General features: G+C 46.8%; 2 long non-coding RNA genes and 1 pseudogene across 4 annotated transcripts; 1 reads left to right on the top strand and 2 right to left on the bottom strand.

The window, feature by feature from the left end:
• Window positions 1-49,989: 49,989 nt before the first annotated feature.
• On the bottom strand, window positions 49,990-88,734 carry LOC144115738 (uncharacterized). Of its 3 annotated transcripts, none has more exons than XR_013311524.1 (6): window positions 88,631-88,734; window positions 84,653-84,714; window positions 82,142-82,279; window positions 62,648-65,887; window positions 60,462-60,538; window positions 49,990-53,990 (listed from the first exon to the last, which is right to left on the bottom strand). It is a non-coding gene; the product is annotated as an uncharacterized LOC144115738 (long non-coding RNA). The 3 variants fall into 3 exon arrangements; XR_013311523.1 differs by having other exon boundaries at window positions 82,163-82,279; XR_013311522.1 differs by lacking the exons at window positions 49,990-53,990; window positions 60,462-60,538 and adding an exon at window positions 76,387-79,874 and having other exon boundaries at window positions 65,641-65,887.
• Window positions 88,735-89,003: 269 nt separating this feature from the next.
• Window positions 89,004-109,387, top strand: LOC144115737 (uncharacterized). Its single transcript, XR_013311521.1, has 4 exons — window positions 89,004-89,190; window positions 89,325-89,505; window positions 103,450-103,715; window positions 106,501-109,387. It is a non-coding gene; the product is annotated as an uncharacterized LOC144115737 (long non-coding RNA).
• A 31,860-nt stretch (window positions 109,388-141,247) lies between these two features.
• Window positions 141,248-141,991, bottom strand: LOC144123592 (uncharacterized; annotated as a pseudogene).
• Window positions 141,992-144,179: the final 2,188 nt, after the last annotated feature.

The raw sequence follows: 144,179 nt of genomic DNA, 5'->3' as shown, positions 1-144,179 counted from the left end.
TTTGAACTTTTTCTGTCGATTGATGGCAGGACTTAAATACTACAAAATGTAGAGAATTTCTATTCCCCCTCCAGGTGTGTAAATTCTACAGCGACGCCTCCTTGACCGCGACACGAAAGTATTAGTTCTTCCGCGAACAAAAAGTAGGGTCGAGAACTTTCTGTGTATATCCTGCCAAAGCTGGGAGACAGATGCCCGAAAGAATTTTTCCAGTAACCCACCACTTACCTGCCCCAAGGAAGAGTACGTTTTCTGATTTGGGCCCCCTAAGCTGCCTCGAATTTTTTCTGCGAAAATTCATCTACAATGGTAGGGTGCGGTATACAGCCTGTATTTAGAAGCAGTGTTGGTTTAGCCTAGCCAAAACAAATAAGTGTGAGTCATCTTTTGACACACCTTGGGAACACCTCCCCTTCGGCACTTCGGCCGGCTATTCAGTATTCCGCGTATTCCTCCGTCGCCACACGCATTACAAGCCTGGTACCGTGTTCGAGTGTGGACGCCGATTCGACGACGCGGCCTCAGTGAAAAGCTTTTTGCGCTCTCATTGTCTGCGCTGCTAGTGTTTATTATGCATTTTTTTGCTGTTGATGACCTTAATTTTCGTTTAAGCATCCGGCCGATGCTTCTTTGAAAGAAGTTATGCCGCGAAACTGTTGCACTACTTGTTTGTTCGAGCTCGAAACCGTTGGCGCCCGGCAATATCACTTTGTTATAAGATATGCGATGAGCGTTATCTACTTGTTTGTTCGAGCTCAAAAGCGTTGGCGCTCTGGAATATCACTTTGTTATGCGATATGCGATCAGCGTTATCTGGATGGATTACAGCCAGGCGCAACTATTTCGACATTATTCTGGGTTGTTTTAGTTCTTTTTAGCGCCTCATCTTGATGGTTCCTCTTCGATGACCACCGAGCACGTTTGTTGTTATCGGAGTCGCCGATTTCTTGTTTATTTATAGGCGACAGCCACTTCAGTAACAAAATTACTCCTGAAATACCTCGGTTCATGTCTCCTTCACTGCTTATAATTTCACAACGGAACAAATCAAACTTGAGTAAAAGGCTGAGATGTGTGGTTTGCAAAGCACTGAGATCGTCCTGTTCTTATTCGTGGTGACTCTGCACGCAAATTTCGTCATTGCACAAGCGAGTCCAACTGTTTTGGACAGAGTTGCTATTAGTGCTTTATTTTAGAAAATAACAAAAATTGCTGTTTAATACAAGAAAAAATGGGCGCTGACTACGCCAACCGCGTGTGCTCTTTCTCTACATAAAAACGGCATCACACCTGAATTGTCATGACGTCACGGGTTTGAAAGCGAAAATTCCACACCTACAATGGTTTCCGGGAAAGTCTCATTATGCGCCCCGCTTTTCTGTTTTTATATAATATATACTTTTATATATTATATATTTTATATATGTATTTATATAGCGCCAATTCCGAGCGTTTTTCAGAGTGAAAAATGCGACTTGTATCCAGGTAAGTGGGCACAGTCATTCCTGCCCATGGTCTGATTATTTTGCCCAATTTTTTTGAGTGAGAGCCCAAATCCTGGAAATTAAAAATGGACGTCGACAAAAGGACCTTTTGGTATGCGTTCATTTTTGTGGTCGTAATTTCAAGTAATGGTGTAAAGATGCTGAGAATTATGTTATAAATTATCGACAAGAGTAAGTTATCAGTGAGTATAATACAAATTTGTGAACTAAAAGAGTGCAGGCATAATAAGATAGAACCACGCCGGTAGCTTAAGCCCCGCAGTAGCCGACGTACGGCTGCCCGCGGCAATGCATCGGCTACCCCATTTGGCCTTACAGCCTTTTTTAGCTCGCATTTGTATTGCACCCAACCAGAAGAACCCGACAAGGGACCAATGTGGGCAGCTTGTGGCCGCGCCCGCTTTCCAGCTCGGCATGGCCGATGTGAGATCTTAGCGGTTTGGTGTGTCCAGCCCCAATTAGGTTTAACGAGGTTTCTCCCGCACAGAGCCCACTTGTATGCTCCATCTGCCCTGAGTACCCTACAAGGGACCGAAGTGGGCAGCAGTCGGGGCCTCCCGTTTCCCAGCCCTGCCATTGCCTATTGGGCCCTATAGCAGTTTCTTGTGGGAAGCCGCATTTGGGATAGCAGAGGTTTTTCGGCAATAGAGCCCACACAATGATGTTAGATCTTCCCTCAAGTACCCGACAAGGAACCGATGTGGGCTAGATATAGGAATGCGGCATGAGGTAACCCTAGCAATCCGCACGTAGAATCAACAGGGGAAAGCCCAACTTGGGCTGGCACACTTAGTCCCCGCAGGGGGCCGACGTAGGCACTCTGATTGCCCAAGCCCCACTTGCCCTTGTGGGACCCGCGAGGGTCTCCTAGTGTGTGCTACATGGGCAGTTCTTATCTGGTAACATGGTGAGGACGGGATCGTACCGCCTGGGACACAATCGTTTAACAAACCAAACGAGGCGAATGAAAACGGCTCGAGTCCGGGGCGACCTAAAAAATTGTTTCTGTAGTCTTTTGAGTACTTTTTCAACATTTTACGTTGGTCACACACCCTTTCCCTAGAAAGCAATCAGCCTTCCCTGCTCCGTTACCGCCACCTAACTAAAGAGAAGTCCACCCCAGAGGCTAGCATCAGATCCGGCAAAAGATTTCCAGAGGAAAAAGGCGGTGAGCACCCGGAAGCCCAGGCAATTGAACCCAAACTTTCTGCATACGAGGCTGATCCGTTAACCACTAGGCCACCGCTGAGGTGAAAAAAAATTGTTCCCAACGCTATGCTATAAGCCCATTATTTTATGGACACGATTTGTTCACCAGCCTAAGAGAAAACTCCTGCAAGGAGACTGCATTTTGATCTCCAGGTAGCTGAAATTAGCTCGGTGGATGAGAGGTGACGCAGTGCGGCCAAAATTGAGTCGTGTATTTTGCGAGAGATTATCTGAAGCAAATTCTTCGTCATTATTGAATAGCTTGAGAAATAAAAGATTGATTGCCTTTTTATATGATGTCGGTTTTTTTCGTGCGCTCTGTCTATTCAATTGGTTGTATGTCTGGAAAGTAAATGCACGACTCTATATGTGCCCTGTATTGGCATTCTAAATAAATTGTGAACAGGAAGACTGGCAGCAGCGGCAGTCGCAATGCCAGTAGCGCCCTAGCATCTCCAGCCGCATGGAAAACTACACCGCGGCTTTCCTACTAAAAGCGGTTGAGTGCTTAAACATTGAATCAGACAAACGGTTCCGGCACGCCGGTTGAAAGCACCTTTCTAAAGCTCCGAAGGCACAGGGGACGTCCCCTGGCTTTTTTGAGAACGGGCGGCTCTTTCCGTTGCCTCCATCGTCTCCAGTGAGGACGTGGAGGCTGATACAGAGTGGTTTGGAGGGACTCGGTCCCTCAGAAGAACGCTTTGGGATCGAGAGGTTGGTGTATGTTCCCCTACATCGCTACTTGTATGAGGACTGGAGGCAGTCGTACAGTTAGTTCGACGCACTCTGTGGATAGTACTGTGTTTTATAACGCAAAAGCCATCATATAGCAGCCGCCCCATGCAGCAGCTCAGAGAGTATACATAGAGCCCATGAGACGGGTTTCCAACATCCTGGAATCAGGCATGGCTGCCGTAGTGAACACCAACACGGTGCGTGCGGGCCAGGCACAGCGACAGAACAAAAGTTGCACTATTGTCAATAAATGAAGCGACGTAAATTTCACCAGTAACGCAAGAAGGAGGCTGGAGCCTATAAAATAACTGCTAATCTGCTACCGACAGCGCAGATACTGCGCCTGGCAAGCTTGTCGCTCTGTGCACGCTTTGCCTCGTGTCCTCTAGTGTATGAGAAGAACGGAAGAACCTAAATATGTATTTTACACCAGAAGAGCAATGTAGAAGATACCAGAGGTTATGGACGGACTACCACACTGTGCTTGACACGATATTTCATATTAAACGACGAGAGCAATGTGGGATTTGAATCAACGAAAGGAAAAGGATGATTTTGACAAAGGGCACTCGACAATGGATCGCATTCCTAAAATGCGTACGGTTACTGGCAAATGTTTAACCTGTAGCAACATGCAGTCTTCCAAGCACTGTTCGTTGTTTGTGGCTCCTGTGCAGCGTGTACTGGGTGCGCATGTAGCGCCCTCCTTTGGCTGCAAAAAAAGCGCGGCTAAAGCACGGCCGAAGGTAGAAGACAGTGCCGGGCTGGAGCATGTGACACGACAGCACGGCATCTTGGTTCTGGTCTTGATGTTCTATTCCCTGTGCGCCCAAGACAAGTGACTCCTGCCCAACACTACCCGATTTCAGTCAGAATGTGCTTTAGACAAGAAGCATTCGAGTTCTTCGCGCAGAAAACTACCTTAAAAAACCGTTGAGGACTCACAACAAAGTACAGGAAGCTCGCCTCCAGACTACCCTGCTCACGCATCTCTTGATCACAATACGACATGCCTCCTAAGTGCAAGCTGATGATGGCGCTCGCTCCTCCTCGAGTAGATCTCTCGTGTCTCCGACCCGTTCGCCGAGCAGCAGAGCGGAGCGGATTCCGCCAGTGTGTTTAGCACCATAAGTTGCGAGGTGCACGTACAAATTCCTTGCACATTTTCTAGGAATTCATGTTTTGGATCCTTGTTTTTGCGTGTCAAGGGAGAAATCCTGTTCATCAGATTCTCAGGGAACGCTGTGGTGCTTTCGAAGGCTAATTGGCTTCTAAGTTGCCTTCATGTCGCCGAAAATAAAACATTACTTCAGTTGGAGTCATTATTGTTATTAAGTTGTGGCTTAAGTACAGTTCGTAACCCTTCTATCAACACCGGAAGGTCGTAATTGTGCATATCTTGGGATGTATGAAAGAGACAAGAACACCAATACTTTGCCTTTGGAATGAAATCCTGAACGGATTCACACTTGAGAACCTGTGCGGTACCGTATAAGATTTCATTTTCGTCCAAAGCCTTGAATGTGCATTTTCTAGAGCCTTGATAGATTTGCGTACACATACAGCTGAACGGTGCATCGAAATGAATATATGTAAGTCGGGTTTTTTAACGCATTTTCTTAGCCCTTCAGGGATGTGCACCGTTCATACATATTGAAAGCTAGCTGCAGGATCGAGCAGCGCCTTTCGAATTGTAGGAATTTCTTTTGTCATTTCCCACTGCTTTTATATTTCTGTTTAGGGTTCAGTGGCCTCCAAGCGGGGGGCACAATTCCCGGCTTTTAAGTGTTCCAACTAAACGTGGATGTCTTGTCGATGCTCCCCCACCACGGCGGAGCTTATGGGCACCCACTTGGGGCTCGACTTGTTCCTCTGCCTTGCTCCTCCGCCGCCTAGATGTGCTCTGCTATGCGGCTGCCGCGCTGCCCTCAGCCGCCTGCAAAGCCGAGGTCGCGGTACCCCTCTGCTGTGTGAAAAACGCGCGCGCCTAAAGTGCCTAGCGCAGCAGGGCTGCGCCATTCGCGCACAGTGGGTGCCCGGCCACTGCGAAATTGCGGGCAACGAGCAAGCCGACGAACTCGCGACCTCCGCACACCAGCTGGCTCCTAGCGGCCTCCCTCTCGCACTGGAGGACGTGCGAGAGGTCGACCGCCTCCGTCAGCAGCACCCCGACCCGCGCAACGCACGAGGGGAGCGTGTATCGACAGCATCAGTGGCCGCTCACTGACACGGCTGCGGCGCGCGATGATCATCCGTGCGCGTGTAGGATGTGTGCGGCCCGGTGTCGGACGGGTGCGCCACGGACTATAGCAACAAGCGACTTGTGTGGTGGGTGCAGTTGACACACTGGGGCACTTGCTCCTCCGCTGTACCGCGTTCGCACAACCGCGTCGCGACACGCTGGCGGCCTAAAGGGCGCAGGGGATCACCCCGGACAGTGTATCGGCGTTCCTGCGGCCGCAGGGCAGTGCTCGCACCTGTGAGCAAACTTTGGTGAGCCTCTGTGCATACTTCGAACAGACGGGCTTGACGTCCCGTCTGTTCCGCACCAGGTAGTTTACCCGCAGTGACAAAACGCTCCGCGCGTGTTACCTGCGGACGCGTTACAGCTGGAGGCCCCCACTCCAGCTTTTTGTACAGTGAGCCGCGAGCGTGTGTTTCTGCCATGTATATCTTCTCTCTAGTGGTAGGACAGTGCAAGAGCGCGGCATATAAATATTTACTCGCAGCGTCCGGCGCGCCAAGTGAGAGAGTGCGAACGTCGATGCTCCCCAGTGTTGGCGGTAACGCGTTACTTTTTCAGTAACTTAGTAACGTACTCGTTACCATTTCAGAACTCTAACGGGTAATGTACTTAAGTTAACATTTTTCAGTAACGTAAGGTGTCACGTTACCGAAAAAAAGCTGGTAATAAAAAATTTAAAAATAAAAAGAAAAATAAACCTGCTAATAAATAAAACAAAAAAGGGTCACAAATAGGCTTTCACCGCAGGAGGCGAATTTAGGGTTGCTTGACAGCGGAACTTCTCTCTGATCCGTCAAGGCAACGGTTTGGTCTAAGCATCTCGCCGTAGATGAGCCCAGCACCAGGCCAGGTGAAATCTAGTACCCATTAAAAAACCGTTGGGTACCCGGCGGCACTAGCGATCGAACCCAGCCCCTCCCGAATGCGAGGCGGATGCGCTACCACAAGGCCACGCTTCGGTTAAAAAATAGCCATGGCATCGCACAGCACACGGACGCCTTAAGCGTTTCGCCTCCATCGTAACGCAGCTTCGCTTGGTCGGTTTTTGGGGAAAGGAAATGGCGCAGTATCTGTCTCACATATCGGCGGACACCTGAACTGTGCCATAAGGGAAGGATAAAGGTGCCGTAGTGGAGGGCTCCGAAATAATTTCGACCCCTTGGGGATCTTGAACTTGCACTGACATCGAACAGCACACGGGCGCCTTAGCGTTTTGCCCCCATAAAAACGCAGTGGCCGCGGTCTGGTTCGGACCCGTGTACTCCGGATCAGTAGCCGAGCGCCCTAACCCCTGAGCCACCGGAAAGGTGCACCAACTGTCTCATTTCTCGGTGGACACATCTACCCCGCCGTGAGAGAAAGTAGGAAGGTGGGTGTGAAAGAAGAAAGAGAGAAAGAGGTGCCGTAGTGGAGTGTCAGGAATAGTTTCAACATCGAAGAGTACCCGGGTCCCCCGGTCTTCCAGGGTGCCGTTGCCAGTGTCACCTCCTACTGCTCCAGCGCCGCGTTGGGTGGCTTTGAGTGGTTAGGTTTAGCTGTGCACGTGCATCTGCATGTCCATTACATTTGCACACATTACATGGACACAGCACAGGTAAACCTAGCCACTCCCGAATCACGCCACTAACCACTCCCAAATCATAGGAATTTGGTCCCAGAAAGCTATAACTGGGCACAACGTTTCGGGGCCACTGCTTTTCAACAAGTAATAAGAACCGACTCTCTTTTCTCTCTCGCGTGCGCCGCAGGCTGTGGGGAGAGAAGGTTTTGCTCTTGCACTCGTCGTTATGAGAGATCAAACAGCAGTTTCGTTCGAACAGCGAAGGAAGTGGTTCACCTGCCTCTCTCGGCGCATGCATTTCTCGCGCGTGGGCCGTGGCTCCGTGCTCTACGCAAGCTACGGCGGGCTTCCTTTTCATCGCGCCGCTGGAAGCGGCGGTCACCAGCGTGCCCGTCTTGTAGCGGTTCCCCCGTTGATGCCTAATTTCAACATGGTGCGGTGGTTCATGCAGGCATCTCCGACTATCGGCAGTCCTCGCTGCTGCCGCTGCCTAGCAGATGTGCAGTAATGGCCTCCCGTCACTCGCCCGGCTTCCTTGCTGGACGGAAGCCATCTTACGAACCCTTATTCGCGCAGCCCCTAGCCGTTAGCACCTAGCCCTAGCCCCTAGCCCCACGCAGCCCCTGGAACGCGGCAGCTCTTATCATTGGGCTGTCGTGGACTTCATAGGGACTTCATGCATTCACGGCAACTTTCCCGCACACATCGGCGTGCCCACGCCATTCCTTTTGCAACTGATGGTGCGCGGCGTATCGCAAGCCCTGTGCGCATCTTCACGCCGCTACTGATGCCGCTGTTCGAGGCGGCGTTCGTGGCGACAGAATTCCTCCAATGGGTGACTCCTAGAATGCCCCCTGCATCCCTCAGCGCCTCCGGCGTCTGCAGCGTGCTGTTGGTGGCAGCGTGGCTGTCCACTGCAGTCGTAGGCGGGAGGGACCTTCGGAGACCCACCATCCTCATGCTGCGAGTGCCCATGGATTAGCCTGCTTTACCTACTTCGCCATCGCCCAGCCGTCCTGTCGCAGCGGTATAGTTTGTGTTGTGATCGCGTTGCTAGTGGCTCCCCCGGCCGCCGGATTATTTGTGCCTTGATCTCGCGTCCAACGTCAGACTGTGCCGCACGCGCGGTCTGCTGGTGTGCCGCGCCACGACTCCTACCTCAAGACGTCCACCCTTCCTGTCTGGCTCTAAGCAGTCTTATCCCGACACTTAGTCACAAGAAAATAAAACTCGCAAGATGGTTACGAAGGTGTAACGCGTATGTTTCAGCGTTCGCTGTGCTGTGAAAAGGCGCAGGACAGAAGGCTGCGTTGAATTCATGGTTGCACCTGTTGCAATCTTCTCATCCCTGGGTTTCTGTACGCAACGTCGTCAAGGTATGTTGGTTTAGACACATTTTTCTATTTCCGCCTAGTAAAAGTAAAATTATTTTTTCTTCTGTTTTGATAACTCGTTGCTGAAGCTTGCTCCGAGGCTCGTGCGAGTCTCTAAGCGAGAAAGGCGTTTAAACGTGTAGAAAATCAGTGACCTGAAACCGCGTATCTGCCGCGTACACCCACCTCGTCTTTTCTTTTAGCACCAAAGTTCCCTTTTACATGCGCTTGCTAATGCTTGTGCATATATGCCTTTGTAGCCCATTGAATGTTTGGTTAAGACGCATCAACCTTGAGCCTGTATTATGTTTTTCTTCAGTTTTCAGGTTTCTCAGAGCTAGGGAAAACAGTGGCCATCATTATATATGTTGATGCCGTAGTGCTGTGTACATGGTGTACTAAATGGTGCATACATACTCTGTGCTGCGTGTATGTGAACAGGTAAGTGCAAGACCGCCGAGCCAGCACGCGTTCACACGAGTGGACAGGTGTATTACCCCACCTGTAATGTATGTGCCTGAAATTTGGCACATATGTGCGCTTAGACGCCTGCACACTGCATGAAAAGGGACAAATAAACTTTTTGAATCAGAGCCGAGAAATCCAGCATTAACCTTTTGGGGCTTTCCCTAGGACGCAAAACTTTTTGGACGTTACTAAATGTGGGTACGTTTTTTTGGATGTGTTCGGGAGAAATAAGCACCTCATGGGGAGATTCCAGATGTCTCGATGGGTTATTTTTGGGAGATTTTAAGGAGGTTTTGTGCTTGTTGGGTACTGTGCCGCCCCCGTTCAGTATCGGAAGAGAGCGGGGGTACAAAATGTTATTCGCCGATCAGTCGTCGCACAATCGGGATGGCTGGACACAGGAGTAGATGGCGCTCCGTACGACCAACATGGGCCACATCGCCGGCCACGAAGCTCCTTGCTGACTCGCGACGTACATCTTTCTAGGTCATACAGGCCCTACGAAAACATCGTGACTTCGCCACATGTGTCACTTCAACTACAGTACAATGGTCCAGAGAGTACCGCAGTGTGGTCCCAAGAGTGGCGACCTCGACTGTTTTCCCGGCCACACGTGTGCGAGAGGCCCGAAAGTGCCCCATGGAGTTATCAGGAGCGGTAGCGTGGCATGCCGCACAAGGCTGGCCATGCAGAGAAGCCACTGTCATCGGAAATTGGAAGGAAAAGCGGCGAAAGCACACACAAGCGGACGCACAGCTCACCGCGATACTACCTTGATTATGATAAGACTTAATAGCAGGCGGCACAAGGCGCGCCGAGTAGAAGTCTAAACAGGACCACGGAGACGCAGCCAATCCAGGACGAAACGTCCTAGTAAATACAGGACCAGACGGCGCAGTGCATCCGGAGCCAGGCTGCGCACGGCCGAAGGCGTTGCAAAGCTTGCTGGAGGAGTCGTTAACCCATCACCTGTTTCCGGCGCCATCATGCATGACAACGTAGGTCGTACTGAGGCCCATGGAAAGTCTATAAGCGTTGCGCCTATGTGAGCAGGAAGGCGCACAGGCACTCGAAAGCTAAGAAATCGCATCCCCCTGCTCACCCAAAAACACGCAAGCATCGCCGCAGTAGGATTCAATTCATGGCAAGGCACAAAGAAAGAGCGCAGAAGAGGATTAAGTCAACCTCTAGCGCTACTTTAAAGCAAGTATCATCAACTCATTCTATCCAGAAGCAGCTAAGCGTACCGGTCGCTCAGAACGCCAGGCCCGTCTTGCTCAACCAGAGGTCTCATTCTTCCGACGAGCGGAAGATGTGAATTCCATGGTTCAGAAGTGGCTGAAAGGTTCATTTCCTGGCAGAAGCGATGCTAGTAGCATGCATGAACGAAACCGAGAACAAAACTTAGTGCTTGCTTTCAGCCCAATTCCAGGGACTAGTGGCGACGGCAGGTCGGCGGATGCTAGCCTACTGCAGAAGCATAGAAATCCTGGGAGAGACCGTATCCATGCCTTCGAGCTCGTCTGGAGATGAAGTGACAGTCGTGTCCGAGTTCTTCCCCGCTCGATTACTCTTCCCGGCAAAGTAGTGCCACATGTCTGTCTGGTTCGACAGAGCTGGTAGAGGTACAAACGGACTGTGCGGCGCAAAATATGCAGCCATCACCTGTTTCCGGCCCATCCGTATACCCGCCATGAACAATACAGTAGGCGGTACTCCCCTGGACAGCTCGATTTTGGCCATATACACAGTGCTGTACATAATTGGTTGTGGAGACCAAAACGCCAAGAAGCAGGCAGTGATTATTTAGGCTGGGAAGGCTAAAACATCCCCTTGTGTTGACATGTGGCATGGAGATTCAGAGAAGCTCGTGCCGCTGTTGGGCAAAACAACGCCGAGGTGAAGGGCTCAATCCGCTTGCTCCGAAAGTTAGCAAAGCTGTGCTGGGTGACACCAGAGGTGTCTGGTACTGATGTAGAGATAATAAACTACGAAAACTTGTAAACGACTGGCCTTTGTAGAGGAGGACGATGAGCATAACTCCTTCCATACATTTGCATCTCAAAAACCCCATCAACCCCACAATCCGTATTTTTCTTTTTTTCTCGTGTGCTTTTCTACTTCCGTCTCATAGTTTGCTTAGTTTTTTTTTTAATTTTTTCTCTGAAGACTTACTGGCTGATTTCTGTGAAATGTAACAAGATCTATTCCATGACATATTAAACATTGTACAGTGCAGTTATTTATATCCGGGGCTCATATTTGTCCAAGAGCATCCTTAGCTTTATCAAGCTAAGCTATAGCTATATAATTATATAGCTTAGCTTTAGCTATATCAAGAGGTAGTCCGCAGTGGCTGTGAAGCTTCCCAAGGCCACTGTTGTGGTCGTGTCATACTACGCAAGGCCGGCCGGTGGAGCTCCCTCCCGCATGAATCTGTGGTGGTTATTAACTCTACGACGTCCGATTTTTGTAGGTGGTGACTTTGAGACCCTCACCCGGATTGGGGGTACCGCACTTCAATCCCCCATGATAGGCGTACGTGTGCGGGACGCATTCGCGGATGCGCTGTTTGTTTTGCTCAACCATCCAGATTAAGCAACGCGAACTGTGCGCCATGCCCGCAGTCCAACATATGCTCCGGGACTTACGTGGTGGTCAGGACCCGGCACTCCCTCGTAGCACCCGGAGCCAGACTGCTGGGGTAGTGACCACCATCCTATCATCATCGGTCTGCATCCATCAAGGGCCCGCCGATTACGCCGTAGGTGCTCTGTGGTCAATTGGGACACATTTCGCACCACCGTCGAAGATCTCTCTCTGCAGTCATCTACACTACTTGTGGACTGCATACAAACTGCCCGTTAAAGAACCCCAGGCGGTCGAAATTTCCGGAGCCCTTCACTACGGCGTCTCTCATAGCCTGAGCCGCTTTGGGACGTTAAACCCCCATAAAAAAATAAAAAAACAAACTGCACTTAATAAGGCTACTGCTGTTACCTGCACTGACGTCAATCGCCCGGCGCAGGATGTGGGTCTGCTTAACCTGCGGGCTGCTCGCCGACAAGCGGAGATGGCAGCTTCCCGAGACCCCACTTCTGCGCAAGCACGGACAAGGCTGATTTACCTTACTGCCAAGGCTCGCAGATATGAGCACGATCTGTCGCGACGGCAGTGGCATGCGTGGTGTGAGCAGTTCTCGGCAAAGTCATCGAATGCTTTTCTCTGGAGAATGTTTCGTGCAATGGAACATGGTTCCCGTCGTCGTGACGCAGCGGCCACAGCATGCTTCGCAGCTAACTTAGCTCGGGATGACTTCGCCAGAGAGGCGGCGCGGAAGTTGTTCCCCAAGTATGATGTGTTGCCTCCAAGGGTCATAGGAGCCCCCTTGGCTGACATTTCAGCATATGTCGATAAGCTCCCATCTAAAGCCGATGCCGAGGAAATTGCAAGCCCATTTTCAATGCCCGAGTTGCTTGCAGCAATAGATGACGCCCGTCGGAAGACTGCGCCCGGTCAGGACTCCATTCCGTAGGAAGTTTGCATGAACTTGAGTTCCACAGTACTCCCTCAACTCCTCGCCATCATTAACAAGGTATGGATAGAAGGCGTCGTACCAGAAAACTGGAAATCGGCTATTGTGATCCCCATATCAAAGCCGGGGAACCCGCCGACAAACCTTGGAAATTTCCGGCCTATATCGCTTACGGCAACATTATGCAAGCTTACCGAAACAATGCTTGCCACATGACTGTCGTGGTGGCTTGAGCACCATGGTTTCTGCCACCCCGCCCAAATTGGCTTTCGTACATCCATGGGTACAGAAGATAGACTGGCTGTCTTGGCGTCAGCAGTTCTAGCCTCAACTCGCAGCCACAATGTACGTACTGTACTGGCCATGCACGCTGAAAAGGCGTACGATAATATCAGTCATGCTGCCATCCTAGAATCGCTTGACATGCTGAATTTCCCCATTAGATTGCGCAATTATTTTTTAAATCCTTCCTTGAAGGCTGACACTTTGCCATACGCCTCAGTGGAGAGGCCATCGGATCATTTCTGCCTCTTCGCGGCGTACCCCAGGGATCGGTATTATCGCCAACATTATTTAATATTACTTTATCCCCCTTGCTTGGCGCTTACATGATGTCCCTGAGATTAACTTTTTATTATACGCTGATAACATAACGGTGTGGAGCACTTACAACGACCTGATGACTCAAGCACCAGCCCGACAATCAGCCATGGATATTCAGTCGACGTATGCTTCTTCAATTGGTCTTCAGCTTTCAGTGAGCCAAACCACGTTCGTGTCAGTCGCCAACTGATGGGGGCGCCGTAAACTCGCTGCAACACCAGTTCGTCTCCATCTATACGGAACTCCAATCCAAGAAAGTTCGACCGTAAAAATCTTGGGCTTGAATGAATCAGTAAATCAGAATCCCGTAGGTCGCAACACTTCTAAAATCCCAAGCTTCACAGCACATGACTGCCAAGTACCATCAGCTTTCTATCTAAAGCATGACAGCTAAGTATTAGGTTTGCAGAAAAGTTGTTAATTACTGGCTAATTCCACTGCTCATTCACTGCCCCATTGCTCTCAGAGCCTCGTCATTTAAGATGTTATCCCTCACACAAGCTACTAATTGTGCCCATCAATTAACCTCCTATGCACAAAAATGATGACATACCAAAAATGAATTAGTCACTAGCTCCTGTCCCATATGTTTGTCATTATCCTTTCTTTTGTGCTTCCTAATAAGCTCAGTGGTTAGGGCGCTCGGCTAGTGATCCAGAGTTCCCGGGTTCGAACTCGACCGCGGGGGCTCCGTTTTTATCTAGGCAAAACGTTAAGGCGCCCGTGTACTGTGAAATGTCAGTGCACGTTAAAGATCCACAGGTGGTCGAAATTATTCCGATGCCCTCCACTGCGGCACCTCTTTCTTCCTTTCTTCTTTCACTCCCTCCTTTATTCCTTCCCTTACCGCGCGGTTCAGGTCTCTAACGATATATGAGACAGATACTGCGCCGTTTCCTTTTCTCAAAAATTATTATTATTATTATTATTATTATTATTATTATTATTATTATTATTATTATTATTATTATTATTATTATTATTATTATTATTATTATTATTATTATTATTCCTAATAAAATACTAACAAAACATTAGTTTCATTTCTCAAATACATTGAAGGAGCGAATATATTCTTCTGTGCTAAATCCAGCAAAAACGAGTAAAATATCCTGTGAGTGCATATATTTTCACTTGATTGCCTTCTACAGAGCCTACCCCTTGTCTTCCATTGTCACCCTCCTGAGCAGTTGCCAATGAAGCTGCGTTGTGCCACTGCTTCTCTTGACCAGACAGTTGTGGTTGGCCTTTTGAGTAATACTGCATCCTTTCGGATTCTGTTCAGGGTTCGTATATAGCCTTCTCCATTACGAAACAATAAATGAATGCACCTGCAGGAAAAAAACGCATGCATAAAACTTCGACGCTATATTAACAGCCAGTTTAATTTAATTGCATTTGTTGATTGCATAATAAGCCCTCTGTGAAACACTTATCTGTGGTGGGCCAAAAAGCTCAACTTGCTTGCAATAACGCATGTCAAGCAAGAAGGTCACTGTCTCAGTCACCAATCATGCCCAAATTGTAAAGAAACCAATATGTGCACTTATGATAGGAAACCATGTCCTGTACTTGTGAACAGAATTTATTTAAAGATAAGGCTCTTCGCTATTGGCATTATCGACCAGTCGAACCAAAACGACGTACGTATTGTTTATTTAGTGCAAAGGAGCTAATCACCCCTTACCCTTATGAAATACTGCCGGGCGGTCGCACAAGCACTGGTTATTTAAAGTTTTTACTTCAAAATATGCCCAATTTCAGTGAGATCTCAGCGCACACCATATACAGCCTTTAATTATTGCGCTCTCGTCCGAAATTATTTTAACCAATTTATTTTATCAGATTTGCCTGACGAATAAACATATTTTCTTCCTGCTTTTACTACCGTCTGCTGTGCGATGTCAGTGCACGTCCCCCCCGATCCTTAGATTCCCCAGGAAAGATCACCAGATGGTCGAAATTATTCCGAAGCCCTCCAGCACGGCACCTCTTTGTTCCTTTCTTCATGCACTCCCTCCCTTATCCCTTCACTTACGGCGCGGTTCAGGCGTCCAACGATATACGAGACAGATACTGCGCCATTTCCTTTCCCCAAAAAACAATTATTATTAATTCTTCACTCCCTTCATAGCACCGGTAAGGTGTCCACCTAGAGTTTGACAGTTGTTGCGCGTTGCTATGCTTTATAAACGAACGCATTGTTTGTCGTCTGCAGGCGCCCTGTGCACGCGTACGTGCCAGCGCGTTAACAACACAATAGCGCAAAATCGTGTACAATAAAAAATATATTTTTTTTAGGAAATAAAAAACACAGTAGCTCTCTCACTAGCGCTGGACACCCAATAAGTTTTTGTTTGTTTTTTTTAGTTAAGGAAAGGTGCAGCAAGTGTCGTGTTTTTTCGGTGCACACATCAATCCCGCCATGACGGAAGGGAGAAAGGTGGGTGTGAAAGAAGAACGAGACAATGAGGTGCAGTAGTGGAGGGCCCAGGAATAATTTCAACAACATCGAACAGCACCCGGATGCCTCTTTTTTTTCTCCTTTATTTAAACACAGTCGCCGCAGCTGCATTCGAATCCGGATCATTCGGTTCAACAGCCGAGTGCTCCAACCACGAGCCAGCGCGCCGATTATCGGCGGAACCACTAAGCCTCACTACGAGGCAGAATTGGCGTTGAGTAAAAGAAAGACTCAGCCACTTCCTCATTTCCAGATGCGCAGCTCAAGCGCGCCTTGATGGAAATGAATGAAAGAAAGAAGGAAACATGCAGGGTAGAGAGGAAGACAGAAATAAGTATCGCGGCGGTGGGCTCCTTTTTTATTCCGACCATCTGCGTTGCTTTGAAGGGAAACCGATGCCAACTCCATCCAATTTTTGTTCTGAGTAAAAATTTATTCGCTTGCTCTTTACAGACATGTTAACGTTTGTCAGGAAGAAAAAATAGTGCTGCGGTTTAACTACTGTTGAACCAGGTTAGAGAGCGAAAACTGCAGTGTATCGGACAAGTATACGCGACTTGGCGTCTGTGACGTCGAATGCATTGCGCACACTGGATACGCAGCGCGCCCGCCGTCAGGTGGCAGCGACTTGGCGTCTGTAACGTTGAGTGCGTTCTGCAAACTGAATAGGTACCCGCCGCGGTGGCTCAGTAGCGCTCGGCTGCTGAGTCAGAGTACCAGGGTTCGAGCCTGACCGCGGCGGCCCCGTTTCGATGGAGGTGAAGGGCAACTGAGGGCACTTATGTCTGCTTATGTGGAGGAATGCGACATGTCTTTTCTGTCTTTTGAGGAAAGAAACGTTTTCGACTAAAGGAAAGGACGTAGTAGCTCTCAGATCTCGACATCTCAGTGGACACCTCAACCCCGCGAAAACATGTTTTGACGAAAGCAAAAGTTTCAACGCCACAGCGTTAAGAGCCCCGTGTCGCAGAAAAGACGGTGTTTTCGGCGTCGGCGGCGTTGGCCATGAGCGAAAACCCTAGAAGCATTAACAAATAAAACCGAGTAGGAAATAGGTCGAGTGCGAGACGAGGACGCTAACCACTCCGCCACTCCAGCTCGACAGTTTCGAATGAACAAAGGTGCGTCTAGTGAATACGGCGTTTTAACGCTAAAGCATTACGGGCCGCGAACTTGCGATTTCGCCGTGGCGGTTCTCCGACGAGGCACATGACGTCACAACGCGCCCCTCGCCGCGGAGCTGAACCCGTCTGGCCGGGCCGGCGGCGGCTGGCGCACTCCGTGCGAAATAGAGACAGACATGCTCCAAGTCTCAGCCAGTGCTGTGAGAGAGCGCGGAAGCCGCCGAACGCGTCGGCGGTCAAGCGCAGTTAGAGCACAGAGGGTCTCGCTTTGGCCGACGGTACGTCGCTGTGCAGCGTGCGCGCGCGCGCGTTACGTCGGAGTATAAACGCGCCTTAACTAGCGCCTGCGTTTAACCGCTAACGAACTTATTCGGTGGCGACATCTATGGGAGCCACTAAACCCCCCGCATACTCACTGAATAAATCCAAGAGGGGAGTCAGCCGGGCCAGTTGGTTCATGACAAAGAATTCAAAGCGCTACAGATGGAACAAGGTGAAAAAGGAGACACAACACACCAGCGCTGGTGTGTTGTGTCTCCTTTTTCACCTTGTCCCGTCTGTAGCGCTTTGAATTCTTTCTGTCATTGAATAAAAAGAAGAACCTGCGCCGAGGCTCGGAATCGAACCAGGACCTTTGGCGTTTGAGGCGGAGACACTGCCACTCCGCCACGACGGCTCAAGCTTTAACCATGAAAACAGGCGCATCTAGTGCATGCACTCTTCCGTTGCAGAAGTCTCCGCGCTTTCGCTACGTATATCTCGGCCTAATAGAGCTAGGCCATCAGCAATTTTAACGCGACATCGTTAAGGAGCTTGTGTCGAAGAAAAGCTGGTGTCGGCGGCGGCGTTGGCCGGTAGCGAAAAATGGAGCATCTCGGTGGACACCTGCACCACTCCGTAAGGGGATTTTCCATCCTATACGGCACGGTACGGGTGTCCAGCGAGAATTGTGAGACAGGCGTCATTTCCTTTCCTTAAAACCAATGTTCATTTAATTTTCCATTCCTTACGGCCCGGTTCGGGTGTCCACCGATATATGTTAGACAGGCGTCCTTTCCTTAAATTGTTCAACCAGCCACGCGTCGCACCGAACAGGCGGTCGTGCACCCCTTGGCAATGCTGCAACACGCTGTCGCGTCTGACTCTTAAAGACGAAGCTTAAGCGTCCTACAATTTTTTTTGTTCCCTTACTGCGCGGTACGGGTGTCCAGCGAAAAATGTGACAGGCGTTATTTTCTTTCCTTAAAACCAATTTTCAGTTCATTTTCCTCCCCTTACGGCCCGGTTCGGGTGTCCTTAAATTGTGGAACGGGCCACGCGTCGCGCCGAACGGGCGATGGCGTTCCGTCGACTCCTTGGCAACGCTGCAACGCGCTGTCGCGTGTCACTCTTAAGACAAAGCTTAAGCATCCTCCAATTTTTTTTTGACGAAAGGAAAGGGCGCAGTAGCTCCCAGATCTCGACATCTCGGTCGAGACCTCAACCCCAAGAAAACATGGTTCACCGTTGCGGAGCTGGCGTCGCGCCCCCAAGCTTGAGTTGAAAAAAAAATGAAAATTGGTTTTTGGGGAAACGAAATGGCACAGTATCTGTCTCACATATCGGCGGACGCCTGAACCGAGCCGTAAGGGAAGGGATAAAGGAGGAATTGACAGAAGAGAGAAAGAGGTGCAGTAGTGGAGGGCTTCGAAATAATTTCGAACACCTTTTCTTTTTATTATTCTTTTAATAAAACCACTTACTGCTACTACTACTACCTTAACGTGCACTGGCATCGCACAGCACACGGGCGCCTTCGTTCGAAATAAAAAGAGGAGAGTGCAGTTTCCTCACAAACAAATGCTCGCATCAGGGAAGCGGTCTTCCCCTCCCCCCCACTCCCCGCCTCATTTTCCATTAATTTGCCACTGATTTTAATTGTGCAAATATCTTTCCGCCCCTGGAACGATCGAGTGGTACTCTAAATATCCACGAACACTTCGCGACGCAGGTTGGGGACAGAAAGCGCCCTCTATCGGAAGGCTCATCACCGATGAAAACGTGCTATTCCACGCACACTCTGGCTACAGAGACAGCACGGTCTCGGCGTTCGACCGACGTGGACAATAGAAAACCTGCAGCGAACGAAACGAACGTTTTGACAGGAGTGGCCAGCTGTCCTTTGATGAAATAATTGCCGGTAACTAAATGTGGGTGCGCGATTTATCTGCTAGGTAGTAAAACTTCTCTTTAGAGGAACGGAAACATGTAGACGCCCTTTCAAAGGTGCTAAGAGCAATTCTATCAGTAGGCGTGGTCATGGCCGGCGCGAACCTTCAGGAACTGAGGTGGCACCAGTCGTACTTATCAGAATTAACGAATGTAACGGTACAGCAAAAAAATTAACACTGTTTTCTGCTGTTAACGACGAAACGCACACAAGGAGAGATTCCAAGTGATTTTATTTATTTATTTATTTAATTTAAAACACAGCAGACCCGAGTGAGGCTATGAAACGAGGGGATAAAAACAACGCACACACACAATTGTAGCAATCAGCAGTATTTGAGACACTCTATGAAAGCACAAGAAAACGCATAGCAAGGACATGTCATGTGCAAATCGCTGAATTTAAAAATTATTTAAAATGCAGATAACGAGTAGGGGCAGGATCGGAACGGAGAGATCCCTTGCATCTCCTGAAAGGGTTTTCATGAAGGCCGTCTCTTCTGCAGAGACGGCCACCGTGTTGTATATGTAGAAGTCGGATGACGACTTCCAGTGCACTGAAAGATCTTACCCTCATGCCTGGATCCAAAAGATATATTGAGGCACTTGGGAGGGTGCCTGGAGAGAGAACACACAATTGAAGGACACCTTTCTCTTTTGACTAAATTCCCTCGCACCTTGAGGAAAACTATAGATGCGTAGCAGCAGCAGCGGCCTTGCGCAGCAGGAGCAGCCCCAGTCGTCGAAGATAACGTCGTCTAAGTGCGGTCGAATTGAGCTCGATCTTGTGCAGGCGTCACGTGCTTTTCGGCTCTACGCCATTAGACGTTCTAGCATTCCAGTCATTAAAAGCAATCATTTCTCCTTCATCATGCCGGCCTCATGCTGATGGGCGCAACAAACTAGTGACCCGGATGTCCGCTCGAACACCCGCCTCACCATGGCCAACGCCGACGACAACGCCTCCGCCATGCTCGGTGACGGACCCTCCAGTGCAGTCTCTGCACTGTCCCTTCGCCTTCCCCAGTTCTCGCCGGCCAATCCTCAACTCTGCCTCGCTCAAGTCAACAGCCAGTTCACTATTGGCCGCATGACCAGCCAGGCGCAGAAGTTTCATCACGTCGCTGCGTCGCTACCACCTGAGATTGCCACCGATGTCCGCGCCATCCTCATAAATCCACCCTCCTCAGCCCCGTTTGACACGTTGGCTGCAGAGCTCATCAAGCGAACAGCCGTCTCGTAACATCGCCGCCTGCAGCAGCTTATCTCCGAAGAACTGGGGGACCGCAAACCAACACAGTTGTTGCGGTGGCTCCAGCAGCTCCTGGACGACATGGCTGCCACCTTATACCAAGCCTTCCTGCGTGAGTTTTTCCTTCAGCGTTTGCCGTCGTCGGTCCGCCTGGTGCTTGTGCCCTGCCCAAGGGTTGTCTTTGGAGAAGCTCGCTGAGCTGGCGGATTCCGTCATGGACGTTTCTTGCTCCACACTTTCGGCGCAGTATCCCTGCCTCCCACCCCGTCATCATTTCTTCCCTCTCATGTGGACCTTCAGAGCCTCCGTAACGACTTCCAAGCACAGATCACACGTCTCTCGATCCAAATCGCCGCACTGTCGACCTCCCGCTCTCTTTCGCCTTCCCGTCACCGGGCCTCATCTTCCCTACGTAGTGCTACCTCACCTCTTCAAGCCAGCGAGTGCTGGTATCACCGCACCTTCGGTGAAGCAACGCATCGGTGTACCCCTCCCTGTCGCTTCCAGGGAAACTTTCCACGACACCACTAGAAGCGGCAAGTGGTGTCATCCCGGAAAACAGCCGCTTATTCTTCATTCGCGACCGGATCTCGGGCCTCCGTTTTCTTGTCGACACCGGAGCAGAGGTGAGCGCCCTTCCCTGCAGCATTACATCCTCACCTTCTCGCCGCACCGGCCGATCGCTACAAGCCGTCAACCTCACCCCCATCGCTACGTATGGCGAACGTGCTCTCGCACTCAACTTGGGCCTCCGACGTGTGTTCCGATGGGTTTTCCTCGTCGCAGACGTACGTTACCCCATCCTCGGAGCTGATTTTCTGCGCCACTACAATCTGCTGGTCAACATGCATACCAAGTGTCTCGTAGACGGCACGACTAAACTCTCTGTTCAGGGCCTCCGTCTTCGCGAACCGCTTGCCAGTATACCAAGCCCACATCAGTCGGCCTACGAAACCCTCCTGGATGAATACCCATCTCTGCTCCGTCCTTCCAACTTCTTACTGCCCGTCAAACGCCAGGTCACGCATTACGTTGTGACCACTGGCCCACCCACCCACGCTCGAGCCCGTCGCCTTGCTCCAGACCGTTTACAGATCGCCCGCAACGAGTTCGAACACATGCTGGAGCTCGGCATTATCCGGCCTTCATCAAGCCCATGGGCATCCCTTCTCCACATAGTACCGAAAAAATCCCCACAGGACTGGCGTCCCTGTGGTGATACCGGGCCCTCAACAACCCTACCGTTCCGGACCGTTGTCCCCTACCTCACATCGCGGACTTTACCGCCGCGCTGCATGGCGCTACAATTTTCTCTAAAATCTATCTCAAGGCCGACCACCAAATCCCTGTTGAACCATCCGACGTACCCAAAACTGAAATCATCCCACCATTCGGCCTCTTCGAATACCTCCGCATGCCATTAGGCCTCCGTAACTCTGGCAAGACATTTCAACGCTTCGTCGACACGGTTACAAGGGGTCTACTTTTCTGCATGGCCTACATCGATGACCTCCTCGTTTTCAGCCGCAACACGGAGCAGCACTTGCAACACCTTCGGCAGCTTTTTCAACGTCCACCTGATTACGGCCTCATCATCAACAGAGCAAAATGTGAATTCGGCAAGTCGGAGCTCGACTTCCTTGGCCACTGTGTCAACAGCTCTGGCATTCGGCCTCTTCCATCAAAAGTCCAGGTCATTCAAGACTTTCCTCAGCCTGCCTAAATCCGCAAGCTCCGTAAATTTCTCGGCCTTATCAATTTTTATCGCCGTTTCATCCCTCACTGTGCGGCACTCCTCAAACCACTGACGGACATGCTTCAAGGCAAGAAAACAAACTCCGCACAACTGACATGGTCTTCAGCTGCTCTGGATTCTTTCCAGGCCGCCAAAGCAAAGCTATCCGACCTCGCTCTCCTTGCCCATCCATGCCCTGATGCACCCCTCCGCCTCATGACCGCGCCTCCGACTCCAGCGTTGGAGCCGTGCTCCACCAGCTCGTGGATGATTCTTGGAGCCCTCTATTTTTTTTTATCCCGCAAGTTTTCCGCTGCCGAAAGCCGCTGTAGTACTTTCGGCCGTGAACTCCTTGCCATGTACATGTCCGTGCGACATTTCAAGCACCTCCTAGAAGGTCGGAAATTCCACATCGTCACCGACCAAAAACCACTTATTTTTGCCATCAAATCGGGGAGCGGTAAATTCTCGCCCCGTGAAATTCGTCACCTTTCGTACGTGACAGAATTCACCACCGACATCAGACATGTGCACGGTCTTGACGATGCCCCGGCGGTTGCTCTCTCACGTGTTACTGCTTCCGTCGTCTCTGCTGTTCTACCACTGAACCTCGACTTTGCCGCCCTCGCACAAGCGCAGCAACATAACTCGGAAGTTATGGACCTATGTAAGAACCCTCGTTCACTGGTTCTCCGGGAAATTCTCCTCCCTTCGTGCCCCATCCCCATCATCATGCGACACTTCGAACGGCACGCCGCGCCCTTTGGTGCCCTCTGCTTTTCGTCGTCTTGTCTTCGACGCCCTTCACGGCCTGTCCCATCCTGGAATTCGCGCCACGCAGCATCTTCTCACAAAACGTTGTCTGGCCCGGCATCAACAAGGACGTGCGCGCCTGGGCCCGTGCCTGCCTGGCTTGCCAGCAGTCTAAAACCCAGCGACACAAGACCTCTCCCTTCGGCTCGTTCCCTCCGCCGTCAGCCCGTTTTGACAACGTCCACATTGATATCCTGGGTCCCTGGCCACCTTCCGCTGGACAATCATATCTTCTTACTTGCATCGATCGGTTCACTCGATGGCCCGAAGCTCTTCGTTTTCTCTGCCTAACGCCACCAGTGACACCATCGCCAGAACCTTAGTCGCCGGTTGGATCTCCCGGTATGGGGTTCCCTCGACCATCACCACTAACCGTTGCGCCGTTTGAATCTTCACTTTTTCATAACCTTATGACTTTACTTGGAGCTTCCCGAATTAGAACTACTGCTTACCACCCCATCGCCAATGGTATGATCGAACGTTTCCATCGTTCGCTAAAAATATCCCTCAAAGCCCAACTCGACACCACCCACTGGACTGCCTCCCTACCGCTAGTTATGCTCAGCCTCCGTGCTACACTGAAACAAGATCTTCATTGCACTCCGGCAGAACTTGTTTTCGGCTCACCCCTGCGTCTTCCCGGTGAATTTTTCGAATCTGCCGATTCGTCTACAAGCTCCGACCATACCGATTACGTGACGCAGCTTCGCAATTTTTGCCGCCATCTCAGAGCACCACATCTGCGACGCCAGTCTCGACCATCTTCCCATGTTCCATATGAACTAGCGACTTGCACGCACGTCTTTGTTCGCCGAGATTCTGTCCGCAAGCCGCTTCAGCGCCCCTACGACGGTCCCTTCCGTGTCCTCGAAAGAACGCCCAAGTTCTTAGTCGTTGACATTCATGGGCGCAATGACACCATTTCAATCGATCGCTTGAAGCCAGCCTTCACAGAGGACGCCCCGCCCACTGGACCTTCATGTGTGCTTTCTCTGCCCCAACCGGCCGGCTGCCTTCCTCCGCCATCTTTCCCTGTCACTCCTCAGAAGCGGAAAGTATCGTTCCGGCTCCCAGCTTCACCGGACTCCTTCACTAGCGGGGGGGCCTCCTGTAGCAGCAGCAGCGGCCTTGCGCAGCAGGAGCAGCACCAGTCGTCGAAGATAACGACGTCTAAGTGCGGTCGAATTGAGCTCGCTCCTCGTGCAGGCGTCACGTGCTTTTCGGCTCTACGCCATTAGACGTTCTAGCATTCCAGCCATTCAAAGCAATCATTCTTCCTTCATCATGCCGGCCTCATGCTGATGGGCGCAACAGATGCTTGCTTTTAATTCAACGGCCTTTACTTGAACACACGCGCGCAAGCAAGCGGGTCATGCACATATACACAGAGAGAGAGAGAGAGAGACAGAGAGACAGGTTTTCGCTCAACGGAGCTAACACACGGCGAAGCAAGCTATACTCGGGGACAGCTTTTTGTGCCTATGCTGCGGAAGCTACGGGCGCGCGCCGCCAGCTTAAATGCGTATCTCTCTCCCTCGTGAGAGCGTGATAAGAGCGCCCTTGCACAAGCCATTGTGAACGCGCCCTTAGCGTTTTGCCTTCATTAAAAACGCAGCCGCCGCGGTCGGGTTCGAACCCGGGAACTCCGGATCAGTAGCCGAGCGCCGTCACTCGCCCGACTTCCTTGCTGGACGGAAGCCATCTTGCGCAGCCCCTAGCCGTTAGCACCTAGACCTAGCCCCTAGCCCTAGCCCCACGCAGCCCCTTGAACGCGGCAGCTCTTATCATTGGGCTGTCGTGGACCCACGCACCACGGAACGGCGACGAAGGCCTCTTCCTCTTCTTGCTTAGCCTCTGCTGCAGACAGCGCGCGACGGTCCGGAGTTTTCCTTCTCAAGAAGAATTTGTGGTGTCGTTTCGGTTCGAGACCTTTTAGTTCGAAAACAAGCTTTTCGGGAAAGATGACTTACAGGTATCCGCAAGTGGTCAGTTGGCAAATTACAGAATAGTAGCAATCTCTGCAATATAGCACACATTTTTCAAACGAAAATCCTTGTTCACATTTCCGCATTCTTGTTTGAAAAGGAAGAGCGAAGATGCTTTCTTATCTGTATGAGAGAGAAGTTGTTGAAAGGGCACAATAGCCAAAAGTTCCAGTGAATCCAAAATTTCTACTGACTCCCCTCGATCTGTTCGCCTCCTGTACCAGCACTGGTCTCTAGCTTATCCACAATAAATACTCGCTCTCTCTCTTTTTGTGCGCAGAGCATGGCTACAAACGCGAGGAACAGGTCGAGACAGGTACAGTGGTGCACCATAGTACCCTTCGGCAGCTGCCCTTTACACTCGATCTCGAAAGTTGGTGGTAACCTGTGGTGCTTCAGGTTCACTGAGATTAAGGGGCATAACTCTCCCTCCTTTTATAAAAAGAATAAAATGGAAGGCGATTAACTCACCTTCTCTCTGTTGGCAGAGCAGGAAGTTAAAAGGCTGTCTGTGAAGGAGAATTATCGCTTCAACTTTCAAAATTCCAGAAAAACTGACTTACAAGAAGTTGCTTTCCGACAAACACCCTCGTTCACAGACTGGTTTTCACTTCCTGCTCTACCCACAACTGGGGTTAGCGTGAAGAGAAATCAGTCAGTCGCCAAACATTGTAATCTTTACAGAAATGGGGAGGGGTATTCACCTTAATCTGTGCAAACCTGAACTCAAGACGGTTCCCATCAATTTTTGGAAAACGGGAAAACGCCGGCCCGATGAGGGGCGGAACTGGTCTGGCCGGGCCGGCGGAGGCTGACGCGCTCGGAGCGGAATCGACACATCCTTCTAGTTGCCGCTGGTGTGATCGGGGTGCGCCGAAGCCGCCGAAACCGCCGAACGCGTCGGCGGTCAAGCGCCGTTGGAGTCAAGAGGGTCTCGCTGTGGCCAACGTGATGTCGCCGTGCCGCGCGCGCGCGCGTTACGCCGAAGTATAAACGCGTCCCGCGTACTACCGCGAGGGTCCAGCTATACATCGCTGAGGGTGCTCACCGCTTAAGAACAACTTGCTTCAAGGACGCGTTCATGCAACTGCCCTCATCCGACGTGCTTTACAAACAACGTTGGTCACGGCACCATCTTAAAGCTGTAAGTAAAATAATGTGCCACCTCGTATTTGAGAAATGAAGAAATACAAAAAGCTTGGTCTGTGCAAGTTATGATCCCCAACTGTGGGAGGATATATACAGCAAAGCTTCCATAAAGAGCTTTTTCTTTTTATAAGACATCTTGCTCTAACTTCCATATAAAAGAAAGATGTCTTTTTGATCAACTAGAACTGCCGCAGTTCAGAGTTTACTTCTTAAGAGAAAACTGCGTTTTTCAGTAAAAAAAAACCCGCTAGCATGGAGATATTGCGCAAGTGCAAACAATGCCACAGTATTCCTTTGGCCTCCAATATTTCAGTCACTGAACACAAAGTTCCCTCTAGGAGAAATCCCGGACAGCATTTTTTCCGCCATATTTGGCATAAAAAACGAATCACAGTTCTCACCACTGACAAAAAGAATAAAAAAGGTGCAACTTTAACGAAACAGACTAAACGTCTCGCAGCAGGTATTTCAAGGGTGCAAAGTTATTCCATGCGTGCCGAGAAGGGGTAAAATTCGAAGTTACCCCTTCCATACTCCATTCTAACACTTTTTTTTTTATTTAGAGTGCACTAATGGGCTTCTACCGGAGAGGGCGGGTTTAGGGTTGCTTGACTGCGGAACTTATCTCTGATCCGCCAAAGCAACTGTGCACTGTAAACAAGAATCAACCCAAATGGGGGTTTAAATGGTTGGCACCACCATTTACACTCCATATGTGGAAACATCTACCCCATCAATATGGAGCAAAAATGTGCTAAATGACCTATTTTACTCCCTGCACTAAATAATGAGGTATAAAGGAAGATTCACCTCCTTATAACGGCAATTTCTAAATGGAGTTTCTTGGTCTCAGTGCACCCCAAGTCCCAAATGGAGTAAAAAACCATTTTGCGCCATCCGCCCCGCCACACTGTAAACAGGAATCAACCTAAATGGGAGTTTAAATGATTGGCGCAGCCTTTTATACTCCATATGCGGAAACATTTACTCTATCAATATGAACTAAAAATGTTCTATAAAATCTATTTTACTCCCTGCGCTAAATAATGGGGTATAAAGGAGGGTTATCCTCTTTATAACTTCCATTTTTAAATGAAGTTTCTTGGTCTCAATGCGCCCCAAGTCCCCAAAGGAGTAAAAAAAACACCATTTTGCGCCATCCGCCCCGCCAACTAGCGTCTCGTCTGCTTGTGGTCAGACTGATAATAGCGGTGAGCGACGACCCCTTGGTTACCGTCGTTGCTGGCAGCTCACTTCTGCTCCTTCACAGGCGCCTGTCGCAGTACTAGACATCGGCTTGTCGCCGTTTTCTGCTAAAGTAAGCTGCATAATTGAACTTCTCTTGTGAAGCTTACAGTGCTCTAACGATACCTTACCTTCCTTCCTTAGTGTCGCCACCCCGTTAGAGCACCTTCTTAGGCCTAATTCTCGCAACTTTTTTCAGTGTGGTTCTCGCGGTGTGTTGCAACAGATTATAGTGCGTTGCATAACATGGAACTCTGATAGGATATAGTTTCAACGCTGAGCTTTTGATTGAGCTGATCAGGCTACATTTTCTTCGGTCATTTGAAATGCCAAGCCTTAAAGAAGTGAATATGAAGCCAAACACTGCCATACCAAACAACCTGTAAGGGTGTTTTCATTTTCAACCTATTCTGCTCTGGTATTTAGTCGAATATAGTGTGATGCATGACTGTAAAAACTACTCCGCGACTCCTTTTCAGTTTTGAACTATTAATTCTAATAGTATATCCCTTTATCTACGAGCGTAGCCAAACAAACAAGCTCGCACAGCAAAAGCAGACGACAAGCTGACGACTCTTGCCGCCTTCGCCTACGGCGCCGCTGGTCTTCCTGGGCTTGCAGACGGCGAAAAGAACGCGCGACGCGGGCCACATTAGGGCAGCGCAGTTTCCCAAGTTTGATTGCGGGCTGCCCCCGCAGCTATTGCCCGTTTCCGCCGCTGGCACTGCTGTAAGAATGAGCCTGGATGAGGAAAAATAAACACGACGCCATTTTTGGGCTCCATTAATGTGGGTAGTAAAAAACTCCCTTATGCTCCTAAATACCTCCCTTGTAGAAGAGAGTAAATCAAATACTCAATTTATATGGAGTAAATAAAACCTCCTTTTGGGTGTGCGCTTGAGGACATGCCATTTACTCCCATTTTGGTGTATTTTTGTTAACAGTGCACCTGGCATCTTGTCTGCCTCCGGCCAGTCGTCTGATAATGGTGATGAGTGATGACCCCTGATTACCATCGTCGCTAGATTCCTGCTCACTTCTGCGCCATCACGGGCGCCTGCCGCGGTACAAGATATCGGCTCGTCGCCGTTTTCCGCTGAAGTAAGCTACACAATTGAACTGTTCTTGTGAAGCCTCCAGTGCTAACCATATCTGGCCTTCTTTTGTTAGTCTCGCCAGCCCGTTAGAGCCTCCGCTTAGGCCTAATTCTCACAGATTTTTTTAATTGTGGTTCTCGCGGTGTGTTGCAGCAGATTAAAGTGCGTTGCATGAGCATGGAATTGTGATAGAACCTAGTTTCAACGCTGAGCTCTTGATTGAGCTGATGAGGCTAATTTTTACTCAGTCATTGAAAAGCCAAGGCTTAAAGAAGTGAATATGAGAGCAAACACAGTCATACCAAACAACCTTCAGGGGTGTTTTCATTTTTAACTTATTCTTCCCTGGTTTTTACTCAAATATAGCATGGTGCAGACAGTGAAAACTACCCCGCAACTTTTCAGATTTGAACTATTGATTCTAATTTTACATCCCTTTATCTACGAACTAGACAACCAAACGAGTTCGAATAGCAGAAGCAGACGACTCCTGCCACCTCCGCCTACGCCGCCGCTGGGCTTGCAGACGACGAAAAGAACGCACGACGCGGGGTCACATTAAGGCAGCGCAGTTTCCTAAGTTGGATTGCCGGCGGCCCCCGCAGCTACTGCCCGTTACCGCCGTTGGCACTGCGGTAAAAATTAACCTGAATGACGATCAATAAAGATGAGCAATTTTTGGGCTCCATTTCTGTGGGTAGTAAAAAATTTACTCCCTTGTACTCCTATATGCCTCAATTCTATAAGGGAGTAAATCAAATACTCCATTTATATGGAGTATATAAAACCTCCTTCTGGGTGTGCGCTAGAGGACAAGCCATTTACTCCCATTTGGGTGTATTTTTGTTAACAGTGTGGTCAAGACCTTTTTCCCAAGCATCTCACCCCAGAACAGCCGAGCACCAGGCCGGGGGAAACCTTGTATCCATTAGAAAACCGGTGTGCCCCATGCGGCACTGGGGATCGAACCCAGCACCTCCCAAATGCAAGGTGGATGCTCTACGACAAGGCCACGGCCGTAGGGTGGCCGCACCCTACGGCTGCCGCATCCAGTCCGGCAGCGTCACAAGGACCACGCTCCACCAAGTACCACCTAGTTTGCCGAGACGGAATTGCGCCGATAAAAGTTGTCAGGCGCGTCCACCGAGTCGTCGCATGCCGCCACTGGTATACACTCCGGTTCGTCATTGCGGCTAGGGGAGTGGAATCATAGGCGCGTTCGTACCCCCACGAGGGTGACGTCATTCCTCACCGGCATATATATCAGCGGGAGCAACGACCAATAGCAGGGCGCCAAAGGAAACGTAACAAAATAGGGCGGCTAATTTATCTGCTACACTTCGTCATTTCGTCACAGCGACTGCGGTATATGATACGTTCCCTCATCTTTATATTGTGCCGTGATCAAGGCCCTCTTCCGAAAGCTCTGATCACAGACTATCAATTGGCGTGAGACTACAGACCCCCTCCCCCCGCTCACTTCAAAAAAGAGGCAATAGGTGGCAAAGCGAGAGCTCCAAAATCCCTTCGAACACGCGTCATGAATGACACTTACATTAGCCACAGGTGACTGCTGGATACGCCGCGGCCGGTCAAGTCGGCATCGTTGGCGCGGAGATGCGTAGAGGGCGTCCTTGCTGAAGCGGTAATACGATGGCGCTGAATGGCCCCTCCGTGCGAGCCTCATCCATCGATGCACAAGCCACTTGAAGATCGAGGGTCCGAACCATGTCGTTGCGTCTGAGACGGCGAAGTGTCCGGACGACGAGCTCGGGTTTCTCGCGCCTCGTTTAAGAGGCAGGGCAGACGGGTTTGTGCACAGTACTTTTTTAAACAGTGAAAGAACCGAATCCGTGCGTATTTTCGATTCGACTTGTGGCATGCACCGAAAACGGCGCAGTGCTCGTGGCGGCGCTGCTATTCAAGAAATTATAGCTACCAGATGTGAAACACTGGTGTCCGTTAAGAGGACGCAACACACTGAGTGAGACTGAAGACAACTCCATCCGATATATCGGTCTCAGTAAAAATCGACCTCAAGGCTTTCTGCAGGGCTATATTTGCCTTGGCAGCAAAGGTAGAATTTATTACAGCGAAAATAGAATTTAAAATGAATATTTCTTTCGCGCTCTTCGATTCCAACTGGCGACGTCAAGACAGGAATAAACACCGTTATCATTGTTCATATCGTTACCCGAGGGAATGGCGCGAAGAGCTGTGCAGACGTCAACACAGTCCTGACCCGCCGAGGCGGCTCAGTGGTAAGCACGTTCGGCTACTGATTCGGAGTACCAGGGTTCAAACCAGACCGCGGTGGCCGCGTTTCAATGAAGGCGAAACGCAATGGCGCCCGTGTGCTGGGCGATGTCAGTGCACGTTAAAGATCTGCAGGTGATCGAAATTATTCCGGAGCCCTCCACTACGGCACATCTTTCTTCCTTTCTTCTCTCAGTCGTTCCTTTAGCCCTTCCCTGACGGCGCAGTTCAGGCGTCCGCCGAGATGTGAGACAGATACTGCGCTATTTCCTTTCCCCAAAAACCAATTCTTCAATTTTTTTAAGCCCTGTCCACTGTTAAAGCTTTTCTTGTTACCTAAAAAAAAGACATAACCACAAGACGAAATTTGGAGCTCCAGAATTTCCTTCAGTCTGATTTCGTTTACTGTTGCGGTTGGTCAAGGTAGCAATACAGGACGCCACAGACAATTTTTGGCCACTGTAACCGAATGCTGACTTTAAGAGCGTTAACTCTAATTCATCACGTTTCTCGATTTCTTGGGGTCTGCTTCCACCTCCCTTCGGCGTGAAATTTTCCAAATCCGAGGAATTCAAGACGGCGGCCCCTACAGTAAATCAATATTGCAACCCAATTGTTGATTGACTGGTGACGTCATTAGTATATAGAATTGATGATCGATTGGAGACATCACTGATTTTGTGACGTGAAAAATAACTAATCTTGTGACTTTTCAATTGCTTATAACTCAGTAATTAATGAGGTCATCGTAAAACAAATTAGATATTTGGTATACTATAGATAAGTAAAACACGTAAGACACCAATATTAACTATTGAATTTATTATTTAGTTATGAATAGGCTTAAATATAATTGCTTGTAATTAACCGATGATGTCATGATCTAATAGCATATTCGTAACGGGCTTGATGAGTAGAACATGTTAGAGACCAATATCGCCTAATTAGGTTAATATTTTGTTATGGTTAGGCTTAACATGGCGGCCGTGACGTCAACACTCGGCAGCTCTCAAATATCCGGCATCAAGGCCGTAGGCGAACGCTCGCCGTGAGGTATAGAAAAATAGCCTAATCACGTGGTAATACATCGCATGGACGATATATTGCGCTACCAAACAGTTGATGCTTGTTACTTCGTCCTCCAGACGATGGCGGCATATTTTTAAAGTTGCATTCTACTTATGAAAGGGCGGTTATCATTAAAAGTAGCCTGTCTCTCATTAGAACGCGGCAATTTATCAGCACAAGCTCCCAACTTCAATCTGTCCTCAGTATCCCTTCAACTCGCACCGCCATGTTATGCGCAGAGGAAAAATAGCTTCTGTTACTGCACACGATACAGGGAATGAACTATCGCCACGTCACAGTTGATGAGAAGGGCGCAAGCTGAGTTCTGGCCTCAGACATCGGGCAGCGCGACACGGTTCGTCAAACCTTGCTCAACACTGTTGCACTGGCACACACGCATGGGCATAATGAACGCTGCCACACGCCCTCCCTGCCCGCGCACTCTGTGTGTGACAGCCTGCACAGTGGCGTCGGAGAAAAAATTGAAAATTGGTTTTTGGGGAAAGCAAATGGCGCAGTATCAGTCTCACATAAGGGCGGACACCTGAACCGCGGCGTAAGGGAAGGGATAAAGGAGGGAGTGAAAGAAGAAAGGAAGAGAGGTGCCGTAGTTGAGGGCTCCGGAATAACTTTGACCACCTGGGGATTTTTAACACGCACTGACATTGCACATCACACCGGCGCCTTAGCGTTTTGCCTCCATAAAAACGCAGCCGCCGCTGTGGGGTTCGAACCCGGGAACTCCGGATCAGTAGCCGAGCGCCCTAATCACTGAGCCACCGCGGTGGGTAAGTCGTCAGAGTTGTCCAACTGCGGTTTTGTAGCGAAAGCTGCACAAGGCTAGTCAGCAGCGCATTTCAGGCGGTCCGCGCTAGTCACTTCTGCGCATGCGCCGTAACCATGGCAAAGAGGTGCGTCCAGTCGCAGGCGTTCGCCGCGCGCCGTCGCTTCGCCGGTCTCCGCACATCGCTGCGCGTGACGTTATCGCATAGCTATGCGCCTCACTGCGAATGCGCGGTGCTCTTGGCGGAGCATATAAGCCGCGGAGCGGCCGCTGACCTTCGGTGAAGACGCAATGGAAGAAGACGCGGCTGGTGGAAGGTGTGGTGAAACGTTCTTCAGGTACCTCGGGTGTCTCCGACACGCGCTTAACATTCTCCGCGCTTCATTCTTACGTAGACGGGCAGCCTCACGCCAGCCATCAGACAGTTTTAGCTGTGCGTACGCAACGGCTTAGCGTACGCAAGGAGTTTGGGGGAACGGTAGTGTGCATGCGCAGAACGCAAGCGTTGCGTCTTGCGTGCGTACGCTAGCCAGCGGACTTTGCGTTGCGGCGCTTGCGTGGCTTGCGTACGCAAACGTTGACAATTGATGGCGGCGCCCTGCTCGCCCGCTTCGGAATAAATACATGTCGCCGCTGGATTCTCCGACGCAATAGCTCGCTCAAATGGTAGCGGTTCGCTTTTATTTCTCCTGCTCTTTCCCACACCTAGCGGTATAAGCGATAACTAGCCCCTGTTTTTCAGATAATTTGGCGATTTTCAAGCTCCTAAGGCTAACTAAATTCGGTGTGTTTTCCTCGTAGCAACGACACCTGGCGAAGCAGTTTTCTAGCTTTTAGCCACTTCTTACATTTTCTTCGGTTTGCATAGTTTTTCTTCTTGGAACAAAATAGGCTCCCAATGCGCTCACACCAGTTAGTAATCACGGATGAAATTTTCTTCAACCGGGCGTTGATGTGCTTTGACGTCTTGTCACTAGATGGCGCTACATGCGCCTGAGGGACGCTACCGCGCGGTCAGCTAAAACTACACTTCGGAGCGGACAGCGAAACGCACGCAGCGCCGTTAGCGCTTTGCGTACGCAAGCACTTATGTACGCAGAGCTAAAACTGTCAATTGACTTCGGGGTGGGTGGAAGCAGCTTCCCGTAGGCTCTCAAGATGCCGCTTGCTACACACGCGGCCCCCCGTCGCGTCTTGCTCCATTGCGCTTTCTCCCAAGGCGAGCAGCCGCTCCGTGGCTTATATCCTTCGCAGCCGCTAAGAGCATAGCGCATGCGCCCTTCCTTTCCTCAAAATCATCGCCATCTATAGAACGTTGTCAACGCCAATAAACACAATGAACACCGACAGCGAAAGCTTTGTACATCCTGGATTAGCCGAGCTCATCCAAATTGATTTTTTTTTGTTCCAGTTAGACAGCAAACAATTTCAAAACATATTCGCCTAGTTTCGAATAATTTTGAACGTGTATTGTCTGATTCGTTTAGACCATCAAACAGGAGGACATTCGATTCGATATCCGAAAATTCGCACATCCTTACAAAACATGCGAGACTGGAAAGCAAAGTAAAAATACCGGCTAAGCTAAGCTTAGCTCGATTTAAATAGACCTCTCCCTGTTTGCAAACAATGTGACGTCAAGGGATCACGTGGCGCAAGAGGGGGGGGGGCGCCGAAAGAAAATAGGCTTGGTTGGCAAAAGCGGCCTTTCCGGTCCGGTCTGCCTGCTGTGCAGAGCGTCGCGGTCTGTCTGTCGACGTGTATTTACTGCTTGAAATTGTGCATTAACTATATTTAAATAAGGCCCAAGTACACGACACTTCAGTACCCGGACCTATTAGCGACTGACAACTGGAAACATTATTCTAATTGTGCGGCAAATGTGCACTTCGGAGATATAGATGTGTGCCTATTTGGACCAAGGCTGACCGTTGCAGTGCGCAGGCACTGAAAATCTAACAACCGCCTGAAAAGTGCATGACCTCGCAATGGAAGGGCATGATGTCAAGGGGGTTATTTCAGACTTCGACACCAGTTACTGCCTCCTAAAAGCCCTTCATAGAAGCGACTGCAGAGCGCTATACGAAGCACAGGTGGGTGCTCGTGGGCGAAGACCGCAGGGTAAGCATAATCACCGTGCTTGGCCGGCCGATTTTTCTCTCAAGTATGAAAGTTTCGTCTTGTTTCAATTACGTTCCGACTGACGGACACACGATATCATTGCTAGAACGTTTGCCATCGAGGCTAAGTGCAGTCCATAACCAATGCGATGCGCATCGCCACTTCCAGCTGCACGCAAAATAAAGGGGTAATTTAGCGCGTCTTCCACAACACTGCATACTATTCATGCAGAACGCACTAATATTCAAAATCGCACTGCGCACTTAAATACCCAAGAGAAACCCCTTTTCGACTCGGACACGACAACGCATGATAGAGAGCGGTATGTTACGATTCCAGGTTGAAATGCGGCAAGAGAGAGAGAGGGGGGGTTTATTGACGAGAAAGGCAGAAAGGTTGGCCTGAAAAATAAATACCTTGCCTGCTACTCTGCACTGGGGAACGGGAAGGGAAGAAAAAAAGAGGGTCACGATGGGGGGTGATGGGGGGGAGGAGGGAGATGAAAAAATACATAAAAAAACAAGGCGCACTTTCTAACATCACAAACGCGAGGCAAGGTGCTGATGTACCCCAGCGACCAGTCTCGTGATAGCAGCTAGTTTCTTGTACACGATCTGCCGCAGTGGAATAAACTAGAAACGGTTATCCAGATGTACTTCTACCGGTCACATGCCTCTGGGCCTTTGAGCGCTCGATTGGTCATGACTTGAGTACAATTCCTTCGGGACCGCAACTAGTGCTTGCTTGTTCACACAAAAATACATCGGCGCTCGAGTACATCTGATTACAATCAAATGCGCGGCGAAAATACTGACAGCGTCTGACGTCGGTCACTTTTGCTCTTTGCTCGGTTCCAAAACCAATTTTTCGCCGATTTTCGCTATCGGAAAACCGGAGGGAATATATGCGGCCGGTCTTCTTCGATCGACTAATGCATTCCAACGCGCCACAACTCGATGGCATTCAGAAAAACACAGCAAACTGTCACTACACGGGATCAAATCCACTGCGCCACGCCGCCAGCAGCGGAATGTTTTGTCAACCACTCCAAAGCACGAAGTTGAGCCCTCCTTCGAAATGTCATCCTTGACGTAACCCGCGAGAGGTCTATTCAGTGAGACAGGGCGGCCAACCGGGCATCCTCCTCCGAGACCGCTACCGGGCAGGGCGTCTGCTGCAAATCGGAGCACCGCGCGTCCGCCGCGGCTGGCCAATAAAAGGCGGATTGCAGCGAACGCGCGGCGCTCCGCTTTGCCGCCCCTGGCGAGCGACCGGCCTCAGGCAAAGTCTCTCGCTCTCTACTCTCGTCGCGCTTTCCGCGCCACCCTCTCTTCGTGCCTTCCTCGCTCCCTTTCTTCACTGCGCGCAACTACACTGCCCGCCATCCGCCCATGCGGTACATCCAAATTTTCCTGCCGTCAAGGCATTCCCTGCGGGTGTTCACACCTCGCCCTTTTCGGCGCGCCTCAATGGCCCGCTTTTCCTTCGTGTCCATCAGACCCCCTCTCTTCGCGCGCACTTCGTGCCCGCTAATTTCTCTTTTTGCGCCTCTCTTGTCGCATTTCCTTTTAAAACTTACCTCCGCCCTCTAAGGCATTCTCTACTCAGCGATCGACCCGTCGGCTCGTATTGTGGGTTTTCTCGTGGTGGCGTGGGCTCCCGGGGGTTGGCCGCACTTGTCGGCACACACGGGGTGCATGGACACGCCTTCGCTATCTATGGGCGGTAGTCTGCGTTGTCGTGTTCATGATCGAGCCGCCCTGGAACCATCCGCTTCTGCCGCCACCGCTTCACCCCATCGGGCGCCTCGTTTCCCGTGGCCTCCCGCTCTCTTTGCCGTCGGGCTATATCGCTCGCGTGCCCTTGGGCCGACTTTGCGTCTCTTTACGGGCATTCCATGCCGCCAGCTGCTTCGCGGCATCCTACTTTTTCCATTGCGCCCAAATCCCTTGCCCGCCAACCGCTTATGCGGTAACCTTAACGCGAGGTGGGTGCTTGCATGACACCTTGCGATAATTAGTGCTTTTGGCGCCGCTCTTTGCCGTGCTCCTTTCCCAGCACAGCCCAGTTGCGGTGACCCCTAGCTAAAGGAGGCAATTACCGCGGCTGTGCACTACCCTTCTTCCTGCCCTCCTCGTCGTCAAACAAGAATCACACACTTCCCTCGCTCCGCGCTAGACTCACCCCCCCCCCCCCCCCGCCCTCAGCCTCCCCCCTCATCTGTGAGCATGCGCGGCGCTCTACAGGCTACACGAAGCTTTGCCTAAGGAAATCCGTTAAATTGTTGTAGTAAAAATTAAAATGAACGACTCTAGCTGTAAAAGCACTCCCGGCGCCGCGTCCATCAACGTGTGTTCCAAGCCTCACCACGGAGCGGCTGCACTGCACGAACGCCCATCACCGCACGCAAAAGCCTGTGGAGCGAAAGTTACTCGTTTTGTTGCAGAAGGCGTCTAAAAAATGAAGGCAACGCACGAAAAAAGAAAAGTTTAAAAGGGGGGAGGACCACGCATGTCTGGTAACGCGCCCTGAGGTGGCGAACGACGCAAAGCGCCAATCACCGGTCTCTCGCACCAGGCATCCCTTTACACCGTGATCACACCCAAAACGGGGATTATGAAATTCCTCCCAGGTGGTGAAAAACAGACATGCGCATGCGTGCTATACCAGGAGAATCAGAGAAGCCATGGCTATGTAGCAACGGTCCGCTACAAATCTCTAATTGCAAACCGGCACCTCGTTTTATGTCAGAATTTGGTTAACCAGCTACCTATTCAACACTTTTCTGATGCCCGCCAGCACTGGTATTACTTGCCGTAGAAGCCGTATTTACACCTCAAAATCCATTTTTTTAATTAGTTTAAGACTTGCTTGAAACACACCTTGTATAAAGTACAGCTGACGCCACGTGCGTCGATGGGTGCCAGATAATAATGACGTTCGAATAATATGTGACATGGTACTCACAAACCGCAGGCGATAGCCGACATGCCGCTCGATGCACAGTTGGTGTATCCCAAGTGCTAAGGTGTGGCGAGATCACGTTGCACAAGCAGAACTACGCCCGGTAAATAGCTGCGGGCTTCGATCACCACGCGTCGGGGCCACGGTGTGCGGACGCGGTTGCCTGCTCCCGCTGCAGAAGACAAATACAATAAATAAGTGAGTAAAAATGTGGAGGACGCTTAAGCGTCTTTAAGAGTGAGACGCGACAGCGTGTTGAGGCGTTGCCAAGGGGTGCACGTGTGAAGGGCCGCATAAGGGAGGCCCCGGCATTGCTGAAGAGAACTAACCCGGCGACCAGTGCCCAAGACATTTTCCCTGCCTTCAAATTTATCGACCCAGACATGTCAGCGAAGACGGCGGCGGGCGATGCAGAAGACAGATGTGCAAAGACCGCCAGACGGCTAAAGAGGAGAGGCTGCGCGCGGTGCCCTACGTAACCGCAGTCTTCCCTGCGGTTTGCGCCGTGCTCCCCCCACCCCCCACCGGCGCGCGAAGACGGGTTCGTTTGTGCGTTTGTGTGTGCAGGCCGACAGGCGACCTTACTAGCAGCGGACACGACGGGCTGCGTAATGGCTCGAGGTGGCGGAGGAGGTCAGCGGCTGGCACCGGACGGACTGACTGCAGAGAAGCGTCGCGCTCCGAGGGACACCTGATCCCCTTCGACCCATCCCCAACGGCGCCATCGGCCTTCCCGTCGTAACAGCCGCGGATTCCTAGAAGTTTGGCGGGTGCCTTTGATCCGCTGTGTGAGCAGCGACGACGAAAAACCGTTGGGCGAAGATCACCCAGAGAGAGAGAGAGAAAGGGATTATCCGGAGAGACGCGGCGGGGGCAGGGAGACAAAGGAAAGAAGTCGAGCAGAGACAGGCGAGGCGAACGGACGCAAGATATCGCGCTGGCCTATAGTCAGCGAAGCCGGACCTCAGCGTCCGTAGCAAACTGACCGCCAGCCGAAACGCCCAAGAGTCCTGTGGCCTCGACCCGTCACAGCACCGCCAGCCGAGAGATGCCGGGAAGAGAGGCAGACCCCGGGAGAGCCGAAGCAGCCGCGGCCCGCCGACGCGAGACGATTGGAGTGGAGCCCGATCTGCCGGACCTACAACCAGAGGCTCCTGAAAGCCAGCGGTGAGCGGACCACCAGTTTCGCCTTCGGGCAGAGAAGAATAAATATCGTTTTGCCGGGTTACCGCCTTGTTGGCTCATTTCTCCTCGCTTCAGCAGGACCCGTAGATTCTGTGACTGACCCCCGACAGGTGGGAACGTCACACACGGAACGCCATCGCCCGTTCGGCGCGACGCGTGGCCAGTCGGACAATTTAAGGAAAGGACGCCTGTCGCACATATGTCGGTGGACACCCGAACCGGGCCGTAAGGGAAGGAAAAGGAAATTAAAGCTTGTTTTAAGGAAAGAAAATGACGCCTGTCTCACAATTCTCGCTGGACACCCGTACCGCGCCCTAAGGGAAGGAAAAAAAGGGGGACGGAGGAGTGCGAGGAGGAGGATTTTTCACGGACGGCCAACGCCGCCGACGCCGGCTTTTCTGCGACACGAGCTCCTTAACGCTGTGGCATTAATAAATACAATAATCATTTTATACCGACAGCATTATGCCGTCATCCACTCGCCCATGGATCCAACGTATAGGTCACGCTGCAGCAGAATTCCCTAGTGTCAGGGGCTCCGGAACAGGGGGGGGGGGGGGCGGTTGAAGTCTCTTACTTCGTGAACTTGGATTAGATTCCTGACAAACCCTTCAATTTTAGGACGTTATAAATGTAAAGCACAGTGTGGCTGAGCTCATTGACCTACAGCAATCATATCCCAACAGAAAATGGTAATTGACTGAGCTCTGTTCACGCGCATGAGTACTAGCATTGAAACAGAATGAACAAACTCTTTTTACTGCAGTCGATCACTCCTCATGTGTACATCTTTAAATACATAATGTTGCCCATTTCAATTCAAGTTTTTGTATGCATTAGAGGTACACATTTGAACAGCGAAATATGAAAATATAAATAAAAGTAAACAAAATTTAATAAACACTTAAATAAAACATGGAATAAATAAGCAAACAACTAAAGAACTGAGACCTGACCCCCCTCGAAAAAAGTTCCGGAGTCCCTGCCTAGTGTTCCTCTATATTCTCCCGCAGGGAGCATATACAGGAACACTAGAAATCCCCAGGGCGACGTGCGTGTCTCCTTTCAACGCCACCACTAAAATACACAAAAAAAACGACAGCTCGAGTGCTGGTTCCTCAAAGCGTTCAACTGATGCATTCCAGGCCGACCCACCATGTGGGCCCGTACACTGTCGATGAACGAGGGAGGGAATACTCGTGCGACGGTAGCGAACGCGAGGCGCCGATTTAACGGCCGGCCAACTAGAATGACCGGGATAGGGACCCGCGGGGTACACTCTGCACCTGCCGCCGAGAACCAGCCATAGAGCCCAAAATAAATATTCTAGCGGTAGCTACACTAGGCTAATAATAATAATTGGTTTTTGGGGAAAGGAAATGGCACAGTATCTGTCTCCCGTATCCGCAGACACCTGAACCGCGCCCTAAGGGAAGGGATAAAGGAGGAGTGAAAGAAGAAAGGAAGAGAGGTGACGTAGTGGAGGGCTCCGGAATAATTTTGACAACCTGGGGATCTTTAACGTGCACTGACATCGCACAGCACACCGCCGTTTTAGCGTTTTGCCTCCAAAAAAATACGCAACCGCTGAGGACGGGGGCCCAGCGCATTGCCTCCACAAAAACGCAGCCGCCGCGGTCGGGCTCGAACTCGGGAACTCCGGATCACTAGCCGAGTGCTCTAACCACTGAGCCACCGCGGCGGGAGGCTACCAGTCGAGCATTTCGCGGTACACGCGAGAGGCCAGTTGTGCGCATGCGCCGTTACCATGGCAGCGGGGGTGGGGGGGAGGAGTGGGTGCGACGCGCGCTTCGACACCTATTTCTTCTGGAGTCCCTCCTTTATCCCTTCCCTTATGGCGCGGTTCAGGCATCCGCCGATATGTGAGACAGATACTGCGCCATTTCCTTTCCCCAAAAACCAATTTAGCCTAACGGCCGCGATGCGCGGTGTCAGTCTCCACGGCAGGCGTCGCATGGATCACACCTACCGTTCCACTGAACGCATCTAAGTGCACCGCGTTATAAAGGAGGGACTGAGAGAAGGAAGAGGTGCTGTAGTGGAGGGCTCCAGAATAATTTCGACCACCTTGGGACCTTTAACGTGCACTGACATCGCACAGCGCACGAGCGCCTTAGCGTTTCGCCTCCAGCGAAACGCAGCCGCCGCGGTCGGGTTCGAACCTATAGGTACTCCGGATCCTGGACCACAAGGATTGACCTTGTGTATCTGAGAGAAAGCAACCAGTCTAAATACTGTGTAGGCAGCATTGAGGCAACTGCGTGTTACTTTACCTATTATCGGACAGTGTTTATCTCTGTCAAAACAATTGAATAAATAAACAATGTGTCTAACCGAACACTTTTTCAATGCTTAACATTTTAGTCACAACAGACTCGACAACATGCGTAACCAGCGGGGAACTACACCTCTCGCTACGTATATCCTGGCATAGCTGAGCTAAGCCACTGCGTTTTTGTTTTTTGTTCAAGAAAAACGCTCGCTTGGATGCCAAAAAAATTAGGTGTGGTTTAGCAGTGGTTAACCCTAGTTGAATTGCGAAAGCTTCGTTCCTCGGCACGTCGTCTACGCAGCGTCTCATTCCGACGCTCTCGACAACTCAAACCGGTCTCTTCCGCAGTTGAAGAGCCACTCCGGGACGTGACACGACTTCTAACGCATCTTCGTTACGACGCTTCTCGAGTCCGCAGCGCGTTCTGGCGTCTCTTGAGCGCGTTCTCTCTTCCTCGCTTCGTTCTGTCGTTGTTGCGTCTCTTTCGCAATCTCGATAACAACTACAATACACTGAGGTGAAGCGCATATATATACACCCCGCATATATATATATATACACCCCGCGAGGAGACACCTCCTCTCCCTCTATCCCAGCGGAGCACATCTGGTGGAGCGAGCGGCCACGGCGGCGCCAACTGTTAGAGAACGGCAACTTAGCAGCCGACATACGGCGCGACGAGCCGAAATGGCTCGCTGGCTGGCATAGCAAAATAAACATATTAAGGATATTACAGCCGTAGGCCGCGCTCGTATATGCCTCAGACGCCCAAAAGCGATGTCACCATCTCGCCACGCCACCGTTACAACCACAATGTTGGACAGTGCACGTGAGGAACTTACATTTGTGATCTGAACAGTATCGCCATGCATTCGAGACTCAAGCGCAAAGGTCCTTAGTGGAGATCGACGAGTCTCCAGAACGAACGTGGCAGCTCACTTCAGCGCGCACATGGCACGTTTAAAAACAACTTAATTAGGCCTAGTAATATGTGGTACCCACAGGCGAGCACAGCTCCCTCCATAAGAGGAGTCGGGTAGAGGCGACGTAAATGGTAGTCAGGGAGCAAGAGAGGACAAAACTTTCGCCGCCTCCCTCGTGGCAATGGGAGGGGGCACTACCTCCCCTCTACCCCACCACTCAGCCCGCCACGACTCCGCGACGACCCGACCGACGGTCACGATTCGACGGGTGGGCGCTCACCGACCGCAATGCTGCAAACCAATAACTCGCTGATGTATAACCAGATTTCCAGACTCACCAAAGTGCATCCACCGGAGTTATGGGTATCTTGAGAACCACGCAGTACAAGGAAACGTGCACTATTAAGATGGCGGCCTATTGACTCGACTGGCGGAAAAAAAATGCCGGCTTCCCAGACCCGAAGTGCCCGAAGCAAGGGCCCTTGGCTTGGAAGCAAGCTTGGGAGGCTGGATTAATGGATGGATGGATGGATGGATGAATACGGCTGAACCCTTTAAATCGGGCGGTGGCTCAAGCCACCTAGCCATGTCTTGTGAAATTTTACTCCTGTCTTGCTTACTTCTACCCACTTAAATTCTACTTTCCCTTCACTATCCTTAAACCCCAATGCCTTGGGTAAATCAGCCCCGCTGCTTTCCACTGCAGGGTGAAGCTTGGGTTGTGATCAGCACCCCCTGACGGCGTCCATCATCAGTCCAATGTCCTGCTTGTTCTCAATGCATTAACTATAAGGATTACTTTTTGTTGAAAACGAACTTTAATAAGAAATTAAATACCCCATGATGGCCATTCAGAGGCTTTGAAAGTACATGAGGAGAAAAAGGTACTGAAATTCCTGCCCCTACATCCGGTGTTACAGATTGATGATGATAATGCGTAGCTAAAAAGCAGTCGAGGTAAAGTGTTCTAGTACACTTTAGTCGAGGTGCTGCTGTGCAGCTGTGGTGTTGCGTTAGCGATTGTTGCTTACGAACCGCATTATGCTAAGTCATCCGCTTGCTAAAAGAGTTCAGTGCTAAGCACTACGGCCGTCTGCGACAACTCTGCTGTGTGCAATCCCGCGCGCCTTTGCTAGAGCTCGTGTTTGGAAGATATGGTTGCTCACCAGTTGCGTGCGCTTAAAAGGACTATGCAATAAATTAATTGAGATTACGTAAAGCAGACGAGAGATAGGCATTTCATCACTCGTCACCGCAACGCAAGAATTTTTAAGCTAGCATCAAAAACAACGAAGATATAGACGATTAAAAATTATGCCCCTGTTCCCCCCCCTCAACTCGTACACGAGGAGCACCAGAAAAAAATAAAGAAAACAGCTCTTGGACTGGGCCCCGCCTATGAATACGTCATCCGCTGACGTTTATTTTGCAACTTCCGGTTGTCGCTCCTAGCCCCCCGGAAATAGTTTTTCTGAACTGAACTGAACCTAGCCCCCTAGCAGCAGCGTCGGCGGCGTGGCGGCCTCTCCGGTCTCTTCGCCTTCCTGGATTGCGGCGCGCGTCGGGTTGCTTTGCTTGTCATCTGTGGTAATTAGCAGTAATAAGCCCGGACCTAGAGGTGCGACTGCTCTCTCTTACGGCCGCGATGGGCATCGAGCACTATGCGTGCGCACGAAGAGCCGTGCGAGTGGCTCCGGAACTCCCGATGGAAGGAGGCGGCAGAGGAAAATTGAAACCATATGCGCGCAGGCAATGCCCTGGCTCGCTTCCCCGAAAGGGTCGCGCGGCGGCACGAGCAGACGATTTTCACGGCTACCGGAAGTGTGCCCGTGACGTCGTGGCTGCCGTGGCTCCAGCGAATAAGAGCGTGTGGTGGCCTGGCGACGTCATAATACAGTGACGTCTTCCACGATTTCAGTTCCAAAATCGGTCACTACGAGCACACCAATCAGCCCGCGAATTTTGAAAAACACGGTTTTTAAAAGTTCATAATAAATTGCCGGCTCAGTTCTGAAGACTCATACTCGGTGTGAATGCTTCTTAGCATCATTTCTAAGTATTGAAAACATTTACAACTGACTTTTTATTCGTTGCATAGTCCCTTTAAGTTTGCGTTTCGAGCCGGGACTGCTGGAATCACTGGGTTTGTATGATGTTTGGAACGTGTTGGTTCGCGAGCGGGTTATGATTTCATTTTTATTTTCGCCGCCTAGGCGCGAAGACTATGCAGCGTATGTCCGAATCTCTTAGCGAACCCTTAGCTCAAGGCTGGCTGAGTACTAGAAAGTCGTGCAGGCAGTTATCGAACAGGAACCTAAGCAAGCTCCTGTTCTTATTGTCTGTCAGCCACTGGAAGAAGTCTTCCTTCCTTGCGGCCGTGAGTCGCACTTCCTGTAATATTCGTATCCTTAAAGCCTTTGTCACTGCGCAAGTCCACAGTCCGCCTCTACATTCGCCGCGAACTCAAAACTAGCGGGCGATTAGGTGCTGTGACGTTTAGCGCGGTGCCCCTAGTCATCGTGAGGTTTTCGTTAACGGTTGCAATTGGTGGTTTCGCGAGCAGGGCTTCCAATGAAACCAAGTGGAACTTCCAGTAACGCAATCGAAACGGTTTGGAAATAGATTGAAACTAATTGGTCCTCGTGTTTTGTTTATTAGATAAGCGTGTTTTTTTAGTTTTGTACTGAGCGGCGGGCGTATTACGGCGAGCACAGGTCAGCTCCGCGAATTACCGCAAAGTTGTAAGCCCGCCACTGAGCAGAAAAGTGAAAAAAAGAACTACATTTGCGGTGTTACCCCCTAACTGATTTATACTCTGTGGTTCTGTGCTGAAACGTGTGGCTTGTACTCTGTGAAGGACAGATTTAGAGCATTTTTCGCATCTGACGATTTGTGCGTTTTGCTGTTGGAACTGACTGCATGCTTAAGTTGATGTGTTGCAGCGTGTACTGCAGTGTGGTTCAGGAATAACAAGTATAAACATACTGTTTCACTATGTAGAACTAAAATTTATGTATACAATGTCAGGAAATTTTAGCAAGATTATGAAAGGCCATAAATTAAAACATACATGTCCCAAGCAAAACAGTGCTTTAGTGTTGCAAAAAAAAATGCAAACTACAACTGAAAACCATTGTGTTGTATTTCACTGAGGTGCTCAATTCCTCGTCTGTGATGCCAACCAAAGGATAGCCATTGCCATGGCTCTCACCCTTGCCAGTGTGAAAAGCTTCCACAAATTTTTGTGTGTTCTGGTCAGTGTGTTTGTAATAGGATATCACTTTTATTATGAAACCATTATTTGGCTCATCAGAAATGAAGCCCGGCATTGTTGTCGTGGTCACAAAAAATCCTAGGTGATGTCACCGTGGTATCAAAGAAAAATAAATTTTCTTCAGAAGGTGCAAAGAATTGAACCCAGGGCTTGCATATTGTGAGGCGAGCATGCGACCCATAGGCTGCAAAACTGCATTGTGTCTGGAGTACAAGGGTGAACCTAGTGCATGTGTTGCCTTATGTCGGTATGCTAATGAGTAGGTGTGTCATTAGAAAGGAAGATTAACATTTTTTTAATAAATAAAAATAAAAAGGTATAAAAATTTAAAAAGCTGCTTTGGCATTTGGAGCATGTCTTAAATGCCCTCCTTAATATTTTTTTTATTAAACAATGACGCTACCTGCACTCGTGAGAGGGGCCAGACAGGTATAAGTGCAGTGTGACCTTTTCAGAGCATTCCCACCGTGCCTCAAACAAAAATTTAAACAATGCGGTATCCAGATGTCCAGTGTAAGCATCCTACATGGCTTTTGTACACTGCACCATGCCACATTCATATTGAATTTACATCACTGGACATGTTTGACAAATGACCTGCCCTGCCTTGCCTGTTCCTTTGAGTAGCAGTGTACACACTTCGAAGTTTATTTGGCATGGCAAATCAGGCTTGCTCCCAACCCCTTTGAATTCTTGTGGTAACGCTTTAAGGGGCAGCACATCTCTGTGGAAACTAACAGGAAGTTCTCATTGTAACTGAAATTCTGGTCATATTGTGCTCTTTTTCAATTTGCATGCATTCGCACATTTTTGTTACACTGGGCGTTATGGAGTTGTGCCACTTGAAGTGCTGGTTGTTGCTGAATTTCTCAGGCTTCTCTTCTTTTGTGAGATGTGTAAGAGGCTCCACCATTTTTGCATGTGGAATGAGCGACCTGAAAATCCACTCAGGCTTAGAAACCAGTTAAAAAGATTCACAAACATTACATTGTTGTCTAGCTTCCATTATGGTTTGTAGTTTTACCTCTCTTGGCTGCAAGCAGTTCTTGACAGTGTTGAATATCATAGTCATGCTCATAACTTCCAAAAATGCACTTGGGTAGCTTATATTATCCTGGTAGATTGTACACCCATCACTTGCTTCCGTCTAGACATGATCACTTCAGGCACTGGCTGGTACCAACAATTAAGTATGATTTGGCTACCGTAGCGAAGGTACGTTACAGAGAGATCTCAATTCTTTGTTCATCATTTGCTGAAAATACAGCAGGGTTATTTCGGATCTCAATCGCCATTTGTTCAAACCATTCCATTTTGTCAGGTGTGATGGTTTTAGTTTTCACCTTTGATTCTGGAGGTTGACATTCGCACAGTGCAAAGCACTATACATTCTAATTTTTGACTGTTGCTGTGGCTGGTTATCTGTTTCTGCCCTGAAAAGTATTCAGGGACTGTGGCTGTTGTAGCTGTTCGTACACGACAAGATAATTCTCGCCATTCTTTTTCTTTGCCAGTAGCATTGCGCTAGTGTACAATAACATATTACACCAGCTGCCTTCAATTTTTGTACAGTATGTTGGCTTCCTTCTCTCGCTATTATCTTGTATGGCTTGGAGTTCATCACAGGGCTTCCAGGTTTCTCTGTGATGATCATTTTGATTTCGCTAGAACATTTTAACTCTTGCAGCTGTGGTGCAGAATAGTCTCTTTATAGCCATTTAACTTTATTGGCAAAGTATCTGCTTGTCCACTAGCAACCCTTCTGATGTGTAGCATTTTTCGATTGATAGGTTCTTGTTGCATCGAACTTGTAATCAGATTTAACTCTTCTGTCACTTAGAACCCTTTTGACATAGCGAACACACTCTTCTTATGAATAGAACAAAACCAAATAGTATCATACTATTTGGTTTGGTTCTATTTATGTCTCGACCCACCAGCATGTCTACAAACAAGGCGCTCTTGTTGGTGACAAACACTTTGATGTTCTGTAAAGCACAGCGTCCATTTTCATGTATGTCCATGCTGTTCCGGTGGAGTGAACTGTGCAATATTAGTGTTGGTAAACGCATGTAGCTCTTCGTCCTTAGACATCATGATTTGCACACCGCTGCCTCCTATAGTGACACATTATGTAGTCCAAACTCCCAATATCAATTACAGCTAAGGACATATGTGTGCAATTTATACTAGCAGTCTTTATGAGCCTGGCTGGGTCATTGTGGAGCATTCAATTTTTCTGCACCATGTGGTTCTACGGGGCTGATGATCAGATGCACAGTTCCTTGCTCTGTGGCCATACTTCCTGCACCTGTAGTGGGACCAAGTGCCTTGGGGCCAAGTACCAGCTCACTCATTCTTGAATCAGGTCTGTAAATGTTGCTGCTTGAGGCTGAGTTGACAGTGGTAGCGACCGATGAAGTTTATTAGATATAATGGCCTCATCAATGATACAATGCTGGTTGTGGCTGGCAGCCATAGCATCCTGCCAGCTTGATAAGGAGACTAGCAGTGTTTGTATCAAGCTGCAGCGTGTTCTCAGTAGTGGAAGCTTCTGTGGTGAGTCTGCAGCTGTCTTTGGTGAGTCATGTCTCCCCATTAACCCTAACCCATAAACATTGCAGTTAAGCTGTGAAGCACATGCTTGATGGCTGCATGGAGTAGGATTCAGTGGCCCTTTCAAAGTCAGCCATAATGCGTGTATCGAGGTATTTGATATGTTAATTTACTTGCGAAACCAGGCTCCTGGCAGAGACTGTGCCACTCCACAAAAGCAGTTTTTAGCAGCAGATATGACTTCTTTAATGTCGTGTGGTTGACACAATGACAGTGTAAATTTTGAGTGCGTCACGAAATTCTTTACTTACTGCATGTTAGTCAAAAGAACGCACGTATTTGCCACAAAACAGGCACTGTAAATTGGGTGATCCAAAAGGCCCCACTGCAGGCACCATTTGTCACTACTTCTTTGGCCTGCTGTACTCATGTATGCATGTTCCGGGGCCTTGCTTACAACACTATCACTGGCGTCTCTCACAGTGTTCGCAGCTAAGTGGAGGCTGCAAGCGTGAAGCACCGGCCCTCATTCCTATGTGGTTGGTTCGTGAACACGTTAGAATAATACACCTGAAACCACTGCCCCATGCTCGTTGCTTCCACATTTTTGAAGACAATTTGCTGTTATGCAATGCATTGCCAATACAATGCAAGTAACAATCTGCCCAAGCCACTTGCAGCAGGTGGTGGATGGTTGCTTTTTTCATCGTCTGACATGAGGTTAAGGGATAGACAAATGCAGCTTTGACCTCTCTGATTTCATTCCTCAGTGCTTTTTGTAAAATCTTTTGCAAATTATTGTCTCGGTGTGAACATGATGGCAAGATATCACTTGGCTGCCTGCGAAGTGCCATCATTATTGCAGCACTGTCAGCTTGTGCAAGACGAAGTCACAGCAAACAGGCAACCTCGTGATGCAGACTTCTGTTATATGTATGGATAGGCCGTTGTAATTGGCCCATCATCAGTGTCACTGGGTAAGTAAAACTGGACATGGAAACTTAGGAAGTACTGGTGTTACAGGTTACTTGGTTATATCGAGACCACTTTGTATGTGTTCACAGTCCACTTGACTATATGTTTATTGTTCAACTTGTACTAACTTGGCTGCTGGTGTACACAGTCGCGATGCACTCATGGTTGATCAAGTTGATGGTGATAGTGTGCAAAAGTTTCCAGCTAGCTTTCATTTCCAGACCCAACAGAAAGCCTTCGGAAGCTGAGTTAAAGGCAACATTTTGTTTGCTTGTAGCATTTTGAGGCTTGTTTATTTAATAACTCCCATTTATAGAAGCCAATTTCTGCAGTCTTTTTTTGCATCTCTAGCTTTGCGACTTCATCTGGGGCGTAGCTGGCATTATTTCATAAAGCGTTTCAAGGTCACCTTAGGATGATAAAGTGGATTCAGAAGCTTTTCAACAAATTAAATGCATTTTGTCAAGCCAGTGGGCTATCTGCCAGCTGAAAGGCTTCACATAGCAGATGAAAACAGTAGAGAATATAGAGTGAACAGCCTCTCGACAATACTGCCATTAAAAAATGGCATTAAGCCACCGCGGTGGCTGAGTGGTTATGGCGCTCGACTGCTGGCCCGAAAGACGCGGGTTCGATCCCGGCCGCGGCGGTCAAATTTCGATGGAGGCATAATTTTAGAGGCTTGTGTGCTGTGCGATGTCAGTGCATGTTAAAGAACCCAAGGTGGTCGAAATTTCCGGAGCCCTTCACTACGGCGTCTCTCATAGTCTAGGTCTCTTTGGGACGTTAAACCCACATAAACCATAAACCAAAAAATGGCACTATCAGCCGAAGCACATGCACCCTGCTTTTTGAGGTAGCACGTTGGGATCATTATTGGTTATTGAATGTGTATGGCTCTTTTCATGTTAATATCATGAAAATTGGAAGTGTAAAATCCTGGTTATCAGACATTGAGCATTTTTATTAAAATTTCATGTTTGCGTCCTGGCAGAATGAAGGCATTTTTTTTCTGTATGTATCCACCACAGGCACAAACTGGTTATCACAAATCCATGACATGGGGGATGTAGTTTTGCTGCCAGCAAGCCTAATGCATGATCCTGTTTGTATATTGAATCTTTACACTCTCTTCTTCACCATGTTGAACAGCAGGCTGCTGGGAAAAGGTAATTTATTTCTTTAGTATACAACTGTAGCCGCAGCTAAGTTCTTTCTCTGCCACTGATGCTTGTGAGCATGTTTAGAAATTTTTTTCGAAACAATTTTTCTGTCATCTTAACTCTCTTACAATTCTGATGCCATTTCATGCAGGATTTTCCTCGCTAGAAAAAGCTTGCTTTACATTGGGTTGGCTCAACTGTGGAACAAAGCTGCCTCATGGTTGTACTGGTTGAATGGCTGTTCTGGAGAAACCAGAATAGGTAAGGGGTTCTCACAGCTTTTATTACCGCTGACAGGGCCACGATTTGTGTCGAACCTTCAGATATGCAGTGCGCCAATCTTCCCTGCAGAGAGGTTGAATATTGGAGAGAAACCCTGAATTTTTCTGCTGATGTGCTCAACTGGAGCCTTCAGTGCTGGGAGCTGATCTGGGCTTCTGTTTCAGCTTTCCGTGGAGCATGTGAGCACCAGTGAGACAACTGCCGCACATCTCGAATACGTATCATGATAGTGGTGACAAGCAGGCAGGTAGGGTAAATAATTTATTAGATCAACTTTTACACATTAAACAAAGAGCACTACGTTAGCAATACTTACATACACACTTCTCAGTGTTCAAGATCAAAATGCTTGCAGATCTACACTGATACCCATTTAAGCGTGGCACAAAACCTTTCAGTCATTCCCCTGCATGTTTAGAACTGCTCTAGACGACGTCATAAAGTGTCATTATGCATACGAATGTATACACTATCTGGGCTTGATTCATATATGGTTGCCACAGAGGCTGAGTGGTTATGGCGCTCGGCTGCTGACCCAAAAGACGTGGGTTCGATCCCGGCCGCAGTGCTCAAATTTCGATGGAGGCGAAATTCTAGAGGCCCGTGTACTGTACGATGTCAGTGCACATTAAAGAAGCCCACATGATTGAAATTTCCAGAGCTCTTCACTACAGCAACCCTCAAATCCTGAATCGCTTTTGGACGTTAAACCCCCATAAACCATAAACTTATTTCATATATATTCAGCTTGGCCAGAAAGAAACCGTCAGTGATTCAGTTCGTTATATTGTGGCAACAAAAGCAGTTTTTTGCCCGATGTGCACAATAACAGATGCGAAAAAGCAGGAGCACCAATAGGAGTATGTTTCATACAAATTTCTTTCATAGCTGTTGTGGGGGTTGAAATAGGCAAATACAATTTCCGCACCTAACTGCGGCTGACACAGTTCAGAACTGCCGGCCCTACCCCGTGATCGCGCTCGCTACCGAGCACACGCCAACCAAAGTGGGCCTTGTGCTCAGGGAAACAAAGAAACGACACTGGCTTACACAAAGAAGGCATTTAATGTTACAGTAAAAGCTCATTGGGACCGGAAAATTGTTCAAATTAAGCAAAGTTCGAATTATCGACTGGATGCTAGAATGAGCGAATGAGTGGTCATTGCGCCCCGCCGTATGGGCAGAACCCGAAGCAGTCACATCTAGACTCAGTATCGCGAGATAGGCACTACTAGACGTTTGTGGCAGGCGATTCTGAGAATCAAATTTATGCCAGCCTAATGGCAAAGGAAACAAACTAATCGGCTAGTTATGCGCCAGAAACAAGTACTGGAATGCATTCCTGTGAGCAGCAAGCTTTATTGCTGGAATATATGACGCTATTTATGGCTCCAAAACATCTTTATTTATGGGAAAGGGTTGTCAAAATTAAAACTAATCAGGGATTTTTATTTGCTTGTTTCCTCTGCAGAGATTCCATCAGCATCATCTGCAGCTTGCCCAAGAGCTCCAGCGCAACATCCGAGTTCTCATAGGCAGAGAAGTAGCGTGCTGCAACATCGAGCACCGACGCTACTTCGTATGCATTTTGCGGTGGCATAGGCTCGTCGCCGCCGTCGGACTCATCACTGTCGGTTGTTCACCGCACGTGAGCCTCGAGACGTCTGCTGACAGCATGCAGCCTCAATTATATCGGCGTCTGTCAAGGGCCCCAATGTCACCACGCTGCTGTCCACGTTTGCTCCATGTAGCCACGTAGCTCATGGCACCAACAAAGAGAATGACTGCGGTGGCCGAACGGCCAAACTGCATTGTGTACACCATGTGATCGCAACCCATCGACCGCGGCACAACGAACATGTGGAACGGCTTGTGTCGAAGCATCAGTGGCGCGGGCAAGTGCTCTGGCAGTGAAAACCTGCTACGGTGTGCACCGAAGCGCTAGCTCTGCCAGCCTTGTGCGCTCGGATTTTTTTCTTTTTCATTGTTTTACATCTCTAGTAAATTTGCAGCGTCTAGTACTTGCTATGGGCCGACTTCTTTCTACGTGGAGCAGTGTCAGCCAGGGGCTCCTAGTTTGAATTAACTGTTGCGGATGCTGATTTGTTTGAATTATCAGGAGTTTGCCCTCACTGAAATACACGGCTGTGCCGGGACCCGGAAATCAGTTCGAATTAACTGTAAGTTTGATCCAAAGCTCACAGTGACGGGATTTTAAGGCGCAGGCTCCTCTTCCAAGCCATGCACACTAGTAAGCCGAGCACCAGACCGGGTCATAGCTGGTACCCATTTTAAGGAAACCGGTAGGTACACGGCCGGCAGCAGGAGTCGAACCCACCACCTCCTGAAGCCGAGGCAGGTGCTCTACCACGAAGCCACGGCGGCCAAGATCAAATTAATGAGCTTTCACATACAATTCCAGCTAGCAACAAAATACACTACGGAACCTAGGTGGTCCAACTCACCAGCGAGGTTATGAGAGAGTCCTTTAGCAAGGTGAAAAGTTGGGCTGGTTGGTGCATGATCAGAGCAGGAACAGCGCAGCACAAGACAAAAAAGGGACAGGCGGGACACGACGCTGACTGACTACCAGATTTTTAATGCACGTTCGTCGAATATACACATCTCGCTCATGCAAGAAGGAAAGGACAGTAGCAAAAACCCACGAGATGTACACGTAGTAAAAGATTTAAGACTATGCATGCAGATAATCAATTTCGCTGTCACGAAGCACTATCGAAGCTTTGCTGACGCATACGTGTGTGCATAGTCTGCGTGCAGAGAGCATTGCTCTGCAGCTTAACAACGCAATGGTCATCGCGTCATATTTTGATCTATGGACCAGGGAGACTGAAGAAGCCTTCAACATCCGAAAAAAGAGCGCCGTATGCATCAGCATACCTTCGATAGTGTTTCGTGACAGCAAAATTGATTATCTGCATGCATAATCCTAATCTTTTACCACTTGTACATAATATCGGTTTTTGCTTCTGTCCTTTCCTTCTTCCACAAGCGAGATGTATATATTCGACGAACGTGCATTAAAAAACTGGCTGTTAGCGTCGTGTCCTGCCTGTTCCTGCCACAAGATTATGAGAGAGTGTTCGCTCACACTAGGGCAGGGGAGATACTCCACTGCTGAACGGGTCGTGATGCGGCAGAACGTTCTCCCCCACGAGGCCTCGCACCGCTGTTGAAGAGCGGATTGTCACGCTGGAATGTCGGCACGCATCAAGTACCTGAGCCCTAGGCAGTCGTCTCCCGCGCGCGCAGCAATCACGCTATTCGTGGCACTCGTGTTGCTGTGGCGCCGGTGCCCTCTCTTGTTAAGGTATCTAACTAGGGAAGGTGCATTGTCGGGAAGCAAGCCGAAGGGAACCAGTCCCCACACTGCCTAGTACCCCTAGGCGGGATGAGAGTTGGACTTTTATTTTCCTGTGGGCTAAGCTTTTATCCCAAATAGATGGCAAGTGACGATTGCCATGAGTTGTATATATGAGTCCTTTGACACGTTAAGTTTTACTGCAGATCTGGATGTGTAAAATGGTAAAAGCCAGGCATGACCCAAAAATATTGCGCTGGAGCTATGGCAGTTATTTCCTTGTCAAAGGTTACAGTTTCTTGACACAGCACACTGAGGAAGTTCTCCATGATGATATCTACTGATACTGTCATATATACTGATACTGTCATATCTACTGATGCTATCATATCTACAGTGCTGGTCATATGTACTGATACAGGCACTGAGGAGCAGTTTATAGTGTGAAAGCACTACTTAACAGGGTTCCAACAAAGACCGTTTCGTGAAGCTTGACCTTGAGGGTGACCTTGGCCAACCTGGAGAAATAAAATAAATATTGCTGCAACTGTGTTGCGAACCCACGACCAAAGAACAGATCAGGTTCGCTGGCCACTGCACAAGAGCACTTTGTTATCGCGGCAGCAAATCACGCCCCATGTAAAACAAGACAAGATAAACACAAAGCGAAACCATGAGCCAACCAGGCTAAACACACGCTTTCACTCATCTGCTCCGTTTAACCCCATTAAAACCCTACCAGTTTTTGTCTGACATCAGCCTAGAGTGACCACTGCAAATCATATGGAAGTTTTCTCTTCAAGCCTGCTTTCATGAAATTAGAGGGGATCTCTTTTTTTATGTAAAGTCAAATTTGATTGGCAGTGTCTAATTCCCTCCTAGGATTTAAAAAAACTGCTATTTCATATAAAATAAAAACTGCACTCCATGCCCAATGCAGCCCTTTCAAAGATTCTGGGAGTGTCTGTAAATAAATAAAAATACAGTGCTAGCCCAAGCAAACTACTGTGCTGAGGATGATGGAGGACAAAGAGTGAAGTTTATTTCAGATCAACTTGATTATATTGTTCTAGCAGGGGTTCATTGAGCCCAGAATGGGTGACTAGGCCAGATGGGTCTGCTTGCCAAGTTTAACACGAGATGCCTCTACTTCATTCTCAGTCTCTTGTGTTATGAACACCGCCTCTTCATGGGCATCACAGTATATACAAATGGCATAAAACAGAGGGTGCTGAGTGCTGTCACATTCAGAAATATACAGGAGACACGCAGTGACATCTACAGTTGTCGAACCTGGTGACCACGTCTGCGCATCCACTGGTCTGGGTGAAGAGACCTGATCGAGCCTGTTTGAAGGCCGCGTACAATGCGTAACCTCTTCGCCAGCAAGTGGAGCCCTTCATAAACAAATTTTCATTTGGCAGTCAAAATTATAGCTCTGCAGAATGTCTGTCAGTCAGATGTAAACAAACTAATGCTGTTGTGTGTTGTCACAGCGATCCACCTCATTTTTCTTTTTTTTTTTGCTTCAGACTTTGTGACAACTGAGACCAAGAAGTGCCCCACAATGGTGCAACAACAGCAGCTGTGAACACGAGAAAGACTGTCACTGATTTGTGCCAGCTTCGCCGGCGGAAAATGAAGTACCCAACGTTGCCCTGCCATCTCTGTCTCTAGGTTGTGCCGAACTGTGAAGTATTTCAATTGCTTTTTCCGGAAAAACTGCCAATTAGAATAGCACTTATTCCAACATTCAGCTTCACTTAATTTTTTTTTTCAATATTGCTACCCCTAGCGCCATTTGTTTGATCGCATGCTCACTATACTGCCTCAATGATGATTGAAATTCGGCGAGTGGCAGCGGTGCATCTGGATGGCCCTTGAAAACTTTGATTGCCATTGACTCAATGGGCATTGAGATTGCTCGTATGGCACGGGTATTAGACAAGTGCCCTCCCTTAAATTGGTCGTGCCAGGACATTTTTAATTTTTTTCAATAAAGTCTGACTATACTGAAAAAAAAAATAAACATCTTTGGATATTTATTTTTGCATTTACTGCTGGATCCTTATCAATTACTGATTAGAATTAGTAGGCAGCTACCTCAATTACATCAAAAATTGATGTAGGCCGCCTTCAGCCAAACGAAAATGAAGTAGAACCTGCTAGTCAACCTGAAGCCAGCTGAGGTACAGAATGAACTGAATGAATAACAGAAAGAGAAATGTGGACCAGCTTTCCAGAACTGAAATCAAGGTGGCTACAGCTCTGCTCCGGACGAGCAGTACACAACTGTTGTCAAGATGCCTGCATACATGCAAAAAGAATGTGAGGTGGGCCCGGAGACTGTGCCATTGCACAGTTTGCTAACTGCTTCCCTTTCGTCATGCACATGGTCATCTGTCTATTCAGCAAGCTGCTGATTCCCACCCTGGCTTGTGTATCTCTTGGTGCCTCGTCAGGACGGGCCTCCCCCTGCCACAAAGAAGGGGCGGCCTTATGCCACCCATTTCCTGGTTTCAACTCATCGGCATTTCTGTCAATCTTATCGCTGGAACGAGAGATGCCTGTCCTCGAACTACATTGGAAAGACTCATCGCCATCAAGAAGAGCCATTACCCCAGCTGTAAAGGAAGAGCCACCGTGGACGTAGTATTGTGGGCTCGGAGACTGTGCCATATCACATTTTGTTAACCGCTTCCCTTTCGCCATACAGATCGTCGTCTGTCTAATCAGCAAGCTGCTGATTCCCGCCCCAGCTTGTGTATCTCTGGGTGCCTCGTCAGGACGGGCCTCCCCCTGCCACGAAGATGGGGCGGCCATATGCCACCCCTTTCCTGGTTTCAACTAATCGCCATTTCTGTCAATCTTATCGTTGGAACAAGAGATGCCTCTCCTCAAAGTACCCTGGAAAGACTCATCATTATGAAGAACAGCCATTCCGCCAGCTATAAAGAAAGAGCTACCATCAACGCAGCTTTGTGGGCTCGGAGACTGTGCCATAGCGCAGTTTGCTAACCGCTTCCCTTTTGCCATGCAGGTCAGTCAAACATACACACTCTATGCTAAAAAATTGAGTAATTACTTCTTGGTACAGCTCCCGAGCCCACAGTGTTGTGTCGCTATTGCTTCTGAATGTGCCCATGTTTTCCTGTTACTAACCTTATCCGGTGATATAGAAACAAATCCTGCCCCCACTAGCCTAGACACTGTCCTGACCAAATTGCAAAAACTAATCGCTGGCCAAGTGCTACTTGCGGAAGAGTAAAGTACCTGAAAGTACAGCTGACAACAACAGACAAAACAATAAAAGACCTTAACAAGCGCATGATCACTACCACACTATCAGACCCTCATGCCTCTATGCCAAGACAGAAACCCTGCAAATGACCTAAACTGAAACAGCTCACCTTGTTTTAGAATTAGAGGCTCGCATTGATAATGCTGAGAACCGGTCACGCCGTTGTAATTTGATCTACGGAATCCCTGATGCCACTAATAATGAGACATATGCTCAGTCTGAGGAACTAGTCACCCAGATTTGTCGTGAAAACTTACAAACTAATACTAACGCCACAGATATAGAACGGGCACATTGTTTGGGGAAATACTCAGATGACCGGAATCGCCCAATAGTAGTAAAATTCACGCACTGGGAAACGAAAGACGCTCTTCTATCAAATGGCTGAATGCTGAAAGGAACAAAATACAGTATTGGTGAAGACTTCACTCGCCCTGTTCGGAAAGCAAGAAAACATCTACTGACCTTCGTTAAATCCAAAGCAGTAACTTATTCTCTGCGATACAAAACCTTGTGCATCGGGCCAAAACAGTATGTTTTCGACAACGTATCGAACTGTGTAACAGAAATTGAATAGCATTCATCTTGTTCCTTAAAGGTAAAGAACAAACCAAGCCCTACTTCCAGATGGATGGATGGATGGAAAACTTTATTACGTCCTGCAAGTAGTGATAAGTAACCACTAAGCGGGCCGCTCCCACGACGGGACCGGAAGACCAAAATTCACAGGCACGTCGTGAGCCTGCTGGACAGCCCAGAATTGTTCATCCAGTTCCGGGCTGCGAAGTGCAGCCTCCCACTTGGATGCGTTTTTGATCGCCGAGTCTTCAATTCTTGCGCAAGACCAGAGAATGTGTTCGAGCGTGGCTAAATCACCACAATCCTGGCAATAAGGCTCTGTATACGTCTCAGGATAAAACATGTTCAACCTCCGTGGGCAAGGATAAGTACCAGTCTGTAGTAGGCGTAATGCAAGTGCCTGAGCCCTGTTTAGTTCAGGATGCGGCAAACCATAAACCCTGCGATTAAGAAGGTAATACTTCATGATCTCATTGTATGTGGAAGGGGAGTCTCTGTTCTCGGGGAGTAACGCCACGCCGTGGCGCGGGGCAGAGCGGAGGGTAAGATCTCACGCTGCCTCATGAGCGGACTCATTGAGATTCGGAGGGGCTCCCTCAATCATCCCAAGGTGAGCAGGAAACCAACATAAGTAGTGTTGAGCGATCTCACAGGTCTGCATAATCCTAAAAGCAACCTTAGCCACCGAGCCCTTCTCAAAGGCCCTAACGGCCGGCTTTGAATCACTGTATACAAAAGACCTGCACCCGTCAACCAGGGTGAGAGCAATAGCCGCTTGCACCGCGACCTCTGGCCTATCAGTCCGAACAGTAGCAGCGTTAACGACACTGCCCTCATTGTCCACGACAACTACGGTAAACACGTTCTTCTCCTCATTAAACCCCGCCACGGTGGCTCAGTGGTTAGGGTGCTCGACTACTGATCCGGAGTTCCCGAGTTCGAACCCGACCACGGCGGCTGCGTTTTTATGGAGGAAAAACGCTAAGGCGCCCGTGTGCTGTGCGATGTCAGTGCACGTTAAAGATCCCCAGGTGGTCGAAATTATTCCGGAGCCCTTCACTACGGCACCTATTCTACCTTTCTTCTTTCACTCCCTCCTTTATCCCTTCCCTTACGGCGCGGTTCAGGTGTCGAAAGATATATGAGACAGATACTGCACCATTTCCTTTCCCCCCAAAAAAACAATTATTAAAAAACCAATTCCTCATTAAACGAAGCATCGACGAAGCCAACCTTCTGATTCTCATCACGAATGAGTCTCAGAAAACAAGCCCCCCTGGCCTTTCTTCTACCCACATTTCGCTCCGGATGCATGTTCCTGGGAACAGGCTTGACATGATACCGCTGACGGACCTTGAAGGGAATACCGACGTGAAGCTGCGAAATCTTCTCCTGAGGAACACCTAACTCTCTCAGAATCTGCCGACCGGCGCTAATCGTAGAGAGGTGCACCATCTGCGTCCTCTCCTGAGCCTCAGCTATCTCATCCAAGGTATTATGAATTCCCAGCTGGAGAAGTCGGTCGTTGCTGGTGCACATCGGCACTTCCAGATGTGACCTGTCGTTTTCCGCAATTTACACTAACATTTGCAGCTATCTTCTGAAGTGAAAGCTCGTGTCAAACATCATGTTATCAACAGGAAGCAACTTCCTCATTCTAACAGAAACCTGGCTACACAGCGACGTCACTGATAACAAAGTCTTGGCGGACCTACCTGACTTTCATGTTTATCGAACTCACTGCGAAGAATCAAGGGGCGGTAGCGTACTCATAGCAGTTCATTAGAAAATTTTATGTACTGTGGTAAATGCAAAATCTAAGCTCAAAATAATGTGGTTACTGTGTCACTGATAATAAAGTTTTGGCAGATCTACCTAACTTTCAAGTTTATCGAACTGACCGCGAAGGATCAAGGAGCAGTGGCATACTCATAGCAGTTCATCAGCAAATTTTATGTACTGTGGTATATGTAAAATCTAAGCTCGAAATAATGTGATTACTGTGTCGCGCATCACTAAAAACACTGCTACTGGGAGTCCTCTACAGGCCTCCCCATTCCACTCCAGATTTTTGCAACGAATTGAACAATAATTTAATACAACTTATGACAAGCTACCCAAATGCCTCCATTCTGCTTTTCAGGGATTTTAACTTCTCAAACGTTGACTGGGGTAACCTCCCATCTTATTCAATAATAGGTCTTGCAGAGAAAAGAAACTTCATTGACATTTGATTTAACTTTAATTTAACACAATTAGTTTCACAGCCAACGTGCGTCACACCTGAATGCGAAACCATTCTGGGTCTTATTCTAATTACCCCGATGCCCTACTTTCCATTACATATCTTCAAGGAATTAGTGACCATGATGTCATTCATGACACATTCTTTTCCTGTAACATCAAATAAGACTCAAAAGAAAACTATAACACGTTACGAAAAAGATAATTATGCGATAAATCATGAACTTGATGCCTTCTTTCCCACGTTCAAGGCTGCATATCACAGTCAATCGATACAGGATAACTGGGCGATGTTTAAGAATAAGTTAAATGATTTGTCTAATAAATATATACCAATTGTCAAAATCCGCACCAGCAACCAAAAACCATGATTCACTAAATCCTTAAAAAACTAGAAAATAAAAAAAGCATCTCTGTCAGGCGGCTAAAAACAATAACAGCTCACTTCGATGGCAAACCTACTACGAAGCTGAACATGAATATTTGACTGCGATCTGCAGTGCAAAGCATTCATTTTATGCTACTACACTTCCAAATTTGTTGCGTACTAACCCAAAGACAGTTTTGGCAAGTAATAAACCCTCACCCAACAAGTGCAATTACTCTCACCAATGATATACAAGAAACTATTACCAATACTGACTGTGCTGATGCTTTCAATTCCGCATTTGCTAGTTTTCACAAAAGAAATCACAACACCTTTTCTTTTCCTTTTGTCCACATGGAAAGTACAATGCTAAGCATTACATTTTATGAAGACGGAATTTCATCCATAATCCAGAAGATAAAGCTACCATCATCATTTGGCATTGATGGTATGAACTCTAAAGTTCTAAGGAATATGAGACACACGGTTACCTCATACCTGCCACTGCTGTTCTCATAGTCACTTTCTTCAGGAACCATGCCAGATGATTGGAAAGTGGGAAAGGTCATTCCAGTCTACAAAACATGTAACAGAAACTCTCCATTAAATTACTGACCAATCTCAGTAACGAGCGTGCCATGCAAAATCATGGAACATGTCATCTACTCTCAAATTATTTCTTAGACTGTAACGGCTTTTTCATCCCTCACAGCATGGGTTCCACGAAGGTTTCTCTTGTGAAACCCAATTAGCTCTTTTTGGTCATGACTTGCACACTAACATGGAGACTAATGTGCAAACTGGTGCAATCTATCGCAATTTCGCGAAAGCCTTTGATAAAATATCACCCCAGCACTTGCTACTAAAACTTCAACTGCTGAATCTGGACCCTAACCCTAATATGGACACAGGAATTTTTGTCTAATCGTACGCAAATGGTTTTGGTCAACAATAACTTATATAGCCCCCTCCGAGTAACTTCTGGTGTGCCCCAAGGGTCTGTCCTTGGTCCTCTGTTGCTTTTAGCATACATTAATGATTTACCTCAGTGCATTTCTTCTAATATATGCATGTTTGCAGACAACTGCATCATTTAACACATCTGACCAATCTGCTCTCCAGAACGATCTAGTCAGCATTTTCAGAATGGTGCAATAATTGACTAACGACGCTAAATGTCAACAAATGTAAATGCATGTCCTTCTCCCACCGGCGCAGTCCCTTTTCCTTCCGTAACACAATTCTTAACACACCCCTAGAACTGGTGCAGTCTTACAAATACATACCTGTGTAAGCCTATCTCATGATTTGTCTTGGAGCACACGTCACTAACATTATCTCCGCAGCTAACAAAACCTTAGGGTTTCTGCAACGCAATCTTCAAAACGCTTTGGCACATGTACAGTTACTAGCTTATAAATCACTTGTTAGGCCAAAACTCGAATATGCGTCGCCCATCTGTAACCCGCACCAAGCATATCTCGTCAACGCATTAGAATCAGTTCAAAATCGCGCTGCTAGATTTATTCATGCATCTTACTTGTATAACATCAGCATTTCATCTCTAAAAACAGAATCCTGTATATCAACGCTTTCGACGTCGCATTTCCAGCCTTTCACTGTACCACAAGGTCTTTTTTTCATCCCTTTATCAAGCGACATACATCACAGCAGCAGCAAGCATATCTTACCGCAGCAGCCATCCACTTCAAGTTGCACGTCCACGTGCCCGGACCACCAACTTCACTGCCTCATTTTTCTCCTGAACCCCCACCGACTAGAACAGCCTTACCCACGAAATCGCTACTACCTTTCCTTTTTGCAACTTCTGTATGACTATTTTTTCAATATTATTTACCATGATCTTTACAGTATGTATAAGAACCCACCCCATATGTAATGCCCTCCGGGGGACTTTTTAAGGTAATAAACTGAAGTGATAGAGACCACACATGTACACAAGTTGTTTAATTTGATGCACATGAGTTGGTTTACCTGGTACTATAAACAAACAGGCAGCCCTGCTGCTGCTGAACAATTTCCAATATATGTAGGTTTTAGTAACAACTGCACAAGTTCTGCACACGATGACACTGCTGCCTTGCAGCACATGCTTCTATCATCCCCTTGGAAGCTGAAAGTCCTATGGCAGTGCACATAAGCTTTGTATTTTATGACAACGCACTTTTAACTTTTTCACCTTTTTTTGACATGATCATTATCTTGCACTGAAACTCGCAATTTATTTTGTTCTGAATTTTGCAAATAATTTTTTTATTTTGATCTGAAGTATTATATGAAACCCATTTTGTTGCTTGCATATTGGTGTGAATACGCAGTTCGCTTGCTTCTCGCTTGTAAGTTGCAATTTCTCCCACCAATCTGAAGGTGTTCACAAGAACGCCCAATGAAGGTGGCTAAAGTGGTGTCTGCTTTCGTGACAAATTTTTCTCTATGCATCATTTTGCTTAGAGCAGTTCTAAGCACTGCTGCAGGTTGGAGAGATACCAAAAGCCACACGACAGCATAGCTGACATAATGTTTAACTCGCACTGCCAAGTTGTCTTAGCTCTGCTCACACACACCACACATTCTGCAACCTGCCTCAGTGGACAGGCGCTTGCAGCAGTGAATTTTTTGCAAGGTGGATGGAGCTTTCGTAAGATAACACAATGCTTACTTACCTGCTGACTGGCGTGGCAACCGCGCAGGTTTTACTCAAGCACGCAGGTCTTGGAAGACTGCATGAGAAGGTGACATCAGGGTTGAAATATGCGGATGGCATTGTGGTGCTTCGGTGACACAAGTTGCAATTTCTCACACCTCTTTGAAGATGATCGCAAGTGCTCCCTCCCCCACAATGAAGGTGACACCGTAGCTCACGTCATGCTTTACTCGCACTCCCAAGTTGTTGTAGCTCTACTCACACTTCAGTTTATATTCTCCAACCTGCCCTGGGACTTGGCAGCCTTCATGCGCATGTGTGCTCACTGGATGAGTGCTTGCAGCAATGAATTTTGTGCAAAGTTCGATGGAGCATTTGTAAACAAATCACACAATGCTCACCTACCTGCCGACCGGCATAGCAACTGCGCGGTTCTTAGTCAAGCCCACACGGCCCCAGAAGACTGCACATGAAGGGGACGTCAGGCTTGAAAAATGCTAACGATGTCGTGGAGAGGATCCCTTCTTGTTTGCTCATCTCTGAGCATGCACAATGGTTTATTATATTTAATTCATCTTCCATTAACAGTTTTCTTTTTTCCACTTTTAAATGTCCCGTTTCATTGGTTATGTTTTACTCGATATTATGCTACTTATGCTTGTTTTCTAAGTTACTTGCACTTATGTTGCTTGAATTTAGGGACACTGCGGACTTCATTCAGTTAATGTTTTCAGTAAAAATGAATTCTCTTACCTTTTCTGGCACTGTTGACATTCGTCTTGCAGCAAGACTCATTTACTGCTGAGAAAACTAGATTTAAAAATAACTCCTGGCATCCTTACCAAAAAGGATGGGGTGCCAACGCTTTGAAGTGAATGGTGGCGTAGTGTAGCCTGTGGGATCATCAACGACCAAAAACTTGGTGTCGATGCACACAATTTACTTGCAAAACTGGCTGCTGATGGCAACACCTGTATTTCGTTTTTTGGGTTTTCTAGCTTGGAAAAGCTCCTTCCTCGGTGAAAGTGGTCTCTTTGTGATTAGAATATGGTACCCTACTGATGCAGGCCAAGTTCTATTTGTCCTCAGTGCCCCTTTAACATATTCACAGTATTCCCTGCTGCTTTCATGCTCCAAGCAAACATTTTTGTTAACACTGAAATGGTGCTCAAACCGACACATGCTTATAAACATAGCTTGCAAAGCCTCCATATGGCATGTTGTGTTTACTGTGTACTTGCTCAACCAGTTACTTAAAACTGCATTGTTTGACTACATTTATATTAGTTCAATGCAAGTGGTTTCCCTGTCTGTAGGTACAGTAAAGGCTCGTTGATTCGAACTCGAAGGAGACCTGTAAATTGTTCCAATTAAGCCAAGTTCGAATTATCGAATGGTTGCTAGAATGAGCTGTCATTGCACCCCGCCGCGCGGGCAGAAGCTGAAGCAGTCACATCTAGACTCGTTATCGTGAGCTAGACGTTACTACACGCTTGTGGTGGGCAATTCTAAAAGTTAAAATTCATGCGGTCCTAATGGCAAATGAAATAAATTGATCAGCCAGTTATGCACCAGAAACGAGTACTGGAATGCATTCGTGTGAGCAGCAAGCTTTAGTGCTGGAATATATGATGCTATTTATGCTCCAAAACATGTTTATTATGGGGAAGGGTTGTCAAAATTAAAAGTAATCAGCTAAGTGCATTTGCTTGTGTTTCTACTGCCGCGACTCCAACTGCATCATCTGCAGCTTGCCCAAAGCTCCTGTGCAATGTCAGAGTTCTCACTGACAGAGAAGTGGTGTGCTGCAACATCGAACGCCGACGCTACTACACGTGCACTTGGAGGTGGCATAGTCTCGTCACCACTGTCGGCTGTTCTCATCACACGTGAGCCCTGCGGCGTGTGCTGAGAGCATGCAGCCTCAATTGTTGGTGTCACTCAAGGGCTTCACACTGCTGTCCATGTAGCTCGCAGCACCAACAAAAAGCATGACTGCGGCGGCCAAACCACCAAATTGGCCAAAATGTGTGTACACTATGTGATCGCAACCCAGCGACCACGGCCCAATGAAAACCTGGAACGGCTTGCGTTGAAGCATCAGCGGTGCAGGCGAGTGCTCCGGCAACGAAAGCCTGCTACGGCATGAACCGGAACGCGGGCCTCATGCACTGGGCTTTTTTTTTCTGTTTCAGTTTTCCATCTCTAGTAATTTTGAAGCATGTTTTACTTGCCACGGGTCAACTTCTCAACTTCTATCTAGGGAGCGGTGTCAGCCAGGGGCTCCTAGTTCGAGTTAACCGTAGTGGATGCCGACTTGTTCGAATTATCGGGAGTGTTCCCCCTTGAAATACAGAGGGCTCTGCCGGGACCCGCGCATCAGTTCGAATTAACGAGCTTTTACTGTATTCACCAGAATGGAGAAAGTTGTAATGGCACAGGTCATGCTGCTCTGGGCGAGCACCCCACATGAATGAGTCGTGGACAGATCACGGAAACGTCGTACCGAGTGCCCTGATAGAAAAGTTTGCATTCCGCACCTGAGAAGAAACGTGCAGAAATGTCATATTATATTTACTCAGTTTACAGGTGTAAACAATATGACACATATAGTGAAGCAGATATTATGCCACTGCGCATTATTTAATACTACTGCAACACACTGATCATCGATTTTGCACTTTTTTTTACTTGTGCCACACGGAGCACTGTTCCTCTTGTCAGCTGAGTGTTAATACATGCTCATGTTGGCTTACTTGCAAGTATTGACATGTACAGATGCAATCACACTTCTTAAGAGTCCACGCTCGGAGCTGTGCAGAGGAAATAACACAAAATTCTAAAGCAGGTATTGAGTTTACTAGTAATACTAGCACTCGAGCAGAGCCAAATGAACATGTGAACAGCACAGGCAGAAGCGCCTTGCCTATAGCAGAGAAGCTGTGGTAGGATTTCACTTCATTTGCTTTGCAGCACATGGCTTGCTCTAGGAAAACGTCATCAGGTCTGTACTGACATACTTTCCTTCATTTACTTCACTTACTGTTGTGACTACTACATCATTCACAGCAAAACACATCATAAGTGTGGGAATTTCAGAATGCCATATCCTTCCCAGGCCGGTGAGGTGCACCGCAGGAAAGCAGACGCTTTCCTCCCTCCCCACGGGTGAGCAACCAGGTCAGCTTGAGAACGCTGCGCCGCCCCCTTCCTCAAATCGGCCGCAAGCACGCACTGCCAGGCACCTCCGAAGCGGTCACTGATTGGGCAAAAGAGACAACGGCAAGTGCACCGAGCTCAGTGGGTACCAGCCTTAGCCGGAGGAGACAACAGTGAGCTGAGACAGCGAGAGGACGTCAGGCAAAAACCTCCCACCTTCCCTCTTTGTTGTCGCCACCTTGTTCCGTCAGCAGCATGACCAAACCAGACTACAAGGGTCGCAAATCAAGCATCCAGCAGCCAACAATTTTGGGAGAACCCAATAAATGTCTGGCCCTGGGCAAAGCGTCTTGCTCCGTGTTGTGTTCTTATTCGCATATTCGCTGTACCGCCGTGAGAACGGCAGCACGTGGTGTGCGATACCAGAAGCTCCGAGTTCGTGGCCTTGACCTCAAAAGATACCCAACGGCCTAGCAAGAACCCCCACGTAAGCAACAAACTGAATGAAACTTGCTGCCCATGTTTCCTTGAAGCAGGTAAACTGCCACTAACAAAGCAAGTGCCTGGAACGTCTGAACTTACGACTCAGAAATTAAATTTCACTGTAAACGCAAAGAAAAAGCATTGGCGTGAAGCATCACAGTGTCAAAAAGTAATGGTAATTGTGCATGTCCTGTTTCTATGTCCCGCATGCATCTTGTTTGTGCTTTTTGTACTGTACTGTACCAAATAGGCTTCTTCAATAATGTAGCCCTGCACTGCTGAAAGGTACAAATACATGGGAATGTAATGCAGTTATGCACGCAAAGTGCCCAGTCGCTACCTTATTTATTTTGTCTTTTCAATGCCACGTGGCTATAAACCACACAGCATAAAAGACTGAACTCCTGTCCCTTTGCATGTTGTGAGCATTTGTTTATTTTTCAAAAATCATGATCGTGTTATTCTTTATGCTTTCCCGTTGCAGTCACATTAGTTAAACCGCTCTCTCCAACAGGACGTTTTCTCTTTAACGCAATGATAAGCACACATAAGTGTGGCACACTTGTTTGGCAATGACGGCATGCTTCTACTGTCAGATATAACTCAAAAACGAAGCGGAAAATAGCCCTCAAAATGGGCTCTCTAGTCAATGTCGTCGACCGATTCTTATGATGCCATGGTTAATCCCCTTAACCTGTTAGCATGATGTCTCAGGGGCTTGCAGGTGCAAGGGGGGGATTAACCACAGCTTAACCCAATTAACCAAGGAATCATGAAAATTAGTCAACACCACTGGATGGAAGGTCTCCTTTGAGGGGCATCTGGCACTTCATTCTAGAGATGTATCTGATTATGGTTACAAAAGAACAAAGAGCATTGAAGAGCACCATTACAAGGCTGGTTACTGTCGCTCTTACTGCAATGATGTTCAAGGCGTAGTATCCATTGTGGCAGAAATGCGCTGGCCTGTTGACATCAGATGATGCGCTGATGCAAACGAGTCTCGTCGATGGCATAGATACACCCCCGGAATCTGCTGCCCCGAGCTTCAATCTCTCCTGTGCAGTTGCCAGTTCCACTGGAGTTTAGGGTACTTATGATGGTGTCAGTGACTACGCGAATGCAGCAACTAACACTTACTAACTAACAAAAGTTAATCGCAGGCAATCCCCCCTGGAAGTTGCCTGTGGCGTAAAAGTGGAGTGCATGTAGCACCTCCAGCTCCATTGTCAAAGCAGTGTTTGTGTAGGAGCGCTGCCTCAAGATCTTGATAGTTCACTGCAGAGCCACATCACCAAATCCTTTGTGAGCCGGTAATGCCAACGAAACATTTCGTCAAGCATATTGAAGACTTCACGATACTCTCGATAACACCTTTCCCACTGCCTGCCCAAGACAACGGGCAAGGGAGACCTTGCAACGGGCACGTCCAAAACAAATTCGACCATTGTATGTCTCTGTAGAAGGCATGGACTAATGATCACTGTGATCGTGATCACCCCATACCAGTGGTCACGTACCGTATTTACTCGCATAATGCTCGCACCCCCCCCCCCCCCCCCATTGACTATCAAAAATTGGAAAATTTTTTTTTCCTCGCATAATCATCGCACCCACAAAATTACTGCCGCGAGCCGTCTGATCGTCGTAGCGATCGCCATCTATTGACTGTGGCCACAACTAACTGCCATGGTTGGGCGCGCGTGCTACTAGGCGGCGGTACTGTGCTATCGTCCGCACAAGGAAGACCTGCAGAAGTTGTTAGACATATGCAGTACAGAGGGAGATAGATTAGGCTTCAAGTATAGTAAGGAAAAATCTGCAGTCATGATATTTAATGAAGAGGGCGGCAAGCATAGAATACAAGAGTTCGTGCTAAATGTAGTGAATGAGTACAAGTATCTTGGGGTGTGGATAAACAACAGTGCTGAGTATCTGACAGAGCATGAAAAATATGTAATGAATAAAGCTAGTAGGAATGCAGCTGTCATTAAAAATAGGGCACTGTGGAAATACAATAGGTATGAGGTGGTAAGAGGGATCTGGAAAGGGGTGATGGTCCCTAGCCTGACCTTCGGTAATGCGGTCCTGTGTATGAGGCCAGATGTTCAAGCAAGGGTAGAAATTAAACAATGGCGAGTAGGGAGGTTAGCTTTGGGAGCACATGGCAATACACCAAATCAGGGGGTACAGGGTTATATGGGATGGGCGTCTTTCGAGAGCAGAGAGGCTAGCAGTAAGATAGCATTTGAGGAACGATTGAGAAAGATTGAGGAAAAGCAGTGGGCTAGGAAAGTTTTCAATACCTGTATGTAAAGAATGTTGACACGAAATGGAGAAAGCGAACTAGAAAATTGACAAGCAAATATCTGGACAGCAGTAAGGGGGCAAATCAGCAATTATCGGTTAAGAAAAAGGTTAAAGAAACAAAGAGAGCTCTGTGGAAAACAGGGATGCTGACGAAATCGGCACTGGGAACATACCGGACCTTTAAACAGGAAATTGTCAAAGAAAATATCTATGATAATTATAGGGGAAGCTCTTTGTTGTTTGAGGCCAGGACTGGAGTTTTGCGGACTAAGACGTATAGAGTGAGGTACCATAAGATAGACACTTTGTGCATTGCGTGTGGAGAGGAGGAGGAAACGGCTGAACACTTGATACTTTTCTGTAAAGGGCTTCACCCTACAGTGGAATGCAGCGGGGCTGACTTACCCAAGGCATTGGGGCTTAGGGATAGTGAAGGGAAAGTGTATTTTAAGAGGTTAGAAGTAACCAAGCAAAGGTTATACGATTGGTGGCTAAAAGCAAGACAGGAGTAAAATTTCACAAGACATGGCTAGGTGGCTTGAGCCACCGCCCGATTTAAAGGGTTCAGCCGTATCCATCCATCCATCCATCCGCTGCCACCGCCGCTACCGCTCATCCACTCACCACCGCTACGCCATTTTGCGAAGGTGTCTCCAGCTCTCCGGTGTCTCGTAGGCCTAGTTTGCCTTGTTTGCATGTTGCACCATGCTCTTTGTGCCGCTTTGCCATGGGATGCTACGCAAGCTTAACAGCTGCTTTTAAGCTAAAAGCTATTGAGTATGCGTTGGAACATGGCAACCGCGCCTCCAGCAGACACTTCGGCGTCAACGAGTTTTGCGTCCGGTATTGGAGACGGCAGCACGACGAACTCAAGACGACTGGTAAGACGCGCCAGGCCTTCCGTGGACCGAAGACTGGGAAATTTCCTGCCGTCGAATCCTCTTTACTGGAATATATCAAGGCTCGACGAGCGGATGGGTGTGCTGTGTCGATTGATTTGATACGGAACCAGGCGCTCGTAATCGCAAGAAAAGAGGGCATCCCGGTGCAAGACTTCCGCGCTAGTAACGGGTGGGCCACACGATTTATGCGGCGCGATGGACTCTCACTCATGAGGCGAACGACGCTTTGCCAGCGCCTGCCCGCAGCCTATGAAGAGAAAATAGTGGACTTCCATCGATTCGTTATCAGGATCCAGCAGGAGAAAAACTTCTTGCACTCCCACATAGGGAACACAGACCAAACTCCGCTGAATTTCGATATGCCCAGCAGCAGTACAGTTGAACAGACAGGCGCTCAGACTGTGCACGTCAGGACTACAGGTGCCGAAAAACAGAGGTGCACGGTCATGCTAGGCGTGACGGCGGACGGGCGGAAGCTCCCACCGTACGTCATTTTCAAGCGGAAGACCCTCCCGAAAGGAAAGCTCCCCCCTGGTATACACGTGCGCGTCCAAGAAAAGGGGTGGATGACCGCGGACCTTATGGTGGACTGGGTGAAGACTGTGTGGGGGCGGCGATCGGGAGCGCTTCTTTTTCCGTCACTCCTCGTGCTTGATAGCTTTCGGGGCCATCTTCAAGAGTCGGTTCGGGCGAAGTTCAAGGAACTGCGCACGGACCTGGCTGTTATACCCAGCGGCCTCACATCAATGCTACAGCCTCTTGACGTATCTTTGAACAAGCCATTTAAAGATAACGTCCGGAGGCTGTACGCAGAATGGATGGCCGAAGGTGAACATGCTCTGATGCCGGGCGGCAAGATCAAAAGAACGTCCGTGGAGCTGCTGTGCAGCTAGGTATCAGAGGCATGAGGGATGATTGATGTAAACATGGTGGCCAAAAGCTTCAAGAAAACAGGAATTTCGAACGGCCTGGATGCGACCGAGGACCACCTGGTGTCGGACGACGAAGAAGCATCGGAAGATGAAGAAACCATCGATTATAGTGTCGACACGGACTCTGATGAAGAGTAGAATTGCCTGCAGGACGTACGCAACGCGAGTAGTGACGGGGAGGTTGCGCGCGGCAAATAAAGTGCTTTAGCAGCTTGAGCTTACGTTCACCCTGTACTTTCATAACGAAGGTAAGTTATATTTCGTTTTCGTTAAATTTACAATTGCGGACCTGACAATCCTGATCTTGCACCCATTCATCTTTGTATTTAACACTCCGAAACATTTGCTTGAAAATTTTCCCAGCATAATTATCACACCCCCAAACATCGCGTTGATTTTCAGGGAAAAAAAGTGCGAGGATTACGCGAGTAAATACAGTAGTTTGTGTTGCAGAAAAGTAGCCAGCGTCCTCAGACAACAATGTTTGCAACCTAAAACAAAATATGTCGCCGCTTCATGTTTTTTTTACTATTCTAAGCACAGTTTTAAAACAGTAGTTCAGTTACCGCTTCAAAAATTATGAAATTAAAAAAAAAGTGTAAAAACGATAAATGCCGTCATCTGCTACTATTGGCACGAAGAACGAAAAACACTGATTCCTAAGGTGCGTACATGTGGTGCAGTAGCGCTGCTAAGCAAGATGTATCATGACACGTGTGTTGGAACGTCCGGCAGCAGCTACGGACAATGACAGAGCAAGAGGGGATCCTTGACGCAAAGAACCCCGTACTCCGGCCGTCAAGGGCAACCTAGATTGGTGCTCAGTAGAAGTGAGGTGCCGTACTTCAGTGGCGCGAGCAGCGCTGCGGAGATGCGTGTATTCTGTCGTGCAAAGAAACCAGCAAGGAGCCGAAACGGTGCTAGGACATTTAAAAGATCGATGGCAACTTTGCACATTCGTTTACCAGCCAGAATTGACATTTAAGGCATTCGTTGGCAAACACTCATCAGACTAAAGGAAGCACCTGGCATATTTTGGGCTCGCGCCGCCACTAGCGAAGAGGCTCCTAAATCTGTGCAGGCAAGCAGCACGTCATGTATGCACTGTGTACTGTGAAAGGTACATTACTTCATTGAACTGAAAAATGGCTGTCATAATTCCACTTGATTTCTCCCTTTTTGGAAATGCCCTTAATCTCATTAACTTTGCAGGAAGTGAACACACAGCACTTGCCAAAAGCTTATAGACAGCTACGCTGCTCCTCTGCTGCAAGTTACTAGAATGTCATAGGTAAAACAAAATTTGTCACGCATAGCCCAGCAATTCCTTTCTTGTAAGGCAACAGTTACGCACCTACAGCAGCAACAGGCAGCTCCCTTCAATGCAGCAACATTACTTGTAAAAGAGAAAGGTTAATGTCTGCAAAGGTGAAAACGTCTCCTGGAGAGTGATTGGAGAGGACACTTAAGCTCCACCTTAAAAGTATGACATGATAGCGTAATGGGTTAATTCCCATATATGCAGAAGGTCATTCTCTACTTTGCATACATACATCCCTGGAAGTCCACATAACCCTCCTGATGCAGTGGTGCAGCGGTTAAGCAATGCATCACTGCCCTGCTCCAGGTGCTCCCAGCGGTGGGCCTTGTGCAGCTCAGGCTGCAATTCCTGAGCAACCAGTCTTTAACACGTTCACTGCGTCGTGGCCCACCGGTGGGTCACGCAACGCAGCCCAGCCGTGATGGCGCAAACAACGAGGCGCTTCTTGCAGTGCGGCCACGATATGCTTCCACAAATGCATGAAAATGCGTTTACACTATCATTTCACAGATGGCGGTAGAGATATAAAGCGCGCCTGTATTTATTGACATTGGCGCTTGCAATGCGTCTGATGATAAAGGTGACGGCTATCAGGAAACGGTACAGAAAATGTTCCAGCTACCCGCTCCAGCCTTCTCTTCGGGCACTTTCCACATGTGCAACGCACTTTTGAAAAGCGCTCACACTGTGTGCAATAGCTCAGCTGAAGAATTAGTCTGTCCTATTCGCAATAAATTGGCTCACTCTCAGTGCCAAGCCTCGTGGTCTTCATCCTTGTGCATTCCATTTTTTACGAGCATTCAAAAATCGTGATGGACTTTCAAAAATTCGACGGAGGTACAGAAAACCGGAAGAAAAGACCCCGCGGTGAAAGGGGATCCGCCGGGACACACGACAGCCCAAATACGTTGCCATCCACTTCTGCGCCACAACTTTGCTCTAGCGAACGTTGAGTGCTCAAGCAGCGACGATGACAGCCTCGAAGAGTTATTTGAAAGTTCTTCTTAACTGTAGGATGGTGAGTCAAGCGTTTGCCGTGAAGCGGTATCTGAGGATTCGGAAAAGGGTGATGTTCAGGCTGCATTACCTGCCGAGAGCTGGAATGCGATAGCGACTAGAGTTAGAGCGATGTCGTATTCGAGCCCTCCGGTGCTAATTAGCCACCCGACTAGCAACGATGCTCTCAGCTTATTTTCTCTTTTTTTTGACTGATGACATTTTGGACATGATGGTTCATGAGACAAACATGTGTGGGAAACAGTACATATACTCGAACGTCCTACAAGATGGGTCTAGTAAGGCTTCCTAATCTGCAGCACTACTGGGCAAGAAGGGATATGTACGGCGCAAACTGTGTTCGCCTGAACATGGCCCGCGACCGGTTTCTGCTGCTACTAAGGCTCTGGCATTTCGCAGGTAACGAGGAACCGAGCGCACAGCAGGTTTGCCTCTATCGTATTCGACCCTTGATGGAAAAAATGAATCGCAATTTCTGCTCAGTGTTTGAGCCAGGCAAAGAGATTGTCATTGACGAAACGATGATTCCGTGGCGTGGGTGCCTCGCCTTTAGGCAATACATCCCTAGTAAAGCCCACAAGTATAGAGCCAAGCTATACAAGGCCTGCACGAAGGAGCGCTATACATTGAAAGTGCAAATATATGCCGGAAAATGTGGCGACATAGTGGGCATGGGGCATGCCGAAGAAGTAGTAGTAATTTGATGGCTGGCTTCACCGGCTGTGGTCGCACACTTTTCGTCGACAACTTCAACGCGAGCATGCCGCTTGCGTCACGCCTGTTGAAAGATGATACATTTTTATGTGGCACTCTCCGAGTGAACCGAAAAGGGCTTCCGAAATAAGTAACACAAGCTACAGTAAAAAAAGGGGAAGTTTTTAGTCTTGAATCCCACAACGGCGTAAAGGTGCTGAAGTGGTTGGATAAACGGCCCGTTCTCATGATGAAAACGGTTGCTGAGCATGATGCCAGCCTTTTTGATACCGCAGAAAAAGGAGAAAGGGTGAGCCGATCATGAAACCGCGCACAGTCCTCGACTACAACGTGGCGAAAAAGGGCGTAGACTACAGTGACCAAATGACGTCCTACTACTACTGCCTACGCAAAAGGGCTCAAGTGGTATAGGAAAGCTGCGGTGGAGCTCATCGTTGAAACTGCAGTTGTGAACGCATGGGCTGTCCGTTCAATGGTGGACGGTAAACCGTCGCCAGTCATCGAATTCCGCGAGGAGTTGTAACGCGCACTCTTCGCGACAGCTCAAATTGAGACCGAAAGGACACGCGGAACAAATCGCGCCCATACGCTGGAAAAGGCCGATGGACCTGCACGGTCTGTCCGAAGGAGATGTACTGGATGCTATGCATCACTGAGAGCTCGCAGAAGTCCAGAGCAGGCAAGGGTAATGGCGAGGAAAGTTGTTACGATTTGCGCAAATTGCGCGGGAAGGCCATTTATGTATTTGCCATGTTTCAGTCTTCTGCACGAGTGCAACTCCTGAACATAGACTACGTTTTAGACATCGTGAGCTGGTGGCACGAAAGACGTTGAGTTCCAAATGCTGTGATTTGAACTGTTTTTTTTTCTTCCGAAAATAATGCTGAAAGTACTTCAATAAAATGTCGAGTTGGAGGTCCTGTTCTTGAGTCTTCGTGCTTAGTGAATGCTGAAACGCAGGGTCACGTGGCGTTGCCCCACAAATGGGAGCTGGTCGGTGGGTAGTAAACGTAGCAGGCAACGGCTTCAAAACGCAAACTCTTTATTGTGGAAACTTGTGCATGCCCAAGAAAAAAGGAATAGAGGGTGCGAGAGCAACAAGTGCTCTGGCACTTGTTCGGACCAGAACGACCGAAACTCTTGGCCGCGCTCTAGTTGCATAAAGCAGAAATTTTGTAGACAGAAAGGACATCTTTGAGAATGCGCTTCAGGGCGTTCACTGGGCATGAAGCGAGAAGAGTCGCGGTAATAAATGACTCGATAAATTCTCCAGATGCCGTAAGCTACCATTATACATTTTGTTTTTATGATCAATTTGCTCCTTTACGTCAGGTCATTATTCATCGATGACGTTGACATGCCGTTCAAACGTCCGTGGGAAGCGACCTGACTATTGGCTCATTGGAGACCGGACCTCACTAGTGGATGCACCTTGCAGCCCATATTGAACCACAGCGCTCAACGAATGGCGAAGGCTATCGTCAACGTTGGTATCTGCTGCTTTTCATTTCTGTGATTGGTCGACTGCTGCTTTCGTCTGATGATTCCGTCAGGCTTACGTCACGCGAAGTGGAGCGGAAAATGAACAATGGATTCTTATAAAATGCGGCCCCAGGGGATGCAACTTCCAGGAAATGCACGGGAAACTGAACCACGTGATGATTTTCTGCGCTAGCATACATGATTGATGTAGCCCGCGCACGCTGCGACCGAAAATGCCAGCAGAGCCATCTTTCAGCAGGCAGAAAAAACAGCCTCAGAAGTGTGCCCCACCGGTGTGTCACGCCGCACCCGAGGAAAGCATCGGGTGACCCAGCGGTGGGCCACGACGCACAGAGATCAAAACTATGATAAGGGGCTACGCAGTGAACGTGTTAATGATGCTGCAAGGTCACATGACCTACGTGGCCTACCTGCCTCCTATGTTGCTCTCTGGGGACCACCTGCCAGAATCATGCTCGTGATTTTTCGCTCACAACGCTGACACCGGATTTTTTGAAGAACGGGGCCTTTAATGCTCTCGCATTAAAATGTCTTGTCTCAACATTGGGGTATGGGACGAACATGGAGGTGGTAAGTGAAGGTGGAAGGTAATGCCTATTGCAATTGGCTTCATACAGTGTGCAAGACAATTGCTTTATCTGTTTCATGCAAGTAATTATTATTGTAATGTACACATACATACACGCATTAAATAGTGTACATGCCACATAAAGCCTGAACGTATCTCAGGGTAAGGCCAATGAGCTAAAGGGAAATAAAAACAACTGTGAAGTACGGACACCACAATTAAGAAAAAACAGCAATGTGACAAGAAAAGCACAAGCATGCACAGCAACAACATAAGACAGAAAAGAGGCAAGAGATGCAAGGCTAACCCCAAAGCACACTATTTAGGAGAGGCAGCAACACACAGGCAAAGGTTCACTAATGCCGGATGATAACAGTGGATGATGTGTATCAGATTTGTCAAGCCTTGTGCACTCCACCAGCAATCTATGAAAGGCTTCAGCAATGTTTCTTGCCTGATACGCCAGTGTATGACCTTCCTTCTCTACACTCCTGACCACATACACATAGGGGCCATTGTTGGTTCTTTTTGAGCAGTGTTTCATACTGCTGTTTGGCAACATTTACACCGGACACTGATGCAATGAAAACCCTGTGATGCCACTAGTGTGCAATGGAGTGGAGTAATACTCAGTGAGATGCATTCACTTTCAAAGTGGTTTTCTGTTTTATGCATTAAAATAAATATGTACCCTTTACGTACGCTCAAAACATGACATCTGCAGTCCAAAGAAAGGCACCATATTTGTAGATATTGGAATGTCAACAAAAGCCTAAAAAGACACGGAAGACAAATTGAGGTTGCTCTGTAACAATAGATTACCACATTCCAAAAAAAAAAAGTGCCTACCTGTAATGAGAATGAAGCTTGCGTACAGCTCATAGATTACTTCTTCAATGAAGCAGGAAGGCAATTTCAGTCTGTGACTGCTGAACAAAAATAAAGAACACTTAAGATGTGCAGTGGCGTGTGCACATGGGGAGTGAACTGCTTTTTTAGCATGATTAAGGCGGTGTGAAACATGATAGGCAAGTATGACACCTAGGGTCGTATTCTGTACCGTTCTCAATCATCAAACGGGACTAACACGCTCACAATGCCACATTATTGCCCTGCTCCTATTGGTCGGCCTTGGCCGACGATTTTTGCGCGTCACTGGCAGCTGTTATTTACGTAGTGAACACGGCTGAAGTGATGATGTTGCGCACCTAATCATGCGGACTTAAAACTGAGAGCGAAAAAAGTAGCTCTTAAACCGCTCACAATCTTTGTGAGCGAAAATGGCAGCGAAAGTGGCGGCATACTTTGTAATACGCTGGTTGCGTCGGCACGAGCAACAACGTAGGAGAGTGCACGAAGACGCTTTTGACTTGCCGGACGAGTTGTTTCGGCGTGAGTTTCGCCTGGAAAAGGACACTGCGCGGCGGTTGTGTCAGGACCTTTGCGATGAACTGGGAGGTTTGCGAGCAAGTGCGGTGTCAGTGGAGCGGCAGGTTCTGTGCGTGCTGCGCTTTTTTGCCACCGGCGGTTTTCAGAGCGCCATAGGCAACGAGGGCAACATCGGCGTATAGCAACCGACGGTTAGTAGATGTGTGCAGCGGGTTGCCGAAGCCATCGTTAAGGCTAGGTCGTGGAATGGGTGGGTTCGCTTTCCGGCGAGCCCCCTAGAAAAGGTGGCAGAAAAGGTGGGTTTCCATCACTACGGCAGCATCCCCGGCGGTCGTTGGGTGTGTCGATGGCACACAATGCTGCACACATGGCAGCCTTCTGGAGTGCCTCAAAGGCTACTACGCCTTAAACACCATGATAGTGAGTAGACTTCATCTGCTGTTTTTGACAGCATGTGTTCGCCTGCAAGTCCAGGCCGCGACAGCGGAAGTTCATGCCTAAGCTTGTGTTGTACAAGGTGTTTTCTTTCAGGTCTGCGACTCCAACCTTCGCATCCTGGCCTTAGACCCCCGCTGCCCCGGCTCGTGCCACGCCTTCTCCTGGCGCTACTCGTGGCTGCGACGTGAGCTCATGCGAGGCAAGTTGGAGGGAGAGTTTCTTTTGGGTAAGCAGTAAGAAAGCCCCGTCTTGGTTACATATATCGAGCTACAGTGGTCGGCAAGCACTGAAGCTACAAGCGTGCCAGTTGCACACGCGCCTCATGCGAGTTTTCGCCCGTGTTGTCACCGAATGCAGCAGAAACACGAGGCACATAAAGCATTGTTGAAATGCTTGGTATTTCAAGCCTAAACCAAGCCAGAAGGCGTTTGTACAACACTTGCGACGTACTGGAATTAGTGAAACGTTTACTTCAATATGAGCTTAAAAAAGTGTCCTTATAGCGGTGTGTGCCTAAACATCTGTCATGCATTGAATACACGCCCAAGAATGACATGTTCAGCAAAACCTGGCAGTGGGCTACTTAATCTGAATCTTCCATTGTATTGTAGGGCATACTTGAAGGCTGTTGAGACCAGTAATGGCAAAGAACATTGTTAACAGTGCATCATTCTGGTTACGCAGGAGACAGTGGGCAGCCTCTGGAGCCTTGGCCTTTAACACCTGTGCCAGGCCACAAAGTGCATCGTCTCCAGAGGGGCTGTACAACGTGGCATACGCCTCAATGTGTTATCACAGCTCGTGCAGGCAGGAAGGCCACTTTTGCACATAAGCGTACAAACATGATACGCAACTAGTGCAATGTTCAGTAAGTAGTGCATAATACATAGGCTGAACATTGACCCTGCAGTTCTTAACTGGATCCATGGATTTCTTTCATCTCGTGTTGAATTTGTCAGCATTAATAATGTTGATTCCTCTACTGTAGCTCTTGGTGCTCGGGTTCCTTAAGGGTCAGTACTTGGCACCCTTACATTTTTTTTGTCTTCTATACTGCAGTGAATTGCCATTCCAGTCTGGAATGTACTCTGTATCCTGAGAGTAGAATAAATATCTTTTGCCAAGGAGCATGCCCGGAGGAGGGGGAAGACAAGTGAAAAAACAGAGAGGATGCTAACTGGGCCCCAGCCCCCCTGGCAGATTGAAAACTCGGCCCCTATGACAATGCATTTTCACGACTGGAAATGTACAAAAAATGTGAATGTCACAATTGGCCATTATCACTAAATATGATAAACAGTGCAGCAGGCCACACACAGCGAGCCTGTGCCAGGGCCATCCGCGCCACCTGGTGGAGTAGCTAACACTACTCCGCCAACCTCAAAGCAGCCTGCGTTGACCCCCAGGTCAGCGGGCCTCAAGACCTCTTCCCACAGGTCGAGGTCTAACTCAAAAGTCAGCATGCGTTCTGCACGGTCGTCCAGTGCCTCTGCAGAGGCAACGGACACGACCCAGGGCAGCCCCGTGCCGTCCACGTCGGACAAACGGCGGAGCTCCTTGAATCAATCAAAAGGTTTGAGGCTCCGAGTCACAGGGCCAAATCAAAGTTCATCTAGATTTATTTGCACACACGCACACAACATTAAGATGGCTTTCATAATACACTAGACCTGTAGAGGTCTCGTAAATAACTATAACGGCATAAAAGACATTTTAAACACAATTTCCCCTATTGCTTTATGTGTGCAGAAAACCAATTTAGGACCCCCTCAGCACACAACGGTGCTAAAGAAATATGCCATCTTCCACCGTGACCGAGACAGGGCGAGCAGACTCTCGCGAGGCATAGCCATCATTGTGCAACCTGGAGTAGCAGCTCAAGAGCTCAAACTGAAAACTAGATTCGAAGCCGTAGCAGCCACTGTGGTTGCTTACAAAACCATTACACTTTGCTGTATACATCTTGAGCCACACCTCGAAGTAACACAACATGAATTAGAGAACCTTTTAGAACAGCTACCGGAGCCATACTTGGTAGTTGGAGATTTTAATGCACACTTTTGTTTTTGGGGCAGTGTGAAAACTGATAGCAGAGGTCACATCATAGAGGATTTCATACTATCCAGCAATATTTGTTTATTAAACACTGGTAAACCTACTTAATACTCAACTAGTTCAGGAAACATGAGTGTTTTAGATTTGTCTTTTAGCTCTCCATTAGTTTTTAGCGATTTTAAATGGGTTGTTTTAGACAACCCATATGGAAGCGATCATCTTCCTGTTGAAATCTGCCTGTCATCCCCACCATCAGTCACCCCGACAAAACCACGGCATTGGAAGCTCGATTTAGCAGACTGGCAGCTTTTTAGAACAGAAGCCACGTTATAAAATCTTAATGTCAATGAAATAAATGAAAAGTTCACAAATTGTATTCTTGCAGCCACACACTTGGCTACCCCTCAATCTTCAGGAATAGTACAACGCAACCATAAAATGCGGTGGACACGAGACTGCAAAGAAGCAAAAAACAACAAAATAAAGCTTGGGGTATATTTCGCCGATACCCCAAACAGAACCTTACCAACTTTAAGGGAACTGAGGAGAACTCTATCAAATTTTTTTTGTTACCAAATTTTGATAGTTCGGCATTTCATGGCTTTGTTGCCGCTTGTCCGGGAGCGAAACAAGCATTTATTTCAAAGAAATTTGGATTCGAAGTTGAAAGTTTTTCCCGCCACTCCGATTCAAACTCGAGAACTCTTATGACGTCACGCAGACCTCTTATGACGCCATAGGACCGAGTGACATGAAAGGTGACATAAACACAGATTCCGTGATTTCTGGTGGCTAGCGGTGCAGCCTAGCAGCTGCCGAAATGAAGGCTACCGCCGCCGCACGTTGAAGGCATCTATCGGGGGTCGCTACCATCGCTTCGTTTACATTTGCACCGGCGTCTTGCCATCGTTACGATGGATCCCGTTCCCGAACCCGACGACGAAGTTCTCGCAAAAACTCCGGCCTGCATTTCAGCGACCTCAACCCCACAGAGTGTGCGATGCTTTTGAGGGAACATGGTTAGGTCAGGTGTCGGTGGGTCATTTCCCCCTTCCGCCGTGAGCAGCCGTTGGAGACTAAGTATCATAACCCCAGTGCGGGGAGTCGCGAGGGCCAGGACAAGGTCGGCGCGTTGCTCCCATCGGAGGCTGGCCAGGGCTTTGGGGCCAACGGATTGTGATTCCTTGAACAGCGCGGTTGCACGGTGCAGCATGAGGCGTCGAGGTCTCCCACGGTTGCAAGGGCCAAGTTATTTATTTATTTTTTTGCCACAAAGAACGGATGGGTGCTCAAGGGCGGTCGCGTTTAAAGTTGGCGGCTTGTAACTAAAGCAGACGCACGATGCTTCAACGGCTTCCGCTAGATCCAACGGGTCTACTGGATCAGGCTCTCTCGCCCACTTGCATGTACTTTCAGATGTGTACTGTGAATGGATTAAATTAGCCGAGAGCTCAAAAACAACAACTCCGCCCAACTGCCAAAGCTATTTAATTACGTCACAATGCACACCTCGCCGCGGAGCCGAATCAGTCTGGGCGGGCCGGCGGCGGCTGGTGTAGTCGGCGCGAAATAGAGACATGCTCCAAGTCTCCGCCAGTGCGGTCAGACGTGATGGCGCCATGCAGCGCGCGTGCGTTACTCCGTAGCATAAACGCGCCTTAACAGAGCCTGCGCTTAACCGCTAACCAACGTATTCAGTGGTGGCATCTATGGGAGCCACTGAAACCCCCGCCCTTTCACAGAATAAAAAAATAATCCTGTGCCGAGGCCTGGAATCGAACCAGGGCCTTTTGCGTTTGAGGCAGAGATGCTACCACTCCACCACGGCGGCTCAAGGTATACCCATCAATAAAGGCGCATCTAGTGAATGCACTCTTCCGATGCAGAAATCTCCACGCTTTCGCTACGTATATCCTGGCCTAACAGACCTAGGCCATCAGCAATTTTTCTTAACTGCCTTGTACCTTGTCTCCCGTCCCTAATAAACAATTTCCGTTAAGTAGTTTGAAGTTGATTGGCATAGCTGGGAATGTTTTGCCGGGTGAGCGCGTGAAGACACAAAAGTTCTTTATACTGTGAACTGCCTTGTACGATCATCGACCATCGTGCCATCATAGTTTTTCATCGACCGTGGCGATCATCTGACCAGCCTTAACAGGCTCCTTCAAAGGTTAACTAGCACTTGAAGTGGCACTTGCAGTTCCTCTGCTGTCCGGCGCTTGTAAATCAATGCGCATCACAAACAAAACCACCGGGAACGCAAAGATTATAGAAGCGAAGCGCCATAGAAAGAGACTCCTCTGGCCGCCTGTAGCGCCCCCAAGCATCGGTTTTCTTTGCTTCCAACATTCAGATTGTCTTTTGTCTGTCTTCCTTGTGTGATAAAAGTGCACTATCGGTTTCAAAACAAAAATTACTTCAATATTGAACCACGTAACATTCCTTTGTCAGCCTGAGAGATTCGCGCCCTCCATGTAGGAAGGAAAATTTCTCCAAGGTGGTGTCTCTTGTCCTATGACGTCACCACGCTTGTACTTGCAAGATTGGCCTGTGGCGGCGATACCTGTATTTTGGTTCTTGCTATTTTCTACCTTACAAGAGCTTTGTTTTCAGTAAGAGCAGCGTTTTTGTGATCAGGAGCTGGTATTCTATCGATATAAGCCAACTTCAATTTCTCCTCAGTGTCCCTTTAAAAAAGCAAGAGCAAAAGCACGGTACATACGTCGAAATGCCAAAAAATCACCTTGGCAGAGTTTCATTTCCTCGACAAACAGACAAGTCTCGTCTAAAAAAATGTGGGAGGCAGTACACAAACTGGATGGTTGCTGCTCTCCGTTCACAGTTCCTCTTCTGACAGCCCCTGGCGTACAGACAAATATAAAAGAACAAGCTGACATATCAGGTGAACCTTTTTCCACTGTATCTAGTTCCTGTCACTATACAGAATCATTTTTAAAATATAGAAACACAGCCGAGAAAGAAAGACTGCCGATAATGGGCAGTGCTCACGAAGCATATAATAGCCCATTTACACTACAAGAAATTAACAGCGTACTTCCGGTAAACAGACTCCATTAGGACCAGATGAAGTCCATTACGATATGCTCAACCATCTGTCTGAACCCGCTGTAGACTCACTTCTGAAATTTTTTAACAAAATATGGCTACCAGGAGAGATACCGGAGGCTTGGAAAAAAGCCATTATTGTACCGTTGTTGAAGCCGGGAAAGGTACCTACCTCCCCTGGCAATTACAGGCCTATAGCCCTAACAAGCGTACTTGCCAAATCCTTTGAAAGCGTCCTTAACATTAGATTAATGTTTCTGTTACAATCCCGTGATCTTCTTGACAACCATCAGTGTGGGTTTAAAAAGACGCGCTCTACAACCAACCATCTAGTCCGCCTAGAGAACACAGTCCGAGAAGAATTTATACACAAGCAAGATTGCCTTCCGGTATTTTTCTATTTAGAGAAAGCCTATGACACCACATGGAGGTTTGGCATACTGCGGGACCTTGGAGACCTCGGCATCCGCAGTAGAATGCTGAAATGCTTGAGTGACTTTTTGACCAACCGTTCATTTCAAGTACACCTGGGTGCCACTCTTTCCAAGAATTTCATTCAAAAGAACGGCATGCCCCGGAGTGCAATTTAAGCACCACACTTTTTATAGTAAAAATGAATTCCCTAGAAAAAATAATTCCAAAGTCTATCATGTATTCAGTCTACGTCCACGATCTCCAGAGTGCTTGCACATCCTCCAGCATTACATCGTGTGAGAGGCAAATACAGCTGACAGTAAATAAACTAACAACATGGGCAGATAAAAATGGTTTCAAGTTTTCTACGCAAAAGTCAGTAGCTGTTCTGTTCTCACTTAGAAGAGGACTGCACACTGGTCCCTCCCCGCATATAAATGAAGTCGCACTACCAGTTAAAGATGAGCACAAATTTCTGGGGGTAACTTTTGACAAAAAGCTCACATTCCTACCACACATAACCACCCTAAAAAAGAAAGCTTTTAAATCTCTGAGTATACTAAAAGTACTCTCACGGAAACACTGGGGTTCCGACAGGACTCGTCTTTTACAGATTCATCACTCTGCAGTACACTCTAGATTAGGTTATGGATGCATAGTTTATGGATCAGCGAGGTAGTCGCACCTTAAAAGGCTGGACCTAGTACATAATTTAGGTTTGCGTCTTTCCACCGGTGTATACAGGATGTCACTCACAAAGCAGTCTTTATGTGAAAAACCAACAAACCATCACTTACAGACAGAAGAACCATGCTCACATGCTCGTACATTTTAAAAATCCGCTCGATACCTAAACATATCTGTCAGCAAATAGTCACAAAGTGCCCATCAAGAACACTATTTAACAACAAACCATTAGCTATAAGGCCACTTCTGCGTTTTGAAGAGGTGTGCCAAAACCTCGGCGTACTGGATACATTATCTGGCATTGCTCGAAGACAAGGTCCACTGCCTCCATGGTACAATTTTTCTGCAATCTGTGACCTTACTCTTGCACATTTCCATAAAAAACAAACTCCACAACAACATATAATACATGAAGTCCTTGCCCTAGAAGAAAAGTACAGTAGTTTTATATATTTTTATACTGATGGATCAAAAACAGATAGTTACGTAGGAAGCGCAGTGTTGCGAGGGAATTCAGAGGAAATATAAGACCACCACAGTGTTCCTCCATCTTCACTGCAGAGTGCTACATAGTATGTGTGGACATAAAAAAAATACTAAGCAAGAACCTCAAAAACGCTATTAACCCAGACTCCTTAAGTGTACTTACAGCTCTCCATTCTAAAAATGCAAGCACCCCTCTGCTTGGTTACATCATACACAATATAGTAACTGCCACAGCTCAAGGACAAAATATAAAACTGTGCTGGGTCCCGAGTCATGTGGGAATAAAAGGCAATGAGAGAGCAGATTTGTGTGCTGCAAAAGCTCGTGGCAAGGAAATAAAGAAAGTAAATATACCGTTTAATGACTGCATGAATTAATAGAAAAGAAACTAAGGAAAAATTGGCAGTCAGCTTGGAACAGTGAAGTAAATAATAAACTGCACTTGGGAAAACCAGTTTTAGCTGAATTTAATTTAAGTCGTGTGTGCACCAGGAAGGTTTCAAGGAAGTGATCTTATGCTGTCTCTGAATAGGCCACAGGCACCTTACGCACAACTTCCTACTAACAAAACAAGACAAACCTGTTTGCCAAGAATGCGCAGATGAACTCATGGTTAACCACATTTTATTCTCTTGTGTGAAACTGGAAAAAATCAGAAAAAAAGTACTTCACTCAATTTTATAATGAAAGCATGTCTTTTCATCCAACAATGCTTTTAGATAATGCCATTGTTAACACACCTTCCGTTTTTGGCTTTTTAAAAAAACCAGGGGTACTTGAAAAACTGTAAATTTTGAACCACTGCTTTGCTTTATTACACGATACACCTCAGTCACTTTCTCATTCCTGAGAAGGCTGAGGCTTTTTATTTGATTGGTTGGGAGCCTCAAGATCCTTGCCCAGCCAAGGTTAGCCGCTGAGGCTACCTGACCTTCTGTAGGGCTTTTACAAATAGCCATTTCCAAATTTCTTCTGCTTTGTTATTACCAGACAGTACAATCTTATAGGCCATCTACACCATTGATAATATTTCACATTTGTAAACATTCTACAGGAAACTTATTCTATTCCTTGATCTTGGCACATGGTGGCCTTAGCTGTCTATGTGCCATAAAACCCAACACAACATGCATTAACAGATGAGGTGCTAACTATTGAGGACATCTGTCCCTACATGGGTTGGTGGTTCTATTTTTACTAGGCCCCCAGCACAACAGCAAAATGGCTAAATGGTCTCCGCTGCCTTGATGGAAAGCAACATTGATTTTACATTCTGAATCTACTGAAGATTTCAAGAGATGCCATAAAACAAAGCATTAATTTTAGTACCTTATTTTTAATCTACATAATGTAGCAACCAGCAATGGGAAATTAAGGACAGGAATTCTTAACATTCAGAACTGCAAAAGATATACAGGGTGTCCAGGCTAACTTTAGACATGGGTTAAAAATAAGATATTTGAGGTAGGTTAGCGAAACCATTTACATACAGCTACCAGCCGGCTTGCGCATCTACGCAATTTTTTGTATTGCTATAAAACTAACACACTACAAAACATTAGTGCGGCCAAAGCTAGAATATGCATGCGCAGTATGGGATCCCAGTCAAATCACACTAATAAACACACTTGGATCCATTCAGAATCGCGCAGCACGTTTCATCGTATCTAACTATTCCTGTCACGCCAGCATTACTTCCATGAAAAGCACCCTTGCCCTACCGGACCTTTCTTTGCGCCGTAAATGTTTTCGACTTTGTCTTTTCCATAGAATGTATCATCACAACCCTGTATAAAAGGATCATCTTTTTGCTTGCCCATCATACCTCTCCTCCCTTTCTGACCACATGTTTAAAGTTGCTGTTCTATTTTTCAGAACAAAAGTGTGTCATAATTAATTTATTCCCAAAACCAGCGCAGACTGGAATGACCTTCCTCCCTCCATCACTGCCATTTCTGGCTAACAATTTCAAGACCACTGTATTTTCTGCCGTTTTGTAAAACAATATTGTATAATATGCACTGTTTATGTTATGTACCATTACCATTCCTTTCTGAATGTCTTCGGGCCTGGAAAGTATTTGAAATAAATAAATAAATAAATAAATCAAGTAGTAATTAAGATAATTTTTCTAAATGTGCGTAAATATTGACTTTAGACAGCAGGTGTTAATAGCAAAGTTGGAGAGCACCTTCAAAAACCCCCCTTCCATTTATTTGTGATAAAGGAAGCCTCATGTATATCTTTTTTCCGAGCTCCAAAGAAAGCCCGCAAAATACAAACAAAATCGCGTGACTAGCGCATTCCCGTGCCACAATTGTGCTGCTCTCAATTCTGGCTTGAGTGAACGAAATCAGCTGCTGGCATGGCACGACGGCCCCATTGCTCCGGCAGGCCGATATGTCGACGGTGGTTGCACTGTCACGCACTTGACAGCTGCTGATTTCATTCACTCAAGGCAGGATTGAGAGCAGCACAATCGTGGCGTGTAAATACGCTAGTAAAGCCATTCTTTTTGCATTTTGCGGGCTTTCTTTGGAGCTCGGAAAAAATATATACGTGAGGCTTTCTTTGCCACAAATAAATAGAATGAGGGCTTCTGAAGGTGCTCTCTAACTTTGCTATTCACATTTGCTGTCTAAAGCCAATATTTATGCATTTAGAAAAATTATCTTAGTTGCTAATTAATTGCAAAACAAAAAGTTGCCTATGAAGCGGTTGGTAGGTGTACGTAAGTGGTTTTCCTGCCCTACATCAAATATCTTCTTTTTTAACCCTTGGCTAAAGTTAAGACTGGACGCCCTGTATAAATGGCATGTAATGTCCCACACCACCATGCAGGCTCTGCGATGCATTGCAGTGCATATTTATGTTCGGTTAATTCTGTGCATGTAAGCAAGGTTCTTTTGCATGGTCCAAAGCCCCAGTAAGTGAACATTCATAGTAGCTGTGTCACTTGCCCATCGAGGCCCTGGACGCACATTAGTAGAGGTTTTCAGCTGCATATTCTCAGTGCATGCTTGCTAAGGCATAATCCATGCAAGCAGAAAGAAAACAGTAGTACTGAAAATGCAATACATTTGTCATGCAGTTGCATTTTATCATTACAGCCGAATTAAAATTTAGTGCTTGAGACAGTTGTTTAGCATGCAGATTTCTTCAGTAACTATGCCATAAGCCACAGCAATTATTGAACGAAAGCTGTTCTGATCGGGACATCTACCGAGAAGAAAGCAGATTGTGTGCCTAGGTAAGGTTGTGAAGCTGGTAAGTACACAAATTTTCTAGAGGACAAACTCAACGTGCTGCATGTGTCAATTTTAGCACAGCAACTAAAACGCGTTTTACCTTGCTTGCAAGCAACGGTAGCTCACGTGCTACCGCGCGGCAAGGAACCCTAAGCAACTCTGATGCAGTGCAGATTAAAGCTTAGCAAAGACTAGAAAAAGTACTAAAAATTGTAATTTGTGGGGTACGTGCTGGTGCGACACAATGTCTGTGAAGGACGCCGTAGTGAAGGGCTCTGGGTTAATTTCGACCACCTGGGAGTCTATTTCACAGAACACTGGTGCCTTTCGCGCTTCGAAGTTCATCGAAACGCGCGGCCGCGGTATGGAACCCGAGTCGTCGGCTCAGTCGCTCAGCGTTCTGAGCACTGAACCGGCGCACCAGGTGTTGAAAAAGTACCGAAATTACTCCAACGATTTGCATGATATAAGCTCTGTTCGCAGCCGTTCTGCTACAAAAAGCGTACCTACGTAATGCTGGGCTGCGGTTGCTGGTAGATCAGCTCTGCTCGCAGCCGTTCTGCTACAAAAAGCGCTCCTACGTAATGCTGGGCTGCGGTTGCTGGTAGATCAAATATTCAGCCCCTGACAGCGCGAGACCTCTAGGAAACTGTTACTGTAATATATGTTAGAGAAAACTGTAGGGGCCACACTGTACAAATAACGACAGACCAACATGCAGCGAGTGAATGAAGCGTCCTAAACCATTATCTAAACTTAAGCGCAAACAGACGAGGCACGCCGAAACGTTCGCACTTGCATCGCTTTTTCGCCCTTCATTCGAATATTGAATCATGCACGCAGAGCATGCTGGCCTTTTTACTCTTCATTCGCGCATATTAACACAGCACGCGCCGAATTCAAGCTTGTCAGCACCGCAATTCAGAGTAGCCAGCATGTCTTACGGCTCGGCAATGTGGAAATGCACGTTCTTCGCGATTTTAGCGTTCCGAGAACTTTTTCGGCTCCTGCACAGGAGCAGCCGAAATAGTACGGAGCATGCTTCAATGTGTAACTTTTCCCGCGGCGACCGCAGAGAAGATACGCATTTTTTTTTTATCTTGTGCTTGTATTTACGCGATCGCACCAGCAGCAATGGCTAGCCCGTGTATAACGCGCGGACCATATTATGACCGCACTTATACGAAAGCATACCCCGCCCTCAGTCACTCGCATTCGATCCTCTTGGCACCCTCTCTCTCTCTCGAACCAGCTGTTAAATATCAGCTGTCGCTTTCGCTTAATATGCTACACGTTCGCGGTGGCTTTACCTGGCAAGCAGAGGCCTGCACCTCGCGAAATGCGGTACGAAATAAACTCCGCGTCACATTGTACAGCTTCTCCGCAATGTTTGTTTACGTCTCTCGGATTTGTGCTAGGCTACAGGCTCGTTTTGACTTGCAATGATTATCGACTCGTGAAGTGGTGATGCGAAACTGCATTTTTGTTTAAAAATTGATACAAAAACAACCTTATAATAATTATTATATTATTCACCTAGAGGTGAATATTTTGTTTGCGCGCATGCAAGCGCGAGAGTTTCTGGCATCTTTGCTAGGCGATGGATGAATGATGAATTCTCAAAACGTAGACAAATGACAAAACTATTATAATAACCGACGCCGTCTTGCTCAAGCCGCCCGTAGCACAGCGCTTGTTGTCATGACAACGGTGGGACTCCACCGCGGTCGTCTGCTTGCAAATGGCGCCGCTCCGCCAAGCGCCGACGCGCTCCGCTCGATTGCTTCCGCTAGAGTGTACTAGTTCTAGTTCACTCTACTTCCGCCCTGTGCATGGTCTTTTTACTTCGGAAGCTCGACAGACACAAACGGTAAGTGGAGTCTCATTCTATGGACGAGGTCTGTGGTGCGCTCCTTTTCTTTCGCGCGGAGGAAGCGAAGATAGATCGAGTGCCTTGGAAAAGTGCTCTGCGAGATGTGCACGACTGAGGGTGCTGTTTCGCAGGTTGCTCGCCACCACATGAGTACGAGAGGCCTCAAGGAGATAGGTTCGAGAACCCAACGACCCAACCCAGCCTTCAGGCAGCACGGTCGCTCAGCGCGCCGAGAGAAGTTTTCAGCTGAGAACAACGGGGCTGGTCCAAAGATTATGTAAAGCACGCGCAATACAGCACAATAGTACTAAGGTGGGTTACTTTATTTCTATATGTTTTGTTCCATGCCTATGTATGCATAGCAAGTTGATTCTTGGGTGCACGCTGGCTTCGGCAGTGTGATAACTAGGGTGCACGGCTAAGATTTAAAGTTGTCACTTTGAGGCATAACCCTCTTGATTGCGCTATGCGAAATGCAGCGAAATCCGTAGCAGGTCTGAGCATAGCTAGAAAAAGGCGTGTGGGTAGTGAGGACGTGGCAGACATGACAATAAACCTCTATGCGATATGTGACGTTTTAGGAAGTTTACGCTTATTCAGGCATGTTGTATATTCTTTTCGTCGACTTCCTTAACAACTATTATGTTGTGAAAATAAAAACTCAAGGCCTGGGGTATGCCTTCTTCACGCGACACTAGGCTGTGAAATTTTGGAAGAGATCTCAAGCGCCCACTTTTGTCGCGGCCACAGGTAGGGTATGGGTGCGCCAGACCGACGGGTACCACTGTCCACACCAGTTCGTAAACATAGGCCTTGAAGTTCAATTTCATAACTAAGATGAGCATAACTGCAAAAACAAACATCGCTGTGTGTTGAGAAGATTGCATGCACATCTTTACAGACCGATCTGCTAATGTTTAATTTATTGGCCCAGCATAAATATGTACCGGCTTAGCAACATCCACCTTTACACAATATGGAGATTCTTCTTCCAAAAGAGAACCTCAGTTAAATATTTGTGTGTGTTATCACATGGATAAATACCCATCACTTAGGCTCAGTAGTTGTGCTCAGGTGATGTTATGTCATGTGTGTGCTATTTTTGTGCATGCAGTGGTAATTTTTGGTAAAATTTGGGAAAAGTAGACATAGTCAACTCAGAAGGCAGACTGTATTTTGAAAGGGATACTCAGGAACATAGGTAGGCGAACTCACTCATGAGTGGACTCACCTGGGCTCACTCACGCTCATTTCAGATCATGATCTGAGTCGTGAGTAAACCCGGACTCACATTCACATCATGATCTGAGTCATGAGTCCGAACTCATATTCAGATCGTGGTCTGAGTCATGAGTCCGGGCTCACATTCAGGTCATGATCTGAGTCATTGTGAGTCCGGGCTCACATTCAGATCATGATCTGAGTCGTGAGTCCGGACTCATGTTCAGATCGCAATCTTAGTCATGAATCCGGGGTCACACTCAGATCATTATCAGTCGTAGTCAGTCTTGTCGAGTTTCCTGTGCACTTGCAATACTTAATTATTAAGCTATTATCCAGATGATGCAAAGCAATTTCATTGTTTCCTTATATGTACATTCTGTGGCTCTTGCACTCTAGGTTATTGAAACACTAGAAATGTTTTTTGGCCGCCGTGTTTGGTCTTGGTGGATTTTACCTGTGTCTGGCTGTAACACGATTGCTGTAGTTCTTCTTTTGCCTTTTCTTAATTAGTTGCAAAACGCATGCAGTGGCCTCAGATCTGTGCGCCCCTGAGGGGCAGCTACAGGCCTCTCAGGCGGGCGTCCCTACAGGCTAGCTGCAGTTAAGAACTCATCGCATCGCAGTGTTAGCATTTTTTTGCATTTAAACTTTAAGTAAGTCATTAGGTCTGAACTTTACACAGTTTTGTTACCCATAGCACCATATTTTTACCTTTTTTCTTCTTTTTTATGCATACAATGTCTCAAAACCTCCATCTGGACGCACGGTCAGAAGGCTAGACCTTATTTGGAAGAAAGCAATTCATACATGCGAATTTCTAAACTAAATGCGAATTTCTTTTTGTTGAATTATTCCACGCCCTACTGTAGTAATTGAAAGGCGAAAATTAGCCTTACATTTGCAGCATGGCACTAGATCGACCAAGCGCTGAACCAGACGGAGAAAGATGACATGAAGACAAGCACGAGCAAATATTTCTTGCGACCTATTTATTCGCTCGCTTCTCCTGTTCCTCAGTAACTGGCATATCTTTAAATTTACATGGTAGGGCACAAAGTGGCCGTAAGAAGGAAAGCGATGATGTGAAAGCAGCGGGACAGTCGATGGCAGGTTTTGTTTTCTTCTGGTTAGGGATCGTTTGAGTGTGCCAAGATTCGAGTAAGAACCTATTTTATTAATTTGCTATGGTCCCGAGGATGATACTTTCGTCAAAGTTCATTCTATGGTGCGAGTCCTCGCAATGTTTGGCTGTCCGACTGTGCTCACTTGTGAAGCCGCGAACGTCATTTTTGTGTTGCCGCATGGACAAATTGCAGAACACTGAGAGCGCTCCAAATGAAAACCCTTGTTCGCAGACGAAATTTTCACTGTCTTGTTCGAAAAGAAAGTGGAGAGGTGCCTCTTTAGCTGTATGAAAGGAAAGTTGTTGAGAGTACACAGGAGAGAAGCCCAGAAAGCTTTCCAGTGAATATCACTTTACGGGGTCCAGTGATATTCAGCACACGTACCGCGCCTTGCGAGAGAGATCACAGCATTTTCGCATGGAGCGCTCCAAACGCAGCAGCGTGCTGGCAGTGTCGCTGTCCATGTCACTCTGAGAGCGCTATGGCACCTTGCTTGCTACGCGTCCCTGGAACAGGGTGATTGACTGTTTCTCTAGAGGAAGACTGCAGTAAACATGTCTTTTGAAGCTGGAGCATTACTTGGCTTGCGTGAAAACCAGGCCGTAGCCAGAAAGCCATGGCAGCCACGCGTGGCTGAAATTCCTGGCGGAGACGCTGTACGCGAATGATGTCTTCACCATTATTCCATTTGTGTGTCCGTGGTGAATTGGTGAAGCTCAGACCCAAGGTGTTTGGTGGGCTGATCACACCCTAGAAAACACAATTTCTGTTCACGATCATGAAGTGGGGACAATAAAGAAAACGGCAGAGGACACAACCCTGACAGTGAGGCTAAAGAATTTAATATACTCCAGATGGGAGTCGTTAAGGGATAATAAGGGAAAGGGTCACAGAGGAGAAAAGCTGTATAATAGGAAAATTAGTTTGTAACAACAGTATATAGCAGTAACGTAGCAGTTCTAAAGTCCTTACGGGAGGCTCTCTCTGCTTTTGCGAGGGGCGTAATATATGGTTCAAACAAAGAAACAGCCCGATTTAAAGGCCTGATGATGGGATTAATTCTGGAGAAAGGGTAGCCCAGCATAGAAACAAAAAGACAATAAAGGCAAAAATATTGAAACACCAAAAGCAGTGTTTATCTATGTTTTAAAAGTTGCCCAAAATTGGCAGTGAATTCTAGAGCACAAAACCATAAAAAAGTACAAGTACAGGTGCCATAGTTGCCACATGTAAATGTTCTTTCAGGCACGTAACATGGGCTGTTGGGCGTAAAACAGATTTATTTGTCCGATCAGTGAGCTTATAGGAGTCATAAGTCAAGAAAAGACTGGCAGAGTCATGAGTTGAAATGGGCAAGTGAACCTGAATGAGTGATCGCGATAAGACGTGAATCAAGATGAGTTGTGAGACGAAGTGAATGAGCCCAGATGAGTCGTGAGTCCACATGAGTCGGAGTGAGTGAGCCCAGATGAGTCGTGAGTCGAAATGGGTGAGCCCAAATGAGTCGTGAGTCTGAGTGAGACGTGAGTCGCTATGAGCGGTTGATCCCGGATGATTGGTGCGTCTGAGTGAGCCCAAGAGAGTTTTGATTGTAAATGAGTTCGAGTGAGCTTAGGCCTCTGTGAGTATAAGTTTGAGTGAGCTCGTAGGTTTACCAAACTTTTGTGAGTGAGCCTGAGTGAGCACTCGTGATTTTGCAGTGGTATGCTCAGGAATGAAGCGTATTCACGCCATAAGTGAACATAATGCCACAGAACTATTGTTTCTTGCTTTAACACACTGGCTTCTTAACCAGGCATCTTGAATTAATGACAGTTCAAAACATACATGAAACGTTTTTTGGATACCAGAGGACTGTGAGCTTTAATCGTGTCCATTTGGAACCTGCATGTTACTTTCACACACTGCACGCTGCCACTGCTTTCCTTTGCACAAAAATGCATGGCAAAACTCAATGGGGATTGATGATTGAGCATTTCTAAGATTTATTTCTGGGCAAAGAAAAGTCAGGTATGCAGATGAAATTTTGTACGAGAAATTCCTCTGAAGCACTTTTGTGACACAATGTAAATGGTTTTCAACCTGTGGGCGCTGAACAACGTTAATTATATTGCAGGGGAAAATTTCTCTCTAGCAATCACCAGTTACCATTGTCTTGCACTTGCCACGAACAGGCTGTCCCAAAAAATTTCTTTAACTTATCATTCCCCATGATCTTTAGGTAAAATTGATTGCATTTTTCACATGCCTTGCCTCTTAGTCACTCTAATAAACTACTCGTTAACTAGGATATCATCTTTGAGGTATTTTGATTGTCTAGCAGAGCTTGTGATGGGCAAACGGCGTGAAAAAATGACAAAGATGTAGATAGTAGAGAACAAATTATGTATAGCTTTAGAATTTTATTGTAGAAGAAAGCTGTCTGTACACAGGAATCTTATGACATAAAAAGCAAAACCAAGATCTGACTGAAACCGAGTACAAATCTGACCAGTTGAAAGTGCCCGTGCTCATCTCATAGAGTAAAAGAAAAATGCAAACACAAAGACTTGTGTAAGCCAGCTTTCAGATCTTGTCTCAGAAGATGACTTCCTTACCTGTCAGTGATAAAGATGGCCTTCTAATGCACATAGGTTGCTACCCGTGGATAAATTACACCTAAAATATATGCACGACCACATGAAAATGGCAGGTGATGGGACTACAGCGCAAGAACAAATAGCCATCCTAGCTGTCTAGGCTTCCCATCTAGAAGCTGTCTGTCACATCTTGCTTGTTCCTTCTGCTTCAGTCTTTAGCGTTTCCAACCATCTTAACCCTGCAAGAAGACACATCCAGCTAGCTATCAATATGGGGCTAATATCGGAAGCTAGGTGACCATGAGCTCGCATATATTCTCTAATCCTTGCTGCTACCTCTGAATGTTTCCTTTTATCTCTCGCTGTGCTGTCTTCAGTCAAATTTAAAATTTTACTATTAGTGTCCAAGTTTCAGGCCCATAGGTAAGGACTACATGAGGGTGTTGTTGCATATTTTAAGCAGCTTGAAAAAACAACAATGAAGCAGAGGAAATAACCAACGTGAGACAAGCATTGACTTTAAGTTGAATTTGTCAAGCAACACAATCCTTTATATAGACAACTGCAACATCATCAAGCGAAGTGAGGAAAACATGGCAGAATGAAGTAACAAAATAAAGGTGAATCAACAGACTACAAAGAAAAACAGATACCATGAACACACCAACGAAAGTGAGCACAGCAACGCAATGCATATCCAGATTTTACTCGTGTCTTTTCATAAAAAGCCGAGAACTTCGCCTGTGAAACCCGGACGATGCAATAACGCAGCTTTGTATAGCTTTCTTTACCTGGCAGTTCTTAATGATTTCTTTTTGTAAAAATTTATCTGTGTCTTCCTTGATAAATTTTGTCTATTCGCGGGTTGGCACATGACTTGCAGCGATACAGCAGGTAGCTTCTCAATCATTCTGTAATGAGGTTATGTGCTTACACATTCTGTGAGCTTGTTTAATTCTGATCATACATCATAATAAATACATCGTTTTAACGCTGATCATACACATGACCCTTGAAAGAGTGCTCCTGCAGTTTTTTAATCACGTTGGGAGAAAGTAGAGCTGCCATGGATGCGCTGTGCACAATTGTTTTTAGACAGTGTGTAAGGATAACAAAGAAAAAAATGTGCGGGGGGGGGGGGGGGGTTCCTGCCATTTCTAATTTACAATGCACATTATGCAAATAGAGTTTGACTATTGCTTTTCCCTCCACTTTCCTGTGAGAAGTCTTCAGGAACAGCCGCTCACCAACTACCTTTAACCACTGGGCAATGAAGCATTTCCAACAGTTGATCTTCATGTGCCAAACCAAGGAAAGGAATGATCACTACAGAGGTGAAGGAGGCTGAGGTCACCATATAATAGAAAGATGCACAAGAGAACAGCACACCATCAGTACAATACCAAAATGATTAATAATGCAAAGATAGTTCTGGGCACTGGCACTATGAACATGGCACTATATAGCCCCCACACAGCAACCACTTGATGGGAAAGCACTGCAACAACAGTAGAAGCAATGCCTCAACCACTTTCAGTGAGTGGCACTGAAAACTTTGGACAACAGGGGACAGCACCTAACTGTTCTGCATGCCATGTGATTTGACTACATTGCTTGTTTCTGCACTCGGCTGACAGCAACCCAGCTACAGATGTCGTGCAGTTGCTCCTGCATGCAGTGTACACTATTGTGTCGAACCAAAAAAACTGAAACATGCCCATGAGTGCTCCCCTTAGATATGTATACTTTAAAAGAAGTCTTTAGAGGGAAAGCTACTGCCATTATGTTGATCCGGTTTGAGTTTTGAAGCAAGGAACTTACATCTTGGAAGCTAGGCGTACAAGAACTGTTATAAGGTTGTTGTCTTGTATGTGTCACGCTGATAATTGTGAAATATTCCTAGCTAAGTTTAGCTGCTGTCTGCAAGATGAAGTGGCTGTTGAAACATACTTGCGTGAGAACTGCGTATGGGTATATCGACGCCTTATTTTGGTGACAACACTGCCTCTTAATCTTACTATTAAAACTGCTGCAGAGGTTATATTCTGGACTTTTAGCGGCTGTCCCACTTCTGTCAGCTTTACAGTTGAAGAGCCCAATGATCAGCCCATCTACTTAAGGTTGCAGTTTCTAACACTAACAAGCATGTTTGTTGCTCTGGTGCCAACATCATCCAAAAAGACATCCTGCCCCCTGACACTTCTCTTGCAAAGGTAGTCAAATGTGGCGTAGCTTACTCTGGATTGAACTCGGCTGTGACTAAATACCTATAGCCTGCATGTGATTGAAGAAGCCTGTATTTATTTGCTGATACTGCAGACCATACATACACATGGTCCAGGCAGGAGGGGCATTTGTGACAAAATGAAAGTTCACAGATAACAAGCATATGACACACAGAAAACACAGGGAAAATATTAATTACGAGCATCTGGTCTTCCACTTGCATTATGCAAGGCTGTAGCTTACTCACTGGTAAGGAAATTGTAGGGCTGTATGTGCAACCCAGTGTCGTACAGCCACAGTATAGAATGAAACCTTTCATAGTTACGCCCTGTGATGATAAATTTTCCCACAACCTAGGGAAAGTTGCACTGACAATGCATGTTAACCTTATGATAGCAGAGTCCTCTAAACTTCACACCAGGGAAGCTAATACAGTGGGGTCCTTGTTCAAAAGTAAATTGGTGCTGAAATAGCAACAAGACTTTTTGCAGTGCTTTGCAGTGTTCTACTGAGCTGACTGCAGAAAGAGCACAATATACATGCATGCTTTCCCTAAATCGCTTGTTTATTCATACTTCTTAAGTCGTTGCTGAAAACTACAATTGTTCCACACAGGTTAGTGGGTGGGTCAGAAGGAACTTGGTGTAAACAATAGTTAATCTCTTAATTTTACTAAAACATGCCATGTCTTTCCATCACGGGCAGTCATAAATTTCTTCTAAATACACCGTTTTCAGTTCTGGCGTGTCATGTTTCTTCTCGGAAGTATTTGGGCATTACTCCAACACACAATCTAACATAGTCATCTTGTATCATAAACATCATTAATGAGGCCAACCACACCCTTGGTTTTTGTCGCAATTTGCGACCTCACAGTCTGTAGCTGACCAAGATAGTTTCCTCATTCCTCAACTACAATACTTTTCTACGCAATAGGGATAACAAGACAAGAGATGGCATACTAATAGCTATTCGTCGCTCACTGCATAGTTCTGAAGTTAAATTTTCATCCCCTCTGGGCGCATTGTTTATTCACTGCTATGCTTTCTACCTGCAGGTAACCATTGGCATTTGCTTACAGCCCCCAACTTAAGCAATTCTTTAGTAGCCCGCTTCTGTGAAGCACTCTGCCTTGTAACTGCTTCAAATCAGTGCACTGCCACCCTTCTTTTTGGCGATATTACCCTATTTACTCGAACCTAGGCCGACAAAAAATATATATATATTACCTCGAATGTGGCCGAACAAAAAAAGCGAGGCCAGCGTTCACAAAATGCAAACAGCATTTATTGAATCTGAACGTGCAGAGCTCATTCAACGTCGTCGTCGCTGTGTTCCTTTTCACTGTCACCTTCAAACAGTGCACTATCTTCGGTACCCTCAAGCGCATTAGATATGCTGCACTTTTTAAGGCGCGCACGATCAAAGTACCTCGGATGTCGTCCCACGCTGCAGCTACCCAGCCCGCCAGCTGCGATAGCGATGCACGTTTGAGGCCCGTTTCACATGCTGCGACTGGACCGAAAATATCCGGTGTAGTCGGTGAGGCCACAGTGCGATTTTCAGTCACTGCTTTCACATGCGACACCGACACAACGAATTCGGTCAGAGGAACAGGCAAGGTTCCTTGATGTTTGCATAGACAACCCATTATTAAACGCGACAGAAACATCACACAGAATGTGTTTATGATTTTATGACCAGCGTATTTTTAGATGCAAGGCATTATTCCGTATGTTTTGATTAGAATAAACATTTTTGCTTCCACCGCATTAACAGTACCCATGTGACCGCACGTCGCACACCGTCTCGGCGCTCCCCAATGGTCAGTCGCAGAGCGAACACACCGACGCTGCGACTGAATTCCAACCGGACGGAACTCGATCGCGAGCTGTCTGCGACTAGACCGATGGCCCTCCCCAGTCGCAGACCGACAGAATTCGCAGTGTCGCAGGCGAAAATCGCATGCATGTGAAACGGGCCTGATGCAGCCCGTTGCCGTTAGAATTTTTTTTCAAGCGATGTTTATTGCCTCAAGGCATAAAAGTTATGAAATGAGAGATGAGTAAGATCTTCGTCAGTCAACCAGTCCGCGCAATATCTCCGCAGATGATCCTTGAAAGGTTTGTTGATGCAGACATCAAGAGGCTGCAACTGGCCCGTCATGCCGCCCGGTATGACAGCGAGGTCCGTGTTCGCTTGGGCGAGCGCAGCCTTCACGTTGTCGGTCAAATGCCCACGGTAAAAAGTCGACGACAAGGAGCGAGTTCTTTGTCAAAAGGGCTCCTGGACGCCGTCGCCACACAATCTAAACCCACTCTTCCACCATCGCACCCGTCATCCACCCGTTCTCATTTGCCCGCACAATTACATTTCTAGGGAAAGTTTCTCGAGCAGGCAGTGTCTTCCTTTCAAATATCATATAAGGAGGGAGTTTATGTCCATCAGCTGTGCAGCACAGCATCACAGTTCCGCGCTGCTTCTCGTAGCCCGCAGAGCGCCTTCACCTCCTTGGCACCCTTTTCATTCACGGTGTACGCCATTGGCATATCAAAATACACAGCCGTCTGGTCGGCATTGCCGATTTGCCCAAGGTTGTAGTCTGCCGCTTCTGTCTTTCGCAGCACGTAGCGCTGAAAAGCTATCAGCTTTGCTTCGAAATCGCTTGGCAGCTTCTGGGTGATTGAAGTGCGACGTCGGAGGCTGAAGCCGAAGCGCTTCATGAATTTCTGAAGCCAGCCCCTGCTGGCTGTGAAATCCTTTGGCGTTAGGCCTCGCTCCCTCGAAAGTTCCCTAGCTTTCGCTTGGAGCACTTCTCTTGTCACTGGAAGGGCAGCTGCTCTCTGCGTCGGAACAAAGTCGGCCAAAACTGTCTCCACTTCGTGGTGACGGCCTTTCTTTGGTCCGCTAAACGCCATCCTCGTTGCGGCGCACGCGAAAAGCTGCTGTCGTCCCCTCCAACGACGGACGTTCTCCTCGTCGACGCCTAAGTCACGCCCGACTTGAAAGTTCGACGATGCCTCAGCGACTATCATAACTTTTCGCTTGAAAGCGGCACTGTAGTAGCAACTCCTGCTTGGTGCCATCGGGATAACACCACGACGCACACCGATACGCCCGACACCACACACGTCAAAATAATAATAATAATTGGTTTTTAGGGAAAGGAAATGACGCAGTATCTGTCTCATATATCGTTGGACACCTGAACCGCGCCGTAAGGGAAGGGATAAAGGAGGGAGTGAAAGAAGAAAGGAAGAGGTGCCGTAGTGGAGGGCTCCGGAATAATTTCGACCACCTGGGGATCTTTAACGTGCACTGTCATCGCACAGCACACGGGCGCCTTAGCGTTTTTCGTCCATAAAAACGCAGCCGCCGCGGTCGGGTTCGAACCCGGGAACTCCGGATCAGTAGTCGAGCGCCCTAACCACTGAGCCACCGCGGCGGGTATGACACACGTCAAAATAAAGACTTCGCTTGGCTTCTGGCACGGCTTATAGCGGCTGCGATACTGACTTTTCTAGATGGCGCTAGCTATGCACAAATTTTTAGCAGTTTCAGTGAAAAGCTGGCGCGTTTTTTAAAATCCTCGAATCTACGCGGCAATCCTGGAAACGAGGCAGCGCACCAATTTGCCCGAGGATTCGTAGTTAACCGGGAGGTGCGCTGCCCCGAGCGAATGACGACCTGCAAAGAAGTGGCGACAGGTTGATAGCTGGTGCATGTCATGTGTTAAGATTGCTGGTGTGCTTTGTTAAAATGAGGCGATAAACCTCCCGCTGCGTGCACGTAAGGTTTTCCTGACTATCGCGATTTTACGTTTTGGGTTTTTGTGTGTTTTTTCAGTTTTTGCTTTTGGTGCCTATGAGCCCAGTGCAGGAACCCAGGGGGCAGCACTTTCGGCGAACAGGCAGCGCCGCCGGTGGCCGCAGGAGCAGATGCTTTGGGAGAGTCGGGGCCGCCTGGGTCGGGCGCGCGCCCAGTTTGGGGCGGCCTTCGGAAAGTTTTCGGGATTGTTGCAGCGAAGTGGTGGCGATTTGGCCTAGTTGGAGTGACACAGCGATAAATAAGCAGTGCGGGAACATGAAGGCACCACACAGAGACATGGACGAGTCCTGGCTTTATGCTGGGCGTCTGTTTCCAAGTAGCAAAGAACGTGAAACAGAGCAGACGACACAAGGAGAAGGGTGCCCAACGGCAAGAAGCAAAACACAGCAACGAACTGAAAGGGAGGGGATAAAGAATACGGTGAAGAAAGAAGTAGAAAAATACAGAACAAGATTTGTGGCACCCCCCACATGTACAGCGCGACACAAAGCCAGCCACGTGCAAGTCGATCAAGTGGGACGGCCACATTGTTGTGAGAGGAGGGGACGTACTTAGGCAAGAGCTGCGAGAATGAAAGAAAAAGAACGTTGCGAAGGAAGTGGCGGGGGAGAAGGAAAGAAAGGGTACGGAAGAAAAAGAGGAATGAACGGATGGGGAGCTTAAACAGAGAAAAAATACGAGAAGCTGACAAAAGGCCTGAAAATTTGCGTACGTCGGCAAGCTAGGCTCATAGAACGCGACATATCCCTGCCTGTAAGAATAATTGAGATAACTGACGTAGTAGATTGGCAGAATTTTTTAAAGGCTTCAATTATCTCTCCGGTGGGTCGTATTCATCTTCTCCTGATGACAGAATAGTTTTTAAAGGACGTACGGCATGTAGTGGTGGTCTCCGCAGCAAATCTCAATAAGACACCCTTTGATCATTCTCTCCACACTGTGCTGGTATGCGCACAGGAAGTGGCTGATCCAGTATACTAGGTTGACCCTTTAATTACAAATGTTCCAATTGGAACATACGAATTTAAATTTTTTATTTGCCTTCAAGACGCACCTTTCTTTGAAATTTTTGTTTTCGCATCTGTATGATGATTGAGGAAATAATTGTAACTATAAAATTTCGTATCGTTTTATTTAAAGACTATTATTATTGGAAAATGGAATTTTATTTAGCCTCTGGCAGAGCCGAGTGTTTGTGGGGCCCTTCCTGGAAAAAAAAAAGTTACAATCAACAGAAGAGAACGAAAGCACTGACAAACACTTGCTGATATTGTGACCAAACCACGGGTTAATTGAGCGTTATGTAAAAACTACCTACGTCAACTCGCCAACAGACGCGTTATGTGGTTCCTAGAGCACGCCCTTTTGTTCTGTCGGGTAGGCTAAATGGGAACACAAAATACAAGGGCCACATTGCCGAATAGCTCGATTTTTTTGGATGGTGAGAAAAATTACGAATGCAGGGGTTAGTTGAGTGCCTTCTTTTTCTCTTTTGGGAACAACGTTATGGGCGAATCCTGACATGATTACCTGCTCAGTGCCCGTCGGGACGAGAGCCACTCACTGTTCCCGTCGCTTCGGATCGTAGAACTTGCCTGGGGACGTGAGAAACATTGTCCCTGGGGAGTTCAGGTATGTGCTCTTGTAGACTGCTGCGCAGCAATTGATCGGTGACCACAGAATTCTCTCAAAGCAACGAGCGATGGAAGAATACAACGCGCTCCCAGCAGTTATGCAGCATCTGAGCGGCACGGGCCGGCGCGCGTCTCCCACCCGGTCCACCATTTCCGCCGCGAGGGGCGCACGCATCGCGCCGGAGTTACTCCTGGACGATGCCTATATAACTATCCCTTCTAGAAATAAAAGTTGAGTTGTTAGACAGTGCTGAAGTCGTCTCGTGTTTCTTCCACTACGTCCTGTGTTTCGCGCTGCTTAAAGATGAATCCATTCCAACTCGCCCAGTTTTCTGTTCTCATTACTACGCACTTCAAGAAAGAAAAACAAATCTTCCCAGAACCACTTCGATGTCTAAGTAAAACATAACAAGTCAGCTGGCGGCAGCTCCAAACATACACTTTCTTTAATCCGTACATGTACTCTATATGGTTCCCAGAGCAGTTTAGCCCCGTCTGTTCTCTCTGTGGACACCATAAGGCAGACACACCACACATCCTATACTTATGTAATCAAGACAAGCCGTCGAACAGTCTGCAGCTCTCTACCCAATCGCAGTAGGAGGCCGCGCTGCTCAGCTCATACACGGAGGTTCAACTCCGAGTCACGGAGCGGGCCGAAGAGGTCGCCGAACGACACTCTTAAAACATACATGACCTTTTTCAAACTTCTCACCCTGATAACGTTTCGCTGCATCATTTATTGAGCCTTGTGAAAACTCTGTAATTTAGTTCACATTTTTTTGCCAACTCTCATGCCCCCCCCAAAAGTTAAGAAAACATTAACATTATATGAAAGGGAATTACACAGCCTTCAACTTGGAACTCACTAATTTCGGCACATGGCATCTTCATGATTTTTCAGAACCTTCGGTGAAAATTAACTGCATTTTCTTCAAGGACACAATGTAAGAGCTAAGAGAGAAGCACAATGCAACTAACACCATTACTGTAAAATGATGCTCACTATGGTTTAACAAGGAGCTGAAAAGTTTTAATAACAGAAATAGGCGTCTTTTTTGCACTGCCAAACGAGTGATCACCGCATGCACCTGGCAAAAGTATTATAGTGTGGAACAAACTTTTTTCACTAGGAGACAAAATCGAACATTCTTCCACTCAGTTCTACCCAATATGTTGTTCACCAACCCTCACAAATTTTGGAAAACCATTAACTCTACATGCTTGCAGCCTCTAACACTACATGACAAAGGCAACAATCCTATTTCTGACCATGATGTTTCTTGTATTCTGAACAATTTTCTTTTTTTTTGCTCAATGTTCACTAAAGAAGCCGATGGCTAACTACAATCTTCAGCTCTGAATCATCCACTTATGCCTTACATTATAGTTGATGCTAATGATATGAAACTAGTCGCCTCAATGAAAGTTCCATTTTCTTCTGGTCTTAACGTCGTCAAATTCGAAAGTACTAAAAAACACTAAGGACAGTGTAAGCATAACCTTGTGCCACCTCTTCAAGCAGTCTATGTCAAGAGGTGTCCTTCCGCACAATGGGAAGATGTTGGTGACGCCAAGAGTGGGCTCGGTGAAAGGGCCGAGCACAGGCCACTCATCATGCATTTTGCTTTCACCCTCCAGGCGTTACTCCTGTCGGCAATGCGCTGCTACCTACTTCTGCCTCGGTTTTGTCGGCGCCAGCGTTGACGGCTACAAGAACTAATGTGGATCAAGGACAAAACTACATCGTCATCGAGGCTTTCCCATTCCTCGCTTCAAGCCATGGCTTTGCGACATCAGCTGGAAGTCCCGCTATAAAGCCAGCACAGTTCCATACCTCCTTCAGTGGGCTCGGCGAAAGGGCCGAGCGCAGACCACTCATCATGCGTTTTGCTTTCACCCTCCGGGTTAGTTGATAGTTTTTATCTATGCAGTGATAATCAATTTCTCATTATTGGGCCCTGCCCACAGATGTGCTGGCACATTTTATACGAGTGTTATTGTGTGTGTAAATTGCTTGTTTGTGGGGATGTGGAAGAGAACCCTGGGCCTTCGGTGGAGGAAATGCTGCAGACTCTTGTAACAGATCAACTGTCTATTAGATCAGGTATATTTCACTTGAAAGCAAGTCCTGAGAACACAGATAGACTCATACAGAGCATCGGTGCATGTTTAACAGACATAGAAGATAAAGTAAATGCGATGCAGGTGAAAATTACCTCGAATGAAGGACTAAACACAGTTGTTACGAATAAAAAGAAGGCTCTCCACTTGCAGCACTCTAAATTAGTGGATTCCGTAGGACAGAAGTCGCAGATCAAGCTTAATTGTTTTCGGTGTTTGAGATATGCCTGAAGAAACCGAAACGGACTTACGAGACAAAGTGTTAAAGGGAATTTTCCAAGCGAAAATGGGCGTTACCTGTTCATCGGTCGCGAAAATTCACAGGCTTGGGAGACCTAAACCAAATCGACCAATTACTCTTTTTTCCAAGATTTCCGTGAAAAGCAAGCTGTCTTGGTGAACGCAAAGAAATTAAAAGGAACTAACACGTACATTCAGCAAGATTATTGCGCAGACACGTTAAGGAAACGCAAGTTGCTTTGGGACAGTTCTAAGCCTGAAAGAGACGCCAAAGAAAAAGTATCACTTGCACACGTTAAACTTCGAATCGGTGATAAAGTTTTCCAGTGGGATGATGCACTGAACGCTCAAAGGGAAGTGCCTAATATGAACAGACCATCTTGTTCGAGCTAACAATCGGAGTGCTGCCAGTTACGCTTACTGTCACTGAACGCTCGCAGTATTGTAAATAAATCCGATACGCTTGAAGATCTGTTGCTGCTGTATGCGCCTCACCTGTGTCCTCACGGAAATTTGGCTCACCGAGTTGATAGGTGACAATGAAATACTTCCACCAGCTTATCAATTGTACAGAAGGGACCGAGGGTCTCGTGGCGGCGGTGTAGCTGTCATTACTAAAAAGGAATACAAATAAATCTTCTTGAACAAATTAACAATCACTTGAGCTTATTCCTGAGAGTGGTATTTTCTGGCATAAAATTTTTCCTTGTGTCAGTATATCGCTGTCCTAATTCAAATGATGTTCACTTGGTTCAGTTATATGATGAAGTTGTAAAACTGCAAGAAAAAACTTGATAATCATGGATGACTTTAATTTGCCACATATTAACTGGAACGAGCTCAGTTATTGTTCCACATCAGGCGACGCAATTCTTGACATTGTTTTTTCTTAACCTCGAACAAGTTGTTAAAGTGAATACAAGAGGCTTCGCAATTCTTGACCCTTTGTTCATTAGTGATATTTTTTTGTGGTGCTAGTGTGTAAGTTGAGTCCGGAATTTCCGATCAGAAGCTGATTTTTTTTTTACCTGAACTAGAGCTCTTGATAGGCAGAAATACGCTTCTGTGGAGGACGCAGTTAAAGATTTCGAAGCAGCTGATGATGTAGCAATCATCGACTATTTAGATACTCACTTTTGCAGTCCTATGCATACCACTGAAAGCGCATGGCAGTTGTTTTGCGATACTGTCAGATACTGCATTGATAATTTCATACCATCAAAAACAGTTCGCAAACGTCATTCAAACCCATGGATTACTTGGGAGGTAATTCATTGTAAGCGCAAAATAAAATGATTGAGGAAGAAAGGTAAAACAGAAACAGAGCAGTTTGGCCTTCTTTAATAACAGTCTGGAGGAGTTTATTAAAACGGCCGCTCAAAATTCTGGCAAGTTTTTGGCCAAACTAATCGAGAAGTAACGAAAATAAAAGTTCACGACAACACATTGAATGGTCCGTGTGGCATTGCGGAAAATTTTAATCGCTATTTCCAAAGTGTCCTTTCGGCGCAGGACGAAACTGAGCGAAGCACCCTTATGTCAGGTTATTCACATGAAATCATCATCACACGACAGGGTGTTCTGGCAATGGTTTTGAATATCCATACAAAAAAATCCAGTGGACCAGACGGGATACCTAATTTATTCTTGCGGCGCTGTGCTGAGCAGATTTCTGGATTCCTTTCGGATCTTTTTAACTTGTCGCTTAGGTCATGCGATATGCCAGATGATTGGAAAAAAGCACGTGTTGTACCCATACATAGAAAACGAAGTTGTCTATTAGTTACTAATTAACACCCAGTTTCCATCACCAGTCTGTGATGTAAGCTTTTGGAGCATGTTATTACAGGTTGATTGCAAAAATACTTCGTTGAACATGGCATACTCTCTGTGTACCAGCGTGGTTTTAGAAAAAGTCTTTCTACAGTTACACAGTTAGTCACAACAGTTCATGATTTTTTTAGTATTTTCGACATGCCTGGCCAGTGCGATGTTCTGTTTTTTTTTTGTTAGGCATTCGATAAAGTATACGCCATGGGAAATTGTCTAAGTTGCAGCAAATTGGTCTTCTATCTCACATAGTTTGTTGGATTTCTTCCTATCTTAGAGACAGGCTGCAATTTGTTCAAGTTGGAAATTATTCATCCAACATGCTTTCTGTCATCCTTGGAGTTCCCCAGGGAAGTGTGTTGGGTCCATTGTTATTTTTTATTTATATAAATGACTTAATAGATGTGTTGTCAGACGATGTTTCAGTCAGATTATTTGCAGACGACTGCATTCTTTTTTAAAAAGATCTCATGTGCGGAAGACCATGCTTCTCTGCAGGCATCTCTTGGGGCGACTGATGGCCGTTGTGAAAAGTGGAGCATGGAACCGAACAGGGAGAAAACTGTCCTGCGTGTCACGAGAAAGAAGCATCCCAGCATATCTACTTATCACCTTGGTAGTAGTGCGATTTGCAAAGCTGAGAAGTATAAATAATTAGGAGTAACCCTTACAATTAATTTATCATGGTCCACACACATCTCGGATATCTGTGCTTCTGCTTTTCAAAAGTTATGCTTGGTAAAAAGGAAGCCAAAAAATGCTCTCGTTAATACAAAGCTTTTAGCGTATAATACATGTACAAGATCTGAGTTAGAATATGCGTCAGTACTATGGGATCCCTACACCAAGAAAGGCATAGAAAAACTGGAACGTATACAGCGAAAGGCGGTAAGATTTATATATTGCAAATAGAGAAGACTAGATCTTCCTTCTCTGCTTATGCAAGAACATCAGATTCCAAGGTTAGACATACGGCAGAAAATATGTCGACTTCTAGTTCTTCGTGAAATACTGTCAGGAAAAATTCCACTAAACCTTCCAAATTGCCTTCAGCAAGCTACTACCAGAAGAACAAGGCATACTACACAATACACGCTAGCTCCAATTTTTTGCAAAAACAAACCCTTATAAGAGCAGTTTTTCCCTACAACAGTGACGGAATGGAACGAACTGCCTCCAGTCGTTTTGAGTCAAACGACTTCCTAAAAGAACTGGAATGTCTTTTTGTCCGAACAAATGCGCTTGAGTTGCACTGTGTTGTTGAATTTTGTCATTTTGTTAAGGTGACCAGAATTGAAATTGTCTCCTCAATTTTTGTACTTTTTGTTGTGTATTTGATTTTTTTACTCCAACGTTCTTGTTGTAATTCCCTTCCTGCTAAGGCCAAACATTGGCCTGCAGTATGATAAATAAATAAATAAAAGTAAATAATAAGGTCATTCCACTTTTCAAAAAAGGTTCTTTTCTATTGAATAATGACTACCATCCCTTTTCCCTCACCAGCATTTGTTTGAATCTAGTGGCACATGTCATTCTCGTATGAAGTTTCTTGTTTCGGTCAAATTCATTCATCCAACCAATATGGTTTCTTAAATGGACTTTTCTACTAGCGTTGTTAACAGTTTAAGCTCCAGCCTTGACCTGAACACTCCCATCTACGCTCTCTTTTAGATTTTGAAAATGCCTTCGTACGTAAAGTTCCACAGAAAGGACTGCTATTAATGCTCCTGCACTTAAGTCTTTCTTATTCAGTATTGGAATGGCTTCGCAACTGTTTAAGTAACAGATCGGTTTTTATGTGCCAATTTGCAAATATCCATCAAAACGTTAGCATGGCCAAGTTTTGTTCAGCCTAAACTAGAATATGCGTCAGCAGTACATGACACCGCCAGTCTAACCTCTCTTTAACAATAGAAATATAAAATAACGATATCCGCTTCGAGTATACAACTTAATACAACTTAAAAGATCAGCGTTGGTAACAGTGGGCCGTGGTACATGGCATCCTGTGTTACTCTACTAACCAAATCACAACAGTGAACAAAATCAGCTTTTTAATATCTGACTATATGAAACAAACCAGAGGCATAACAATTTTAGCACCTATAATTTTTTCTTGAAATTAGCTTCTTGTTTAGGTAACAAGAAAAGTTCTGACTATGGACTACTTTTTTCTCAAGCAGACATTGTGTGCAGTGGTCCTGAATGTGGGTGGTGCTTCACTGCAGACTTAGGTTGTGTCCGACTATAGTGCTTCTGCCCTAAAGGTTGAAGCCAACCTACCTAATCTGGAAACATAACAGCAAATTTCTGGATTCTCTCTCTCACAAGTTTCGTCATTCGGCTTTATGAACACCAGTCATATCACCAGCTTATCATCATTCAAACTGAATCAGCCATCACAAGGCCGCCTATTGCCCTGCTGCTAGAACTGTTCCTCACCTTTGGTCATTTGTCGTCATCTCGAGACTGGAATGATCTACCACTGGACGTCTTACACTGTATCAGTCCTATAGATTTCAAGAACACCATCAAGGCCATCATTGTGCAGCTGTCGTGCCCATGCCTCATGTAATGCCCTGTGTCCAGGCACTATGAGGAAATAAATGAAGAAAAAAAATTATGCTACATCTTCAAAGCATGGAAATTCTGTATGCAGGTGACACTGGCAGCAGTGTTGGTTTGATTTCACTCCAGAGAGGCACACTTCTTAATTTCTTAATCACAGCTGAATTTATGGCTTGTGTGTATGGCATGCCAACCTGTTTTTTGCAGTTAGTTTGTGTTGTTGCTTGTATGTGATGCATGTGCGATAGCTTGTTCCAGGGACCTTCCAAAATATCCACATTTAATGAGTGCTTGTCCTTCCTCATTTTTCGTGTCTTCTTCTGTGGTTTTGACTCAAACACTGTAAATCACCAAGTGGCTGAGCCAGCCACTGTTTCAAAAAGTGTGCAATAGACAGGGCTTGTTCCGCGCACATTTGGGATGGTGTACAAGACGCCATTTCCATGTGACTGGCCCTACATGGGCCAAACAGGATTTGGAGAGTAGTAGAACTTATTAAGCTACAAAGCTATGAATTATGGTCGACCGCTACAAATGGTGCCGTATCAAGCCACTTTTTGACAGGGGTGCCACTTTGGCAGACTCTTATGACCAGAAAAGTGGGTATTTATAGAGCCCTTTCCAGTATGTTGAAGAATCCACACCACTCAATCCTTATAAGCAAGGAAATATACTTGCTGAACAAAGGAGCAAGATGTTGGCAGCATACATTTAACAAAAGAGGATTGGTGTAAGTCACCTTCATTATGCTGCTGAGAAATCGCACCCTCAAGCAACTCTTTTTTTACTCCACACCATTTTTTTTATTTCACCCAGCAAAAAAAAACAAAAACAAATAGCACATTGATTAGATTGCACCTGTCACCATGTGCAATCTCCTCATGTCCGGTCCTGTGTAGAGCTGCCACAATGGAAGGCGTCCAGCCCCATCAATTTACCCTTTTTGTGCAGCAGCAACAACCAGCACATCCCAGCAAATTCATCCGCCCCGTTGTACCACCCAGGGTTCGTGCAGAACATTCGCCTTAAATTTGAGAATTGCAGGATTTCAAGGATACAAAGGAGCAATAATCAAGGAGGTCAAGAAACCTTTCTTGGATCACACAAATTAGAAATCTTCCACTTCCTAGCTCCAATTTCCCTCTCTACAGCCACCATCTCTGTTTTTTCACTGGCCTTTCGGGGAAAGCTGTTAGCCTTGTCAATGAGAGTTAGTGATTCCTACTCTCAGCATGCTTGAAGCAGAAATTTGAGCATTGCTTGCAGTTTTGTCCCTTCTTTTTTTTGGACATGTTTTCAAATTTCAGCTTAGTGCGTTCCTTTTCCGACGTACCTATTGACTTACTGCTGCATTCTCCAGGTCACGTGCAAGCATTTTGAGCAATTCCTTGCCAGCACACACAAACTTTTTATTACGAAAGCTGCTTCTAGATGCGGCTAACCTGGAGATATGTTTCAAATTTTCAGGTGACCTTTCAGTGCCAATTGGCCCATTGTCGCCACATCGTCTTCTGACACAATATGCACTTTGCTCTATGTGGATGGCTCAAGTCGGCTCCCACCCACTCTTTACGATCCACATTTGTTCGACCAGGGAGGCTGAAACTTTCATTTCCCGCCTGACACATAGTGTTCTAATTCACACCCCAAAACACAAAGGAAAGATGATGCGGCGACTTTGACTGCATTCAGACAGTGCCAGCATCACTAGTGTTTAAAATAGGGGAGTGCCCTCGGAGGGTCCTGGCTACCATAATTCATTACTGTTAAGAAAAACACTTTCAACAAGTTTGCTTCCCACTTTTTATTACCATTCATCTTTAGTGTTCGCATTCATTGTGCACTGCATACAAATGCAGGATCTGGATACAAATGAGGCACTACATTAACAAGTGATGTATACTGTTATGTATTTAACATACCACAACGGCGATGCCATAGGGCTATTTTGATTGACCTATAAGAAGGGAAGCATATTAGTGAGATTTTTGTTACGGAACTGCCAGTGCAAACAAGCTTGCTTTATGCACTTGGAAGGAAGCTAAAAACCAGTTGCTGCTTTGTAGATAAAGGTGTCTCAGGTGGCTGTAGCTCACCATGGCAGGAAACCCACCAAAAACCTTTACTGAAGGCCTCTCCAGCTGTTGACTGTGCGTTGTGAAGCATAATCATTATCGTCCTCAGCGTTTTCTCGTCCTGCGATTTCTGGTGCGCCGTTTTTCATACTGAAGGCCTCAAACCTTATCTAAAAGCGTTGGTCAGCTGTCAGATGGAAGGCCGCCATGTTTCTTGAGATGCCACCACCGGAAATACGAAACTCGGCCAACTCGACTTGTGACTTGTTGCTACAACTCGTTGCACAGAAAAAACCTGCCTATAACAACTCGTTTTCCTAAAGAGAAAACATGATTGCGTCCTCAATTTTTTTAGGTAAAACATTCAAAGGCGTAGATTATCCAGCTTTTGAGTGCCTGATTTCACGCAGAGCTTCCACTTTCCACGTGACCTGTCAAGCGGCGTGTGATTTGAATGAAGCGGTTGTTCTGCAGGCAGCAGGGTAGCTTTGCACAGTCCAGTGCCTGTCGTTGACGCAACGTCTGCGGCGGCAGCGGAAATGGAGGGATGGCGAAAAGTTGCCTGCTTCTGCGCTGCCCATTACAGCTTTTTTCGTCTTTGATAGTTGAACAACCGCTTTTGCTCCTTGCATCAGTGCGACACAAATATGTAGCAGCGGAAAAGCGATGATGCAGCGCCTACATATAGGCATGCATATATTAATTTCATCACTGCAATTCCAAGCATCATAATATGCCCCTTAGCCTGCGATCATCTCGTTTCCTATTTTTGCCCTTTCCTTGCCACATATTCAGCTGCAAGATCAGGAGAATGATCTGCAACTCAAGCTTATGTCTCATGTATTTTAATGGTTTTTCATCAGCAAGGTAAATGCAGTTACTGAAGATTAATAACTGCTTTACTCATCATCGTCATCAGCCTGACTACACCCACTGCAGGGCAAAGTCCTCTCCCATCTCTTCAATTAACCCTGTACTTTGCCAGCTGCCCCCACCCTATGCCTGCAAACTTCTTAATTTCATCCGCCCACCTAACCTTCTGCCGCCCCCTGCTACGCTTGCCCTCGCTTGGAATCCACTCCGTTACCCTTTAAGGACCAGCGGTTATCCTGCCTCCGCATTACATGCCCTGCCCAAGCCCATTTCTTCCTTATGGTTTCGACTAGGATGTCATTAACCCATGTTTGTTCCCTACCCACTCTTCCTGCTTTCAGTCTCTGAAGTTACACCTATCAGTTTTCTTTCCATGCCTCGCTGCGTTGTCCTTCACTTAAGCTGAACCCTTTTCTTTAGCCTCTAAGTTTCTTCCCCATAGGTAACCACAGGTAAGATACAGCTGTTGTACACTTTTCTCTTCAGGGATATTGGTAAACTGCCTTTCATGATCTGAGAGAAACTGCCTTATCCTTTTACTTATTTCCCTCACGTGATCCGGATCAGCTGTCACTACCTGCCCTAAGTATTCCTCTGCCACTTCAAGCACCTCGCTGCCAATTGTGAATTAACTTCTGTTCCCTTGCTAGACTGTTCAACATTATTTTGGTTTTCTGCATTTTATTTTTAGACCTATCATTCTGCTTTGCCTGTATAACTCATTGAACATAATTTGCTGTTCACCTCCTGAGTGACTCAGCACGGCAATGTCATCAGCGAATTGCAGATTATTTAGTTATTCTCCATTAACTCTTAACCCCAACTGTTCCCAATTCAGGCCTCAGAATACCTCCCGGGTGGCGAGATCGTGTCTCCCTGCCTGACGCCCTTCCTTATTGGAATTTTATTGTTGATTCTGCAATGCCTGTATGACTGCTGAGATTTCCTCTGAGTCAAATGCTTTCTCATAATCAATAAAGGCTATATACAGCACGTTCAAAATTAGACTATTAATTTTTTTAAGGTGAAATGCCATACTTTAGTGACGATTTTGCAGGTTGGTAATGTGGCCAGGCGGACAAATTGGGGTAATAATTGTCCCGTAAATTCAGTAATTAACTAAACTTCATTAACTTTTAGTGGCTGAATTTAGCATGCATATTTATATTGAAAACTTGAAAGCAGTTGCTTTTGAGGGCAATTCCATTTTGTACAATTTTAGTAATGCACCTTTGTCCTCAGATGCGCACGTCTAAAATTTCGTCCCAGTTCATCTAATTACGCATGAGAGATGAGAGACAGCGGCTCTCGGCGTGAAGCACCTGCCTCGTGTGACGCAGTTGTCGCATTGGACATTCTGCCTTGAAAGAGTGTGCAGCAAGCGGCATCGCATCTTTCTACCAACTGTAGAAGCAATTGCTTAAAGAAATCGCTCTCCCTTCTCGCCGATCGAACAGTGAATCGTCGGTTTCGATCACCAAGAAGGAAAATGCTGGCCCAGAACAAAAAGCCATCCGTGTCGCCACTCGCTGCACACTTTTTCAAGGCGAAGTACCATGCTCAACATCTGCATCACTCGAGGGAGGTGCTTCACGCTGAGAGTCGCTGTCTCGCATGCGTAATTAGACACTGGGATGAAATTTTAGACATCCACATCTCGGGACACAGGTGCATTACTAAAATTGTACAAAATGGAATAGTCCTCAAAAGCTACTGCCTCCAAGTTCTCAATATAAATATACTTACTAACTTCAGCCAATAAAAGGAAAATTAATGAATTTTAGATAATTACTGAATTTACAAGGACATTTATCATCCCAATTTGTGTCTGCCTGGCCATATTACCAACCTGCAAAAGAGGTATTAGCGTACGGTGCTTCACGTTAAAAAAAATCAGTAGTCTAATTTTAAACACACTGTAGAGGGGTTGGTTATATTCTGCGCATTTTCTATCACCTGATTGACAGTGTGAATATGATCTATTGTGTAGCATCCTTTACAAAAGCCTGCCTGATCATTTGGGTTATTGAAGTCTAAGGCTGCCTTGACTCTATCAGCAAGTATCTTAGTGAATACTTTGTAGGCAACGGACAGTAAGCTGATCGGTCTGCAATTTTTCAAGTCTTTGGCATCTCCTTTCTTATGAATTAAGATAATCGCGTTCTTCCAAGCTTTTGGTATGGTCGAGGTCATAAGGCATTGCGTATACACGGTGGCTAGTTTTTGTAGCACAATCTCCCCTCCGTCCTTCAAAAGATATGCCGTTAGCTGTTCCTCATCAGCTGCTTTTTCACTTTGCATTGCTCCTAAAGCTTTCTTTATTTCCTCTTTCGTTACTGGCAGGAATTGCTGTGCGCTACTGTCTCTACCATTAATGTTCTGATTACACTGACTACTGTATAGATTTGTGGAGAACTCTTAGGCTATTTTATCTTATCTCTGTTGCTAATGACATTGCCCTCCTTGTCTCTTAACACATACATCTGGTTTTTACCTAGGCCTAGTTTCCTCTTCACCGCTTTTAGGATACCTCCATTCTTTAGAGCGTGCTCGATTCTCTCCATACTAAACTTCCTTATGTCGGCTATCTTGCACTTAATTATTAACTTTGATAGCTCTGCTAGTTCTAGTCTGTCTGTAGGGTTAGACGTTTTCATGCTTTGGCATTTTTTAATCAGATCTTTCGTCTCCTGAGATAGCTTTCCGGTACCCTGTGGAACCATCCTACCACCTACTTCTACTCTGCACTTCATAATGATAGCTGTCAGATTATCGTTCACTGTATGAACATTAAGGTCGTCCTCCTCAGTTAAAGCTGAATATTTGTTCTGCAGCGATATCCTGAATTCCTCTGTTTTCCCTCTTACATGCAGCTCGTTAATAAGCTTCTTCTTCACTGGCTTCTTCCATTCCCTCTTCAAGTCTAAGCTAATTCGAGACTTTACCATTCTGTGGTCGCTATAGCGCGCCTTTTCGAGGACGGCCACATCCTGAACAATGCCAGGTGTATCGCATAGTATGAGGTCGATTTCATTTTTAATCTCACCATTAGGACTCTTCCAGGTCCACTTCCTGTTGTCTCGTTTGCGGAAGAAGCTATTCATAATCCGTAAAATATTTCTATCTGCGAACTCTCCTAATAACTCTCCCCTGCTATACCTAGAACCTATCCCATAGTCGCCTACGGCCTGGTTGCCAGCCTGCTTCTTGCACACCTTCGCATTGAAGTCGCCCATCAGCACAGTGTACTGTGATTTTAATTTGTCCGTTGCCGATTCCACGTCTTCATAGAAGCTTTCAACGGTCTGGTCATCATGGCTGGATGTAGGCGCTTAGGCCTGCACTGCCTTCAGGCTGTACCTCCTATTGAGCCTAATTACAATAGCTTCTACCCTCTCGTTAATACTATAGAGCTCCTCTACGTTGCAGCTTTATCCTGATTAATGAGGAATCTCACACCTAGTTCTCGTCTATGCGCTAATCTGCGATAGCACAGTTTGTGCCTTTCCTTTAGTAAAGTATACGCCTCACCTGTCCTCCTAACTTCACTAAGCACTATGATGTCCCATTTAATGCCCGCTAGTTCCTCGAAAAGCACTGCTAGGCAAGCCTCACTAGATAAGGTTCTAGCGTTAAACGTTGCCAGGTTCAAATTCCAATGGCGGCCTGTCCGGAGCCAGAGATCCTTAGCACCCTCCACTGCATCATAGGTCTGACCGCCGCCTTGGTCACTTGCTCCACAGCCGCTGGGGACTGAGGGCCGAGGGTTAATTGGTTTGTTTAGAAGGTTGTGGCCAAACCCTGTTCTGGTGAGGGAGTCCGTTGTCGGTTCTGGTCACCGAGATCAGGTTGCTCTCCAAGCCTCGTTATGCAATTCCATCGGCACGCGGAGCTTTTGTTCTTTTTATACCTCTACGCCATCGCGTAGAGGTAGAGTGTTCACCTCACGTTCAAATCCCGGTGCCGTGCAATTCTCTAACAGGTTTGAAATAAAAAAAAGGCCTTACTAGAGGCCACTGTAACGTGGAATTGGTAGTATTTATTTATGGCTGATGGCTAGCTCGCTTCTGAACATTCTTTTTAGGCATTTGAGCTGCCGTTGGAGCACTGACCGAATTTCAGTATTACGCAAAACAGATACATCTAGAATGACAGGAAATCTAAAGAATTCATCTCAAGTCACATCATCTCAGATTCAAATTCTAGCTGTTTTCCAGGTGCCTAGTCCTTGGGCAGCCTTTTGTTGAGCCGCGAACTTATTTCACAAGACAACTGTGCCAACACCTTAGCACATATCTTAATCACAAAATAAAGAATTGCATTGCAAAGTTTACGTTGTTCCTGTCACTTAGTGTAGCCTTATACAAAACAGTGTTTAATTTATGCCTGTTGTATAGCAGAAGATGGGCATACATGCAAGCTGCATGGCCATCGCCTAGTGCACGCTCCTGGCTGGATTGGCTGATTTCAGACTGCTGTCAGCCCTGCTACCCACAGGCCAACTCTGCAAGACACCAACTAACCATACTGCTGGTGAGTTGGAGCCGCTACCTTGTCCTCGTCGCACTTTCGAATGTGTTGCAAGGATTTATACGGTCCGCTCCCCTATTCTGCTTCTGGCAAACGGTCAGTTATTGTTGCCGTTGATCACCTCACGAGGTATGCTAAAACCGCCGTGCTCCCTGCAGCGACAGCCTTTCTTCTGCCGCGGTTCATCCTTTACATGGTGCCCCTTGTGAACTGCTCAGCGAAAGAGGCCACATCATCCTATCTGACATCATCAAAGCTCTTCTGCGCGATTGCAGCGTCATCCATCGGACTTGCACTGTTTATCACCCTCTGAGAAAGGGCCGCACTGAACGCTCTAACCGCACTCTGGGTGACATGTTATGTGCGTCACTTTGAACCACACGAACTGAGACCTGATTCTCCCCTATATTACGTTCACATACAATGCTGCTGCATAGTCTGCAACAGAGTTTTCTCCTTTCTTCCTTCTCTACGGCTGACATCCTTCCGTTCCAATTAATACAGTTCTACCCTGCCACCCTGAAACGCCTTAGTGCACTAGTGTTTCTCAAGCCATCAGGCACGTTGAAGATTGCTGCGAGATTGCCCGGTTGCTCATTACAGCTACCCAACCCCTCCAAAAAACCTACCACGACAAAGATCAACCAGCCCAGCACTTCCTGCCCGGCTCTCTTGTCTGGCTGTGGATACCTTCCCATACTCCGCAGCCTTTCCCGTAAATTTCTCGCTAAATATCAAGGCACCTATCACATCTTGAAGTGAACATCTGTGAACTACATTGTTGAGCCACTCACATTGTCTCCCAATCTTTGACGCCCCGGCTGTGAGACTGTACATGTCCAGCGCCTCAAGCCCTACCATGACCTCGCTGTCTTGTCCACCCCTTAAGTCACCAGGATGGCTCCTCTCCTGCCCAGAGGCTGCTGTAAGGAATACTACGGGCATACGTGCGAGCTGCATGGGCACTGCCTAATGCACACTCCTGGCTGGACTGGCGATCTCAGACTGCTGTCAGCTTTGCTCTCATTCCGAATCTTCTACTAATAAACCTCCACCTTACACTATACTTGTGCATATACTTGCCTTCAGAAGTGTTCTAGTTCTTTTTAAGTAAGAATGAGCTACCTGTAACCTGAAAAGGCAGTAAATGGTGTACGCTTTCAGTTGCAGTGTTTGACCATTGTGATAAATATGGGTATTTTAAGCATTTATGCGAGGGAATATATGTAGTTGCTCCTCTTTTCATAGTTTTCCTGGCTCGCAAAAGAAAACCTCATTGATTCTAACTCTTGGCTAAGAAATGTTGACCCAGCGCTACGAGACGAGGACACAAAGAAAGCACCACAACACACGTACCACATAACAGCGCCCATCCTGTGGTATGTGTTTCCTTTGTGTGCTCGTCTCATAGCACCGGGTCAACATTTCTAAGCGATGAACCAACTATTCCAGACCAGAATCCTCATTTAACTCTTGGCTACATTCTGGTGTACAGGGTCCGTCCTGAATGTAATGAGACAACTCGTGGCGTGGCACGCGCATATGCTAGATTGGGAAACTGGTTTTGGAGGACGGAGGGGGAACCTTCAGCTTCATAATGCGATGACCTCAGTTGGCTTCGAGCAAGCAAAGCGAGTGGACGTGTCTTAGCGTGTACTCCTGTTTCGTCGCTGTGTCGCGGAAACCAGGGCGCAAACGTTGGAACAGTGCAACGTGGTGAAGCTTTGCATTGAACTGAGTGAGCCGCCTACCGAGACATTCGACATGATCAAGACAGCATGTGGGAATGATGCAGTGTCCAGACTGCAAGTGTTCCAATGGCAAAAAGCATTTACAAACGGCTGTGAAGACATTCAGGATGACACAATCAACATTACCGTCCCTAACCGTCACCAACGGGCGCCCGGACCTTTTCGCGGCGTGAATGTCTTCACGGCCGATCTAACAAATCTTTTAATTTAACTTGCATTATTTCCACTGCTTGCTGCCTAGACAGGAGGCAGTTGTCGTATTCATAATGTCCGTTTGCAGGCACAGACTTACATGGGAAAGCAACATTGTCATATTGAAAAAATATTTTTAAAAGTGTTCTGCCATGTTTCTAAGCTCTACTGCAAGGTAGCTGTTTACTTTGGCAAGGTGTTTTCAACTGCGAAAAATAAAATATGGTTGATAAGTTGTAGAATATCCCTTTAAAGGATTTCAACCACAGTGGTCATTGATGCATGCATTACAAATCTGACAAAAAGCAATCCTTGAAACAAAATTTAACACTTAAGGCAAACTAAAAAAATACTAGAAGCACTGTAAAAATAAATTGTTTAAAACATCACGTAAGCTAAACATTCGATGATATAGAAGAAAGTAAAACATTTTATTGCAAGATAACATTATACAAGAAATATAAAACAGCATCAAACCTCAGTAGATGCCACCTAAATCTTTGGTTGTATGATGAACTAGAAATCGAGTTAAAAAAGCCATGAGAACCAGTCATCAGCATGTGACAGTAGAAATCATATAAGCATACAGGGAACAATGCACAGTAAAACTACCACACAAAACAGCCTGCTAGCAGAAACAAAAACAAGCTGGAAGCATATCTTCACGAAGGTCACAAAAATCCCATTAACACTCCCATGTAAGAGAGCACTTTCGAAAGACAAAACACCATTAGTAATTAGAAGTACTACAAAATTGACAAGTGAGCACCGCCCAGCAGACATGTCCGAGACGAGGATGACGATAACTGAGGAGGACAATGAATAACAGGACGAGATAAAGAAATGGAGTTAAAAATTGCAGTAAAAAGAAAGAAGCAACACTCGCAGCTAGTTTTAGGTGAACTGCTCTAAATGGCTACTTTAGTAAGCATTCCAAAATGAGTAGTCTCCTGTATTTCCATGACCTCCTTGATCAATGCCAAGCGGGGTTAGGTCCAACTGATTGACAACAGACCAGCTCACCACTTTTGAGTTGTATGTCGCGGATGCTTTTATAAATAAGCAACACTGTTTATCTGTGTTCTTTTACTTAGAGAAAGCATATGGCATGTGTCGCTATGGTGCTCTTCGCAACCTGTCGTCCTTTACAATGTCAGGAAATATGCTGAATGCAATATAAACTTAGCTCTCCGAATGGGCCTTCTAGGTTCGTTTTGGAACTACTTCACTATTGCTGTTTATGTAGGAGAATGGTGTTCATCAAGGTGGAATTCTCAGTTGCCCACTTCATAATGTTAAAAATATATTCTCTGAAGAGCATGCTGCCCATTCAAGTTTCAAGTCATAATTTGTCCATTTGCATACAGAAAATTCAATTAGGGGTCAACGCTGTCTAGGTGGGTAGGTGAAAATTGATTTAAAATTAACAGCGACAAGACTGTCTGTGTTCTTCTCAGAACAGTGCGGCATTAGGCATGACCCCAACGTCTCGCTGAATGGGCAGAGTGTCGCATTTCAAAGGGGTTACAAATTTCCACAAAGAAACCACAAAGGGCGCCTCTTGTCATTGTAGTTGATGAAAAGCTTACTTTCGTGACACATACCATGCGATTACAGCTTAATTGCATGAAAGCATTGAATGCTAAAAAATCCTCTTGCACCCTTCATGAGGTACCGACCAAAATTAGCTGCTAAGTTTTGATATCGTCCTATTACATATTGACTGTAGGTCAGTAGAGTACGAGCCAGTGCTGAGGCCTGCCTTAAAGATGCTCAGCCCAGTGCATCACACCGGACACCGTCGGGCCACCAGTGCTTTATTATTTAGCCCCATTGGTAGCTTGTATTTTGAAGTTGACTGATGGTCACATGAGTTCACAAGCGTTACGTAGGCCGTGTTTTTTAACTGAAAGATAATTGGCTGGCAAGTAGAAAAAAAAGTAACTACATACTGTGAGTGGGGTCTGAACCCATGACCTCTGTATGTCGTATACAGTGCTCTACCAAGTTAACTATGGTGGCAGCTGTCTAGCCTTCTTCTTACGAATGCATTTGTATTGCTTGTAATCAAACCTTGAGCTTTCACCATCACCACCCTCTTCCATAGCGACGGATGTAGAAAGGTACTGCAAGTGCCCCGTGGAACATGATCGAACGGTGACAGCTGGTAGCTGTGCAAGAACCCTTTAATGCCATGTATGGCATTAAGACTGCCAGAACCCTTATGTAACACCCCCAATCCCGGGGGCCTTTAAGGTAATAAAGTGAAGTGAAGAACCAAGGCCGTTGCTAAGCTATAGAGCAGACAAAGGTAGGAACATGACAAGCTCATTATGACAGCTGTTTTCAAGGCAATCATCTGTAATGTCACAATTCCCCACGGAATGACCACGTTTGTCGAGTGCTTGAACATACCGCTCTTCAATGTTCAAACCTTTTTTAACAACTTAACTGCTCCCTGGGAAACACATCCTATTGACAGCAACACATCAATTCTCTACAAGGACAAACACAGGCTTCTGTCTACCATAAAACAGCACCCCATTTCTTTGCATGCAAAGTATCGATGCATAGAGTTTTATAATGATGCCTCCAAGTCCTTGATAGTGTAATGTGTGGTTCATGGCCCTCATTTCTCCAAAATACATACACAAGCATATTTACTGCTGAATGTTATGGCATCCTCCTGGCTGTAAGACATGTCCTAGGAAAGGGACTATCAACCTCTCTCAGTACACAGACTCCTTAAGTGCAACTGCTCTGTCTTCTGGAAGGTTCTATAACAGCCCAGTAATTAGTACCCTCCTAAACTGCTTCATGTTAGCGAATACATCAAAACTGAAAATGGCAGTCTGCTGGGTACCGGGTTTGTGAGTAAGCTTATAGACCCACTTTCTCAGCTTCTCTCCAAAGCTGGATTGATAATAATGAAATGCCGCACCAGTGCCTCAGACCACATATCAGGAGCACATTTCACAGACAGTGGCAAAGGAATGGAATGCAGAAACAGAGGAGAAATTGCACATAATAAGACCAGATATAGAGATAGCTGCCACTGAAAAACGAGGTAGATTCAGAGAAACAGCACTGTGTAAACTTTACATACATGACACACTGACTTGCTTTGTAGAATGCACTGGCTCCACTTTGTATGAAGAGCAGTGGCCAGGTCCCAGTTATCAATATCCCACTCATGCTCCCAAGGTTGGTAGTGGCTGCCGCAGTGGCTCAGTGGTTATGGTGCTCAGCTGCTGACCCGAAAGATGCAGGTTTGATCCCAGCCGTGGCAGTCACATTTCAATGGAGGCGAAATGCTAGAGGCTCAAGTGGTAGAAATTATCTGGAGCCCTCCACTACGGTGCCCTTCATTGCCTGAGTCACTTCAGGACCTTAAACCCCTTTAAATCAGAAGTACAGACAGCACATTCCAGAGTTGCATAAAAATGAAGTTCATCACACCCCTATTTTTTTTCTAAGTGATTGCCCAATCTTTTCGTCCAGATGTTTTTTTTTTTTTTTTAAGGAAATTTTGAACAGATGTTGGTATCGTAAATAGAATTTTCAGCAGTTGCAAGTTTGACGTACTCATTCTCCTAACTACACCAGTGCAATGTGGGGAAGTCACTTAACTGGGGGCAATTTTTGTGTGGTGAGGTCGAGTTTGTAGTTATGCTCTTTTCCTAACGACATCGCTGCATCACAGAGAAGCTGTTCTAACAGGTGACACTGCCATCGTATAATGAGGTCTACTTAGCAGGCCCTTGCTTGCATTGACGAGAAGATGGCTGAACTGGTTATCTTAGCCATTGTGGGCCTCTTCATTCTTGTCTGGGCAATGACTATCGCTGAAGATGCTTGGCCCAGTCTCTGAATTATTTCCAGAATGATCATTGATCATTCTTAGTTGGCCCTGCACACCTTGTGTTTTTTGTCATTCTGTTGCACTTATCACTCTTATGAAACACTATGAAGCAGCACATAATCATGAAGTCCTATACTTCTGCATTGCTTTTATTACACCGTCAAGAAAATGCAACCACAGTATATGTTGTATATCTGAGCTGACCTGTCACCAACTGTTCAGCAGCCTGGCTGGCAATGCCCGTGCTCCAGAAAAATACATTATCAACTTCCAAGGCATCATAAAACAAAACATCTTATTCCTTATTTCTTTGGCACTTAATTGTATTTGGACCAAAAATTATGCATTGCACTCGTGAGGGAAAATTCTGACATGTCTTTGTGAAAAAGAAATGCTAACAGAGACTAACTCTGACCTTTTTAAAACTGGCAAGAAATTCTGATGCCGATGTGGTGCACACAAGTGCAACTGTACGTATGTCCTTTGGCTGCTGGACTGCCATGAATCAATATTCATTTTAGACTGTTATAAAGGTGTACTAGAGCATACATAGTGAACTCTCTTTAAGTTTGTGCCCATGTGTGGACAAAGTTTACTGTGGCTGACTGTGTTGTTAGTTCTTTTTTTCCAGCCAGATTGTTTTTCAAGCGGCAAACAGATCTCTTTCAAGAACACCCTTCTTTCTACAAGATGTTTCTGTGATTGCAATTTTTTGCACAGAATAAACAGCTATTTAAACCTTCAGCAGTGCCGCAAGATCCCATTTTATTGGACAACTAAATCCATCACCATATTGCATGGGTTACTTGAATGACTTCATATTGCAAGGGTTTTCAAGCACTTGGGAAACTGTATCGGCTTAAGATGCTGAAGAACCCCACATGTCTTAGCTTCCATCCTTTCCTGCATGACATGCATACAAAGAGAGCGCAAATGTGCAACCCCTCAGAAAATACCTGAATTCAATTATTGACAGGCCAAATAGGGAGTCTGTTATAAGCAATTAGTGTGATTAGTCACCAGATAAGGTGGGATAAGGAATGCTGGGGGTTGACACATGCACCAATTTAGGTGCTTGGAAACTCTGAAAGCACACAACGATTAGCGTACAAACTGGCCAAGTGCGTATATAATGGTATGTTGTGTTTCTCTAAAAATCAACACTATTCTCATTCAGAGTGACTAATGCCATTTTTGCCTTACAGCAGCATCCTTGAAAATGCAAATTTAAGCTGCACTTACTATGCCACTATAGGCCTTTGCATCAGGCAAGGGAGACGTCGAAATGCCTCCCCGCTGGAACGTTCTCAGACCGGTTCCGCTGCCTTCCACCATGCTAGCACAAAGTGCACACGACAGTCCACAGCGCATTATAGCAATTCCCGGGGAGCTCTTACTGCAAAGGTCTATAGAGCCTTCCCCAAGCAGGACTTTGGGTAACTTTTAGCCTGGAATGGTTGCACACCAGCATTAAAAAAAAAAAACTGCCGGTGGTTTAGTTTTGGTTAAACCTGGAGTGATGCGATAGCTACAGCTGGCCGAGTGGAACTTGGTCACGTGACGAACCATGTGATCAGCCATGGTGCCGCGCCGCTGGCAGCTACTCCGCACCACGTGACAGCGTGGTGGCGCAGCAGCGCCGCCACCACCCCGCCATGCTGAAGGCTCGAAATGCTACCATAATGTAGCTGTTGCTACAAAATGCTCAAGACACTTATTGTTGACAGGAATCCTAAGGCACAGTAATGTGCGTGCACCTAGGCTAATAATGCCCCATTACCACTGAGGTGTTCAAATCTTGTAGGCTTTCCTTTCCTGAGTGCTGATGCAAAATGTTACAGACTCCTGACCCTTCACATGTTTATTCCATTTATTCAAAGATTCTGGCTTTTCCACAACTTTCGCCATCTCCAGGCACCATATACTCTGGAACAGCATCTGCAAGAATGAAGGGAAGGCTTTTCAGAAATACGGCACCAAAAAAGGCTGAATGAAGCCTGACTGACCAATATTAATTTCACTGAAGCAGAAAGCCAGCAAAGCATATCAACGTGCATTTGGAGAATGCCAGCACATTGAAAAGTGCCAAGAAAATGTGCCAAGAGGAACTAAAATGGGACCAGCTACACACCTTTCAAACTGGCTGCCGTACATAAGAAATTCAAGAAGTACAGTTTTGCTGTTTGGTGACGCTAGTGTTTCAAAACTTAACAATGAATCGGCCAACCTTACGCACTATGTTGCAGCTAATCCTCAGGCTTTTCGATTAGTCGGTGTTTTTGCTTGTTCCCAGCAGCACCCTTCTTTTAGTGATCAAGTGACCCTATTGCATGCAGGCAGGATGAAGACCTTCTGGCATCTTGCAGCAGTGAGCAGTCTGCAAAGGCATTCTTCTAGCTATAAGGCACTCGCAGCATCTCTGCTACCCAAACTTCATTGTTGCATTTGGAGTGCATCTGAAAGCAGTACGCTTTGATTTCGTGTCATGTAAGCAAAGCTTTAACTTTGAGGATCACGAAACGAAGGAATCGCTCAAAGGATTTCACACTGGAGAGACATCACAGGGGAACAGCTCATTTTACGTGCACAGTCTACCAAAGTGGAGGCAGCAATGGTAATGGCCATTTTTTGTTTATGTTGTCACACATTGAATCCCAAGAAGTATGCACAGAGAGCCTGAAGCGCATAAATGCATTCCCATTTTTTTTGTTCAGAAATACTGCCTCTTTTTGTAAGGCTTGACAAAGGACGGATACAAGGCATTATAATAAAACAGCAGCGACAAGTTACGTGATTAGGTATTTCCTTCAAAAATTCTTGGGCAACAATGCATGCAAGCAAATAGCCAGTTATTCCTCACACCGACAGTGTGTGCAAAAGATAACAAGACGGAAAAAGAACCATGCTCGGTAGGTCAGTATGCCTGGTAATTTGTGCTCTAGAATTGATCAATGAGATAGGTGCTTGATTAATGGTTCATATTGACCAATCTATTCAGTCTATCACATGCATGTGTGTGGTTACTGCATCTGATAGCCTTCTGGAAATTGCTAACAATGTCTCTTATTATTAACTTCATTTATTTACCCTAATTGCCCTTTTTGGCAATACATAGAGGGGGTTTCGGGGTTTCATAAGTTGTTGGCCTGCGTTGTTTATAGGATCATTTATGTTTCAAGCACCTAATTAAGCAGCAGAAGTCCTTTATTGCAGATAATGCTGATATGATTATGCTAGCTCGGGTTAGTCATGAAAGTAGCACCAAGGTATTTAAACTCATTAGCATACATTAGATCGTATCCCTTGAGTGCTTTAGGGGAAATATATGGAATTGATTTCTTCTCTTCAGTGAAAGTCAATGCAGCTGTTTTACTGAAAATGCAAAAATTCGATGCACTGCCGGAAACAATATGTAAGATGCTATGACAAACGTGAATACACTGCATTTTGCACCACAATGGACACGTGTGACTGTGAAACAAACAAATCTGCACAGTTGTTCTCTCCAGTTCGTACTCCAAGAGCCACTGGCGACACGTAAATGGCGCAGCCGTAATCGCTGTTGCGTATGTGCAGAAAGAAGGGATCTGGTAGCATGCGTGCCTCTGCATTGCGTTGCGGAACTTAAGGTCTAATTTTATGTTTTGTTTATGAACAGCACAGATGTGGCTGCTTATTGCATCGTTTTTCTGCACCTGCTCGACAGGGTGAGGCTGTTTTTACAACAAATCCGACTAGGGCGGGGCCTCGTCTTTTTTCACTCGACTAAACATCAGCAACATCACCAACGATCATGTCTCCTCGTCTTGGCTGGGCTAGCTGAGGGGTTGCGGCAGCGCTCCTTCTTGCTGCGTGGTTTTCTGTGGTGTGGGTCGTCGGGTGCGAGCAGCCATGCCGGTTGGACTACCTTGCGATGATTGTGTGGAACAGCAGCTACGGTGAATCGTGCGCACGTACCCAGTACAGGTCCTAGATATGATATCCCGTTCATTTGGAATTGTTTGTACGGCAGGTTGCTCCCTAGAGCGCTCGAACGGCGCACCGAGGAGTCGACTTGCGTCATCTACGGCTGGCCTATCTAGGGCTCGAAACAAGGCCGTAACCGTGCATGCACATTCCCATGGGTCGTGTTTGACTTCACAACAGAGCGAACTGTTCGAGTGGTCTGGACAAGTGTGGACTGCACAGTGTTTGTTTTTTTTTTTTGCGCGGTGTGAGCCGAGCGCTTCCCACACATGACACGGTCTACTTTCGGTTCAAAAACATTTTCTCGCTCAAAGGCATGGCTTGCACAGTGAAGAGATATCTATGGACGTCTCGCATACAGATAACCCTTCCCGGTGCAAATTAAATTTGTCCAATATATTGATATCGAGAGGCCAGCATGTATTTTTGAGGAGGATAGTGGAACAATATCATAAAACGAGTTCTGTCGGTTCATGCTCGATTCCAAATGGAATCACTGGGAATTATTGAAATTTGAGTAGGAGACAAGCACTGGTTCTTTTGAAAAGTGGCATGTAAAAAGCTGCACCACTACCTTCCCAGTAACCATATTTACAGCCTCGAGCTCCCAGCATCTTTCTGCACTGACTACAAATTAGTAATGTGAATTCTCAGACTGAGCCAGTGCAGAAAGTTTTGAAATACTCATATGGTGAAGGCACTCCTTGTAAGTGGGTGCTTGTATCATAATGAATTCTGCCTTGTTCAGCAGTATCATGCAGCATACAAAATATGGATTTTCCCACAATGACTTTTTGGATGCACAGCTTTAATCGTTTGGTGCATTTGTTGGCTTTTCAAAGATAGAAGGCTGATGGCTTTCAACCTTCGGCATAGTTGCACTACCACTCAGTTCTGAATCGTCCTGCAGTTTTCTAATTGCTGCCATGGGCGCTATTCCATAGAGGTTCAATGTGCTAAAGTTTTGAGTTTGAGCCGTGAATGCCATTTCTTTGTCGAATGAATAGGCACTTCTGCACATGTGGTAAGCCGCTCTTGACACTTGTTCCTTTCCACATGAAAAGTGCTTGCACTGAATGTAAAAACCTTTAGAGGAAAGATGTTGCTACATATAGACAGCGAAACAAGAGATATTTGCACAGCAGAAGCAGTGACAGATAACTCAAATATGACCACGCTGCTTATTCTTCAACAGGGTCTCCAAGTGCCAGCGATTCCATTTATAATCATTTGCGAAATAGTTCAGATCTTCTGTGTTTTGCAGAAAGTCCATTTCAGAGGACCAACTTGAGACTTATTTGTACAGTTCCATATGATAAGAGAAAAACAATGGTTTCCTGTCGTCCACACAGTGCAAGAGAATAAGTGGTGCTAGCCAATGGTGACAGCAAAGCGTACTAGTTAGCATGTGTCTGTCAGGTGAAAGGCTGCCAACATTTGATGAAGTGTTAAACATTGGAACTACTGCAAAAACAGGACTTTCTTGTTCAGACTGGTGGCCTCTAAATTTGGTCATCCAATTGTAATCACTGGGCCTGAAATTGTTGAGAGCATGTGTGTCCACGCTTTGGAAAATCATACGCCCATTAGTATGCCATCAATTTCCCTGGATATTTTTTTTTTTCGCGTACATCCTTGCTAGTACATATGCAAGAGTGATGTCTCATTCATGCAGTAGTATTTATTCTACGGCGACGGTTATTTGAATTGCAGGCATTACAACCTTCTCAAGCACCTGATATTGCTAGAACAAATCTTGGAAAGCTTAACTTAGTGACAAGCCTACAATTGGCAAAGCATATGAAGGATCAGCAAAGCAAACAATTGCCTTGGATTATTTAGGTGCTGATGATAGAAAGCTCTTGACCTCACCTAGCACTTTTTCAACACTCAGTATAGGCAGTTCCTGGCATGTACTGGGCGACGGTGAATTTAGAGTGAATAATATACCCTCACATCAATTTCTTTCCCTGTGCCAGTGCCAGCAAAGTTTTTTCGTGTACCGCATACCTCGCTGGCACCAGGCCAAAAACTTGGCAGAAAGTGAGTGAGCAAAGGCCAAGTGACACAATAAGAAAGCTTTATTTTGCATCTCAAAAGAAATAAAACTTAATGTTAGACCTTTAGGGAACAACACAATGTCGAGCAACAGATCCAGGACGATGCACACTGCACTTGGAAGAGTAAACCTTACCATCACAGAAAGATACTACGTGCTTCACTAAGAAAATGTCTGTTCAGGGTATCCAACACATATTAGGGAATAGCACATGAAGACCGCAGTAACATTGACATCAAGTCCAACACCATGTGTGGCACATCAATGTTAAAAATTGCTTGGAAAGCCTGGGATGACAGAGCTGCATACTTTCAAAAGACCACAAAGGTTCCTCTTCAAGCTAACATGAAAATATTGCCCGCTGCTCAAATTTTTAATAGTTGCAACTGATTGTGCGACAAGCAGTGTCCACACATTACAAGGCCTAGGCAGGCAACATGCGATTCAAAATTAGATGTCTGCTGTCAGGGCATGCATGTGTTCATCCTCTGAATGAGATAATGGCATTGTGCGCCAACACGATCCCTATCACAGTGTGCAGATATAGTGGCAAATATATAAATGTTAAAGGTGTCAGATTGATAACAGACAAATTGAACTGTTGGATATGCTTGTGCTTGTGAGTAGTCTCCTTGTGTGTGGCACATTTTGTGGAACTCATCAAAGAGGCACTTCACAGAATGAGAGAATGAACTCTACTTATTCTTCTCAATGATGTGAGTGTTTTTCAGTTGTGAGCAACATGTGTACCAAAGAATATTTTACACATCTACCGATGTGTGAAATGCTTCCAGATCGCCACCAAGCATGCAATGACTAAAACCATAGTATAAGTTTAAAGGACCTATAAACTCTAGGCAAGAGCATGCAGTGCAGAAACGGTATGCCATCCCTATGAATGAAGCATAACTTGACTGAGTAGCCAAGTGCTGAATTTTTCAGAGAAATGTGTTCGGAAGAGAGACAATTTACAAAACACATTCAACCACACAGAATGAAACTGTGAAGGCTACTACAGCACACTATAATGCATTTAGTCAATGGTAGACAAATAAATTAAGCAGCATGGCAGAACAGAAAATCACGAGGAGGGGGGCAAAAAGAAAAAAAACTTGAAGGAAAAAGAGAAAATGGGGGCAAGTTCGCAGAAAGTGCCTTCTTACACAACTACAAGAATTTCGGAGGCACTGCGGTATGAGCAGCTTGCTACCATGGCGGCATTTATGGTGGTTGCATGTCTCCTTTTGGTATGGCCTCCACCCTGATCAGCAGCAAACATCAGCCACCTTTTTGTGGTGCTTGCAATGCTTAGTTGCAGGGTTTCGAAAATGCTGTGCATTGCACCTACCACAAAAAAACGTGAAAAGCAAGTTTTATGTGCTGATACGAGGTCTCAAAAAGAGCCAGAGGACTCCATCAGACTTCAGTTTTCACTAAAATCTGATATTCATAGTTTTTATGGCTATGCTGATGTCTCCACGAAAGTAAATGACACACTTATTGCTGATAAACTGAGTTTAAATAGTTTTCCCATCAATCTGATTTGAACTCTTTAGATCCCTTGATCGTGGTCAGGAAAATGTAGGCAATGAGTAATTCCAGATATCCAAGCTAAACTCACACTTGATGTGAGCACAGTTAACTTGCAAAAACAGCCTTTGGCAGCAACATCTGTCTTCCATCTTTTGGCCTTTTCTAGCTCATAAAAGCTGTTTTCGGTCAACTTCGTGCCTATGGGATTGAAATACGGATGTCACTCAACATAGGCAAACATGAATTTGTGCCTAATGTAATTATAAATTAGGGCAAGTACAAAAAAAATGATTTCATTTATGGGTAGTACCAATGAAGGCAAAAGGCTGATAGAGTGATGATGATGATGAATTTTAATGGTGCAAAGCAGCTTTGCCAAAGAGCATGATGGCACCAGGTATTTTTCGTCTACACAAGTTCAGGTCAAAGGCCCGTTTTCTAAGCATTTCCTTTTCAGTATGGATGTCATGAGTTTGAATACAGTCAAGAAATTTTTAAATCGAATTTTCACCGTGACAAATGCATCTTTTGTTGCTGGGCAAATATAAGAATAGCTGGTGAGAGCCATAACATTCATTTTTACCCAGAACAAAAGTTGGATGGAGTTGTTTTAAGTGCCCCTTTTATGTAGAAACAAAAAAGTTGCATCTCATGTGCCCTCCCGTGGTCTTCTCTTTTTCCCTACCCAAGGCAGTAAACCACCACCATCGCTACACATTTATACCTTAACACTGGAGCCAGTAGCACTTGTAGACAGCAACTGCAGAGGTAAACACAAACTGTTTTAAAGATTGCATTTGTATTGCTCTAACGAGAATATTACTTCGCAAGGAAGCATTATGAAGAACGTATCCCTCTCATATATTGTTATGTAGTGGTGACAGCAGTCAATACAGTGAGTAAGACAGCGAAAGAAGGCTTCTAAAAGAAATTGTTTATTGGGCTGACCTGCACCTACAATAAACTGAAGACTTGGTGGCAGCGAATACAACAAGCATGTTTGCTGGTCGTCGAAAAGAATGCCCGCTGCTCTCGGCGCGCTCAATTTAAAGCTGACAATGAACCTTCGAGATAAGCCAAGCAAAGTAATCACAGCAATCTGGAACAACGTAGAATCAGCTCTGCCTGCGTGCGATGAGATAAAATCTGGTGGCGTCTTGCATCACAAAGAGTGATAAAGCTGCATGCCAGCAGCTTTGAAGAATGAACAGACATACATTACAAAGCTTTGTAATAAGGGAGTAATTACCCATTGCCATCCACCAAAGCACAACCATACGGCTGTAACGGAAAGCTATACAGCATTTTCAGAAACTTCGTAGTTAAAGAAGTCCTGGTCCGGGGTTTGAACCCAAGACCACCGGCGCAGTCGCTCTACCAACTGAGCTAACTGGGACGGCGAGCTTATAGAAGGGAGAGACCGAATTGATCACCAACTTGAAGTGGGAATAGGCAATGAGTAATTACTCCCTTATTACAAATCTACTCCACCTTCGGCGATTCCCCTAAACATTTGACCATTACAAAGCTTTGCCTCAATATCAATGCCACATGTGATGAAAAAAAGACAAAGCAGACCAGGGGAGACAAGTGTGCATGGTGGAATTAAAACTTACAAAGTTGTGTCCATACATGCCCACAACACAGGCCTCAGCTGCTTGGTATCCAAATGGTAACTTTTAGTAGTATATCTTAAAGAATGTCACCCCTCCTGCAATTAACATCCCCCTGGATGAAGCCCCCATTGAAACAGTCGAAAACATCAAAGTTCTAGGCCTCTGCATTTCCAACAATGGGACTAACACCAATGCCATAAAAGTTATTCGCAAATCTGTGCAGAACATTGCCACCCTAATGAAATTCATCTCTAACCACCACCAGGGCATGAGAGGCAGAGGCTGCAGTCTTAGGCCTTCTGCTCATGTTTAATTACCTTCCCCTCCCCTACTCTCTCCCTCTCAGATACCGAGCTGGTGAGCTGTCTAATCTGAATGGCCTACAATATGGCCGTTCTCTTTTCCAAAACCACAGCTACCGCCGAACTTCTTCAGCTGGGGGCCATTTTACCCAACAAGAGCTAGTCAAGGCACACCCAATGGGCCAATACCACCGACTCTCTCAGATAATAACTGGCTAGCAACTCTTAAATCGACTAAAAATTCACCTCCCTGCTCAAATCACCACATTGTATTCCCTTCCCAAGACCATTACCAGAAATATTTACATCCTGCCACTCTCGAAAGACACTAACCCGGAGTACAGTCATGAGGGACACATTGCCAGAGCTAAGGCCCTTCACAAGTGCTACCCTCCGTCCACCTCTTCAGTCTATGTGGGCGCCGCTGAATATCCTCAGCAGTCTGCATTCGTGACTGCAGTGACGGACAATGCTCATAAGTTAGTTACCTCTGCCACCATTCGAAGCCTTACCCAGTCCATCAAAGCGGAAGAGGCAGCAATAGCCCTTGTGGTTGCTCACTCCTCCGCAGAATTTGTCTTCTCTGATTCAGAGACAGCCATCTAATGCCAGACTTTTAATGCCAGTAAAGATAACTTTACTTCTAATGTACAATAAAACCACAACCAAGAATTCAGCACCAAAAAGTTTTTTTCAAAAATGGTACTTCATTTTCAAGGTTTACAGTGCTGTATTATTTCTCTGGTGAGGGGAGAGGGAGTGCAAATGTATCACCCTAAGCCATCATCATCATCATCAGTCTGACTACACCCACTGCAGGCAAAGGCCTCTCCCATGTCTCTCCAATTAACCCTGTCCTTTGCCAGCTGCGCCCGCCCTATGCCTGCAAACTTCCTAATCTCATCCACCCACCTAACCTTCTGACGCCCCTTTCTACGCTTGCCTTCTCGTGGAATCCACTCATTTCCCCTTAAGACCAGCGGTTATCTTGCCTTCGCATTACATACCCTGGCCAAGCCCATTTCTTCCTCTTGATTTCGACTGGGATGTCGTCAACACGCATTTGTTCCCTCACCCACTCTGCCCGCTTCCGGTCTCTTAACGTTACATCTAGCATTCTTCTTTCCATGGCTTGCTGCGTTGTCCTCAACTTAAGCTGAACCCTTTTCGTTAGTCTCCACGTTTCTGCCCCGTAGCTGAGTGCCAGTAAGATGCAGCTGTTGTATACTTTTCTCTTGAGGGTATCGGTAACCTGCTATTCATGATCTGAGAGAACCTGCCATATGCACTTCACCCCATTCTTATCCTTCTAGTGATTTCCCTCATTATCCGGATCAGCTGACACTACCTGCCCTAAGTACACGTATTCCTTTACCACTTCCAGCACCTCACTGCCAATTGTGAACTGCTGTTCCCTTGCTAGACTGTTGAATAATATTTTGATTTTATGCATGTCAATTTTTAGACCCACCATTCTGCTCTGTCTGTCTAACTCATTGATCATGCTTTGCAGTTCATCTCCTGAGTGACTCAGCAAGGCAATGTCATCAGCGAATCGCAGATTATTTAGGTATCCTTCATTAACTGTTCTGCCCAACTGTTTCCAATTCAGGCTTCGGAATACCTCCTGTAAACAGGTGGTGCATGAATAGCATTGTCGAGATCGTATCTCCTTGCCTCACGCCCTTCCTTATCGGAATTTTATTGCTGACTTTACGGAGGACTGTGGTAGATGTGCAGTTGCTATATATATCTTCCAGTATTTTGACGTAAGGCTCTTCTACACCCTGGTTACGCAATGCCTCTATGACTGCTGAGGTTTCCACTGAGTCAAATGCTTTATTGTAATCAATGAAGGCTATATATAGAGGTTGGTTATATTCTGCGCATTTCTCTATCAACTGATTGATAGTGTGAATATGATCTATTGTGGAATATCCTTTACGAAAGCCAGCCTGATCATTTGGTTGATTAAAGTCTAAGGTTGCCCTGACTCTATTAGCCATTACCTTAGTAAATACCTTGTAGGCAACAGACAGTAAGCTGATCGGTCTGTAACTTTTCAAGTCTTGGCGTCTCCCTTTTTATGAATTAAGATTATTTTTGCATTCTTCCAAGCTTCTGGTACAGTCGAGGTCATAAGGCATTGCGTATACAGGGTGGCTAGTTTTTCTAGCGCGATGTCCCCTCCATCCTTCAACAGATCTGCTGTTACCTGATCTTCCCCAGTTGCTTTTCCCCTTCCAGCAGTTAAGCTTAGCCACGGTTAAGGCTGCCCGTGTAAAGAGGGTATAAGGCTGTCTTTACTTCCTCTTTCGTTACTGGCGGGATGACGCAATGCTGTGCGCTACTGTCTCTATCATTAACGCTCTGATTACATTGGCTACTGTACAGATTTGTGTAGAACTCTTCAGCTGCGTTAACTATCTTATCCATATTGCTAATGGAATTGCCCTCCTTGTCTTTTAACGCATATTAACCCTGCGGTGGCTGAGTGGCTATGGCGCTCGGCTGCTGGCCCGAAAGACGCGGGTTCGATCCCGGCCGCGGCGGCCGAATTTCGATGGAGGCAAAATTCTAGAGGCCCATGTACTGTGCGATATCAGTGCATGTTAAAGAACCCCAGGTGGTCGAAATTTCCGGAGCCCTTCACTACGGCGTCTCTCATAGCCTGAGTCGCTTTGGGATGTTAAACACCCTTAACCAAACCAAATCTTAACGCATACATCTGGTTTTTACCTATGCCTAGTTTTCTCTTCATCGCTTTCAGGCTACCTCCATTCTTTAGAGCATTCTCGATTCCCTCCATATAAAACTTCCTTATGTCAGCTAGCTTGCCTAATCCAATAGTCCAAAATGTCAATCATGCTGCAGGCACCTTCGTTTTGGAAGGGGTTTCAAGGAAGAGCATCCCTTTGTTGGTGAACTTCGAACATGGACACCAGAAGATTCTGGCACGCTGCTTGCTAACCTAGCAAAAGCATTGTCTAGCAATTCACTCACTTCAGACCGCACTTCGTTATCATGGCACTGAAAAAGAATAGAATTACACTTCTCCCACTGTTCAAGAACTTTTCGGTGCAGTGCCGAGGGCATTCTGTTTATACCAAGTTCAGACACGATAGTCCCTGAGGTCAGCTCCGTAACACTGGTTTGTTCTGTACTGGCATCACTAAAGTCTGTTTCTGTTTGTTGTGTGCACTGGTCCAATGTTATGTGTGGCCCATTGAGATATTCATGAGGCAGTGACAAGAAAGTCCTGCCGTCAACAAATTTAAAAACTGCGCAGAAATGACTGCAGGGGCACTTGTGCTTGCAAAAATCGAGACATGTGCATGAGGGCTTGTTGAAGTCAACAATGTGCGATGCATCATTCCTCTCGGAGTGAACGGAAAATGTCCAATTGATGGGCAGCTCAGCTACATCAGCACGGGTGTATTCTTCAGCATTTACAAGCCTGTTCAACATGTGCTTAATTAAGTTGCGAGGGTGTCCATGAAAATATTGTCACGAGGTGGTGACGGGAACTCTGCCGGGGTCACGTAGCACCGACTGGGGTCCGGTCTTGAGGAAGGCACAGAGCAGCTCGTAAGAGAATACTTTAATAGGCTGGCTTACGCCCACTAAGAACAGCTCTGAAAACTCAGCGGCGGCGATAGCAGCGAACGTGCTCGGCGGTCGTCGACTAACAGAATGCCCGCCGCTCTTAGCCGTGCTCGATTTTAAAGGCGGCAAGGAAAGTTCCAGAACATAGTAGGCACACTTGCGCAAGGCTAGGAAAAATCGAGATAACTCTGGTCGCGTCTCGCGTCCCAGAAAATTGATAATGCGGCGTGCCTGCCGCGATAAGAAGATCAGACAAAAAGCAAGCTTCGCGGCATTACTCCCCCCTTAAAGAAGCATCGACCCAATGCTTAAAAACAGGGATAACGGACATGAAGATACAGAGCATACAAAATAAATACTCATAATGTAAACACAAAGAGTCATTAGCGCGAATAGTAAGGCTTCAGACGGGCGACGTGGACAACTTCTGAGCGTGTGCGGCGTCTCTGGGATGCTTTAACTCCGTCAGGGACGACTTCATAGTCCAGATTACCCAGTCTGCGAAGAATCCTGTACGGGCCGAAATAGCGGCGCAGAAGTTTTTCACTCAGTCCGCGGCGGCGAATCGGCGCCCAAACCCAAACTCTATCGCCTGGCTTGTATTGCACTGCGCATCTTCGAAGAATGTAGCGTCGGGCGTCGGTGCGCTGCTGGTCTTGTATTCTCTCACGGGCAAGTCGTCGAGCTTGTTCTGCGCGCTGCAGGTAGGCGGCGACGTCGAGGTTACTTTCGTCGGTAACGTCGGGCAGCATGGCGTCGAGTGTGGTCGTGGCCTCCCTCCCGTGGACGAGACTAAATGGTGTCATTTGGGTGGTCTCTTGCACAGCGGTGTTGTAGGCGAACACCACATAGGGAAGAATGACGTCCCATGTCTTGTGTTCTGCGTCTACGTACATAGAAAGCATATCGGCGATGGTCTTGTTGAGGCGTTCTGTAAGCCCGTTTGTCTGCGGATGGTACGCAGTTGTTCTCCGGTGACTTGTATGGCTGTGCTGCAGAATGGCATGGGTTAGCTCCGCCGTGAACGCTGTCCCCCTGTCTGTTATCAGTATTTCGGGGGCGCCGTGTCGTAAAATAATGGATCAGACGAAGAATTTGGCGACTTCTGCTGCTGTGCCGTTCGGGAGGGCCTTTGCTTCGGCGTACCTGGTGAGATAATCGGTCGCCACAATAATCCACTTGTTGCCCGTCGTTGATGTTGGGAAGGGGCCAAGTAGGTCCATACCGACCTCCTGGAAAGGTCTTGGTGGCGTTTGAATCGGCTACAGGAACCCTGCTGGTCTTTTCGGTGGCGTTTTCCGGCGTTGGCATTCACGACAACTCTTAACGTAGTGCGCGACGTCGGAGGATAGACGAGGCCAGTAATATCTCTCTTGGATTCGGCGGAGGGTGCGAGTAAACCCGAGGTGGCCAGCCATTGGTTCGCCATGCGAAGCCTGCAGAATTTCCTCCCGAAGGCGCTTCGGGACGACGAGAAGGTAGGCGGCCTTGTTCGGTGAGAAATTCTTCTTCACGACGATTCCCTGTTGCAGACAGTAGGACGATAGTCCACGCCTGAAGAAGGCAGGAGGTGAAGGAGACTTCCCCTCGAGATACTCGTGCAGGCGCTGTAGGTCAGGATCAGATTGCTGCTGTCGTGCGAAGTCGCTGGAACTTAGCAGTGCAAGGAAAGCGTCGTCGTCATCGTCTTTTGGCGGCGTGTCGACAGGGGCTCGTGACAGGCAGTCAGCGTCGGAGTGCTTTCGCCCAGATGTGTAGACCACCGTGACGTCGAATTCTTGGAGGCGCAAGCTCCATCGAGCGAGACGGCCAGAGGGGTCCTTCAAGTTAGCCAGCCAGCACAATGCATGGTGGTCGCTCACAACCTTGAACGGGCGTCCGTACAAGTAGGGACGGAACTTCGATGTAGCCCAGACGATCGCAAGGCACTCCTTTTCAGTGGTCGAATAGTTCGCTTCTCCTTTCGACAATGAACGACTTGCATATGCTATTACTTTTTCGACTCCTTCGTTTTTCTGGACGAGCACGGCGCCTAGACCAAAGCTGCTTGCGTCGGTATGGATTTCTGTCTCGGCGTTTTCGTCAAAGTGCCCTAGCACCGGTGGAGACTGCAGGAGACGCTGAAGTTCGTTGAAGGCTTCCGCTTGTGCCGAATTCCATGTGAATGGTACGTCTTCCTTGGAGAGCTTGGTCAGAGGTACCGCGACGCGCGAAAAATTCCTCACAAAGCGTCTGTAATAAGCACACAATCCCAGAAATCTGCGGACCGCCTTCTTGTCATGAGGCTGCGGGAAATTGGCAATGGCGGCTGTCTTCTGCGGATCGGGGCGCACGCCGTCCTTGCTGATGATGTGGCCGAGAAACAATAGTTCGTGGTAGGCAAACCGGCACTTTTCAGGCTTCATGGTAAGTCCGGATAACTTGATTGCGTCGAGTACTGCCTTCAGCCTCCGGAGGTGTTCCTCGAAGCTCGCTGCGAAGACTACAACGTCGTCTAGATAGACGAGACAGGTTTGCCACTTGAGGCCTTCCAACACTGTGTCCATTACCCTTTGGAAAGTTGCGGGTGCGGAGCAAAGCCCAAATGGCATGACTTTGAACTCGTACAGTCCGTCCGGTGTGATGAAGGCAGTCTTTTCCCGGTCTCTTTCGTCGACTTCAATCTGCCAATATCCACTCTTGAGATCCATCGACGAGAAATACTTGGCGTGGCAGAGCCTGTCCAGAGTGTCGTCGATCCTCGGGAGGGGGTAGACGTCTTTTTTCGTAATCTTGTTCAGTCGCCGATAATCGACGCAGAATCGAAGAGCACCGTCTTTCTTTCTCACTAGAACGACCGGTGCCGCCCATGGGCTCTTCGAAGGTTGGATGACGTCGTCGCGAAGCATTTCCTCTACTTGGTCCCAGATGGCCTGTCGTTCTCGCGGCGACACACGGTAAGGGCTTTGGCGGAGAGGTCTGGTGTATTCGTCGGTTATAATTCGATGTTTGGCTATCGTCGTTTGTCGCACCTTTGATGACGAGGCGAAACATTCGCTGTAACTTTGAAGAAGAAGGGTGATTTTCTCTTGTCGGTCCCGGGGTAATGCTGGGTTGATGGCGAACGTGGGAGCATGGTCTTGCTTTAGGCTGTCATTTGCAGGTTCGTCGGAGATGATGAAGGCGTCCAGTAAATCAGTTGCTTCGTCCAAGAACGCAATTGTAGTGCCTCTGTTGAGGTGTCGGTATTCTTCGCTGAAGTTCGTGACCAGTACCTCGGTTTTTCCATGCCGCAAATGAGCGATGCCTCTTGCGACGCCAAGTCGTCTGTCTAAGAGCAACTGCGTGTTTCCCTCGATGATGCCTTCTGCGTCTTCGAAATTTCTTGCACAGACGGGGACGATGACGCTGGACCGGGGTTGGATGGTTAGTTCTTCATCGAGAACACTGAGGGCCTTTGACTGCTCTGGGGTCGTTTTCGGAGGTAAAGCTTCGTCCGTCGAAAGCGTGATGGACTTGGACTTGAGGTCGATGACTGCGCGGTGCTGTGTCAAGAAGTCCATCCCCAGAATGACGTCACGGGAACATTTCTGAAGTACGACGAATACTGTCGGATATGTGTGTCCGTTGACAGTCAGTCTCGCAGTGCACCTTCCTGATGGCGTGATGAGGTGTCCGCCTGCTGTGCGTATCTGCGGGCCATCCCAAGTCGTCGTCACTTTCTTGATCCGGTCGGCGAAGGAACCACTCAGCACGGAATAGTCAGCTCCCGTGTCGATTAGAGCAGTAACGTTTCGGCCGTCGACAGTCACCTCTAGATCGGAAGTCCTTGCTCTTGCGTTGCACGTAACTTTCGGCGTCGGGTCACGGCTTGGTCGGTGATTGCGACTGCGGCTGCAGGGGCTTGTCGATGTCGGTGGCCTGGGGGTCTCTAAGTTGCGTCGTGTCGTCGTCGGTGCGGCGTCGCCGTGAGTTCTCGTCGTTGGAGGGTCTTCGTTTTTTTGCCGGGAAGCAACCTCACCTCCTAAGGTTGCTGTTTTCAGTTTCCCCTACGGGGGCTGGGGGACCTTCCTCGCACAGCCGCTGCGTAGCTGTGGCAGGGCGACGTGAAGCGCGAGGCTCGCGGCGAGGGTGAGCGGGAAAATCGGCTCGACACGTATTCGTCGCGGCGCAGGTAGTCGTCGATTTCTTGTGGATGTTGGCCGAAGCGTGGTCGTGGTGCGTCAACGGCGAATCCGCGAAGACCGATGCGTCGGAACGGGCAGTGACGCAGGACGTGACCGGCTAAACCGCAGTGGAAGCACAGCGGACGGTTGTCACGGGTTCTCCAGGTGTCGCATTTCCTTGGGCCCGAACGTTGTTCGTAGGTCGGGTGGGCGGGGCCCGGAGGGCGGCGGTCCAGCACTGCTGGCTCACGTCGAATAGGGCTTGGGGTGGCACGTCGAGGCGCGGGCTTGCGTACTGCAGCGACGTAACTCATGGCTGGAGCTTGAGGTTCAGTCGTCGCAGAAGGGGAGCCAAGCGCATGCCGCACTTCTTCACGGACGACTTCCGTCAGGCTCGCTACTTGAGGTTGTGAAGATGATGGCAGCAGCCGGCGTAGTTCTTCGCGGGCGATTTCACGGATGATCTCCCGCAAGTCGCTGGTTGTAGTCGTCGTGTCCGGAAAGCTGGAGCAGACCTGCGGTGGTCGGTTGTACTGCCTTGTGCGGGCGTCCAGGGTCTTCTCAATCGTTGACGCTTCTTCGGCGAATTCGGCGACAGTCTTGGGCGGATTTCGTACGAGGCCAGCGAAAAGAGACTCCTTTACGCCCCGCATTAGATATCCGGTTTTCTTCTCCTCCGTCATATTCGGGTCAGCTCGGCGGAAAAGACGCTGCATTTCTTCGACGTACATGCTGACAGTTTCGTTTGGGTACTGCATCCGTGAGTCCAGCAGCATCTGCGCCTTTTCCTTCCGGAGAATGTTGGTAAACGCCTTCACGACTTCACACTTGAATAATTTCCAGGTCTTCAAGGTAGTCTCGTGGTTTTCATACCACGTTCTTGCAGGACCGTCAAGGGAAAAGAAAACATAGCGGAGCTTCATGTCATCTTCCCACCTGTTAAATGTAGCCACGCGCTCAAAGTTGTCTATCCAATCTTCCGGGTCGTCGCCAGGGTAGCCGTGGAAGGTTGGAGGCACCCGTGGCTGGTGGAGCATGACAGGGGTGGACGTCGCTTGCTCGGTCATGGTGGGCGCTGGAGCTTGTTGTCGTTGTCGAGTAGGATCCGGTAGTAATCCGTGCTGAGCTTGCAGGCCTTGAAGACGGCGGCTGTGTCGTACCTCCGGATCTTCTTGGCTCTCGTTCTCTACGGTGGATCTTCCAGGTTGGGTTGGGTGCATGTACCTAGCACCTCCACCAGATGTCACGAGGTGGTGACGGGAACTCCGCCGGGGTCACGTAGCACCGACTGGGGTCCGGTCTTGAGGAAGGCACAGAGCAGCTCGTAAGAGAATACTTTAATAGTCTGGCTTACGCCCACTAAGAACAGGTCTGAAAACTCAGCGGCGGCGATAGCAGCGAACGTGCTCGGCGGTCGTCGACTAACAGAATGCCCGCCGCTCTTAGCCGTGCTCGATTTTAAAGGCGGCAAGGAAAGTTCCAGAACATAGTAGGCACACTTGCGCGAGGCTAGGAAAAATCGAGATAACTCTGGTCGCGTCTCGCGTCCCAGAAAATTGATAATGCGGCGTGCCTGCCGCGATAAGAAGATCAGACAAAAAGCAAGCTTCGCGGCAATATGTAGGGATATTTTCATTGTACTGTCTGTATAGCGCTGACTGCCTCATCTCTGACTCCATCAATTTTTTCTCACCATCTGGCAAGTAAGAGTAAACAAGGGCTGTAATAAGAAAGGTCAGGGAACGCTTCCCGATTGCACTCTTTACAAAATGTGTCTTGAGCACTCTGTTTTGAGCTTCAATCCCGTTGTTCGTGGTAAGCACGACATCAAATTCAAGCCGGTAGTATAAAACCCACAGCTCTTTCACAGACAGCCACACTGTTTTAAAAATAAGTTTGGAACTTTTCATTTCTGCAGTACTCTGAAGTCATGAGAGCTTTCAGTGAATTCTCAAATTCATCTTGATTAGAAGCGTTAGCTATGCGCTTCATAAAATTAAGGGCATCATCACGATTTCACACACCATTTTCTTTTCTGCGGAGTCATCTCTGCCATGCCTGACCCCTGTGGAAATCACAAATGGATATCTTACTTTTTTGAAAAACTGACTGTAATCCACCATCCAGTATTGTGGAGACAGATTTTCACACCATTGTTTGAACACATTTAAAGCCTCAGCTATGCAACAAGCGGTCTCAAACTGCACAATGAGCACACCAGCAGTTGCGTAGCCTACTAGTGTTTTGACTACAAGAAGAAAAAGTGGCAATGCGTAGTCACTGGTCTTATGGGTAGAGTTCAAACAAACGACTGCAGTTACACATTTTAGGAGCATGTTTTTCATAAACTCTGATTGGAAACAAAAAAGGAATGTCTCCTCACACTCACTGGCAACATTCTCTTCCATGTCATCAGACATGCTACTGCCTGCATTCTTGCTAGCTGAATATGACCGATACACTACTGAACTTTCAGGTTGCTCAGACTGGATTTTTTTATCAGATTAACTGCATTTGTTTGGTCGACAGTGCTAAACCGGTCTCTTCTAAGAGCAGCTTGGATGTCGTTGCTGATGTCCTTAGCAGTAGGGAAAAATGCCCTGCAGCTGCTTTCAGGTTTTTCACCAGTCGAAAATAGCACATCGTGTACATGCATATGCAAACACTTTTTGACATCCAACACAGATGTAATCCCTTCTCTGACTAACAGGGTTATGCGTTCAGCTAAGCTCTTATTCATGGTTTCGCTGAACCCTTCAATGTCGCCAAATCCATGGTTCGTGTGGCTAGTCCTGGCAGCAATGGCAACGTAAATTCTCTTCTCAGAGACTGCTGCTTCACTTCCTTGCAGCGGGCTAATCTTGGCAGATTTTAATTTCTGCTGTTTTATCCGCCCACATAGCTGAGACATGTCCACCTAGAAACAAAGCACTACATTTTCAAATGTGTACATATCAATGAAAGCACCAATTTGCCTTTCCCTAATAGCATTGACAACACAGACTTAATTGCACAGACTGCCAGGTTGGCTTGAATGGAATGAAACGGAATAAAATGAAAAAAATTGCTATGATATATTTGTGCATGTCACTGAGACCACCATGCTTTGCATACAGTTGCATAATGACTTAATAAATGGGCAGTGGGTTTTTTTGGCTGCAAAACAAATGAACTGGCCATATTTTTGGCTGCAAAGACTATTAGCTATGTCAAAAAAATGTTTTCTCACAGATGTGATAAGCGGTGCGGTTAAAATGAGATGAAATTGTTCGTGCACAAAAATTTCCCTGTATTTACACTTGCGCATATATATTCACAGAATCAGATCACCTGATTTTACAATCTGATAAGCAAACTTAAGTAGCTGGCAGTTTGTACTAAAAAAGGTGCGGATTGACGGTGAGGATGAGGGGATTGAAAAGAGGAATGGAGAAGGGGTGCAAAGGCACTGTCGCAGCGCATATACCCTTTGTCAAAATGTGCAGGCCATTGATTTGCCACATGGGCACTTGGCTATACTTAGAAACACTGCACCATGACTTTGAAGACTGGTGGAGGAACTTTCATTCTCACTATACTATACATAACTCAGGAGGAAAAAAAATCTAGTTGTGGAGTGAATAATCAAAAGCAAGCTTATTTGTACTTGAATTTCCGCTGACGAATAGTACCTATGTTTTGACAGCTTGATTTTAAGAAAAAAAGTAGCAACAGAGTTTCTGTGCGAAAAAAGGACTATATGCTTTCACAACTAATGGTTACAGAGCTGCTTGGGCCGCATACTAATGTGAGAATGTATTACTAAGGCAGAAGAACACAACTCAACTGCTAAAATTTCCTTGCTTGTTATGCTTATGAACATCCCTTAAAATCTGGAAACAGTTCAATCCAATTCAGGCTCAAGGTCGCATGGCACCCTTTCTTTTTGGTGCCTTGGAAATTCAGCCTCTTTTTTTTCAAAGGTCTTCTGCGACCAGTCTGTTGCAGTAGCTGGAGCCTACATATAAGAATAAGTTACTGAAATCAGTATTGGGTCCCCAATGGCCTTTGTCAAAATTTTACAGCCCAAGGCTTCTGAGCCCTGCAGCATGCCTCCTCTTGTATGCTCAGGGACCGTAATCTCACGGAGGCGGGAGGAGCTTAAAACCTCGACCCTCCCAAGCTTACGACTGTCAGATGTGCTTAGGAACCGCGCTACGTGGCTTGGAAGCAAACCCCTGGGGCTGTATATTTTTTGGCAAAGACTGTACAGTACATGAACCTTGCAAATGTATAACTTTTAATGAAAGAAAGCAGAGATATTGTGTGTCCTTGACTGTTTCAACACTCTTGTGAGCTGCCAATTGATTAACAGCAATTAAGAAATCAGACTTAGAAATTAGCTTGAATGGTGCAGCCATGACTGACAGAAAAGAGTGATTAGAGGTTTGTGATTGGCCTTCACCCTGGGATGAACTGAGATTGACTGTTCCAAATGATGACCAACAAAACACACTTTAGGAAGCACTGGTTCATTCACCATACTCTCACAATTGTAGCATGTAGGCAAAATGATTCATATAATTAACAATAAAACACAGCTGCATGCAACCTGCATGAGATAGATGTCACTGCGCTGGCTCCTTTTAAACATTTTTTTCATCAGTTACATGGCTGCACCCTTCTGCATGCTACCATATTATTTACCAAAAGCCTATGGCAGAAGCGCATCTGCTTGGTGGATATTTTACAAAGGGCTGCTTACTGTAATATGGCATGCATGGCACAGTCCAAAATGTACATGCACTCAATCAAGTTTTAAACAGTGGAAAGTTATATCTGTTTTATTATCTTAAAGACCTGGACCCTTTGGCGTATTACATAAGGGAATTAAATTTCGTGTACTAGGATCAATGGGACTGAATGATATCGAAAGCAGCCTGCAAATTACGGAACTTCATACTTGATATTTTTAAAATGTGTTGTTTTGTATTGCACTCTTTTATATATATATATATATGATGCAAGGGGGTTTTCCCCCTAAAGAAATGCATGCAATATGAACAGATGTGTTCATATTGCCTGCTTTCTCTGCTCGAAGCATACGCTTTCTCAATAGC

Source organism: Amblyomma americanum, chromosome 1 (assembly GCF_052857255.1).
Source record: "Amblyomma americanum isolate KBUSLIRL-KWMA chromosome 1, ASM5285725v1, whole genome shotgun sequence".
In the NCBI taxonomy this organism is placed as follows: Eukaryota; Metazoa; Arthropoda; class Arachnida; order Ixodida; family Ixodidae; genus Amblyomma; species Amblyomma americanum.
This window is presented reverse-complemented; position numbering and strand designations above follow the sequence as displayed.